Raw genomic sequence first — 127,500 nt, forward strand, 5'->3', positions numbered from 1 at the left:
ACTGGCTGTTCTTCCGGGGCACCCGGGTTGGATTCTTGGCACCTACAAGGAGGCTCCCCATTATCCGTAACTCCAGTTCCAGGTAATCTGTTGCCCTCTCCTGGCCTTTCTTTTTTTTTTTTTTTTTTTTTTTTTTTTTTTTTTTTTATTTTTTTCTACATGGAAAGGTTTAATAAGAGAAGAAGAGTAGAAGAGGAGAGGAATAGGGGCCAACCATGAGCACGTGGAGGGAAGAGGGGAGGGGAGTGGGGAGAGAAGGGACAGGGACAAAGGGGAAGAGGGCAAGAGAGCAGAGCAGAGAAGAGCAAAGAAGCTTTTTTTTCTTTTTTTTTTTTTTTTTTTTTTTTTCTCCTGGCCTTTCTGAGTACCGGATATGCATGTGGAGCACAGACACACGTGCAGACAAAACACCTTTACACATAAAGTTATTTAAAAAAAAAAAAAAGATTGTGGGTTGGGGATTTAGCTCAGTGGTAGAGCGCTTGCTTAGCGAGCGCAAGGCCCTGGGTTCGGTCCCCAGCTACAAAAAAAAAAAAAAAAAAAAAAAAAAAAAAGATTGTTACTAATCCTTGGACGTTTGTTACTCTATTTTTAGGAATACGATAAAAAATATTGTACATATAATTACTTGTCTAGGATGATTTTCTCTCTTCCTCTCCCTCTCTGTTTTTCTGTCTTATACTTAATTTATTGACTCACCGCACAAAGTTCCCATTAAAGTTGGCAAATAGAGCTCCTAGAAATCTTGCTCCAGGGAATGATGTTCTGGGTACATCTTTTCTTTTCTTTCTTTCTTTCTTTTTTTTTTTTTTTTTACTAAAAATGACATTTTCATTAGCACTGCTAATGAACTGTGCTTATTTCTTTGGGGAGTGATGATTTATTAAAAGAATTAAAAATGTTCAGGAAAAAACCCAAAATAATTACATCTATTCGTTTTGAATATGATCACAGTGTTTTCGAGAGAGAAATTAGTGACTATTCCCCGCAGCCGTGGTGGCTTTTAAACACTGCATAATTCTGGAGATTGCCACCGGGGAAGATTGCACCATTGCTCATTAGAGGGATAATGTCATTATAACAGCTTTACTCTGAGACATAAAACAGTTAAATGAAGCCCCCGAAACAGAAAGGCAGAAGTTGTTTGGTGAATCATTCTTGTTCCACAGCGGTTCTATATGGAGCCAGAGTGCAGCTCTGGGCTTAATTTGATGAATCTTCCAAGGAAATGCTGCTGGGGTTGGTGGGAAGGGTGTTAGGGTCCTGTAATTGGTCTCTAGGCTTCGTGATCTCTGTTCACACAGCTTTGCAAGCTAATGGTGTACGAGCCAGGAGAGAATACAAACTCACACATAGCAAGTAAGGAAGACCTCCCCGGCTCTGTGCTTGTGACTCTCTTCTTGTGACCTTAGGAACTTGAGCATGACTGGGGCTGTTCTGGTCCAAAGTGCTGGGAAGTTCAGACCAGGTCAAGGGCAAGGCCAGGCCAGCCTGGCCAGGGTTAGCCTTATTCAAGAGTCTTTTTAGGCTGGGCTAAAGGAACAGGCAGCTTGCTGGAGGTTGGTAAATCAGCTCTCCAAAGGAGAACCAATTGACACAGAAAGAAAAATTGTACCGTGGGTCAACCCCGAGCACAGACTCTCATGATAAACCTTACAGGTGTAGTCATGGAGAAGCCTGTGTAGCAGAGGCAAGGATGACTCCACTAAGAGAATGGTCTTAGCCTAGAGCCTATCACTTGCAAGGAAGAAGCTGCTTTAAATTTCTTAGCTCTGGGGGCTGATGCGATGGCTTAGTTGTCAAGGTGTTAGAAGCCAAGTTTGAAAGCCTGAGTTCAATCCCATGGGACTCACCAAAAACAAAACAAAACAGAACAAAAGCACCTTAACTCCCACGAATTGCCCTCTGACCTCCACACTCAGGGCCGTGGCACATGACAGCTCCCACAGGAAGTAAAGGTTAAAAAAAAATTTATGACTCTAGACTTGTTGATTGCTTTCTGGAGAAGCGATCAGGACAGTGCCGGCATTACAGGGGTGCCAAAGACTTGGCAGTCGATGACGCTCGCTTGACGCTCGTGCTGGCAGCAGAACTGAGTTGAGGACTGCTTCCGAACCAGGGAACTGTCTCACCGCAGAGCCCTGAACAGGATGTGGTTGAGATGCTGGTGCTGACCGGTGGCACCTTTGGTGGTCCTAGAAGCTTGAGATGAAGGTGGACAGTGACCCAAGCTCAGCTCTCCATGAAAAAAGGCGGCCCGCCTACCAACAAGGACACGAGAATGTTAGAAACAAGAAAGCCCTTATCCTTCAGTCTGCTCGGTCCAGGCTGGTCACGGACAGATGTGGCGATGAAGATGGCCCAGCGCTCACCTGCAGGAAGTCAATAGAAACCATTGGTGTCTAAAGAAGAAAAGTGGATGAAGGGTCGGGTGGGGTTGCCCACATAATCCAGCACTGAAGAGCTGGGACAGAAGAATTCTGAGTTCCAGGACAGTCCCGATGACAAACCCTGATCGATGCCCCGCCCCCCTCTTCTCCCAGAGCTCAGTCAATGGTTAAGAGTACTTTCTGCTTTTGCAGAGGACCAGGGTTCAGTTCCCAGCACCCACGTGGTGGCTCACAACCATCCATGACTCCAGTTCCGGGGAATCCTATACTACTGGCTTCTGCAGGCAGGCACTAGATATGCACATGATGTCTAGATATGCATTTAGGCAAAACACTCGTAAACATAAAACAAAAATAAATAAACCTGAGAAAAGGAGATTTAGTTCAGGGTGGGGAAAAATAGAAAGCAGCAGCAAGGCCCAGGAAATCCAGGAGCCAGTGAGCCGCAGAGAGAGCGCCTCTGATCTTCAGTCACAGGCTTAAGGTTTGAAACAGCCCTGTTTTCCTCTCCTGCCACTCCCACACGCTTTAGAAACCTTGTAATCCATCCTCAGCACACTGTTCTGTGAATTTAGCATGGAGAGTTCTCTGCTTTCTGAGACGTGGGGTCTAGAAGCAACATGGCCACCTCTCAGAAGCTGTGCTCAGCGGTTCCAGTCCCGTGACCCCGGAAGTGATGAGCGCATAGCTAACAGAGGCTGGAATTCAGCCTCCACTCTGTTCTCTCCCTTCCTTCTGCTCCTGGAGTTCCTGTGACAGATCCTTGTCAACCCTATTCTCTCCCTTTTCACTGCCACCCTCTCAGAAGGTGTCTTCCAAATGACCCTCATTTCACAAGTTGCATCAGCCTCTGAGACAGACCCCTTTGGAGAAACCTTGAAGTTCACAGGGTACTCAGAGTACTTAAAATCTTGACAACAGGGTATTTGAGGAGCTACTTACCAAACAAGTGTTAGATGCCAGAAAGGTGGCCCAACTGAATAGGAGACTGAAAGGAATGATGGCATAGGACTGAACGCAGGAAGAGCAGGGAGGAAGGGAGGGGCTGAAGGGCTTCCGATGCCAGCAGCTGCCCCTGACAATCCTGCTCTCTCCACACATCTCAGTAGACTGACATGACAAATACTGTCTGGACAAAAAAAAAAAAAAAAAAAAAAAAAAAAAAATCGACAGAGTTAACAAAGCATTCCTAAAAAACCCAATCCATCTTAAAGAGTGAACCCAAGCGCCATTTTGTATTTAATAACTAATTGGGGAGGGGGGGTCTAGTTTATATGCTCAGCAAAGAAACATTGAAAAACAGAAACACACTCCGGGGCGGGGGAAAATCAACCCAGATCACACAACTTAAAGATAACTGCCAACCAACTAACATTTGCTGAAGATATTTCTAGTATTTTCCATGCATATACATTTTTTCATACAAAAAATAGTAGCATACGTGTTACTTTATAGACTTTTTCTTTCTTAGGTAATTTACATTTACTTTTTAATCTCTGAAAAGGCTTAGCCTGGGACAAGATACTTCTGTTCAGCTATGATTTGATGACCATCTCAAATGGGGGAAACACTGTATCTGTATGAAACACTTCACCACTGTAACATTTAATGTTTAAACTGGACAAGCTCAGATCGTGAATCTCCAAGGTACGGATTGGGGGAAGGTTTGTTTGTTTGTTTGTTCGATTGCTTGCTTGTTTGTTTTTGAGCCAGGGTTTCTCTGTGTAGCCCTGGCTGTCCTAGAACGTGCTCTGTAGACTATGTTGGTCTCAAACTCGGAACTCAGAGATCCACCTGCCCCTGCCTCCTGAGTACTGGGATTATGAGGCATGGGCCACCACCATGCGGCTAGGGAAACTTTTCTATTGTAGATCTGAGGGAGAGTACAGCCAGGGTCCTGTGGAAGAGTCCAGAGCACAGAGGGAGAAAGTAATAAACTGAACTTGGCTAGCAGACTGAACCTGGCCATGGGGGTGGGGGGGAGCGAGAGAGGAAGACAATGAAAGTAGGCGAAGGAGAGAGAGGGGGTGCTGAGAAGGGGAGAGAAAAGAGCTGAAACGGTAGGGGTAGGAGGGAATGAGAAGGGGTGGGGGAGGGCAGGAGTGGAGGAGGGGTGGGGTGGGGGTCGGGGAGGGACAGGAGCTGGAGAAGTTTAGGGTAGGGGGCAGGGTGAAAGAACTGATAAGAACCTCAGTACTTGTACTGAGCAAGCCAGGAGGCCACCATGCCCTTAGATGTGTTAATAGGCACCACATATAGCCATTTGTCCCAAGTCTTTTGGACCCGACATAACCCACAAACTGCATTATAGTCTGCAAGTTTCAAAAGGTCTCAGCATCCTGTAGGCAACAGGGCCAGCAATGACCATGTACAGATCCTACAGTGTCTAAATTTTAATGGTTTTTCTGAGACTGGGTTTCTCTGTGTAGCTCTGGCTGTCCCGGAGCTCTCTGTAGATGAGGCAGGCCTCGAACTCAGAGATCTGCCTGCCTCTACCTCTCAAGTTCTAGTATTAAAGGCGTGTGCCACCCACTGCCTAACTAAGAGAATACTTCTTATACCAAAATTCTGATTCAGAAGTGAAAAAGTATAATGTAAGTCTCCAGACAAAGCGAGCAAAATGAGCATGACTGGTCACTTATCAACTTGATTTGATTAAGCAACACCTAAGGCGACCTCTGTGGTGGCACTCTCTTCTGGTCTCGGCACTCCGGAAGCAGAGACAGGCAAATTTCTGTGAGTTCCAGGCCAGATAGGGATATATGAGAGCAGGTTTCAAAAATAAGAGAAAGGAAAGACCCCCGTCATTAGTGAGGCATAGCTTTGAGTTAGCCTGCGTGTGAAAGTGTTTCTAGAGAGAATTATTTGTCAAGGAAGGGACGTGCCATGGCTGTGAAGGGCACCATCCCATGAAGGAGGATCCCAGACTGAGTAACAAGGAACAGGTGAAAGTCAGTGCTCACCCTCTGCTTCCTGACTGCAGACACAAGGAGACTAGCAGCCTCCTGTTTCTGCTGGCATCCTGCTCCAACCGCCCAACCTTCCTGGCCAAGATGCTGTGTGCCATCAAAGTCTGAGCCAATAAGCTCTTTCTCCTTTAACATCTCAAGGACAGGTACTTGCCAATCAAGTGTTGATCTCACTCACACACATACACACACACACACACACGCACACACACACAGAGGAAAGGTTACGTTTAGGAGAAAATACTTGATAGCTGTGATGCCGTAAGAAGCCTCTTGCCAGGTTTTTGGTTACAGTGACAGCTAAAATCATTCACTAGGCGCATGACTAGATCTTGCCTCTTAACTTTTCAGTTCATGTGAGCGCTTCTCAAGTGGTCTTCCCCAGTCAACTGGAAAAGCTCTCTCCCACTTGTATGCCAGTTTGCACCTTAGATACACTTAACTTACCTTTTCTTACGTGTGCCTTTCAGAAGTAACTTGCCCCAGGTCGTGCAGCTGATAAACGGGTACTTCTGATCCCAAGTTCATTGCTTTTCAAATCTCCTGTGATTCATTTACTAGTCCTTGAGATGTTATCAAAATGAATAAGCAGGGTATAAACTTTTACAAGATTTAAAAACTTTTATTTTTTTGAGACAAAGTCTCTTGTAGCCCGGGATAGCTTTGGACTCCTGATCCTCCTGTCTCTACCTGTGGAATGATGAAATTATTCCAGGCATGTGTTCATAAACTGTTTATGACTCTCCCACCACCCTCAACGAATTGGAATAAAATGGTCACATTTGGGAGAAAGTACTTGAAAGCTGTGATGTAGTAAGAAGCCATTTTGTGGGCAATACACAACGTATAAACTAAAAATCGTATTCTCCTTTTCCCCTAGAACTGTGTGATGTCTGCCATTGTGCTGGTACACGGTAGCGTCTAACACAGTGGGCTCTTGGGTCTGCCTTCTAGGTTTGACTCTTGGCTCAGCAGTGCTATGATCTGAGCAAGCTCACCTCCATGTATCCCCTCCCCTTAAGTAACTAAAAGGAGAACAAAGGCTCCCTGTTCAGAGGCTGACTGTGAAGACTGGAGGGAGAATGTCAGGAAAGCACTTAATCTTTTGTTCATCAGATGCTAACCGCCTGACACGTAATTATTCTTATTACTTGATGCTGAGAACCTAGATAACACCGTCTTATCCAGGGAGGAGGGGACAGGGATGGTGCTAAGTAGGACAAGAGGAACAGTGCCCTGCTCTGATCTGCCGTCGGATTAGAAGGATAATTAAAAGGCTTCTCTCGCAGGCTGCACGCTCCTGCCTCCTACTTCAGAATGCTTCCAGTCTGCAGTTACTTCTTCGGCTGCCAGTGGATTATTTAGGCGTTCCGTGGCTTAATCTTAAAAATGATTGATGTCTTCTGCACACCTTTGGATATTATTTTTCTCATCTAATTCTGTTGCGATGAGAAGCAGTTGGCGAATGTTCAGTGTACATATTTTCTTTAAATGTGAAATTTGTTGTTTGGGGAAACCGCTCTGAACGCAGCAATAAATCACATTTGGTAACCCCAGTTCATGCTTTCTGCAAGTTTATTATTTTTCTGTTTACGTGTTCTATTGGTTGTTGGAAGAAAGCTTTATAACATGCTTACCTTTCTGTTTGTCGGCATTTGTTTCTGGGTTCTTCTTTTAGTTCTGTTTGTCCTGTTACTACTGTTTGCATATTGGTGTTTAGGAAAGTCAGACGGCCACGTACCATGACTCATTTGAGTGGGGCTGGAGTCTTGGAAGCCTGACTACCCCACATTCTCCTACGAAAGCTTGAGTGGTGGTCCCAGCAGGCAGTGCGGCTACTGCTCCAACCCCCAGCCTCAGACACTGTGTCATCAGTTAAAGCAGCCAGATGAGCAGTGTCTGAGGGAAGGGAAAGTTGCCCTCTTAGAAGGGTTACAGAGCTTCGGAGGGATGAGTGTGTGTGTGTGTGTGTGTGTGTGTGTGTGTGTGTGTGTGTGTGTGTGTGTAGATGGGAGAGGATGAGGGACACCTGCCTAGGAGTCAAAACACCCAAATCAATCCCAGGAATCCAGGGGATGGCAGATGTTGCAGGCAATCTGTCCTTATACCCCGCTGCAAATGTTTAAAGGTGCTGTTGTTAGTTACCCAGGCATCCAGAATTGTACATCTTTCTGGATTAATTTGTTATGCTATGAAATGTCCTCCTTCCCCCTCTTTTTAAAACGGTGATACTCTTTGTTTCGGAATCTCTCTCATCTGATGTTAATATTTACCCCTCTGGGTTCTTATAACAAGGCAGTTGGGGCGTGAGAGATGGCTCCATTGTTTAGAACATGCTGATCTTGCAGAGGACCTGGGTTTAATTCCCAGCACCCACAAGATGACTCAAGCATTTATAATTCTAACTCAGGAGACATAGCACCCTTTTCTACCTCTAAGGGAGCCGGGCATTCATGTCATTCACAGGTATACATGCAGATAAGAAAAAAAAAAAAGTCATGCACACAAAGTAAACAAATCCAAAAAGAAAACAATTTAAGAGCCAAGTGTGGTGGTATATCACTGTCCTATTGTTGGACAGTTCTGTTATTTAAAGACTGTTAAGGATGTGAGTGTGTGTGTGTGTGTGTGTGTGTGTGTGTGTGTGTGTCTGTGAGAGAGAGAGAGAGAGAGAGAGAGAGAGAGAGAGAGAGAGAGAGAGAGAGAGGATCCTTTGGAGGATTAGCTAGAGTTAACAATGGTTCTGAGCTGCCTGATGTGGATGCTGGGAACGGAACTCAGCCCCCCTGAAAGAGCAGCAAATGCTTTTTTTCGCAACTCTTTTGAGACACGGTCTTGATATGTAGCTTTGTCTGGCCTGGAATTGCTCTGTAGACCGGGCTGTCCTCTGGAAATCACAGAGATCTTCCTGCCTCTGCATCCCAAGTGCTGGGATTAATGGTGTGCACCACTGAGCCCTGCTGTAACCAACGACCTTAAGGGCTGAGCCATCTCTTCAGCCCCCTGTGACTAGATATCTAAGACATCTCTCTCCGTTGTGGTTGTTGATTATGGAAAGTATTTAAAGGTTAATTTTTATCCTTATCCATTATGACAATCTTTGTTTTTTTGTTTTTTTTTTAAACAGGACACCTTAGCACATTTAATATAATTGTTACAGTAGCCCCACATGAATCTATCACTTTACTAATTTTGTCTATTTGTTTCTCTCATCTGTTCTCTCTTTACCCTGTTTTTCTCTGGCCTCTTTTGAGATGACTGAGGAATATTTCTTGATTATTCTCTCTTCACCATCGCCTCACCAGCTCTGCATTTGTAATTTAGTGGTTGTTTTAGGGCTTAGAGAACGTGTTCTTTACTCAGTACTGTCTTCTTACGACGCCGTAATGCACCAAGGACAGCATAATAACTTCATCAGCATACTTCCTTTCTCTGATCCTTTACTCCAAGGCCACACGTTTTACTTTTGCATATACTGTAAGATCCATATTATGCCACGATTACTTTTTTGCTAAACAGTCAAATTTAATTTAAATAAATTAAAATTTGAAAAATGTCTTCTATATTTAAGGTTTTTCTTTTTTTTTCTTTTTTAGAACTCTAAATTCCCTCTGTAAATTTAATTCTCTACTGGTTCACTTATCCCCGGCTTGATGAAAGCCTGATGGTGGTGAAGTCTCTTGGTTTTTGTTTATTTGAAAAAAAAAGTTTTTATTTACTCTTCACTTTTTTTTTTAGGAATTCTTTTTATTCTATTATCTCACTTAAAAATTAGTTACCCACCTGTCCACTGAGGCATGTTGGTGGTGTTTTTATATCAGTCAGGGGCAGAGCAGGTGGCCGTCCTTTGTTCATCCTAGTTTGATGCCTGGCTTGGTGGACAAAGCTGTTTTATGCCTAGGACTCATAAAAATCAAATCAAATTCAATCCAGTGCAGGAGGAGGAAGATGGAGGCCTGCAGACAGCTCTGCTATCCACAGACCCTCTTCCCTTTCTATCACAGGAGGGCAATGGACACCTGCTTGTTGCCACACCATCACCCAGGGGTCTGCAATCCACGTGACCAGCCACAGCAGGAGCCACCACGATGATCGAGTATGTGGTAGTCAGATGGGAGGGAAAGAGAAGTGGCTTGAGCATTATAAAGAGAGAGGGAACTAGAGACTCAAGGGTGGAGAGTAGTCTGTTGTGAGTGGCCAACCCTGCCACCTGGAGCCATGGTGAGGTCCCAGCCTGAGCTGCTGCTGAGGGCCATGTCTGAGTCTATGGCTACATAGTGGCAGGGTCAGCGTTGATGTCAGTGGCTCATATTACCACTAGACAACATGGGGATGTCCCCTTGGGGACTCCAAGAATGTCCAGGACCTGTGCATAACTGGTCCTGCTCCTCCCTGCTGTGTCACTCTGCAGAGCTGGTCCAACCTCTCACCAGTGGCAACAGTCTGGAGAGCTTGCCCTGTGCCTCACCGGGGCAGCAGTGGAGCTGTCCCTGGTGGTGGTGGTGGGGTGAGCCGGCCCTGAGGCTATGAGTATGGGAGAGCTGACCCTGCCACTCATCTTCCACAGGGTGACACAGGTACCAAGGTGATACCACCCCATCTCTGGAGATGCGCTTTGCCGCCTCAGGCAGTCAGAAAAGCTGCTCCCAGGGTCATGAGTTCAGCTGCAGCTCTCGGGAGAGCAGGTCTTTCACCTCGCCTGGACCCCTGGTAACAGGGGCACTGGTGAGTCAGCCCTGAGAGAGGAAATGCAGGAGAGCTGGCCCCAATATTCGTCCACAGTGAGGTGGCATGGGATTGGGGTGATACCTATCCCCCCCTTATGACCTGCAGACGTCAGGAGAGCAGGCCCTGTGTCAGGACAGCCAGAGAGCGGTCCCTGTCCCTTGCCAGCTGTAACACTTGGGAAAGTGGGCCACACTTCCCCTGACCAGCACAGTAGTCCTGGTGGAGGAGAAGCAGGTGAGCTGCTCCAAGGGCATGAGTACGGGAAAGCAGACTCCAAAACTCATCAGCCATGGGTTGGGGGGGATGCCCTCTGCCCCCTCACCCCTCACTACCTGAGGCAGTTGGGGAAACTAGTTCTGGGATCATGAGTTCAGATGAGCTGTCCCTGTCCCTCACTGGCTGCAGCACTTAGAAGAGTGGGCCTGCAGCTCACCTGAGTGATACAGTGGAGCCGACCCTGATAACAAAGGCACAGGGGAGCCAGCCTCAAGCATGGCTGCAGGAGAGTTGACCCAGCCCCTCACAGGCTGCACCACTTGGGACCAGGGTCCCTGCACCTTGACTGGGCAGCCAGTGGAGCTGACTCTGGAGTCATGGGTGTGGGAGAGCTGGCCCCAGGAGCTTGAGAGCAGGAGGGCTGCTGACTCTGCCACTTGCCTATGGTGGCAACGGGTGGCCTAGCTGGAGTAGTAGCTCAGCCTGGTGGTGTAGACAAGGGATCTTCGGTGGGATGACCACCTTAGCTACCACTTAGCCCAGATCCAGGGCTTTGACCTGGCCCATCCCAACATTTACCCTGTTGGAAATTGGTTCCAATGCTTTGATTCAATCAAGAATCCGTGTGTCCAAATGCTAAAGGTCCTTGTCCCCAATTAGTTTTTGACTGATCAATAAAGATGTCAATGGCTAATGACTGGGCATAGGGTGGGACCCTTAGAGTTGTATGAGCCAGGACCCAGGAGGAAGGAGACAGAATTGCTGTGTCTTGGGGTAGAAGGATGGGACACAGAAGCTGCAGGAGAGGAAAAACAACCGGCCATGCATGTGAGAATTCAGGTGGGTGGCACTGGCCATTTCCCTGATTAGACCTGGGGTAGCAGGGGAAGGTTTAGGAGTGTCCAGTCTTTGAGGTAGCCAAGGTATTTCAAAAATGAGCGTGTGTGTGTGTGTGTGTGTGTGTGTGTGTGTGTTCCATTCAGGTATCCAGAGAGTTCACCAAACCCCCACCGGGAGCACAAAGCATCGTAGCACAAATTCACAGCTGTGTTACCCCATCTATGAACTGCTGGAGTACACGACGGGGTGGATCCTGCAGGTCCAGAGCTTCAGGATCTCCATGACTCAGGGCAACAACAGGGTAACCAGGAGGAGTACTGATGAGGACCCAATATGGATGCTGTCACAGAAGCTGAAGACCTCAAACCAGACCAGTGACTCATTGCAATGAACATCTGCACACGAAGATGTGTGCACAGAGGGGGTGCTGTGGGATACACCATGACAGACGACAGCTCCCACGATGAGATGTTTTCTATGCTTTGTTTTTGTTTATTTGGGGGGGGGGAGGTTGCAAGGGCAAAGGGCAGATATAAGGGGAAGAAGAGATGAGGGGGACTGGGGTGCATGATATGAAACTCAGAAAGAAGCAATAAAAAAGAAAATTAAAAAATAAATAAAAGAAACATTATTTGAGGTACTAGAGAGATGCTCAGTAGTTAGAGCATTGGTTGTTCTTCCAGTGGACCTCGGTTCAATCCCCAACACCCACATGATAGTTCACAAATGTCTATAACTCCAATTCCAGGGGAACCACGTACTCTTCTGGCCTCCTCGGGTACCGGATATGCACATAAACCCTCAAGCAAAGCGCTCAGATACATACAATAATAACATATTTTTAAAATAATAGTTGAGGCACTGAGAAGTGGCTCAGTAGCTGCTGCACAAACTTAAGGACCTGTGTTCAAATCCTCAAACCCATGTAAAAGCCAGACTCAGTAGAGCTTGCCTCTGTGACTCCACTGTACCACATTGTCAGATGGGAGGCAGACATAGGAGAATTCTAGCTGGCTCACAGGCCAGCTAGCTGGGTACACACAGCAATGAACAAGAGAGGCTGTCTTTAAAGTAGAAGATGGGCTGATACCCAAAGATGTCCCCTGACCTTCACATAGGTGATTGTGGCCTGTGTGCAACCCTCTCCCTGACACACACACACACACACACACACACACACACACACCACAAAATTTGTTGAAAAGTTCCCTTTGTCTCTTTCAGTGAGAAGATGTCCCAGGATCATCATATTACATCAGGTACTTCCTGCTCATGCGTGTTTGTAAGAAAAAAAAAGACTATTAAATTCTCCTAATTCAAAACACAATCTCTTGTATATTCTGGGAGAATCTGACAAGTTAGCAGTAGTAACTAATTTCCTTTAGTCTTTCCCAAACAACTTATAATAAGGAGGTTGGACGGTTCTTGAAAATAATTGAGTTTGTGTGCACATTAAAAATTTTTTGGAGGGGTTGGGGATTTAGCTCAGTGGTAGAATGCTTGCCTAGTAAGCGCAAGGCCCTGGGTTCGGTCCCCAGCTCCAAAAAAAAAGAAAAAAAGAAGAAAAAAAATTTTTTGGGTTGGTGATGTACAGCAGTCCTAGAGTGCTTGCCCAGCACGCAGGAAACTCTGGGTTTGACCGCCCACCACCATATTAACCCAGCATGGTGGTACGCACTTGTAGTTTCATCGCTCCAGAGGGAGAGGGGAAGGATCAGAAGTACAAGGTCATTCAAAGCTGCATAGCGAGTTTGCAGCCAGGCATGAGACTATCTGAAATGAAATAACATTTCTTGAGGTGGGTGATCCGAAACTCCCCACCCCTGATTCCTAGACGGGTAAAGTATTAGAGCCATAAGAACAATTTAAAATCTGAGCTTGTTGGGGTTGGGGATTTGGCTCAGTGGTGGCAAGTGCAAGGTCCTGGGTTCGGTACCCAGCTCCGAAAAAAAAGAAAAAAAAAATCTGAGCTTGTGTGACTGGCTAACTCACATAGCTATGGCTGGGCATCAGTCTTCCCATCTTGAAATGGTGAGAGCTGCCAGGACTAATCCTGTGTTAAGTCAGAAAAAAATAGAAGAGGAGAAAGAGTTATGTGAGCATGAAGTCCAGTACAAAAGAAAGGCACAGGGTTGGGGATTTAGCTCAGTGGTAGAGCGCTTGCCTAGGAAGCGCAAGGCCCTGGGTTTGGTCCCCAGCTCTGAAAAAAAAGAACCAAAAAAAAAAAAAAAAAAAAAAGAAAGGCGCTTCTGCTCCAGCAGAGTTGCCTAGTTCTCTCCTTTTCTTGGTGCCACGTGCAGGGCATCAGCGTGTCCTGAGGACATCCACCAGGCCTGTACGTAGCAGCTTTGTTTTCAATAGTCTCAAACTGTAAACAGCCAGACGTGTTTACCAATTGGTGAATGAATAAACAATTTGTGGTGCCACTAATCTGAAAGCCCAAAGTTTGAAATGCCGTGAAATCTGAAACAGTTCGAATGCTTGCATCGCGCTTTAAATAGAAAACTCTTGTACTTGATGTCAGGAGATAAATCACAAACAAAAACCCAGGTTCCCGGAAAGGGTTGTAAAATGACTTTCAGGTTATGTGTATTAGCTGCACGGAAAGCAAAAATGAGTTTCGTGTTGACCTTGAGTCTCATCTCCTCGATCTGTATACCAGTATAATGAAATAGTAACTTGGTGAAAGAGGAGTGACGGTTACACATGATAACATACATGAATATCAAAATGATCATGCTGAAGGAAATCAGACCTACCCTCACCCCCAAGACCATGATTCCATTTATCACAACTTGTATAAGTGCAATATAACTTACCATGACAGAAGGATTGCTGGTTGCCTTAGGATGAGCTGCAAGGGCAGGTAATGGATTGCCAAGGCCAGGAGGAAACCTTTGGAGGGCAGGAGTTTTCTGCTGTTTCTGTTGTGATGATGGCTTCACGCTTTGACCAAAGCTTATTAAACTGAGTACTTTAAACAAGTGGTATATGTTCAACTGTGTCTCAATGTAGCTTTTAAAATATATTTTAATATAATATCTTATTAATTCTATAAGGAGAATTAATAAATAGAATGTACTTTGATCCTATTCACCCTCCATTCTTCCCCCAACTCCTTCCAGATTTACCCCCAACTCCTAATCCTCTCTGCTTCCCCAACTTTGTGTCTTTTGTTTTTTTTTTTGTTTTTGTTGTTGTTGTTATTGCTGTTGTCGTTTTGTTGTTGTCGTTTTTCAATAACCCAATGTGTCCAGTATACGCAGCCCACATGCTCACTGGTGTGGGGTCATCGGCTGGAGGATGGTTCACACCCCAGGGCCACGTCCTTCAAGAAAACTGGTTCTTCTGCCCTCAGAAGCCACCAGCTGTCAAGAGTTCCTCAATGGTCGGGCTCATAAGCCCCTCCCTACGTCCAGCTGGAATGCTAACTGGTTTGATCCCAGGCCGCGATCACAGCTGTGGTTTTGTGAGTTCATGAAGCATCCTGTCATTTCTAGAAGACAGTTTGGCGTCAGCCTCCTCTGGCTCCTAGAATCTTCTCATCCTTTCTCCTCAGATGATTCTCGAGCGTCGGTGTTTGTAGCTGGGCACTCCACTGACACTTCTCTGCCCCTGACCAGTTGTGAGATTTTTCACTAGCCATTGTCTGCTGCACAGGGAAGCTTCTCTGATGAGGCCTGAGAGCTGCAGTAAGCTATGGGTCGAGAAATAGGAATCTAGAGGGCAGAGTATCAGTAGGAGGTTTACATCTGGGGCCTGTGAGCTCCCCGATCATGGGCACTTGGCTGGATTCACAGTGCCAGGCATGTGTTTCTGCCCATAGAGTAGACGGTACAGCTGTTATGCTGTTATTAAAAGCTGTCAAACAGGATTAATATAAATTAATATATATGTGTGTGTATATGTATATATATATTTTTTATATATATATATATATTTAAGTTAACCTTGAACTTACTCTTTTTTTTTTTTTTATTAACTTGAGTATTTCTTATTTATATTTCGAGTGTAATTCCCTTTCCCGGCTTCCGGGCAAACATCCCCCTAATCCCTCCCCCTCCCCTTCTTTATGGGTGTTCCCCTCCCCATCCTTCCCCCATTGCCGCCCTCCCCCCAACAATCACGTTCACTGGGGGTTCAGTCTTAGTAGGACCAAGGGCTTCCCCTTCCACTGGTGCTCTTACTAGAATATTCATTGCTACCTATGAGGTCAGAGTCCAGGGTCAGTCCATGTATAGTCTTTAGGTAGTGGCTTAGTCCCTGGAAGCTCTGGTTGCTTGGCATTGTTGTTCATAAGGGGTCTCGAGCTCCTTCAAGCTCTTCCAGTTCTTTCTCTGATTCCTTCAACGGGGGTCCTATTCTCAGTTCAGTGGTTTGCTGCTGGCATTCGCCTCTGTATTTGCTGTATTCTAGCTGTGTCTCTCAGGAGCCATCTACATCCGGCTCCTGTCGGCCTGCACTTCTTTGCTTCATCCATCTTGTCTAATTGGATGGCTGTATATGTATGGGCCATATGTGGGGCAGGCTCTGAATGGGTGTTCCTTCTGTGTCTGTTTTAATCTTTGCCTCTCTATTCCCTGCCAAGGGTATTCTTGTTCCCCTTTTAAAGAAGGAGTGAAGCGTTCACATTTTGATCATCTGTCTTGAGTTTCATTTGTTGAACTTACTCTTGGGCATTTTCCTTTTGGACATTTATCTCAGAGAACAAAACTGCACGTGAGTGTTCAAAGTAGCTTTATTCAAAACCAGAAGCAACTCTACTGCCCTTCAGGGGGTGACTGATTAAAGAAGCTCTGATTCTCCACAAGATGGCCGACTACTGAGTAGGGAAAGGAAGGGAGAGGGCAGGCACCTGGGAAGGGTCACAGGGCTCTGTGGGGAGCAACAGAGGCAATGCTGAAAGGTCATACACCGTGCGGTCCACTTATCTAACATCCTCTATGACAGTTGTGGAGAGCAGGCTGGTGGCTATAAGGTGACAGGGACGTGTTAGGGAGGTGTGACTCTAAAGCTGGAGGTTTTATTGTTTTGTTTTGTTTTGTTTTGTTTTTTTCTGGGATTCAGCCTTTCCATATGCTGATTATTGCGATGGTTATGTGATCTGTATGTGGAACCACATTGTGTTAGTGCATGTAGATACTGTTAAAAACTGAATAAAGTCTATATTTTACTTAACAGTATTTTACCAATCTTAGTTTCCTGGGTTTGATTTTTACTGTGGTCATATTAGGTGTCACCTATCACACCTATCAGGAAAGGTAGGTTTAAGGGACTCTATATTATTTTTGCAACTTCTTGTGAGGCTATAATTTTTAATTTAAATATTATAATTATTATTTTTTTATGATGTGGACCTCAGACTCGCAATGTTGTAGTCATCATGCATGTACAACTATTATTGATTCTTTATTATTGATTCCTTGTGGTGGTAAGGATTGGACCTAAGACCTTGTGTTCACTAGGCAAGCAATCTACCCTAGGTCTATGTCTCCAGCCACTTAAAGTAAAATAAAAATAATTTTAAGTTACTAAGCAAACATAAGGGGAATAAAAAGCGAGGTTGGGCTGGTTAATTTGAGGTTCTTTTAAAATATCATTTTTCTAATCTTAATTTAGTGTGTGTGTGTGTGTGTGTGTGTGTGTGTGTGTGTGTGTGTAACAATTTGGTTCCTTCCTTTCATGGTGTGAATTCTGGATCTATTGGACTATCTGACCTAATTTACAGCTCTTTTGTTTTTTATTTTATTTTATTTTATTTGAGGCAGGGTCTCACTGTGTAGCTCTGGCTGGCCTCAGACTCACTATGTAGATCAGGGTGGCCTTCAACTCACAGAAATCTGTCTGCTTGCCTCCTAAGTGCTGAGACCTAATGTGAGTGCCACTGTGCCAACTTAATTTACAGCTTCTTGTTTGTTCGTTTTAGTTTTTTGTTTTGTTTTGTTTTGTTTTGTTTTGTCTTGTCTTGTCTTGAGACAGGGTTCTCTGTGTAGTCCTGGCTGTCCTAGAACTCACTCTGTAGACCAGGCTGGCCTCAAACGCAAGAGATCAAGCATGCCTCTGCTTCTGGAGTGCTGGGACCAAAGGCATGCACCACCACTGCCTGGCTAATTTAGTTTTTTAAGTGACACCTTTTCCCTAAATGCTTTAAATAGCTGGTATGAGAGACAAAGAGCAAATGAACTCATTACTCTCGATGTTACAAAAAAGCAAAAATATTGAACACGTTTATGGATATGTGGTATGCCATTGGTCTTAGATTTTCAAGGCCTAAGCCATTAGAATGTGAACATGGGAGCAAACGCGTATCTTTATAATTCCACGCCTACCGTAGGGCCTGGCTCACTGCAGGAGCGCAGGAGGCCTTGGGTAGGAATGAACAGAGGGAGCGTGAAGAAGGGGAGAGAAAAGGGAGGGCCTCTGCCAGCCTTGAGCGGGTGCTCTTCTTCAGGTCAGTTTTGAAGACCATGCTTAGCCTCTGACAGATAAGTGCACACTCCTTGCAGAGGGTGTGGGCAGGAACGGAAGTCATTGCTGTGACTAGACTCCCATTTCACCAGGGACAAAGAGCCTCACTGCGAGTGCTTCCCAGGTAAACTGGGGTCAGGCCGGGAGTGGGGTTCTGCAAGACTCGATGAAGTAGCCTGTGGGCTAGGGAGGACTTTACAGCTCAACTTTTAGGCTTCTGAGGGCCACACTGGACAAAGAAGACTTGTCTTGGGTCACACATCAAACACACAAACATGAATTAGAGCTGTGAACAGAAGTAAGACCTACTTATAATTTTTGTGATATCTGTCACTCCAGTCAAGTACCATCCTAAGGAAGGGCTGCCCTGTTTAGAGAAGTCTTTTGAAACCTTTGAGCAAGCTCTAAGTTTGTGGTCGCTGACAAAGAAAATGGACATACGTACTGATAAAACTTAATTAATTTTTTAAAACATACTTTAAAATATATTTTATTTATTTAAATATATTTTAAAATATAAAGAAAATGAACACTCAGGAGGCAGAGGCAGGCAGATCTCTGTGAGTTTGAGGTCAGCCTGGTCCTCAGAGTGAGTTCCAGGACAGAGAACTATACAGAGAACCCTTGTCTCAGAAAATATTAATTGATTAATAATTAATTAATTAAAGTAAAAGAAAAGCCATAAAACTAGCGGTGTATTTTCCCACGGTTTCTGAGAAACGAGTGCACAGGTCTCCAGTCGATGGGTGTAGCTGCAGTTCTCAGTGAGTGCTAAAGGCTTTCCGCAGATGTTTTGACTCTAGTTTTACTCTTAGTGTGCCTCATTCAGGAAAAGAGCTATTCTCAAATGCAGGTGCTGCCAAGGCAAGGGCATGAATGAAGCATGGCAGAGAAGGGAGGGATGCTTGTTTTGAGGTAGAGAGACATTGGATAAGTTTTGTAAAGAGTCAGGATTACACCTACTGGCAAGTTGGATGTTAGACTGGAACTTTAGACAGTGTATTTGAAAATTGGCAGGTAGAGTATGTATGTTAATTGAAAATTGAGTAAAAAGCATATTAAAGTAGCAATTATATTCTAGATTATTTAGTTCATTCTGTATGTATGGGTGTTTTGCCTGCATATATGTCTGTGTGCCACGTGTGTGCCTGGTGACCTGAAGGTAGGAAGAGGATGCCAGGTTCCCTAGAACGAGAGTTACAGACAGTTGTGAGCCATGGCGCGGGTCCTAGGAACTGAACTGAGGTCCTGTGCAAGAGGGGCAAGTGCTCTTAACTGCTCAGCCATCTCCCTAGCTCCGTATTTCCCAGAAACCTTAAAATCTGTTTTCAGATTCTTAAATAAAATCAGAAAGCAAGGTTGGTCATGTATTTTTTCAAGACTCACAGGGGCTGTATTTGGGCAACATGTTGAAATACGTAAATTTCTTTGCCTTCATTTGGGATTGCCAAGTTTCGGTTTCATTTGCAATGCTTGCTATGGTGTTTGTTTTAATATTATATTGATATGATCATATTATTCTTAATTTATATTGATAAGTTGGTTTCCACCTCTAAGTCATGTTCAAGACCCTCATGTTATTAGCAGAACCCACTGAAAAATGCAAAATCCCTGAGTCAGTTGTTATTAACCACTTCTGGCACAGATTTTGTTTTGATACCATAAATAACTTAGTAACATGTTACAAATCATAGAATCTTTTCAACATCTGGCCTTGACTTAACAATACTTTGAAAAGCAAATGATGCCACCACGAATGATGACTGCATCGTCACATGAAAGGACCTGTCTGCTGCCCATGCACACATAAGTGTAAGGCTGTCCAGTGAAGCAGAAATAGTCGATCTATCAGGAACCATGACCCTGAAGAAAACTTATGGTCCCTCCTCTGACATTTCTCTAAGTGTGAGTTTTAGGCAGAAATTGAATTGCCTTCTATTAATTTTAGGCCACTCTTTTACTTATCATCCCTGGGGTGGGGTGTTCATGTGTGACTCTATCAGACATGTTGACACTAGACAAAGAAAATAACTTTAACATATAGCATAACTTAATATAAATCTTTTATTTATTGTCTTTTAAGAATCTTTTAAAAGTAATTTATTGTGTATACAAGGGTGAGTGTATGTGTGTTTACATTTGTGAGCCACCATGTGGGTGCTGGGAACTGAACACAACCACATAAATATATAAAATTTTTAAAAGAGACTGGGGAAGGTTTGGGGAGGTTGTAAATAGACTTAGAAATTTCCTTAATCATCAAAAAAGACTTCTGGAAACAAACTATTTCATAAAGGCACAGTAAGAATTATTTCATTCAATGCTAAAAAAAAATGGAGTTAAGACATTGTGGCACTTTCTAAAATATCTAGGATTTCTCAAAATGTTAGGAGAATAGTGAGTGTGTATGCAGATTATCAACATTCTCCTTCATACTTTGAAGAGTGTGCAAGGAGTTAGTGTTGGTAGCACGGCCAGCTTCACCAAGAAGAAGCATATCAACTTATCCATTGTTCTTGCGTGTCTCCACGGCTTTGAAATCATATAAACCTGATTCGGGGTGATCCTACTTCGTTCTTCAACGACATCCCCTCCTCTGCACTTGTGTTTTCACGTTCCACACTTTTTCCTACAACCCTTTATACTATAGCGTGGCTACTTTTTACAGGATTCAAAGATATTGATTGGGTAGAAGCAAGAGTATCTAGGGGATTTTTTCCTTCTAAGAGATACATGGAACAAAACCGAGGCTATGGATACATTGAACATAAAACAGAGGCTATGGATGGATACATTGAACATAAAACGGGGAGGCTATGGATACATTGAACATAAAACGGGGAGGCTATGGATACATTGAACATAAAACGGAGGCTATTGATACATCGAACATGAAATGGAGGCTATGGATACATTGTACATAAAATCCAGACTGTTTCCCTTCATGACAGTTCTCATCCACCACCTTAACCTTTCACATCATTTTCTGAAGTCACTTCATCCTCAGTTGAAAATGCCAACCTAAAAATAAGCAATCACCCTGAAAAGGATCCAGATGGGAATGGAAAAGCATATTACACACTCATTTAGTCTGAAGAACCTTTTCTATACATGTCATCCGACTTACCTTGTTTCTATTCATTTCTGCCTCAACATAGAGGGGTGCATGAGACCCCCAGAATTGTTCTGACCCACTGAAACAAGATTCCTTTCTCAAGGTGTCTGGTTCCAGGAGGTAATCATTTATTATGGACCTTTAGAAGTTCAAGAATGTATTGAAAATGAATGTGAGTAGTTTGTATGTATTCTTTAATTGAGCTAAGATTTTGGCTAATTATGTGTATTCTTTCTTTTTTATATATATATTTTTCCTTTTTTTTTACCCTAACCCTAACCTTAACCCTAACCCTAAATTATGTGTATTCTTAAGAAGCAAACTTTTTGTTTCAATCTAGGAAGTGATGGCTGCATCGAGTGCATAACTTGGCAAATTCCCTAACTCTTTGGCTCTAAGAATGTGGAAGACTTTCTAAGACAGGGCGGCAGCTTCTTAGACGCAGAAAACCAGGGCATGAGAATTATGAGCACAATATGAATGCTGTAAATTATGAGCAGAGTGAGAAACGCAAATTCTAGACTATCCCAGATCTGTAATAAATCGATATTTTTAAAATTCTCTTTTTAGAAGAGAGAACAACACGCACATATACGCACGCGTATTTCTATTAGTGGGGACTTTGTACTTGTTGTCACGGAATCTTTGATGTCAGTACACATTCCTCTCAAACACCCACGTCTTTCTTATCTATAGTCCTGTCTAAGGGCAACTGGCGTCCAGAATGAGAAATGTGAGACACCACAAGATGTTGAATCACTAAAGGAAAAAAATAACTTACATTTTATACCAAGGAAGGCCATTTTTCTGTGTCATATTAGAACATTTATCAGAGTAAAGAATTGAGATAAAAAGCATTTGCTGAATAAATTATGTTTTAAGTCATAGAGGGTCCATTCTCTAAGCAGTGCATTATAAAAAAATTCCAATCTGTCCCCCAATTGGGGCGGCTCACACCTTTGATCCCAATACTTGCTTGAGAGGCAGAGATCAGTGTTATCTCTGTGAGTTCAAAGCCAGTCTGTCAACATATTGCATTTAAGAACAGCCAAGGGTACATAGAGAGACCCTGTATTAACAACAATAAAACAAAAATATTGTTCAAGCTCAAGATTTAAACCTTGATAGGTTTAATTTCACATGAATGAAGGGTCATGATTTTGGTTTCTTTTTTGTTCCCTAAATCTCAAAGCACAGATGCTGTAAGGGTAATTAAACTGTTGTATTTGAAGATGTTGAGCTGAAAACCAAGAGAACCACCTTCAAGTGGTTTGAAGGAGAAGAAAGCAGAGCCTCTCAGTCCTCTCTGTTCAAAGTCTGGTACCTAAGTCTTATTCAAACCAAATTTCCTCCAAAGATGGATATGCCTCTCCGCATTTTGGCTCTCTGAATTGTAAAGAGCTGACATGAGGCTAGAGGGGAACACTTTGGTCCCTGCCAAGCACTTTTCTTTTTTCTGTTGCCTCGAGTTTATTTTACTTGGTAACACAGCAGTTTACCCACACCTCCCCCCTATTGGTTGAATGTGGTTTCTGTCCCAGCAATCCATATATTAGATGCCTGTACTTCAAAGTGGTGACTCTGAACCTTTGAGAGGTGGGGCTGGCTGGGGAGGCTCTGTGGGTGTGCTGTAAAAAGGGATTAAGGCTTTTCTCTGCAGTTCTGGGAATTCCCAGGTGGGGGGTGGGGGACAGATACTGGGTAAGGGCTGTCCTTTAGGGAGCCTAGCTCTCCTCCCCTTTCTCGATGACTTCCTGTAGTCTTTGTGGTGCTTTCTCTCCAAAACCTTCTTACTATATTGTAATCGTTTTTTGTAGTAAGGCTCTCAACAGAGGCTGATTGGGACCCATTCAATTATATACTGTGAATCTAAAAAACTGTGAACCAAAACCTCTTTTCAACCTAAGTTACTTGCCTTTGGTATTGTGTTGTAATGATAAAAATCTTATTATTTCATGCCTCTGTGCGATCACACACTTTCTGAGTTTGAGGATCATTCCTGTATCACTTTCCTTGAAGCAACACAGATGAGAACACTTGTATTTTGAAAAAGACTTTCACACCTCTCCTAGTTTGCTTTCTGCTGCTGTGATAAACACCAATACCAAAGGCAACTTGGGGAGAAAAGGCTTACTTCCTCTTAGAGCTTACAGACCATGGTAATGGAAAGGACAGGAACTCAAGGCAGGAACTGAAGCAGAGGCTATGGAAGAATGCTGCTTACTGGCTTGTTCCCTCTGGCTTGCTCATCTACCTTTCCTTTACAGTCTTGACCCTAGGGTTAGCAATAGGCTTGGCCCTCTGTGGTGGTTTGAGTAGGAATGACCCGGATAGATTCATGTGTTTGGATGCTTGATCAAAGGAAGCAGCACTATTAGGAGGTGCGGCCTTATTGAAGGAGGCATGGCTTTGTTGAAGAAAGTGTGTCATTGTGGGCTTTGAGGCTCTACTCACAGTGGAATGTAGTCTCCTTCTTGCTGCCTTTGGATCAAGATGTAAAACTCTCAGCTCCTCTAACACCATGTCTGGCTGCACACTGCCGTGTTTCCTCCCATGATGATGATGATGGACTAAACTTCTGAAACTGTAAGCCAGCCCCAATTAAATGTTTGCCCTTATAAGAATTGCCTTGGTGATGGTGTCTCTACATGGTAATAAAACCCTAACTAGGACATCCTCCTACATCAATTAGCAGTCGAGAAAATGCTTTGCGGACATGTCATAGGCCAGTCTGATGGAGGCGGGTCTTCAACTGAGATTTTCTCTCTCCAGGGTGTCTAGGCTTGTCAAGTTGACAACCAGCACAACACCTCATTTTTTATTCTTTATGAATGTAAGCATATCTATTGGTATCAACGTATTATAGATGACCAATAAGACCAATAAGGATTTGAAGATTGATTGACTGGTTGACTGACTAAATGAGCAAATGACTATATGAACAACCCAGTGACTTTCCTCTTATTCTTCATGGTATCTGGTAGAGAGAGGCTCAGAAGACAGATCACCTCTTAAAGGACATTTGTTGGAATGGAACCTGGCAGGTTGCCGTCCTCAGCTCTCTGCCCATCAAACACAAATACTACCCATTCTCCCATTTCTCATTACAGTGTGTACATGTGTCCCGTGGCATCCTGGTAAGATGCACCAGAAAGGGGGCTGGAGAGATGGCTCAGTGGTTAAGAGCACTGATTGCTTTTCCAGAGGTCCTGAGTTCAATTCCCAGCAGTCACATGGTCGCTTACAACCATCTGTAATGAGACCCGGTGCCCTCTTCTGGTGTGTCTGAACCATTTTTTTAGGGAACTAATGCATTTCTACCCTGTACTAAAAAGGTGTTTCAGGACTGGTTTGTGCAGGGTGCTGAAACTACCCTACCTCTTGGATATTAAAATGAGCAAGCTGCAACATGGTACAGCCAAGAAGCAAGAGGCACTAAAAAGAGCTATGTGACCATCTAAACCAAAGAACTAAAACCGGGCATTGTGCTTTGTGAATTATGCTATACAAAATGAAGCAAGGCATTCTACTTTCAAAAGGGAGGTTCTGCAAGCCTTTTGAAGGCTGCTTTAATGACTGTGATCTCTGGTGGAATAGAGATGGAACCTTTAGGAGACAGAGCAGACTTTCGATTTTCCATGTATGTGGAAACATTTTAAATAAGCCCCTTTCTCATGAGATACACTTTGTTTCTTCGGTCACTTTCTGTACCAGGAGGCCCAGGACACTTGCTTGTCCCAGTCCTTCATTCTTAGACAATCCCAGGTGAAGTTGGGCTTCTCCACTTCCGTCCCATGGTGCAATGTTTTGCTTAGATCACTTACCAACTGCTGGAAGCCCCTGTCCCCCAGAGTCTCACTATTTCATTATAAAGTCCAGAAGAACAGGCCCTTGTTCCCAGGCAGGAAATCACAGAAGCTTTGTTTGTTTATTATTTTTAACCATTATGCATTCGTGTGCTTCATAGCTTCTTCAGTAATTGTCGGCTCTGAATGCTTTGGCATGTGATCTAGGTCAGCTGCTCGTCCCCTGGGATGTGTCAATCCATGAAATCCCCTTAAAGTTCAAGCTTCAAACTCAAATCCACCAGCAAATAATCTCTTCAAATATTCTGTCTGCCATGGGGGGAAAAGTCCTCAGCTGTTGATCTCTCTCTCTCTCTCTCTCTCTCTCTCTCTCTCTCTCTCTCTCTCTCTCCTTTAAAGGTTTGTTTGTTTGTTTGTTTGTTTGTTTTTGTATGTGAGTACACCGTCGCTGTCTTCAGACACACCAGAGGAGAATATCAGATCTCATTACAGATGGTTGTGAGCCACCATGTGGTTACTGGGAATTGAACTCGGGACTTTTGGAAGAGCAGTCAGTGCTCTTAACCACTGAGCCACCTCCCAGCCCTGGACTCTATTTTTATAAGCACTTTCCCCTCTCTATCTTTGTGAAAAATGCAGAAAGGCAAGCAAAGGAAACCATGTGTGCTGTGGTACTGTCTGAAGGCAGTCAGCACATGGGCCAGCCGTTGGGTTAGGAAAGAGCTTTTACACAGCACTGAAGCGGATTCAAGCAGTCCGATGTTTTTACACTATTGCCCTTCAATTACCACAAGAAAATCAGATTTTTTTCATTGTGCTTCCAGTTTCCTACCTTACCAGGGTACACATCTTGGTGAGTCATGGGTCTCTGGGAAAATGGAATTTTGAAGAAAAAGAGGACTGGACTCTGCCCCTTCAGATCCTGTAACGAGAGCACACTGACAGATTTCATTTGCCTGTTTCTGCTCCTCTCAGGTCTCATCCCACCCAGCAGATCTTAAAGAGCTTACACACTGGTTTCTTTTTACTTCAGATGGTGATTCTAGCAGTTGAGAGTAGGAAGAGAAAAGATTGGGAGCAGATGAAACAAAATCTTGATTGTGGTCATGTCTTATAGGGTTTCTATAGCTGTATGACCACCAGACACCATGACCAAAGATCAAGTTGTGTGTGTGTGTGTGTGTGTGTGTGTGTGTGTGTGTGTGTGTGTGTCTGGGATGGGGTCAGGTCAGAAACTTAAGCAGGGCAGGAACCTGGAGGCAGAAGCTGATGGAGAGGCCATGGAGGGGTGGTACTTACTGGCTTCTTCTTTATCACTTGTGCAGTCTGCTTTCCTACAGAAGCCAGGACCACCAGCCTGGGAATGGCACCACCCACAGTGGGCTGGTCTCACCCCCCCCCCCCCCCATTGATCATTAACTGAGAAAATGACTGGATCACATGGAGGCATTTCCTCAACTGAGGTTCTTTCTTCCTTGATGACTCTGGTTTGTGCCAAGTTGGCACAAAATCAGTCAGAATAGGTTGATAGATACTAGATGATTGGTATGTAGATATTGTCTGTATTGTGTTCCATAGTCCTAGAGATTTAAAAAGTTTAACACTTTTTAGCAGGGCAGTGATGGTGCACACCTTTAATTTCAGCACTTGGGAGTTAGTGTCAGGTGGATCTCTGAGTCTGAGGCCAGCCTGGTCTACAGAATGAGATCCAGGATAGCCAAGGCTACACAGAGAAACCCTGCCTTGAACAACAAAACAAATACATGTATGTCAGAGGTAGAGGTCAGAGGACAACTGATAGGACTAGGCCTGCATCTTGCATGTTGTGGGTCCTCAGGATCGAACTTGGGTTGTCAGACTTGGCTGCAAGGGCTTTTGTCCACTGAGCCATCTCACTGACTCCCTAAGAAACTTTTAAAGTTCTACATGCTGTTTAAAATGTGGCCTCTGTGTTTAAGGAGTTTAGAGTCTGGCATAGTTTACAAGCAACTACATTACAGTGGAGTCTTGTACACAGATCATTATTATTCTGGGAGACTATTCCCCCCACCCCATTTTAATATCACACGGTGTTTTCTGCAATTGAGTCTTCATCATTGAGGCCTCTCTCAGGTGAGTGCTCTACCACTGAGTTCAATCTCATGCTTTCTGACAGAGATTCTAGAAGGTTCTCACTAACAGTCAAGGGAAGAGTTACAGAGTACCTCACCCTTCATCCCCACTTGGTACCTCTTCGTGGAGGATATAAAAAGGCTTCTTCAAAAACACAGTTTGAGGATGAGTGTTTTCCCATAGTTTCAGGTAAAGGTAAGGCTGTATAGCAAAAAGAGCCCTGACTTGGGCAAGCAGACTCTAGACCACAGGAGAGTACTTTTCCGTATGTCTGGGGGTGTCCTGTGTCAGCATGGCCAGGGGTGTCCTGTGTCAGCATGGCCAGGGGTGTCCTGTTTCAGCAGGACCAGGGCTATCTTGTGTCATAGTCAATTTGCAGAGCTGGCTGTTTATAAAGTGACAAGTCCCATGTGTCAACTTTCTCCCATGGGATGTGGCACTATTAGGAGGTGTGGCCTGGTTGGAGAAAGTGTGTCACTGTGGTGTGGGCTTTGAGACCCTCCTACCTGCCTGGAAGTCTGTCTTCTGTTTGCTTTGAGAACAAGATGTAGAACCCTCAGCTCCTCCAGCACCATATCTGCCAGGAAGTTGCCATACTCCCACCTTGATGATAATGGACTAAACCTCTGAACCTGTAAGTCAGCGCCAATTAAATGTTGTCCTTTATAAGAGTAGTTGTGGTCATGATGATGTCTCTTCACAGCAATGGAAATCCTAATTAAAACAGTAGTACTGGGTTTATGACACAGAAAGTGGGACGAAATAACATAAATTCAGAGACTGGGAGATAGAGAACTTAGCAATACACTGAATTTGGAGACTCTCTGGCACATCTTGGAGTTGCGCCTGTGTTCAAGAGGTGTATATATCTGCAGGGAGTCTAGGTAAGTATGCTGTCTGGACCAGAAGTCTATACATTGCTAGATGCCACATTGACTGAGAGCATGCTGATGTTGAACTTGTCCTAGAGAGAATGACAGGGGAGAGAAGAGCACAGCAGCTGCTGCTGCTCTGATGTGGCTCAGAATTTAAAGACCAGGGAGAGAAGGGAGGTTGTGAAAGAGTGCAGGTATCAGTGAGTATCGCATCTGCTAATGAGGAGATGACACAAGTCTGTCAGGGTTACTGGGTAGAATGTAGCAAACGAGGTCAGATGGGAACAGGAACCTTTTTCATGTACCCTTCTGCTTGTTTGGAGACAGGGTCTTGCCCTAAGGCCCAGGCTGGCCTTGAACTCTTCCTTAGTCTCTTGATTGCTAGCACTGTGGACCTGTGCCACCCTGCCCAACTGTACTCTATTTTACCTGCTAACTATGGTAACCCAGTGCGTGAAGACTCAAACCATACATGGATTTGTTAGAGAAAGTGTAGGCCTAGGACTCCAGGGAGCAGAAGGAAAGGACAGAGAGTTCTCAGAGCCCATCTTCCTAGAAACCAGGCTGTGGAGTGAGTACCAGGAAAGGGGTGTGGCTAAGGCAGGGAATAGAGACTTCATGTTATCACCTGTCACCCACCAGCCACGAAGCCTGCCTGCAGTATGTGTCCTTACCTCACTTCCTCTTGTCATCTGATCTTCACAAGCATTGGGAAGTTTCCATCAGGAACTCAATACATTTCTGCTGACTTAAATCCTTAGAGTGGGTTTTCCCAAGCCATTCATTCAGAATGACTGTCACTTAAGGAGGCACGGTATTTTTGCTTCTGTTTGAAAATTACAATCTAGTCAGGTTTAACCCCAATCTTATCTTTAAGATAAAAGGGGAAAACAGAAGGAAAATTCCGACCTGACACATTTTAGCATATATAGTTCAGATTAATCAAAATGACCTGGGAAATGGCCTCAATGTTCTACTTTAAAAACTTGTTTGTTAATTTTGTTTTGTTTTGTTTTGTTTTTCATAACAGGGTTTCTGTGTATAACCCGGCTGTCCTGGAACTCGCTCTATAGACCAGAGATCTCAGAGGTCCGTCTGCCGCTGTCTCCTGAGTGCTGGGACTAAAGGTACTCGTCACCGCCACCAATCTAACTCTACTTTTATTTACTGGTAAAGGCACTGCATTAAGGTCTCTAGAGGAACAGGACTTATAGAATGAAACTCTATGGGGGATTTATTAGAATGACTTACAGGCTGTGGTCCAGCTAGTCTAACAATGACTGTCTACGGGAGGAGGTCCACGAACCCAATAGTTGTTCAGCCCATGAGGGTGGGTGTCTCCCTTGTTCTTCAGTGTAACCAGGATCTCAAAGACATAGGCTCTAAGGCCAGTGAAGGAATGGCCTTCCAGGGAGAGTGAGAGCAAGCAGGTCAAGAGCAAGCCTTCTTCTTCCATTCCCTTTATATGGGCTGTCAGTAGACGGTAGGGCCCAGGTGAAGGGTCAATCTTCTCACCTCAGAAGATCCAGATTAAAAATGTTTCTTCGCCCTTCGAATGATTTGATAAAGAAAAGGGATCCCTCATAAGAGTCTGCAGATGTTTGGGTGTTAATTAGTTCCAGATGTAGTTGAATCGAGAACCAAGAATAGCACTCACAGGTGCACATAGGATTTGACTGTGCAGTACAATGCCAGGTCTTCTCCCTGGCTAATATGAAGTAACAGCCGCAACAAGGAATCAATTAATTCATTGTCTTGAGCTTTGTCAAGATTATGCAGCTTTCCAGGTGAGTTAAACAGATCCTGAGAGGCTGAAGGAAAATCAAAAAAAAAGCCACCAGTCTGCAAAGCCACCCAGTCAGGTGCTCAAGGGGGTTGTGAGACCTGTGGGAAACTTCAGCATCCTTCAGCCCATCTGACACCAGCCGCCTCCGCTTGGCTCATAAACTCCCTCCCCTTCTTTACACAGCTAAGTGAAATCCACTCACCCCATCAGAGGAGTAAGCCAACCACAAAACAAACCTATTAAAAGGCCACTCAAGTCTGCCTTAAGTGAGCCAAAGCGGGGAAGCCTGCACGCAAGTGCTTTCAAGGAGAGATGCTTTGCATTTCGACGCTGAGAACCTTGTGTCTGAGTCTACACTGGAGAGCCCTGTCGGGAGAGGGCCTGGAAGAGACAGGGTGAGGTGGAGCCGAAACTGAGTCCTGGCTGTTGTGGAATGCACACCCAGCATGGTCTTGGAGCAACGAGGAGCTCTTGTTGGACGGAGAAAGAGACAAATAGTTAAATGGAAGAGCTTGGATGTTGAGGTTGGGTTACACACGAGTTCAAACCCCAGATTTATTCCAGTGCAGGTCTACTGTTGGTTTAGAGTGGTGGTTAAAGCAAAGCTTTGGAGTTGAACGCGCTTGCATTTTGGTGCCTCCTGCGACAGGTAGGATGAGGAACGTCTATTCGCCTTACAGCCGTTCTGTCACAGTGGCTTCAAGAAAGGAGAAGTGATGCTAGCATTTCAGGAAGGAGGAGAGCTAGGAAGGTTCTGATCGCACTGTGGAGAGTGAGAGAAGCCCTTTCAGCATGGCAGTGGGAAGGTGCCGGACGTGGAGAGAGGGGGCCATGAGAGTTGGTAAGAAGAACGGGCAGCAGACACAGCAGCCTGGCTCACCAGCAGGCTTCAACTTCAGAGGGAAGGCTAGGAGTCAGTTCGGCTGTTGTGGTTGGGGTTGGGGATGCTTAGAGGAGCAGTTGTATGTCTTCCTGCATGAGGAATCCCAGGAGGAGGCTGTCCCGTAGATGTGTGCAGTGGGCCCATCTGACATCTACCTTGCTGTATGCTTGTCTGTAAGGGCCTGAAGCTGGACTATTCTTCCCTTGCTGGGGCCCAGTCTGACTCAGAAGCCCTTGAGAGACCCATTGGGGAAATGCAGAAGGCCACTGAGCACTTAGACCAGTGGGTATACCATGGGTTCTATGGAAGGGGGAGTGACATTCAGTAGTTGGGGAGAAAACTGATCCCACACATCACAAGGGGCTTTGTGTACTGAGACAGAGGATGAGAAGGGTAGAGCAGCCGCAGGCTGTAGATAACCTAGGGCCTCTCTAGGCCCAGAATGAGCCCACCAGACCAGAAACAGACAACACGCTTCTCCACAGCTGGAGTTCATCCCAGACCTACAAGCTTAGAGCCTCTCACCAAGAACAGAAGGAATCCAGAGGACAGGACAAGGACCAGGCTTCCCAAAGCAAGAGAGACAGAACAAGGCAAAGGAATGGTTCTGACTGAATGTTGTACCTTGCGTTATTTGAAGAGCTGTTCAAAATAAGCCAAGATAACCAGGAAAAATAGAAAACACAAACGACTTATTTTGCTTCCTTGCTTGCTTTTTAAAGACAGGGTTTCTTTGGGTAACAGCCCTGGCTAGCCTCAAACTCACAGAAATCTGTCTGGCTCTGCTTCTCAAGTGCAGGGATCAATGGCATGGACCACCATGCTCAGCCAAAAATGACACTTTTGTCTGCCTCCTGCCTTCCCCCAAATCAGGATCTTTTTGACTCAATCAGTGTTTGTTTCTGCTCTTCAAGAGGATTTGGGATGCTAGGGGCTAAAATGACAAGTTATAGGAAATGAACCACTGACACTCCCATCTCAGAGATCACAGCCCACCTGGAGATGAGCTTTGTCAATGTAGGTTCTAACTGTACTTCTCTGGGCCTTTTACAAACAAAGGGCTATCTTATCGCACTGCAGGGGAGTTATTGTGAGGAAATGACATGTGCTAAGCACTGGGGACAGTGCCCAACATGCCACTATGCCCAGAATGTCAATCCTTAGCTCCCTCCAGCTTCCTGGTCTGCAATGTCCCTGTCACAAATAGGTATGCTGAGAGGGGGAATTGCCCTTTCTTATTTCCGTTGCCTCTCTGAAGAATGAGTCTATTTCTCCTTGTCTACAGCAAGGAAACCCAGCCCTCATTCACTCCCATAACAATGGCTGCTGAGATTCCGCCCAGAATAGGGTGCTCAGGGTTCCAAGATGAGACACTTGGATACTATTTATCACTCTCAAAGAGCTCAGTCCTGGAGGACAGTTGTCTTGTTTCTTTGTAACAGATGAGTAACAGAGGTGCCAGCTGCCTGGGGGCAGGTATAGCACAAACACAGCTCCCTTCTAACTAGACTTAGAAGACAGAGGTGCATCCCACCAAGCCAGGCCAGTGAAGTAGATCTGAGGAAAAGAGACTGACTTGGGTGTGGAGAGGTGGTGGAGGATGGTCCAAGCAGTCCACGGCCAGAGCAACAGAACAGTGGAGATGGCCTGTAACAAAATCAGAGAAGGCAAGAGAAAGACAGGAGTGTGTGGTGTGTGTGTGTGTGTGTGTGTGTGTGTGTGTGTGTGTGTGTAACCTGAGGAGCTGAGTGTAGGCCTGTTACAATGACTCCATAATGTTCCAGACTTCTAACATGTTGTGAAAGTTAAAGGAAATAGTTGACATAAACCAAGTGCCTCCCCCGAGACCACTGCCCCATGGATAGTCTATACCACTGCCCCATGGATAGTCTATACCACATGAACATACTGGCACTAAGTATTCATCAAGGAGGTAATGTGAGTTCAGGGAGGTTAGCGATGTGTCCAGGTTTACACAGCTAAAAATAACCAACTCAGAGTCACATTTGGGTTTGCCTGTTCCACAGCCAGGGCTCTGAGAAAAGGCCCGCAGGTCTTCCCTGTTCTACCTGTTTGCTTGTGAACACGCCTTTCTCCCCAGCTCCTGGGTTTAAGGTGTATCACGTTCTGTTACCAGTGAAGTAGCACAAAGGTGGAGTGTGTGCACTCTGCAAATCAGACTCAACAGGAAACTGCTTCTCTATCAGGGTCAAGGCAAACTGCCCAAAAGAGATGGGTCCGGGGTTGGGGATTTAGCTCAGTGGTAGAGCGCTTGCCTAGCAATCGCAAGGCCCTGGGTTCGGTCCCCAGCTCCGGAAAAAAAAAAAAGAGATGGGTCCTCTCCTCCTGCTGGTGGATTAGTGACTATCGGGTTAATCTTGTTATCCAGAGGGAAGAACAGGGTCAGGGCCCAAGATTCAGCTTTAAAAGGCACCAGTCAAAATGTAGGAAGCCCCGGGGAGGCTCATTTCCCATGTGTCCTTGCTGTTTAAGCCTGGGAGATTATATTTAATGAGTCACGGAATACAGTGACAAATGTTTACCTGGCATAGAGAGTCTCAGAGGGAAGGGTCCAAATGTCTACTTCCTCAGCTGGGGCTGAGACCTAGGATGCCTTGGGATTTGTACTACAAATCAGGTCGAGGAACTCAGTCTGAGCATGTAAGCCCAAGGGTCTGATTGGGTGTAAAGTACTCTGTTTACCTGAAGTCAAGGCTCAGAGAGACATGCCAACCCATCCAAGTTCACATAGACCAGGAAAGGCAGAACCAAGATGGGGGCCAAGGATTGGACCACTTGGTTTCACTATGGAGCTGCTCTAAGGAGCATAAACTTACCTGATCGAAGGGCTAAAACTGTCCACTTTCTCAATGACCTGTGACTGGTTTTGCTAGAATGATAGAATTTTTACAACTAAAGCTGACAGTTCAGATCATCTGGTCTGCTGGTTGCATTTTATAGGTAAGAACATGGAGCCTCTGCATAGAAAAATGGCTTGCTTAAGGCTAGAACAATCTTAGTTATGGAGTCCGTTAGGTCACATGATCAGCACTGAATGATCTTTTCATTAATGTCTGATAAGTATGCACCATTTGACTATAGTGTGTGTGTGTGTACACATATATGAATATATATATTGAGCATACATACTGTGCAAGTATGTATATACACTTGCATATATTATATATTCATAATGTGTCTATGTAATTGACCATGATGGTCTCCATCACCCCCAGCCTCCAGCATTACCTCCCAGCAGTATCCTTACCTTTGAATAAGCAAACTGTCCCGGTCAGAATATCTGGAAGCTGGTAGTTTATACAGAAAAGGCGTTTATTCTGGGTCACAGTCCCGGAGGTTGCCAAGTCCAAGAGCACAGTGGTTGGTATGGGTTTGGCTTCTGGCCGTGGTGAGAAGCAGAAGGGCAAGCCGGCTGGTGGCAAAAGAGGCAAAACATGAGAGGCAGCGTCACTGTAGCTCTTGTACTGTTCCAGGCCTGCAAGGGCAGGAAGTCATTGTGAGAAGGCTCCATGCTCCAAGCTCCCTCACAGTACCCACCTCCAACACCAGCACCTGGAAGAGTCAAGGATCGAATCCATGAACTTTGGGGGCTCTGGGAGTTGGGACCATGCTCAAACAACAGCACCATCTTTCTATTTTTACAAAAGAGATATAAATGTGGCCTAATTTTAAAGCAGCCAATAAAAGATTCCTCAAACATCTGTTTCTTCCATGGTTTGAGAGTCCCTGCGTTTTGGTACACAGACTTAGAACGTTGAAGCAGAAAGCTGGGTCCAGTGCTCCATGGTATTCTTCTCAAAGCCCACAAAACACTAAGCAGACCTCCAGCATTCTCGGTGGCAAGGAACGTCTGACCAAAAACTTGTTCACTCTCACGACTTACCTGGGTCCACAGCCCTGCCAACCACTTTGCCCTGGTGGAGAGGAGCCTGGGAAGCCCTTCTGCTTCTCTGCCAGGCAAGGCTCCATTTGCTTGATTACACAGCTGAAGCTGCTCCCACCGCTTCCCCCAAAGAAGCATTTCCGAAGCCCGAGAGAAGGAAACCAGGATTCTCTTCCCCTGGGGTTCCTGCGGTCTCCTGGCCATCTGCTCCAAGCTCCCCTCACCCCCTCAACCCACCCCTCTAGCTCTGACATGACTTGTTCTTTAAAGCAGGCTTGCAAGAAGGACACATTGATGCCTGGCTTCGCATTCCTGCAGAATCCCTCTGGCGCCGGGGCTGGAAATGATCTGTGCAGGGCGCCCAGCCAGCCTAATCATTCCCATACTCACAGATGCAGGGAATCCCAGCTCACTGGCCCAGGGGAGGGAAGGAGCCTCCCTCCTTTTGACAGCATCTCTCCCTGATGGATGTGCTTAGCAGCAATGGCTGCCTGGGAGGAAGATGGGATGGTCTGTCTGGAAGATCCGGTAGGGTTTGCTTAGAGCATCTCTGGCAGGAAGACGGGATAAGCCGCAGTTTGGGACAGCAAATGAACCTGGAACTTGGGTTCCAGCAAGGGAGAAAGTCGGGTATTTTGGGGTGGGGAGAGGAAAATGAAATCAGTCAGGGTCCTAAAAGGAATTGGGGGTTGAGGGGAGCAGGTGGTGGTGAAGCAAGGGGTACGTTCAAATAGGATTATTGCAGAAGAGTTACTGGCAATCTATGAGCTCAGAAACCCACAAATGGTGCAGGGAATTAGACTTGGAGCCCAGGAAGTGTCACCTCAAGAAAAGACCATGACCAGGACAGAAAGAGTTATGCAAAGCAAGCTGCCTTAGAAGGAATGGAAACCAAGGACACAACCAGTTGGAGGCAGTGGCCCAGGGGAGATCCAGGCCGTGAGAATGGTCACACTCAAGGTTCAGGACCTCTCATGTCCACAGGTGCCTCAAGGCCAGAAAGATGGCCTGGCAGTCTTCACACAGTCCATCGTTTGTAAAATTTGCAGAAGTCAAGTGTTTGTTTGTTTGTTTGTTTGTTTGTTATTGTTTTGTTGAGACAGGGTTTCTCTGTGTAGCCCTGGATGTCTTGGAACTCACTCTGTAGATCAGGCTGGCCTCAAACTCAGAGATCCTCCTGCCTCTGCCTCCTGAGTGCTGGAAACAAAAGTGTGTGTGACACCACTCCCGGTGCAAGCTAGATATCTTTTTAACCCTAGTTTCCTTTTGCAATATACATCGTAAGTTTGGTAGCTTTTTTTTTTAAAGATTTATTTATTTTATTATATATGAGTGCACTGTCGCTGTCCTCAGACACACCAGAAGAGGGCCTCAGCTCTCATTACAGATGGTTGTGAGTCTCCATGTGGTTGCTGGAAATTGAACTCAGGACCTCTGGAAGAGCAGTCAGTGCTCTTAACCACTGAGCCATCTCTCCGGCCCCTGTTTGGTAGCTTTTAAGTAATGGTTGGCATCTTGGAAATCTGATTACGAGGAGATGGGTTTGGGGTGGGTAGACTGTTTTTGTGCTGTCTACTTAATTCGTTGCTAGCTGTCTGGTTGCCCCTTGGATCATGTGACTGTCCTACTGGTCCTACTGCAAGCCCACTGGAGAGGTTCACCACTCCTTGCGATCTGCCACTGAAAAGCTGACAACTTTCAAGATGTCCGAGTTTGCTTTCCCTGGAAACTGGTAGGAAATGTCACAGAGGAGGCTTCCATTGGAGATGTGTGTGCAAGGGAATAAAGAGAGCAGCACTGAGAGAGGCTGGCCAGTATATGATCTCAGTCAGTCTGAGAGGTTACAGATGGTCATGTGACCACCTAAGGCAGCATGGGGCCCAGAGAACCCTCTAAAGACCAAAACAGAAAATTCACCATGGGACATGCTACTGGAGACATCAAAGACAAATTAGCTTACAATATTGCACTCCTCTGGCTATTAGACTATTGAGTAATGGTCCCCAAGGAATTGGAATTCCCCAAGAATACCCATGTCAGAGGAAGGGAAAGGCTAAAAGGTCTGGTGTCAGGCAGAGGAGTTGGTCTTCCAGGAACAGACTTCAGACAGTTCTGACAGCTAGTCAGACAGCCTTACAGGACAGACTGCAGCCTAGATACAAATGGTCAGTGATGAGCCAGCTTGTGCCTTGACTCGGACTGCTTAGCTAAACATAGCCCTCGCCTTCTATTTAAACTAAACCTTGGGCTGGAGAGAGCTCAGGCATTAAGAGCCCTTGTCATCTTGCAGAGGGCTTGGGCTTGGTACGCAGTTACTCACATGGTCACTTACAGTTGTCCATAGCTCCAGTTACAGGGGATCCAAAGCCTTCTTTCGACCTCTTTGGGCTCCAGACGTGCACGTAGAGCACAAACGCTCAGACACATAAAATAAATTTAAACCCGAATCTTATTTCAAGACTCCAAAGATGGATGTGGAGATCCCTGGGGCCTCTTTGTTTCTGTCCCTAGTCTTGTCGTGGGGAGTAAGTCTCCTTTCTCTGCAGTGCTGCTTGTCTCTGTGTTTGGTGTACTGAAGACAGGTGGTCCAGCTTAGCTTGTCAGGGCTGCCAGAGCTAATACATTGACACTAATAATCCAGCAACACGTCATTCCAAAGAGTATTTAAGGTAAGTTCCTGCACAAGAAAACTTGAGGTGTCTGAAATCTTTGTTCCATATGAAGAAAACGAGAGAGGTCTTTCCAAATTTAAGAACAGCTTGGACAATTTACTTGATTGCTAGGCATGGTGGCAGGAGGGGGAGGCAAGGAGACCTCAGTGCATTTGATGCCAGCCTGGTCTACCTTGATAGTCCCAGGCCAGCCAGGATTCCCTGGTGAGACCCTTCAATGAGATACCAATGGGAACAGCTCTAGCTTGCCAGTGGTAAAAGAAAATACAATTTCCACCAAATCTATTAAAGACTGGATCATAGTTTTGCTCTTTCCTGTATTGCAAAGTTTCATCTGAGGGGTGGAGTGTCTTCAGGCAAGAGATGAAGAGAAAGTCATACAGGTGTTTCCGAGACAATTAAAAAACATTATCGTTTTGTATATTTTATGATGACTGTGTTATTGGTAATCATTTTTACATTTTGTTGGGATAAGTAGACATTCATTCTTGTGTCTAGAATTTTATTTCCAATTACAATGTAATAAATTATAAGCTCTGGCCAGGAAAGTTAGATCCTGTGTCCACAGTTAGATCCACAGTAGGAGTGCTTAGCCCTTCTTCACAGAAGCCCTTCTAGTACTCCACACTGGCTGAACACATTGGACAGAGTCCTTGGGAGGGGCGGCTTCCCAGGCAGAGTGGACAATGGGTCAGGAGGCAATGACTATAGACATTGCTCACTACAGTGCTAGAGGAGGGATTCCTGAGCCTAAACGTTCTCTCTAGGTGGCTCGTTTCCTGGCCTCCTCTAATCTGTGTATTGAATACTTCTTAGCTCTCCCAAAATACTTCATAGGCGATAAATTCACAACCAAACTCACTAATTCCAACAGTGCTATCATTACAACATTGCTGGGTTACAGCACTTACCTTTGTCTCTCCCAGACACTGCCTTACATAGTCTTCCCTTTCTTCCTGTCCAGACCACCATCTTAACTTCTTCTGTTAAGACTTGCTCCGCTCCACCTCTCTCTCCAGTTAAGCCATTCTATTCACAGTATCAGAGGGAACGCCTAACATAAACCACTTCACTGACCTTCTGTGGCCTCAGTGACCTTCTGGAGCTACCCATCACCTCACAAACTGAACCCAAACCCATCAGTTTGACCATCTGTCATCAAACGCACATGTGAAATTGCAGTTACTTTAAAACATGAAACCATGAATTTATTATTTGCATTCAAGCAGTGTCTCTCCCCTCTCCCATTAGTCAGAAAAACTCATAAAGGGACAGGGCCCGGTACATAGCTGGCACTTGGGAAAAGGTTAGTGCCACAAATGAGCATATCCCCCAGCTCTTCCTATCTAGATTAGTACTCTCTTTCTTTCTCTTCCCACTACCGGCTGGTTAAACTCCACACTCTCTCTTTCTCAATACTCAACCCTCTTATATGGTCCCCACTGAGGGCCTTCCTGCCATGGTCCTCCTGGGACTCTCTCCCAGTCTATGTCAACACTTGTGTGCACACCACACAGTGTTTAGGCAAGTGCACACACATGTGCACACCATATACAACAAGCACAGGCATGATGCTCTGTCTGTGCAGCCTCGCTCCCCCATCCCCAAGCACTCATCTCTCACTGACTTCACAGTATTTGTCTGTAGAGAGCTCTTTTATAAGCTACCCTCCCAGAAGAACACAGCAGGGTCCTGTGGGAACTACGTGGATTCCTTCCAAAGCTAACACACCCCAAGGACCTAGTAACCTCCCCCTAGACTGCATCTTTTAACATTGCTACATGCCTACATTGGGACCAAGCTTCTACCACATGGGCATGTACAGGAGAAACGACATATAAATGCATCTACTGCTTTAAACGCTAATCTTCTCTGGCAATGCTCACAAACACGCCCAGGAATGATGTTTCACCGGCTGTGTGAGAAGCTTTTAGCCAGGCAAGTGAACATCCACCATTCACCATCACAATATACAGCAGCAATTTTTATGGTTTGTATTTCTTTTTAATTTTTAAAAATGTTACACGCATCAATATTTCGCCTGCATGTCTGTATGAAGTGTTGGATCCCCTGGAACTGGAGTTACAGTTGCGAGTGCCATGTGAGTGCTGGGAATTGAACCTAGGTCCTCTGGAAGAGGAACCAGTGCTCCCAATTGGTGAGCCATTTCCCCAGCCCCTACAGTAGCAATTTATAAAGTCTAGAAATAAGCTTAAGAAGAAATAGGCATAGCCACACGGAAAGTACCACAGTGCTTACTGATGGCTGGGAAAGACAACTTGACTAAAATGGCTACATTGCTCGATGGGAAGGGTCATCAAGGGTGCCCAGGTTCTCATGCGTCTTATGTATCTACCCAATTAGTTAGATTTCTCTGGAACTAATACATCCACAGATGATAGAAAATTTCAGATGTATAAAAGTATAGACAGATTACTATAACAGCATAATATTTGAATATGAATATTCATGCAAACATTTCTTTTTTTCTTAGAAAATTTCAACTGTGGTCGAAATGATTTAGCATCAAGTTCACAATCTTCACTCGTGAGTTTGCAGTCCAGGCATGTTAAATGCGCCCATACTGTTGTATAGCCAGTCTCCAGGTATCTTTCCCTTTGCAAAACTGACATTCTGCGACTTAAGCGACAATCTCCCATCCCCCATCCCCCACCCCCCTAGCCTAGGACACACATTTCTATGTCTCGTACATCTCTCAGAGTGTGTATCTCATACAAGTGGGACAAGACTGCAGCTGTCTTTCATTATATCACTCACGTGCCCAGTGCTCACCCGTGTGGCTGTGTGTGCCAGGATTTCCTCCCTTTCTGAACTGGATGATATTCAGTTGTAGAGACTTGTCACATTTCATCTGCCCGTCTGCCATATCGTATCCATCCCACCTATTGGCTCTTGGGACAAATGCTACTACCATCAACCTTAAATAATCACCAGCACAGAGCCAGTCCAGTTTCATCTGTAATCCCACCCACACCCCATTCCATATAAGCCTGAAGTGAGGCATTTTATAAATCACATTTTCTGTCTCATCAAGGTTCATTCCCAGGCATAGCATAGTAGGTGCTCTCAGTCAACAAATACGCTTCTACCTAGAAGGCTTTGAATCTGTTTCGCATACAGAGAGGACTGCCTGGTGGTGGTAACAGATGCCTTTAATCCCAGCACTTGAGAGGCAGAGGCAGAGTAAGTTCCAGGACAGTCAGAGCTGTGACATCAAGAAACTCTGTCTTGGGGGCAGTTGGGGTGGGAGGGTCACCACCGAAGGGTGAAAAGGAAGAAGTAGGAGGTGAGCCTCTACTGAGCCATCCTGCAAAGGAGACATCGCCTTCGTTAGGACTCACAATTTAGAGGAGGAGGTTCTCCCCCTGCCCCCCATTACCTGGAGAAATAAGACCTTGTGCTAAGAGAATTGGGAAGGGCCTATGTTTACCTTCCCTGTGGCCTCAAAGATAACAGAATCAATCATTCTCGACCTTTCTTAGAGATCCCTCTATTCATTTGCCCACCTACCCCTTCCTCAGCCCCATCAGTTTCATAAATAGCTTTTTAACACACACACACACTCTGGGCAGCTCAGACAAGGGCTGTTTACTCCCCTTGTGGACTGCTCAGAAAAGACTTCATTTTCTTCCTCATGAGGCCAGGGGCCTTGTGTTTCCCTCTCCCTTTCTGCCTTGCTGGTCTGAGGATTCTGCCCAAACCTCACACGGAGCCTCAGTGAAGCTTGCACAGTCCAAGGTCCAGTTTCTCCCCCTCGTTACCACCTCCCACAGTTCTATGCTATTATGATAGGGACTGACCTGTTCATTAGGTCAGAGCTCTCAGGATGTGATGGCTTTGGAATAAAATCATAGACATGCCCAAAAGTGTGCTTCACTAATCTCCCAAAGGTTTCTAATCAAGTTGGCAATTGAGATGAATCATCACACAGAGGAGAGAGATAGAAGAAAGACGGGGAGCTCCAGGTTGAGCTTCCCAGGGTGGGATCGAGAAGGCGCCTTGACATTTGTGAGAAGGAGACCAGAGATCCTGGAATAGCAAATGAATGAATGTAGCCGGAGGCAGGACTGAGACAACTCAGCTGAGAATGACTCATCCATGATATTGTATGGATTCCTCTGGGTTTGGATAACTGCAGGGACCTGTGGTCAAACAGAATTGTAGGGCTATAACTGCAGAAAAGAACATGAAGATGGCTGTGAAACTAGATGGCCCTGGATGTTAGAGCCCAAAGAAGACCCTGAGGAGGGTCAGAAGAGTAGAAAGGACAGAGGCTCCACTGGCAGAAAGAAGTGGTCTTCAAATGCTCACACATAGCAGTGTCACAGACTGGGCTTGTTAGAACACAAATGGCCACCTCTGCTAGGCTTTCTGATTTAGAAAGTCTGGGAGGGGAATGGAGACTGTGTCTCTCTAGCAAATCCCCAGGACCTGGTGATGGTGCAGGGTCAGGGGGTATCCTTTGAAACTGGTAGTTTGAATGAGAATAGCCCTTGTAGGCTCAAACATTTGAATACTTGGTTCCCAGTTGGTAGAACTGTTTAGGAAGGATTGGGAGGTGTGGCCTTGTTGAAAGAGGTGTGTCACTGAGGTGGGCTTTGAGGTTCCAAAAGCCTGCTCTAGGCCCAGTCTCTATTTCTCTGCCTTCTGCTTGTGGATCTGTTGTAAGCTCTCAACTACTGTTTCAGAGAGCTATGCCTGCCTGTCTGCTACCCTGGTCTCGCCATGATGGTCATGGACTCACACTCTGAAGTCCCAAATTAAAGTCCTTTACAAGTTGCCTTGGTCATGGTGCCTCTTCACAACAATAGTATCTGTCTTAGTCAGGGTTTCTATTCCTGCACAAACATCATGACCAAGAAGCAAGTTGGGGAGGAAAGGGTTTATTCAGCTTACACTTCCACATTGCTGTTCATCACCAAAGGAAGTCAGGACTGGAGCTCAAGCAGGTCAGGAAGCAGGAGCTGATGTAGAGGCCATGGAGGGATGTTACTTACTGGCTTGCTCCCCCTGGCTTGCTCAGCTTGCTCTCTTATAGAACCCAGGACCACCAGCCCAGGGATGGCACCACCCACAATGGGTTGGGTACCCCCCTTGATCACTAGTTGAGAAAATGCCTTATAGCGGGGTCTCATGAGGGCATTCCCACAACTGAGGCTCCTTTTCTGTGATAACTCCAGCTTGTGTCAAGTTGACACACAAAACCAGACAAAAATTAACGTTATTAAAGAGATCAGAGTACGGAGTGTCCTGCTGGTGGGGAGAACTCCCCTCTTAGGCGAGTGTCTGGAAGATCGGTTGATGATATGGTGAAGGGCAAGGGTTGACTTATGTGAATAACAGAATTGTGTCTGACGAAGTAAGTGCTCAAAAACTGTTGTCATCCATTCATCCCTGTGTGGGGGCTGGTCAATGTAAAGGCTCCTGTGCTTGGCAATGCTAGGCGTCACACACATTACCTCTGTGTTCAGGTACTAGTGACAACAACACAACAGGAGCAGCTGAACAACGGGGATGACAAGAAGCCATGGGTCTGGGGATGGCACATGTGTCAATCATGCCTGATGGCCTAAGGCTGATCCCCACAACTAAAAGAAAAGTTTCAGGGGCTGCTGTGACCGACAGTTCTATGGATACCTCAGGACTAGGTCAGGAAGAAAGGAAAGGAGAAAAAGCCTGAAGGACAAAAAAAAAAAAAAAAAAAAAAATAGGCAAGCGAACGTTTTCCTCTGATGGCAAACTAAAAGAATTCCTTAGAGACTTCTGACAACAAGCTTAGTTAGCCAGAACTGTTACATGGTTATCTCTAGATAGCAGCAAGGCTGTGAAAGTAAGAGCCTAAACTTTCTAGACTGTGGCAGGGATGGCGGGGGAAGGAGGTCGAAGTGGGTATTGATTGACAACCAGGGTCTCTATCAAGTGACGACTCAAAGTTTGAAAGCCGGAAGTTCAGTGAGCCGAGTGGGTTTGGGACCCAAAGTTCATCCTGTACCTTTGTGATGGCTAGAATAAGAAATGTCCCACTCATGCTCAGGTATTTTAATACTTGGTCCCCAGCTGCTGGTGCTGTTGGGGAAGGCTACCAGAACCCTTAGAAGGTGTGGCCTTGCTGGGGGATGTACACCTCAGGGAGTCCGCTTTTGAGAGTTTGTAGCCACACCCTACTTCCGGTCCAGTCTCTCTACTTCCTGTGTGTGTTTGAAACGTGATCTCTCAGCTTCTAGCTCTGGCATCCTGTCGCCCTACATTCCTTACCAGTAGTGATCGCTAGCCCTCAGGAACCGCAAGTCAAAATAAACTCCTTTTTTTCCCTATAAGTAACTTTTGGCTATGGTATTTTGTCACAGCACAAAAAGTAATGAATATTGTCCTTCCTAAGGGTGGAACAGAGTGAGAGAAAGTTTGCTTTTTCTCCTGGGAATTTTACATCGCACTATCTCGTTGGCTCATTTGGAAGCAGATCTTTATCTCCCAACCCTTCTGCATCTCATGTCCACCCTATTTTCCAAACTCATGTCTTCCTTGAGCATTCACTAAACCAGGCCCCAGATCGGCAATGAAGACTCGGCCTGTCAGTGGCCCAGCCCTCATTGACCCTACCAGGCAGGTGGGCAAGGTGGCATTGCATAGATATTTTTTAAGTCCCTAAACAACAAAGACTAGCTTGTTAAGTAAAGTGGCTTATTTGATCAAAAACAGTAGACAAGCCCACAAACTTCCTTTAGGAAAAACAAAAACAAAACAAAAAACAAAACAAAACAAAAAAAACCAAACCAAAACAAACAAACAAAAAACAGAGACAGAAAGCTAGCTGTGCACGCCTGGTTTGGATGTTGAATGACTCTGCATCTTTGAACATCTGTCTGCTCGCCCTTCTGGACTCACCAGTTTCTTCCGAGGACAAGGCTGATTTAGTGGCTGATTTATTTCTACCCTCAGGGGCACATTTAGTGCTGGCACATAGTAGGAACTCCAGAAATGTTTGTGGTGAGGAATGGAATCTAGTTTATGTCTTTAATAAAGACTGTCAAATTGGCAGCTGGGCTCATATTCATATGGGTGTGTACTCACTGGGGTATAAATGGAACAATAAATTGTTTTAAGGCGCATAAGCTGTTTTGCGTGTGTGCCATCCTGGCACCGGTTATACATATCTTGTCCCAATGAGACCCCTTTAGGGAGACATTAACTCTGACAGCCTAGACAGAATCAAATGTCCTAGACTATGCAACATGTCCTGTCTGTCCCTCACACATCCATTTCCCTTCTTAGAAACAGTAAGGAAAGTTGGCTCTTTCCACCGAAAGAAGCAATGAGAAGACCACAGGTAGATGAACCAAGGTGCCTTTTCTCTCCTCTCTGTCTCTCTCCCTTTATTTCCTTAACACACACATACCATTCCTAATCTCCAGTGCCCAGTGAAGTCTTCCATGAACCTTCTACCTGTTCTTACATTGCAAGGCTGAATCTATTAGAAAGAGTATTTTTGCTACAACAAGAACAGTGTCAGTTTGTTTTAATTCAAAGAAAAAAACGCGCTGTGGGGTTTTATTATAACTTTTCTGTCATGCTCCCTTTTAAGCCCTGGATACATTTCTTTCGACCATAGTGGAAGGAAGATGTCACAGTGTGCTGTTTCCCGGACTTCCCCATCCTCCGTCCTCGTTTGCTTTCTATTGGCTTGCTAAAGACCATGACCCAAAGCATCTCGGGAGGAAAAGTTTATTACACTTTACAGCTTACAGTCCATCATGGAAGACAGTCAGGGCAGGAACTCAAGGCAGGGACCGAAGCAGAGGCCATGAAGGAGTAATGATGTTTACCAGTTTGGCTTTCCATCGCTTGCTCAGCCTGCTTTCTTATACACCTCAGGGCTGAAGTAGGCTCGTCCCTCCATAGCAGCCATTAATCAAGAAAATGCACTGCAGGCTTGCGTACAGGCCTATCTGATGGAGGGATTTTTTTTCTTCCAGTTGAGGTTTCCTCTTCCTAGATGACTCTAGCTTGTGTCAAGTTGACAAAAAAACTGGCCAGCACACCCACAGGCATCACCGTGAGCTTCTGCTACTTGGGCTAATTGGAACTGCGCTGCTCTGGGGCATGCTTCAGAAGCCACCTGCTGCCTGGAAGGCAGGCAGGGGAGGTCAGCATAACCTGATGCTTAATTATGTCCAACAGTTTCTATGTTTTGATCCACCCACAGGAAGGATGCTTGGGTTTGAAAAGAACCATCCCTGTGTGCTGTTTCCTCAGTGTGGCATTGGGGAAGCAGGTTGGCCTGGAGTCTGACGGCTCTAGGCTGTAATCTCAGTTGCACACCTTTGGGCAAGCAACTGAGCCTTTCGGGGCCTCGGTTTCTCTGTCTACAAAATGAGGTAATGACTACTTACCTAGGACCCCTGTAGGCTGGCCATGATTATGTCTCTGACTCACACTTTGGTTGCTAGGGAGCTGGGGTATATGTGGTATCTTGGCTACAGGTAGCTATGGTTAAAAGTACTGGCTCCAGCTTCCTTTCAAAAGCTTCCCAGGTTCTAGGCCCTGCATAGATTTTTCGGGTATGTTCTTATTTGTTCTTTGTTAATCCCTCAGCCCCAGCCTACTTCATTCATGTATAGAAAACGGAGACCTATGATTCAGACTCTGGTTTCTGAAGGTCTTTCCTGTCACTCAAAAGAACCTCCTCAGAATACCCTGTCTGTCTATCTGTCTGTCTGTCTGTCTCTTTCTCTCTCTCTGTGTACACATGTGTGTGTACACGTGTGTGTGTCTGTGTGTGAGTGTGTGTGGCGTTGTGTGTGTACATGTGTGTGTATGTGTGTGTGTATGCGTGTGTGTCTGTGTGTGTAGGTGTGTGTGGTGTGTATATGTGTGTGTCTGTGTGTGTGTAGGTGTGTGTGGTGTGTATATGTGTGTGTGTCTCTGTGTGTATTTGTGTTTGTGTGTGTATGTGTGTGTGTGAGTGTGAGTATGAATGTGTGTGTATGTGTGTATGTGTGTGTGTGAGAGTGCATGTGATTGTGTGTGTGTGTGTGTGTGTGTGTGTGTGTGCCTCCTAACACTAGAAACTAAATTTGGGTCCTCTAGAAGAGCATCAGGTGCTCTAACTGCTAAGTCATTTCTCCAGCCTAGGCTCTTCAGGATTAGTTGACACCGTGTATCTCTTCCCACTGTCCCCTGGGGTGATGCTTGGAGAGCAAAGAGCTTTACTATACGTGCTTGGAACACTTACTGCTAGATCCTTTCCTACTGTGGCCAGAAGGGAGGTTTTCGGAGTGGAGAGATGAGATGTGGACCTAGGTTGGCAGTTCACCCTCCTTTGTTCTGGGGAGCCCTGGGAGGGCTTTATTCCTGCTGGTCTCTTTTCCTGGACACCTTAAGAAAAGGGGTGGGGGCGGGGGGAGTGGGACAGAAACTCGAAGTGAGACACATACAAATACAGACAGGAAAGCAAACGAGACATAAACAAAGGAAGAGGGGCCTGCAGACAGCTGTCCAGAGCTGGAGGTCTGAGGGGGACCAGAGAGAGGCGGGGGAGGTGAGAGGCAAGCTGAACACGTAGGGAAAAGCCGTTCAAGGGAGAAGTTAGACTTAGGGGCAGACAGAATAAACCAGTGGCTCGGCTGAAGACATAGAAGTTGCACCCAGAAATCTTCGTGCTGAACTTGGTTCTTGGCTTTCAGCAGCGAGTGGAGGATCATGTTTGGAAGACACGCTTTGAAAAGTGGGCCAGGCAGACTTACAGGGGCAGCTGGGCTTCAGCTGCGGTTGACAGCGGCCAGCCCTCTAATCCAGGGCCTACTCAACAGGCAGAGCAGAAGAGCTCAAACTCTCCTCACAGCTTCTCTTGGGACAAAGATGAGGCTCCTGTGGTCCATCACAGCCAAGTCTGACAGAGCAGGACATAACTGTGTCCAAGGGTGCACTGGGGAACCTGCCAGAGACTGAGAGCTATGCCACACTGGACCAATCTAGCCTGACGGGCCTCTGCTGGCCTTTTGTGAACATGGGGAATAGCCAGCCATGTAGCAGAACAGTGCCACCCTTCCCAATGCTGTGCCCATCGGCACATGCCATCCACGAGGCTTCAGGAATGCCTCTCATACAGCAGAGAGCTGAATAACCAGCCAGCCTTGCTCTCCAAAGAGAGACATGGTCACCGGAAAATGCCTTTCTGGACAAGCTGCTCTGGTTTCAACACAGCACCTCTAGAAGCCCTCAAAGGCAGGATCACCTCAAAGATTAACCTCAATGACAGGATCACCTCAAGTTCTAAGAGGGCTGGGGGAAGTCCTGGTCCTGGTCCTCTCTGTTTTATATTCCCCTATTGTTTCTCATTTCTCTTCACTTACCCATCACAGCCAAGGCTCCTGCTCTACCCCTGGAGGCATGTTGGTCTACTCCTGTCTCCTAGGGGTTCAGGAGCCTTTCTTTATCCCTGGACTCTACCATTGGGGGCCAGCTCTGTTGCTGGCCTAGAAGGGCACTATGCTTGGGGCCTGAGATGTGTTTCTCTTTCTCTGTTGGAAAGGATGGAGACTCTTTTAAAAGAAGCCATCCCAGTGGTGCTGGCCCCTCAGAGTAGACATTGTTGTGTGAACTATCAACATCAGAGAAACCACAGCCCATCTGTAGATTAGGAAATGAGCCCAGGTAAATTCACAAGATAACCGCATCCCTCTTCTCATTACCCATGTGAGTCAACACAAGCTCGAGGGTGCTCACTAGGGTCAGTCCGCCAGAGTGTGAGCTATGTGAGGCTAGGGTATAGAGGGACAACAGAGTCAAATCCACGGTGGAAGCTTCAGCACTGTCCACAGCTTGCCTGACTCTTTATCAGCCCGACGCTCACTGTCGTTCCCCTTTTTGTGGCAGGCAAAACATCTTCCATGCACCATCAAACTGCTTCCTCCCCGTGCACCATCAAACTGCTTCCTCCCCATGCACCTTCCAGCGGACAGCCCTGGGACCACAGAGACCAGTGATTTCTTCAGGATTGTGTGCTGTAACCACAACCCCAGCCCAGGTCCATGATTCAAAGCCTAGGTAGGCATGTGGCACTGCAGCGTTGTACCTGAAAACACTGATCCCAGAAGAGCGTTATGTCTGGCCCTTTATTTCCCCCTGGAAAGGAAAACCCCAAGCAGTAGGAATGAACGCACCTGTTGTGGCACAGGGGACCAAACAGTCCCCAGAACAGAGAAAACCTCCAGCCTGCCCTCAGCTGTCAGACTTCATAGTGTCCCCTAGAAGTGGTCTACCCTACTCTGTGCAAGGCGGAAAACACGGGTGACGCTTTGGATGTTTATCTCTCCCATCCCCAAACTCACCTCCCAGCCTTTGTAACCTGGAGAAGTCTGTTGTTTACACGCTACCCAGATGGGGGTACATGGTAGAGCATCCTGGACAGACTGCAGTGAGGCACCGTAGCTTGGCCACACAATGAGGAGTGTCACAGGCTCCTCAAGGGAGCTGGGGGATGAGGAGTGTTTGCTGTGCCCTGTTCCTGGTTATGGCTGAACTGTGAGAACTCCACCGCTCTGAGGTATCATAGGACCAGCCCTTTGGTAACATTTCAATACTAAAAAGCACTTTTAGTTGACTATATGGGATTTTTCTAACGCCACTTTTCTCTCTACCTATTTCTATTTTGTCATATTAGAGTTATTATACATATATGTATCTGTATCTATATTTATATATACATATATGTATCTATATATAGATATACACCTCTATCTACCATATATCTATCCATCCATCATCTATCCATCCATCATCTATCTATCCTCTCTCTCTCTCTCTCTCTCTCGTCCCATTATGTAGCCCAGTTTATCCATGGACTTTATAATCCTCCTGTCTCATCCCTCTTTTTTTTTTTTCTTTTTTTCGGAGCTGGGGACCGAATCCAGGGCCTTGCGCTTGCTAGGCAAGCGCTCTACCACTGAGCTAAATCCCCGACCCCTGTCTCATCCCTCTTGTCTTGATTTTAGGAGTGGGTCATGAAGTACAAATGTGAGATGCACATTTCCTGGTGGAGACTTAGCAGCATGGGCATCCATCTTGAGGCAGTGAACCAGGAGAAACCCCAGTGGAACGAGCAGTGGGGTGGTCAGTGCGCACTCACAGGTCTGATAGTCGTCAGGGAAAGGAGGTACAGCTCTTTGCCCATCATCTCAGAGGCCTTAGGAAGTCACACACCCTTTCTGAGCCCTAATTAGCTAAGGAAAGGGGATAATATTGATCTCTCCTTGCTAGTTTTGTGAGGATGAGATGGGTAGTATATGTATTAGTTAGGGTTTCACTGCTGTGGACAGACACCATGACCAAGGCAACTCTTAAAAGGACATCATTTAACTGGGGCTGGCTTACAGGCTCAGAGGTTCCGTACATTATCATCAAGGCGGGAACATAGCAGCATCCAGGCAGACGTGGGGCTAGAGGAACTGAGAGTTCTACACCTTCATCCAAAGGCAAACAGGAGAAGACTGGCTTCCAGGCCAGTCTTAAAGTCTTAAAGCCCACACTCACGAGTGACACACCTACTCCAGCGGGGCCACACCTAGTCCAACAAGGCCATTCTTAATAGTGCCACTCCCTGGGCCAAGCCTATACAAACCATCACAGTAAATATGAAGTAGTGACAGTGAACTATTAAATGGTGGCCTGGAATTTGCTTCCTGATGTACACCTGCATCTGACCTCCTTCATGGTGTTCGGGTTGAACGGTGTGGCCAACAGAATCCAGCAAAGAGGTAGAATATCACTTTCAAAGCTAGGTCTTAGAAAATATTGAGACTTCCTGTTTGGTCACTCTCTCTTTGTGGGGAAGACACTGCCATGCTGCGAGCAGCCCTTTGGAAGGTTCATGTGATAAGAAACTGAGGCCTCCTGTAAGGCATTTGAGAATGGATACCATAGCTCCAGTCAGCCTCAAAGAAGTCTGCAGCCCCAGCCTCTGGCCAGGCTTGCATAGCCAAATCACTCCTCAATTCCCAGCCTTCAGAAGTGCTGTGACATCATACATGCTTATTGTTTTACACCATTGTTTATGCAGTAATAGATGAGCACGGGATAGGCACTTGGTCAGAGTTATCTATTGTATTAATATCATTGTTGGGGGTTGGGGATTTGGCTCAGCGGTAGAGCGCTTGCCTAGCCAGCGCAAGGCCCTGGGCTCGGTCCCCAGCTCCGGAAAAAAAGAAAAGGGAAAAAAAAATATCATTGTTGATTATCGTTACTATTAACAAGCATCTGACTCCCTAAAGAATAATCAAGTTGGCCCTAACACTGAAGAGCAATGCAGGCTGGGTGTTCTCGTTTCCTTTGTGTTGTGGTTGATAAAACCTTCTCACCAAAATCAGTTTAGGGGAAGAAAGGGTTGGTCTATCTACACTTGCAGGTCATGCTCCTTCACTGAGAAGCCAGGGCAGGGAGGAAGCAGAAACGATGAAGGAAGTCTTACCGCCTCGCTCACGGTTTTGTTCCCTGATCCATGCTCAGCTAGCTTTCTTTTTTTTTTTTTTTTTGGTTCTTTTTTTCGGAGCTGGGGACCGAACCCAGGGCCTTGTGCTTCCTAGGTAAGCACTCTACCACTGAGCTAAATCCCCAGCCCCTCAGCTAGCTTTCTTATACGACCCAGGTTACCTGCCTAGGAATGGTGCCACCTACAGTGGGCTGATCCCTACCACGCCAGCCATCAATCAAGACAGTCTCTTAAGGACATGCCACAGTCCAATCTGATCCGGGCAATAACTCAGCTGAGACTCTCCCTGGTGATTCTAGGCTGTGTCAAGTTGGTAGCTGAAGTTAGGTCACAGGGAATGGTGGCTCAGGCTTGTAGTCCTTGCACTGGGAAGGCAGGATTCCCCTGATTTGGAGGCCAGGCTGGGCTATATGGTAAACTCCATGCCAGCATGGGCCACAGAATGAGACCCCCTCTAAAGCAACAGCAGCAACAAACAAACAAACAAACAAACAAAAATGAAATAGGGGGCTGGAGAGATGGCTCAGCGGTTGAGAGCACTGACCGCTCTTCCAGAGGTCCTGAGTTCAATTCCCAGCAACCACATGGTGGCTCACAACCATCTGTAATGGGATCTGATGCCCTCTTCTGGAGTGTCTGAAATCAGCGACAGTGTACTCTTATGCATAAAATAAATAAATCTTTTTAAAAAATGAAATAACAGAAACAAAACACCCAAAGGAAACTAGTATGAATGTTTACCCAAAACCTCTATTCTTGAAAAGATCGTTCTTGTCACTCAGACCTTAAATTCTAACTACATCAGGGTTCCTGCGTAGTCCACATGGTCTCAGTTAGACAGTTACATGGAAAGGGAATTTTTGGACATTGTTTCACATCTTAGAGGAGATGATTTTGTTGAGAAAAATCACTTTGTTGGTTTTCTTACATATGACTTGCCAAGACTAGAAGAGACCTGCTTTTCTAGTAGAGTGGCTTTTGGCCTTTATACTTACACTTAAATAAATTTATAAAAGCCAAATATTCAGCCTCCTGACTGTGCTAGCTGTGTCAACTGTTCCAGAAGCATGTGGGAGGCCATGGGACCACCTCCTGTAAAGGATGTTTTTATCACGGCAGGAAGCTCCTTCCCATGTGGTCTAGATGGTCAGTAGGTTCGGAATGTGTGGCTTACGTAGCGCATAGGGCACACGGTGCCTAGAACACACTAGGAATTGTCCTCCTCTCGGAAACTCTGAGGCAGGAGAGAGCGAGGCCTCTGTTCTGCCACGCACAGCCAGGAGGTGCGGCGACCAGTCTTTGGGAGAATGCTCTCCTGTGCTCCCCACCACTGTGGTTTCTGTTGCCTTGGTCCTTGGTGTCAATAGTTAGTTGTTCAGTTGCCATGGTTATACAACTGACACTTCAAAAAAGTCCAGGACCAAACTCAGTCCCATTGCATGTCCCCAGAGTGACTGCCCATGGCTCTGTCACCTTTTCTCAGAAGCCTCTCTGTTTGTGTTTCCCCCCACATTTCTACTGACCGCTCACCCAGATCAAATTCTCTCAGTTAAACCTTCAATGCAGGCCATTTTATACCCCTGCTTCCTTGTGCCAACATCTTGTCTCAACAACTCATTCATTCATTCATTCATTCATTCATTCATTCATTCTGCCTTGCTGAGCATCCCATTCATTCATTATTTATTCATTCATTCATTATCCTGCCTTGCTGAGGGCCCCTCTCATTCATTCATTCATTCATCATCCTGCCTTGCTGAGGGTCCCTCTTCACTCATTCACTCATCATTCATTCCTAAGCCTCTACCTTGCTGAGGGCCCTGAATTGGACTCTGTGTTAACAGATCCAGAGATGAAAAAGACATATGCTCTGCCCCCTGAATGCAAATGATCCACTAAGAGAAAGTAAGCAGTTATGAGGCCAAGCCATGCCAGAGGAGCGAGCCTCCTTATTTTTGTGCCTCCGTCTTACCAGTTCAAAGGGAGGCCAGGGACTTATCTGGGACACTGACTGACAAAACCAGCAACTAGAGAACAGAGACAGGGCTCTAGAGGCTGAAGTTCAGGGCAAGGCACAGTGCTGGAGGCCCTGGACCGATCCAGGATGGCTACTTAGCACTAGCTACCTAGAATCTAAGTGGTGGACTTTGAGGAAGGAAGTCAGGAGCCATGCTCAAGGAGCAACATTCAAAAGACCCATGTAGCCCACCACCAGGAAGCTAGTCCAGGAGTCAGGACCTGAGGGTAGGAGCAGGGCAAAGAAAGGCTAATGTCTAGCCACGAGGTTCCTCTCCCGGGGCTTACCTTCCTGATGTAGGCAGATGAGTGAGGGATAAAAGAAATAGCTCTCCGTCATTGTTCCTTTTCCCTTTTCCCTTCTTGCCTAGAGATCTACAGGACAATAGGGCACAGAACCTGAACCAACACTGACATCACACTACCCAACCGTGTTCAACAAGAACAGGTCATTGCTGGCTTGACCAAGGCCTACTGCAGTGAAGAGGGCTGCCTGGAGGCTTTGGGGCTGTCATTTGAAAGCTGAAACTGTCTGGTAGCTCCTGTCAGTCTTGACAGGGTAGGAGGGAATTCCTGCTGACCCCAGGAGCTTCCAATTCTCACACTGTGTGGGAGCATGGAGTGCTGTGCTCGACAGTGTGCCAGGGAAGACAGAAAGAAGTGTGTCTGAGGTGAGGGCACGACCCAGTGGGTGTTTACAGTGTGTGGCTCTGGCCTAATGTTGCAGAAGTGAACAAGGAATGCAGTGAAGGGAGCTGGGTGGGTCACAGTCACTGTCGTGTTGGCACCTGGCCAGGGACACCTGAATGGAGTGTTTCCGATGACCCATGGAGGGAAGAAGGGCAGGGGGGAGAGCTGGAGTACATCTTCCCACAGCAGCTGCTTCACTCCTTAACCATTAGGGCCACACAAGTCTTTGTGTGAATTAGAAAAAGCGCCTCTTCCTTCATGGACACCCCTCTTTTCAGCTTGACAGGAGAAGGTCTAGAGCTCAGGTCCAACCTGTTCAGTGGGTAACCCCCGAAGCTGTAGCCAGTAGCCTCCTCTCCCATTTCCCCTCCACGCTGCAAACAATGGACCTAGGGTTGAAAACACAAGAGGACTGACATAAAAGAGAATGGATGGGAGGCTCATGGAACTGGACAGGCTCAGAAACCAGCCATTTAAGAGTCAAACCCACACTAAGCCAATTGTCTAATATTAAGACTGAACTTCACTCTTAGGAACTGTGATGGCTGTTCCTGGTTGTCAATCTGACTACATTGGGAGTGAACTACAATCCAGAAATGGATGGCATACCTGTGGTCCAGATCTTGAGGCATATGAAAAAATAAGGCCCAGACAAAGTGGTACATGCCTTTAATCCCAGGAGACAGAGGTAAGCAAATCTCTGACTTCAAGGCCAACCTGACACAGAACAACTCCAAGTAAAGAAAGCTTAGCTCCAGGTCTGGTGGTATATACCTTTAATCTGGGCCACACCTTCTGCTGAGGCCCACATAAGGACAATGGAAGAAGGAAGGTTCTCTCTTTGTCTGCTTGCACTTACTTGCCAGCACATCTGTTGGAACCCACTTCTTCAGGATTCCAGCTTTTACAGAAGACCAGCTGTAACACCTAGACTCACGGGACTGAGCAATGACTAGATCCTAGGACTTCACATCCACAGTTGGATTAGTTGGATTACAGACCGTAAATCATTCCAGTAATTTCCCTTAATATACCAAGACATTCCAGAAGTCCTGTGACTCTGAGAACCCTGATTAATACAGGAACCTTTCTCAGAGCTGCAAGGCGCAGGGAAGGCTGAGGTCATCCTAGGAGCGACTGCCCAGATGTCCTCTTCCTCCACAAGTCCATTAAATGGATTTATTCTCTATTCACACTTAGACACTCGTGTGTTAAATAGGTTTTGATTTATGTGTGCTTTTAATACATGTCTTTAATATCTGCCTATAATTTTATTCTTTCTCCTCAATTCCAAGCTCCAGGAAACTTGCAGACTGTGCAGTACTTAAGAATCTCTCTCGGTGAAATGTTTGGCCCGTTGCCACCTGGTGCCTTTGGATAACAATGATGCTGATCCAGTTCAGACTCCTAACTGTGGCCCTCTAGACTCCCCTCATCTGGCCTTTAACCTATTTCCTATCCCATGACTGTCATTCTGTTCTAACCTCCTATGTAATTGTCCAGCTACCTGACATCCCCCAGGCATCCCATCTCTGTGACTTAACTCAAGCTTCTGCTTTTATGAACACAACCCTCTTCCCTTCCTCGTGCCTCTAGGGAGCCACACCCAGCCCAGCTTTGGAGAACTGGTTCCAGTGTTTTTTTCCCTGACAGCTGTCCTGAGTCCTTGTGCAGGAGGGATCTGTGTCTTTGCCTTGCTGAAACTTCTGTTCAACGTCTTATGGCCCTCTTGACCACTTAATGTCTATAACTGCTGTTGGAGTAAGGGCTAGCCTCCTGATTGGGAGCCAGTGTCTCATCCCTCTCTGCACCCTTCGCTCCAGGGATGGCTACCTGGGGTGCAGCTCTGTGAACCGGACAAGTTTCACCCTACCCTGGCTGTGTGTTTGCTCATCATTGGTTGGATAAATGGATCTTTAAGGTGCTTCTGAGCTCAAGCTCAGTGAATGAGTCTTGGGTAAAGGCAGGGTCAGGAGATCTGTTCCACTAAGGAGAAACTTCAAGTTTTTTGGATTGCTAAAAAGTTAGAAATTCAAATCAGTTAATCCCAGGCACCAGATTTTTTTTCTCTTCCCATGAATGGGGACAGTAGTGACTCAGAGTAGATGGTGCCAAGACTCAATGTCTGTTGTTCGGACTTGACCCCTTCTGAAGTTGCCCTGCCACCCTTCTTGAGGTAAAGGTATGGCTCAAACTCTGGCAGTGGTGGCTGGAAGCTGCCCTGTGTGTGCCAGACCCCACTGTACAAGCTCAGGACTGTATGTACCATGACAGCCATCAAAGGAGCAGCCTAGCCTGCACTGAGACCTAAACCAATACCTATTTTTGGCAGTTAAATTACTAAGCACTTAGGGTTTCAGTACCCTGACAAATCCTCTTAAAATAGGCCCTAAATTCTCTCCCCAGAGTGACTCAGCACCCCATACAGTAGCTGTGATTCACAAAAGTGTGGGCACCTAGGATGTGTGGTTGTTTCTTGGAGGCTGTTCAGCTCTCCCTCCTAGAACCCAGAGGGTCACAGCCAGGAGAGGAGGTACCCACACTTCATACCCTCAGGCTTCCGGAACGCCACTTTCCTCACAACTACAAGTTTCTGTGTTTGGCTCCCCTTGCCAACCCTCCACAGCAAGGGTATTTGCTGAGACGTCAGAGCTGCAGCGGGGGTAGGGAGACACGCTGGAGTCCTGAGTGCTCAATGTGGGGGCAGATGATGGCCTTAGGGCTGGGAGGATGGGAATGCCCCATCTGGTAGAGGTCTAGCCAAGAGTCTAGGCTTCAGGCCCAGGCCCAGCCAGGCTGCTGACTCACTGTGGGCTCTTAATTGCCTGTGGAAAGCAGGCCCAGCTCTGGGAAGCCATGACAACTCAGTGGTGTTGGTACTACTACAGAGCAGGGCCAGTGGGCTGAGATAAAGGCCTGCTGGGCCACAGACAATTGGGCAGGGGAGTGGAGCAGGGTAGGAGACAGCATGAGAGGAAGAGATAAGCCCCCGCTCTCCATGTTTGCAGAGACTGGTAGGACAGACAGTCTGAGTGAGGATGGTGGGCGTTGGACAAGCCGGGACTAAGCCCAGCGTGCCTGCTTCAGAAAGAGGTGGGCCACACATCTCTCAGATCCCATAGCTGGGCTAAAGATTTCTGGACTCTCCATAGACTAACAGACTGGCTAGAAGGTTTTTAAACCAATTGAGATGAGCTCATATATAAAAACTCAAGATCCACTTTCAGAACCCTTGGACCCCACTTTCAGCTTCCTCAGCATCCCAAGGGGAGCCACCTAGTCTTCTGTCTCATTACTCAACTATGAGGTAACAGAGCATCCATGCTCTACCTGCCTTGAAAATGCTGTGAGCCAGAGTGCGGCTGTGCATGTCATGGCTCCAGGTAAAGTGCTGAGTCTTAGCACGGGGTGGGGATAACGTTTAAAATGCTCTCAGGAATGTTCCTTAAGTCCTGTTTCTATGGGGCCTCCTGTTCACCGTAGGTGAGATGCACGTGAGAAGCTGTGTGTGTGCGTGTGTGTGTGTGTATGTATGTGTGTGTCTGTATGTATGTGTGTGTGTCTGTATGTATGTATGTATGTGTGTGTGTGGGTGTGTAGGTATGTGTGTCTGTCTGTCTGTATGTATGTATGCGTGTAGGGGTGTGTGTGTGTCTATATGTATGTATGTGTGTGTGTCTGTATGTATGTATGTGTGTAGGGGTATGTGTGTGTGTCTGTCTATATGTATGTATGTATATATGTGTGTAGAGGTGTGTGTGTGTGTGTGTGTGTGTGTGTAGGTGCTTATGTGAATGTGTGTGTGTGTGTGTATCTGTCTGACTGACTGTGTGTGTGTAGGTGCTTGTGAGAATGTTTGTGTGTGTGTAGGTGCTTGTGAGAATGTTTGTGTGTGTGTGTAGGTGCTTGTGTGAATGTGTATGTGTGTCTATCTATCTGTCTGTCTATCTGTCTGACTGACTGTGTGTAGGTGCTTTCGAGAACATGTGTGTCTGTCTGTCTAACTGACTGTACGTGTAGGTGCTTTCGAGAACGTGTGTGTGTGTGTATACATACCTCTGTGTGTGTGTGATGTGGTGTCTGTGTCTGTCTGTCTGTCTGACTAACTGTCTGTGTAGGTGCTTGTGCAAATGTGTGTGTGTATACTACCTCTGTGTGTGTGTATACATACCTCTGTGTGTGTGTGATGTGGTGTGTGTGTCTGTCTGTCTGTCTGTGTGTGTGTAGGTGCTTGTGCAAACGTGTGTGTGTGTGTGTGTATGTGTGTGTGTGCAGAAGGAAGTTCAACATTTTGGGGGGAAGGATTCGTAGTTGCCATTGCTCAGATCTCACTGTCAAATTAGAGTTTTGCGAGTCCCCAAAGTGACAAGCTCAAAAGCCAGCAGGGCAGTAAGAGGGTGAGCATGAGGCATCCCTTGTTTTGTTTCTCCTCACCCCAGGAGAAGCAGTAGAGAGAAGAGAAGGGTCAGCTTACAGAGGCACAAACCTTCCTCTTCCCTTCAGTTGGGTGGGAGAATGTGTTCCACAGGTCAGGATTCTTTCGTGCCTTGTTCAGTTTCAGGGTCTGACCACTCAGATTCCCTACACCAACTTAGGAGTGTCAGTGCCATAGCAGGGACTGTGTCTGTACGCCCCTGGGAGTTGATAAGGAATTCTGTTGAAAATCCACCCAGGGAGCCTGGAGTGTGGCTAAGGCTGCTTGGAAGAGCTGCCATAGCTCAGAGACTTGTAGGTCCCAGAAGAAATCTTGGAGGGGCCATGTCAGAGGCAGCTGAGCCAGACATCCACTTCCCCTGGGCCAGGGCAAGCCTCCTCCAGGCCAGCAATTCTTAGCTGTGACTGCACAGAAGGCTCGCCTGTAGATGAGTTTCCCATGCCCATACTCCAGCCTCTCTTTGCAATATTTGTCTGTGTGTGTGTGTGTGTGTGTGTGTGTGTGTGTGTGTGTGTGCACATGTATGTGTGTTCTTGGTGTGCACACAAGCTCACATGCATGTGAAGGTCAGAGGTCAACCTCCAGGGTTGTTCCTCAGGACCCATCGCTGTTTTTGAGGGAGAATCTCTCACTGGTCTGGGACTCCACAGTTAGGCTAGGCTGTTTCCTCTGCTGCCCTGGGATTACAAGCACACCACCCCACCTGACTTTTTAGGTATGTGTTGGATCAAACTCAGAGCTTCATGCTTTTGTAGCAACATTTTACTAATTACCTCCCCACCCCCTGATGTTGGTGTATTTTAAAAATGTTCCTCTGGTATATGAACCCAGGAAGAAAATAACTTTCTTTGGGAACAGAGAATGTCCCCAGGGCATTGTCTCAGGCCAAGAACAATGGAGGAATAGGACTCTCAGACATACAACACATGAGTGTTTACCTGTTGAACCTCACGAATCTTGCTGCCCGCTGCACTCCCCTTCCTTGACCCAATCTGAAGAGGTAAACCTGGGCCCAAAGACTGTAACAAAGTTACAAGACCAAGAGATCTCGGGGAAATGAATGGATTTGAGAAAGCAAAGTTGATTTTGTTTTGTTGTTGTGGTTTTGTTTGCTTTTCGTTTTTAATTGAACAGACCAAATTGTTACCTATAGCGTGTTTCTGTTCCCCCAGAGAGTAGCATGCCATGACTATCAGCTGCCAAATATAGCTGAGTCATTCTTCCCAGCTCTCCAAGGCCAGGACACTTTGGTTGCATTCACGGTGGGGGAGGTGAGGTGGATCTGGTTCTTCAGAGAGGAATTCAAGTTACACAAACCCATGTGTGTTCATGCTCTGTCGCTCCGTTTCAGTTACAAAGAAAGAGTGTGTGCCTGCTTGCAAACGGGGCTTCCAGCTCTGGGGCCTCGCTCCCGGCTGCTCATCACCCGTCTCACCCAGAGACAGGCTCGGTGCTGGTGACTCAGAAGCTTCGAGATGGAAGGCAGACTCTAGGGAGCATCGGGAACTGAGTAGTTGGTGGGTGTGAGCTTGGGGCTTCTGTGAATGGCCCAGTGCTGTACAGAAGTTCAGTTTCATACGCTAGAACAAATGGGTCTTTTGTGAATAATAACTGACCTTTGTTTCCTTCTGCCTGGTCCCCCAGCCCCTCCTTCCTTCATACTGGCCTCAGCCAGGATCCTGGGTGCTCCTGCCTGCACTTGGCAATGGGACTGGACATCTCTACTCCATAGCAGGGCTGAGATGGGAGTCGTTGGAGAAAGGCCACTGCACTGTGTCCCTAGAACTTTTAGGGTCTGGTTCTGCTTTTGTCTTTTTATTTTTCTCTTCTTAAATGGTGGTGGGGACAGGGGAGAGAGTCAACCAGAGAAGAGCAGAAGGACACTGGCCCCTGATTGCTACCCGAGGTCCTTCAGACTTCTAGTCCTAAGTTACACATCCCCATCATGGTAACTGGAGATCTGACTTCTTTCAGACCAGAAGGCTGGTACAGGAGACCTGCCTGCTCTCTCAGCTCTGGCTAAGATCCTGACAAAATAGAGTCCTTTCTCTCTCTTCCAATTTCTGCTGAAACAGCAAAGATGGCAGGCAGCAGCAGCCATCCTGAAACAAGCGCATCAGCCCTACCTCATTTGCTGGGTTCTAGTAATCTCTTACAATAGCCAGCAGCTAACCCATCTGGCAGACACCTGGTCTTGATTTAATTAACTGGAGAAGCGAAGGAACACGGGGTAGGTAAAAATCTGTAATTAGCAATAATCTCTTAAGATTTTCTTTGTTGAGCCACTCCCTCCCCCTCCCCTTTCAGGCAGTGGAAAAGGCTGAGAGGGAGCCAAAGGCAAACACAGTTGAATTCCTGCTTGAGTAATTGTTCCGGAAAGCCTCCAGAAAAAAAAAAATTGCTGGCTGTTTAACTCAGCAATTTGAATTTGCATTTAGGAGCATCATCAAGCTGCGAGTGCTTTGATCTCTTGAATGCTTTTGTACACAGGAAAACCACGGGCACCCTGCTCCTATGCTATGCTGTCACAGGGCTTAGAAGCTCTTGGCACTTGGCCAGGAGTAAGAGGTTTGAGAGGAGCTGGCTTTGCTGGGGAAGGAAGCAGCCAGATGCCTGGGAGTGAGCGTCTTAAGAGGAGCCAGCCGGCCAGGACACACCCCTTCATTTTCTAGTCCATAAGATAAGGAGGTGGGGGGGGCTGGAGAGATGGCTCAGAGGTTAAGAGCACTGACTGCCCTTGCCCCTTTCCAGAGGGACCTTTCCAGAGGTCCTGAGTTCGAATCCCAGCAACCACATGGTGGCTTGCAACCATCTGTAATGAGATCTGATGCCCTCTTCTGGTGTGTCTGAAGACAGCTACAGTGTACGCATATATAATAAATAAATCTTTAAGGAGGTGGGGCCGAATGAGTCCTCAATTTCCAGGTCCGGCCTTCCCAACCGCAGGGGCCTTGCGATTTTTATTTATTTTTTCCTTCTAGGAAGTGAGATCCCTTCCTACACCACAAAGCTGAAGGTGAGGTACATTGTAAGGCAAGGGGGAAGGTAACCAGATGCTTGCTCTGCAGGCTCATCAGAACGTTTAAGGAAAAGATGGACTGGATTAAGAGGCTCCTTTGAACAGTGGTACACCTCAGGTTTTAAGGACCTGTAGCCTCAGAGGAGAGCAACTTTAACTTGCCTCTGGGGGGTTGTGGGGCACCTGTGACCTCAGCCTTAATGAGCATCGTATGGTCAATAGCATTCAAAACCACAGGGGCCTTCTGCAGGCACCCACATCAAACCATTGCCACATGCCTGCGTGCTCTTCTTCAGGGAAGGACAGGACCAGGGCAGCACAGGCAGCAAACTGCCCATGTCCTCATTCACATACGTGTCCCACAGATGTTAATACCTACTACGGAGAGACTTTCTCTGGGAAGACATAAAGAACCATCTAGCATATCTTTTAACCTCAGATAGAAAGGGTCCCAACAAACCAAAGATTTCACCGAAGACCAGCTTGGTGAGCTGAGGGATTTGTTGGGGTTATTTACAGGATCATGAGGGACTCGAGGGTAGCCACATCACTCAACCGTCCCACCCAGAGCATGAAAAACCTAGAAGCGAACATCACCCAAGACCTACTGTTTACCGGGAGAGGCAGGGCCTCGTGAGGATCCCAGGACGGAATGATAATAGGCCAGATGTCACGAGGGCCTCCTGTGGATAATTACAGGTGCCCTGATTCAAGGCAGAGATGGCCATGTTCACTGTGGAGAAGAAGATACCTAAGATAGCTCGGCCTCAGGGTGATAAAAGGCACAACACAGAGGCCTGGTAGCTCTGAGAGTTCATTTTTGCTGCTGTGGCAAAAAAAAATTTTGTGTGGATCTGCAACAAAGTCATTCTCAGAGAGACGTACCTTCTAGCGGTTAACGAGCCCTGATAACCATCAGGTCTCCATGGAGTTGCTATTTCGGTCTGTCCTTAGGGTTTGCTCTCCTCCTTCAAGGTCAGTTCAGTGCCGCCTCCTCTGGGAAGCCTTTTCGCAGAGTACTTACTCCTATTCAGATGAAATCATACCATGTATTACTTTGTGAGATTTCTCCTTTTCACACGTAGTTCCGCGTGGACATGGACTAGACAAGACCTTGTTGGCTTCAGTATGCCTGCTGATATCACTCCCAGACACGTAGGTGGAGGGGTCCTGTACCTCTGGGTCTTTTCCAGGCTCTGGAGTTTCAAATTTTGTGGATTCTCTCTCCCTAGTTCTGAGTTCTCCTAACATTTCTGAGTCTTTTCTCTGGATGTGCTTCCTAGGTCACTCCGCTCTGGAATAGTTAACACCCTCCCTGGTTCTGGCTATTCTAGGGGCTTCGCTGCAGTTAAGACCACACTGTCACTTTCATAACTCTATCCCATTGGCTCACATTAAACGTGGATGGAGTCTGTCGTCACTCTTGCTATAACTAGCGTCACTGGTCCCCTATACTGGTGATTATTGTTTTATTTATTTAACTCAAACTTGGGGCCTTGTATTTCTCTGCAGGTGAGAGAGTGTTTCTCCTTTGAAACTGTGAAGGAGATCTGAGTCTTCAGTGAGACACAGGATCTTGAGTGTGAGTTCAAATACATGTCACGCTCTGTGGCTTGACCTGTGTTCTTAGCCCTGTGCCCAGAGAAGACGATGACTTCCAGCACCGGCAGCTCTGGGGGGTGGCTCATTGTGGAATCACAGGCTGAGTTTATTTTTATAACAAGTATTTATTGCAGAAGAGCCTAGTGGAATCTCCTGGGTTTCACAACTCTTCCGGCTCCATTACAGGCACAAAGCAAAGCCCACGTGGCTCCTCCTCTCCCCAGTCCCCCATAGAGAGGCCTGCTGGGAGCCATAGCACCAGGCTAAAGCTCAGGGCTCAGGGCCCAGCGGGATCCTTTTGGGGAAAGTCATCCAGGGAAGAGTCATCTCATCCCCAAATAAATGGGAAAAGAAGACAGGACTTTCAATCTGGAGAGTGCAGGGAACCAGGCAGTATCAGTGTAAAGCCATTGATATGGAATCCATCCACACAGGGATAAATTCACTGTAGAACCCAGCTTCGGTTGGCTCCTGTTTCTCCAACTTGCTTCTACTGGCCCCTGAGAGGCTGGGGAAACAAGAGAGTCTCTCTCTCTCTCTCTCTCTCTCTCTCTCTCTCTCTCTCTCTCCTTTTGTTCAAATAACTTCAGGGGTTCATGTTAGCTGGACTCTTGTCACTGGCTGGACATAATTGTGTGTGTTGGTGAGTGTGTGTGAGTGTGTGTGCCAGTGTGTGTGCACTCGCACGCACACTCACATGTAGGTGGTGGGCGGAGGATGATTTTCGGAGTCATTCCTCAGGAACTATCTACTCTGTTTTTGAGGCAAGGGCTATCTATTATCAGGACTTAGACTCACAGGTTCAGCTAGGCAGGCCGGCCAATGAGCCCAGGGATCTTGCTGTTTCTGCTTTCCCAGTGCTAAAAACATGCCACTGGGAAGGGACTTAGGCACTCATGCTCGTGTGGTCTTCTGTACGGTGGGGATCCGATAGCCATGCTCTCAGTCTCTAGTGATGGAGCCTATTGTGCACGTAACAAATAAATGCAAAGGAAAACGTGAAGGAACAAATAGCACATGTCAGATGGACAGGCTGCAACGAGACAGCAAAATGTCAAACCAGGCACAACATCCAACAGGAATAGCATGATTGACAGAGCAAACAGACGACGTCATCAAATCTGAAAACGAATGAGGAAACCCGTATTGAGGCGGCCAGCTGGGGTTCCTGGTTGAGAGCTTTCTCTCAGGTGGATGAGCTTCCGACTTCCCGATCCCACTGTGGGCATTTTTACATCGTGGGATAAACAATAGTAACTTCTGTTGGAAACCATTTACCTTCGGCTGCTCTCAAGGGCACAGTGCTTTTTGTTTTTAACAATCCTTCTATGTTGTTTCCCTTTCTCCCTGTCACAGAGTTGCGGGGCCAGCCTGCCCCAGGACAGCCAGTTCTAGAGGGCACATTGAGTGAGACAAAACACGACAGGGTCTGAATTGGGGTGTGTGTGTGTGTGTGTGTGTGTGTGTGTGTGTGTGTGCGCGTGCGTGTTATAGGAGATGCTCAATTCTGTTATTTTCTAACAACCTTTTGGGAATGTAGTTAGTGTAAATACAGGAGAATTGACATGATACGTTTTGAACCAAATGCAACAGTTACCTGGAAAAGCTTTGTTGGTTTTTGGATCCCTGACCTTTCTCTTGTCTTGCTAGCTAGGTTATTTCGTATTTTATTTATGTTTTTCAGTGTTTCAAAGTTTGCCATTTTGTCCTCTTTGCCCTTTCATGCTGAGGAACAGACCATTAACGCTAACATCCGGACATTTAGTTTAACTCGCACTTTTCTCTTGATCACAATAACCCTCCTCAAGGACTTTTTGAAACCCAGTTCTATTTTGTTTTCCTCCACGTCCTTTTTCTTCTCTGCCTCTTTTTCCCCCTCTTCTTCCTTTTCCTCCTCTTCCTCCTCCTCTTCTCCTCTTCCTGTAAGGGTCCGTGATTCACTAAAGAATGATATCCAAATACTATTTGATATCAACTAGTATATAAATGCAAAGAGCATTTTTATTTGGCAAAAGTCCATCAGGTTAGGGTCTCTCATTTCAAGATGGAGACTCCAAAGTGAGTTTGAAGGACTGATTTAAAGCACATTAGGGGAATTTTAGGGTAGGTTACCTCTATATTAATCTGTTGAGTCCATCTCTAGGGACATTTCATAACCATTACTGAGGCATGGAGACTGGAAACTGTTGCTGGGGAAGCCTGGAAACTGCTGCTGACCCATTGTCCTTGCTTCAGGCCAGGTGGTGGGGCAGCTTCTGACTGGCTGCCTGAAACCTGGGGATTTCTCTAGTAACTGACTTGCCTGGTTGGGCTTGCCTACTTCTTAGGCCCAGTCTCCTAAATTGCCAATTTGAAGCCTGTCCCGGAGTCAGTCTAGCCTTTACACTCCTCCTTCTCTTATTTAAGATAATGTTTTGACTGCAGGTATTTCTGGGTACCACACGCAGATGTCAGATCCCCTGAGACAGGAGTTACAGGTGGTTGTAAGCAGTCATGTGAGGGCAGTGAATTAAACCCAGGTGTGACACAGTCCTTTAGGGGGTGGGGCAGCGACCACTCTGGCTGCTTTCATCTAGATGAATGGTCTTTCATCAGTGTCCATGCTAAGGAGGTGTGAATGTGTGTTGCCCAAGGTCAAGAACTTCAGGTGATCCAATAGCCCTTGACAGAAGGAGGTGGCCAAAGATCCTAAGCAGTATTATGAAAAGTTTCAGTGTCTAGTATCTGGAAGACATCAGTCATACACGAATAAAAACCAAAGACACAAGTCAAAATTGAAATAGTAATGACCAGTGCAAGGTATGATGGTCCAAGAACAATGTGTTGAGTTTAGAAGACACGAAGTTGATTAGTCACCGAGTGAAATGAGGATGATTTCCAAGGAAGACTTTGTCTGTTGGGCACAGATGAGAGTTATCAATGCTGTAGAAACACTTACCATGAGGATAATAATTTAACAATGGGAGCCGTGACGTGTGGACTGCAGATTTACTTACCTGAAGTTGACCTTTGGGTCTCACTGGAAGAGAAAATCTAACTTCTCAATTGGTTTATTGCTCCATTGGGTTTTTTATTGCTTCTCATTGGGAGTGTCTTCTAAAAATCCTGAGCGAGTGAGTCTAGTTAGTAATTTCTGAGGTTGGATGGATGGTTGAATGTCAGATTACTTTTCTGATGGGCGTTTTAAGACCATGTATGTGGTCACAGATTAACAACATTCTTCTATTCCTCCTCTTCATCTTCATTGTTACTCCTCCTCCATCACCATCATCATCATCATCATCAAGTCAGTTGAGACTCATAGGGTTGTACTTAGGACTTAGAAAGAGCCCTAGCTTCTTTATATTTTTCTCTCTGTCAGCTGGGCTATCTAGAGGTACCCATCTTGTTCACTGTGTAGCTTCCTCTGGAAATGGAGCATGACCCTTTCTATTGACTCTCTTCCTTGCAGGTATGCACTGGTTAGAACAAAGAGAGTCCAATCTCTGGAGTCTCTATAGCCTGTGGGTTCAAGAAGACAGGTGATTTCTTAAAGTAGAGGGGCTTCATCATGTCCTGGGTTCTGGCTGATCTTGGAAGACAAGCACCCAATATTGGTTCTCCCATTTGTCTCTTTTCTTTTCATCAGCACAAGCCTCAGAGCTTTAGTTGCTGGACCCAGTCTTACGCATTTGGACTTCTAACATTTAGATAAAGCTTATTGAAAAAATTGTAAATAAATCCTGATTGTTTCTTTCTTTTAAGATTCATCCTCTTTTCCTCCCCAGTGGTTTAAAAACTAACAAAGCAAAAATAAAACAAAACCACAAATAATGATCTTAAATAAACATAACTTTTGCCAGCTTTGGTAAATGTAACTGAGAAGGTGTCAACATGGGACAGCAAAGATGGCTCTCTTTGGTATCAAAAAGTATGTACTCTCTTGCAGAGGACCTGAGTTTGGTTCCCAGTGCCCTACTGTCTGTGACTCTAGCATGAGGAATCAAACACCCTCTTCTGGACTCCATAGGCACTTGTACTCATGTGGGAACAGACCCCCTAGCAGCCACACACATATATGTAATTAAGACTAGGTCAGTAACTTAAGGTAACCCTATTGATTTAAATAAGGGCCCTTTTGGTATAAAAGGCTTTATTGATAATTCAGTGTACTGAACTTTGACCTTAGAAATCAATGACCTTTAATCATCATATACTGGATGTAACCATCCATACACCATTTCCATCTAAGTGTGACTCACTAGGACCTTCTGTCACTTGTTAAAGCCTCTGGCTTTGTCTTTATCTCTATTTTCCCATTTAAGGAAATTCTAACAACTTCATCTTAGGACCATTTTAGCATCCAGAGCACCCCTTTCTTATATTAAATGCGCCCTTCTTTTTGACCTTCCTTACCAAGAGTATAACCTCTTCCTTCTCATCCCTCCTTCCCCTCCTCTTATACTTATGGTTTCCTTTGTTACTTTAGTTTCCTATTTAATATCATAAGACACAACACTGTAAGTTTATCAACTTACTAAGGGAGTGAATTCACATCATGTTCGTGGTGTATTGTAACAAATGAAGACTCTCTGTCCACACTAACGGACAGGTTAAACTGTAACGCTTTGTCTACTGGAAGATCTTAGCAGTCACTTGGACTTCTTCAAGGGCTCTTTTACATTTTTCTTTCTGTGTAAAAGTCTGAGAGCTGGAGAAAGTTACATTCCACTAAGAGGCTGCCAAGACAAATGAGTTCCCAAATGACTGTGGGCAGTGAATGATCTTTGAAAACAACAGAGAGAAGAAAAGAAAATATACAGAGGGTCAAAAACCTTTGTGTCCTAGGCCTGAACTTGCATTCTTAGCCATGGAAGGCATTTGTGTGTGGGCCCAGCTGTCCAGGTGTGGGGTGCCAGGCTTCTATGTGGTGAGGTTTTTGAAATTGTCATTCCTGACTCTTCTCATCGCCATCCCATGTGTCAGGGGTCCAATTTGGTCCCACAGTGGTATCATTTTCCCCTTTGACTTTCTGTAACAGTCACTCCTCTGAAACAGAAACATTATATCTGTTTCTGAAAAAGCAGCTTGTTGGTTTTGCTGAGGACGTGGCAATGCTCTGTAGCCTGGAGACTGATCTACGACAGTCATAGGTTGGGTTTCAAAAGCATGGTCATGTTAAGCAAGTAGCAGGCAGAAGTAAAAGAACAATTAGCAGGCAACATTTCAATAGAAGCAGTAAATAAACAGCAGAGCATCAAATCAGGTACTTACAGCATCCCACAGAGGTGACTGGGACAGCCTGACTGAGAATGAATGTAACATCCTCAGACTTGGGTCTAAAGGCATCCATCAAAATCTGACTGAGGAAGTCTCCTTGTGGCAGCCAGCTGAGAGCTCTCTGTCTCTCTCTGTCTCTCTCTGTCTCTCTCTGTCTCTCTCTGTCTCTCTCTGTCTCTCTCTGTCTCTCTCTGTCTCTCTCTGTCTCTCTCTGTCTCTGTCTCTGCCTCTCTCTCTCTCTCTCTCTCTCTCTCTCTCTCTCTCTCTCTCTCTCTCTGGATGAGCTCCTGGCTTCTTGTTCCCACCACAGGCATTTTTTTTCCTCTCAAAGGTACAATGGTTTTAATACTCCTCGCTGTTTACTTTCTCCTTGCCATAGTCATGAGACCAGCCTACCCATGTCAGAGAGTTTTGAAAAAACACTTTGAGACAAACATGGTTGGGTCTGAAATGGAGTGGAAGGTGGTCCACCCCACTTCTAGAGCTAGCTCCTCGGTCAGCTCCCTCTATCCTGGTACTAGAATTTGCCTCAGGTGGATCTTACTCTATATTATCTTTAAAATTTTATTTATTTGCTATTATATGTATGTGGTTGTTTTGCCCACATGTATGTCTGTGTACCACGAATGTGCAGTGCCTATGGAAGGAAGAAGAGAGCTCTGGATTCTAAGACTAGAGTTATATATCTACCTCAGACCATAACATATAACATGGCGAGCCACCATGTGGGTGCTAGGAATAGATCCTGATCCTCTGGAAGAGGTATCCATTGCTCTTAAGTGCCGAGTCATCCCTCCAGAGCTCCTCTACTTTATCTTGTCCCTTCTTACTTGCATGATGTGACTTCTGGAGGTAGCCTTGGATCATTTCTTCAGCACGGTCTTTAATAGGTAGGGATGGGGTGGTGGAGGTCAAGCTGGCACTCACACTGTTTGCTTTGGTTCCCTCCCCAGAGACTTGGATGTCAGGCTTGGGCACCGTCAGTCCTCTTGAGCCCTGTCTTATCCACTGGTCTCCTGGCTCTAGCAAATCCCTAATCAATGGATAGATTTGTGTCTTGGGATTCCTAGAGTGTCACAGTGCTGGATGGTGCTGGGTACTGTGGCTGATTCTTCTCCGTCATGGCAATCTTCCCAGCTGGAAAAGGCAGTTGGAACAATAAATCAATTGCCAGATGCATTCTCCTTGGGCTTCTTCCAAGTTTTCCTCTTCACCAAAAAGAACGGGGTTATAGCATGCAGCCCTATTCAACGCCCTGGCACCCCAGCCTGCCTGAGACAGCTGTGTCCGCCTGCTGCTGACCTGTGAGTGTCAGGATCAAATCCAGAGCAGGTGTTAGCTGTTAGATCAAAGAACAGGTTTTCTGTAACACCTCAAAGGAAAGTTGATCGGGAGATAGATACATTAACTTTCAATGAGGTAGCTAATAAGGAGACAGAGCTGGAGAGATGACTCAGCAGTTAAGAGCATTGACTGCTCTTCCAGAGGTCTGGGGTTCTGTTCCCAGCACCCACACTATGGCCCACAGCCGTCTGTAACTCTAGTTTCAGGGTCCCTGGTGCCCTCTTCTCTGTTCCATGGGCAAACACACCCATGTGCTACACAGACAAACCTTCAGGCAAGACACCTGGGTGGGACAAAGATAGAGCCGGGAGGCTCGTTCCTCAGAGGTGGGAGGGCACCATTTCACTTGCAGACACGGTATCAAAGGAGATGGGTTGTCAGTGGTAGGTGATGGCTTAACCAGCATACTCTCTCAGTATCAGCATGGAGAAGATTCCGGAGAATTTCAGCTGTAACTATAACAGTGAGGAAAACGTGTTCCTACTACCAGGTTAGCCTGCTTCTAAAGTGGTGCTAAACAAGCCTTTGATGTGCTTTCTCCTGTGGGAAGTGTGGACAAGATGTCCCCCCAGTTTCTTCCAGCGCAGTATTCCAGGCTTCTGGTAGCTGTAAATGGTCGTATGCCCTGGCTTCCTCTAGCAACTCTCAGCCTGGCAGACCTTCCCACCCACACCTCTGACACCCTCCTTCCAACCTGTTCCTCTGGACAGCAAGGCTTCCTCTAAACACAGAGCTCCAGGAAAGGATGAGAACACAGGTATGTTCCTCATGGATTCCTCTGTGCCCAGCTCTCTGCCAGGGCTGTAAAGGGAGCTAGAAACAGGTCCAATCCTTTAGAATATCTTAGTGATTCTCCTAAGACTCTGAGTTGTTGTTTGATCCTATTTTTCTGGACAATGCTAACGGCTTACTAGCCAGCCTCACCCTCTCATTCCCCTGGCAACACGGGACGTCTAGAATTTTACTTCTCTTTCCACTCGAGTAAATAATCACCAGCTACTACTATTAGCTCCCGAAGGAAACAGCGTCTAAGCCGGCAATGTTTGGATTCTGCGTGCTGTCTCCCAGAGCATCTCCTCAAATATTATGAACTCCTTCAATAGCTCAATTCCATTTAGTTAAGTTCTTCATTCCTGTGGCAGATTGTGGGGGGTGGGTACCCACAATAGTTTCCATTCCTTTTGAGAGGGTGCCCTAGGGGCCCTGTCCTCCTTCTTCTTTTAAAGACATCGTGATAAGATATATGTGGTGTACATTTTTAGCATTGTAGTTTCTTTCAAGTGCAAACATCTGCGGCATTATGTCCGTTCACATGGTTGTGACACCATCGACTTTGTTCATCTCCAGAACCTTTTCTTCTTGTAAAATAGGAACACCGTTTATGTCAAAGACTAACTTCACACTGAGCCCATACACAGCCCTCAGCGACAGCCAGGGTGAAGTGAGAACTTGGTGCTGGATGTAAGCAGAATTCTATGGCTCCTGTCTTTGCATACCTGGCTTATTTAACTCAGCACAGCCTCGTTAAGGTTAGCCCTCACCACAGCCTGCGTCAGAATCACCTTCTTAGAGACAGAATGGTAGACACTCCATCACACACACACACACACACACACACACACACACACACACACACGCTTTGTGCATCCGGGCATCTGTTGATTGACACCTGGATCGCCTCCATCATTTGCAATTGTGGAGAGGCTGGCAGCACAGTCAGTGAGCGTCCAAACATCTGTTTGGGTCCCTGAGTTTAATTCTTTTAAGTGTATAAGCAGCATTGGGGTTTCTGGTTCAGACAGTAGTTCTGTTTAATTTAGAGGGGTTGCCGGGTCCTTTTCCACAGTGGCTATGCCATGTGACATCCCCACAGCGAAAGCACAGCCCTTCAGGTTTTCAATACCCTTGCTGTCCTTTGTTATTTTATGTTGTGGGTGTTTGGTTTGTTTTTACTGTTTTGCTTTGGAAAAGAACGATCCTATTAGGTATGAAGGAGTATCATCTCCTCGTGGCTTTGAGCTGCATCTCTCTAATGATTACTAATGGTGCTCACCTTTTCATGTGTGTACTGGCCTCCTGTAAGTCTTTGGAGTGATGTCTAGCTAAGTCTCCCACCCACGGAGTCTGGGCTGGCCATTATAGTGACCACCGTTGCCTGTTTTCACAGTGAAAAACAATCTGACATTCTGGGAAAAGCCTCAATTCCAGGTATACTGGGACAACTGGCCACCTTAGGTGGCTTTTGTCTTGCTTTGAAGGACACAGATGTGACAAGGCTGGGCTGGAGAGATGGCTCAGCAGTCGAGTGTTTATCACTCTTGTGGTAAGTTCCCAGCACCCACTTAATGTCTCACAACCATCCGTAACCCCAGTTCCAGGCCATCTGGTAGCCTCTTCTGGCCTCCATGGGCACCAGGCCTGTGTATGATGACTTTATATTCCTGCATGCAAACATCTATGCACATAAAACAAGGCCTTTACAATCTTCAAAAGTAACAAGACGGGGTTGGGGATTTAGCTCAGTGGTAGAGCGCTTGCCTAGCAAGTGCAAGGCTCTGGGTTGGGTCCCCAGCTCTGAAAAAAAAAAAAAAAAAAGTAACAAGACACGGGTTCCACTCCTAGCCTCCAAAGGGTTCTAAAGTCTCCTCTTTTCTACTCTTGAAAGTCTGGGCTTCGCAAACAAACTTACGCTCAAAGATCCTGAGAGGCGTGAGGCCCAGTCAGCTGCCAGGCATGAGGACGGGACCAGCTGTGCCAGCTTTTCACAGATACAGAAGAGCCCAGAAGAGCTCGGCCCAACTGGCCCAGACTAGAACTGCCCAGCCAGCCCACAACCAAATAAAAGACAATCATTTTAAGTCACTAAAATTATAAATTATTTGTTATTCAAATGAAACCCACCCCTATGGTTCCACAGAAAAGATGGTAGGTCTTTGAGGTAGAGAGGACTCCCTGCCACCCTACCTTCCACCCCACACTGTCTATTCAATTATTCTTAGTCAGAAGAGCTTCATCAAATGGCCACCATTCTCTCTGCTCAAAACAGACAAATGCTTTCTCTTCTTTCTGTCCATAGTCTGCCCGCCTTTCTTCCACAGATCTAATGATCATTAGATTTAGAGGCTGAGGAGGCAGGAAGGGCCCCCTCTATATCCCAAAACCAGATATGTCCTCTTACAGGATGTCTGTTTTCTCTTGCCGATCACAAAAGCCTGATGAATTCCTGACTTATATCAAAGCTCTCTCTTGAGTTTGAGTTGGCTGAGGCTTAGAGACAACTCATGTTGTGCTTGGTTGTTTCTCTGGGCGGCTGTGATGGAGACAATCTGTACTCCATTGGAGACAATGGACTCTTCTTACTACACCTCCTGTCTGTCCCAGAGCTGTTCAGGGTCTGTCTCCATGACTACTCAAGGTCAGGATGCCAAGGCATCTTTCAGAGTCAGTGTGTTTCTTACTTGAACTTTTGGGTCCTTCACCTTTTCAGCAAACAACCGACTGGTGTGTCCATGGCAAAAACCATGCAGAATGTTGTTGGTTGGTTTGTTTGTTTGTGTTTGATTGTTGTTTCCCTTCTGATTAACCCTTGGTGGGACCCTGTCCTTGCAGTATGCTCACAGGGCTGCCCTAGCTTCCAGAGCTCCAGATGGCTGAACGGATTCTCAGCCTTGGAATGATGGGAATTCTATTTAGGGCTCTTTTCTTAGCCATGAGTTGCTAAACCCAGACTCACACAACACCAGGATGTCAGTAAAGACCCTTAGATCAATAAAGACCAGAGAGGAACTGATCCCTAAAGTTCCCCAAGGTCTGAGAGTGATCTGCTCCAGGTTACTGAGCAAAGTGGCTGCACAGCTGTCTTGGGAAGGTTTCATTGCTGTGAAGAGACGCCATGACCAAGGCAACTCTTACAGAGGCAAACATTTAATGGGGGCTGGCTTACAGTTTCAGAGGTTCAGTCGCTATCATCATGGTGGGAAGCATGGCAGGGCCCAGGCAGACATGGTGCTAGAGGAGCTGAGAGTTTACATCTAGATCTATAGGCACCCGTGAGGCACAGGCGGGTCAGGAAGCAGAGAGAAAGAAAGGCTGATGATCGACTATCTTTCTCATTCTCCTTTTCCAGCCTGGAGCCCAGCTTAGGGAATGATGCCGCCTACATTGGAAATGGGTCTCTCCCTCTGCACATCCCGTCTGAAAAGCTCTCACCTTTTCATTAGAGGGTGCACCTCATGTGAATCCTTACATGTTTCTTTACATTTATTTTGTATATGCATGAGGTGTGAATACATGCATGTTCACGTGTGTGTGTGTGTGTGTACACATGTATGTGTATGTGTGTGGAAGTTCAAGGTTGAAATTAAGTGTCTTCCTCGGTTACACTCCACCTTTTCACTAGATAGGGAGCTTTCCACCGTTTCAGTCCAGCCAGCCAGCTTGTTCCAGGGGTCCCCTGTCTCTAGAGAGCTGGGATTACCCTTGTCCTGCCACACCTACAGGACCCCAGTCATAGGGTGGTGAACGTTTTATTCTCTGAGCGTCTCACCAGCCCTCCCACCACTAGGTGTTTCTTAATCCAGTCAGCTGACAGTGAAAACTAATTACCATGGAGTCATCTTGGCTGTTCAACTGCAGCGTCTGCTTCCCAAAGCCCGTAGACTGTGACTGGGTTTCTTTAAAAATGGCTTAGAGGGTTAATGGGTTAGAAGTGAGGGTTTTCTGTAGACACTTGAGCAGTAGTCATGGCAAGTGCAGAGTGTCATCCGTCCCCAAGGGGAATGATCTCAGAGACGCTCCCTACCATTCTCTGAGCATCCCCAGAGGGAAACCCAAGGGCTTATAAAATCTCTACTTTTCTGGTCATTTTCTTCTGATGCTTGTCTAGTTTTCCGGTTGAAATTTGAATAAGTATTTTTATCTTTTTTTAAAAAAAAATCTGTCTTTTTAAAAGATTATTTCATATTCAGATTTTCTTGTGTCAATAGTCTTTGCATTTGTCTGTTTAAATTAGAATTCTGTAGCTACGATGTAAATTGTTTTCCAATTTGTCTCCAGTTGGATATTTATAATATTTATAATTTAGCAGAACTATTAACCCCAATATGGTTATTTTTATATCAGTTGTCCCTTGGGGCTCATGAATTCAGGCTGTGCTCCCCTACATGGAGAGATTTGATCACACTAGGCCTCGGCTCTGACTAGTGCACGGTTACTCTCCAGAAAGAGGCAACCTGTCCACAGGGCTTCCAGCTCCAGTTGAATGTGCCATTATCCCAGCCCAGAGTGGAGCTATCACTGTGTTTTGTCATTTATATTCATTTTAGCCTGTCAAACCGAGGGAGGTGAAATAGTCGGGACCACAGAAAATGTATCAGAGGGGATGATCTGCAAGAAGAACGCAAGCAGAACTGGACACCAGCTAAGACCGACGGCCCCGGGGAAGCGGGTTGAATGAAGCCTGTTTACCATGCTCGTCCATGTAGGATGTAGTGAGTGCACTGTGCCCTGGGTTGGAAATTCAGGATCAGCCAGTGTGGATACACACTCTAGTTTAGCATTTCTTTCTCCTTTAGCCGGGGTAGGTGGTCGACTGTCTGCAGGCCTGGTGTGACTCCTTGTCCAGTCCTTTCTCTTGCTGCTCTGGTGTGCATGTGTTTTGTTCTTTGCCCCGGAGCTGGCAGTCCTGAGTCCCATGAGAATGGAAGTTGGGCAAGCCAGGAAGTGGCGTTCCTCTTCGGTCTCTGCCCTCAGGTTCCTGTCATGACTTCTCTCGGTGATAGGCTGTGACACAGAAACGTAAGCCAAAGAAACCTTCTCCTCGCTCAAGTTGGCACACTAGGACAGATGCCATCTGCTGTGAGCTGACGTCACCAAGAGGGCCCTCGTACAAGGGTTCTGTGCTATTTGGACTTTGGCCAGACAAACCTCATTTCTTTGTAAGTGCACAGAGTTGGCTCTTCAAGCTCAGTAATGAAAAGACTAATACACCTGTTTGTGTCGGTCACGTGGGAGTCTAAGAACCTTTCAACCCAAACTTCTCCTTAACCCACAGACCTCAAAACTCATGAAGGTACCAGAGAGAGCAGTTCTGACATATTACTGGCAAAACTGCCCTTCCTGGTTTGTTTGACTTACAAAGCTGTCAATAGGTAGACAGAACAGCTCAGAAGCTCCTGAGAACTGTGGTGGCCCAGAGAGCAGAAACAATGGCCCAGAGAGAAAACCGTGCTATCCAGCCTTGCCAACCCATTTCTGCTTCTGCCGTGTTTCTTTATCCACATGCAACATTTGTAGGGGGTAATTTGGTGTGGCTTAAGTTTTAGGGGTCTCCTTTAAAGTTGCCAGGCCAAATCTGAAACCTGCACCAAGAAATCTCTGGGCCACAAGGACTGGCCTAGAAGTCTGACATGTGAAAAGTTATAGTTAATGTCCCTTGGGGAACCGAACCTATAAAAGTCTGTTTGTAGGATGGAATGGCTCTTCTTACAAAGAGGATCTTTGTCTGAGTGTTTGAGAGACTCTCAGTCCTCGAGAATAAGGCCTGTGGGTTCTTGAGTCTTACTTAGATGTGTAAACACCCAAGGGTTTAAGAGGTTTAGGAATTCCAGAATCCTTACCAGAGTTCTCACCTTTCTACCAGCTGTGCTCAGCATCTGCCTGGTGATGGTGGGGTTGGATCTCCCAGCAATCCTCTTTTCTTCCTGAGAGTCTGAAATTGATGGGGAAAAAGGGGGAGTAGAGAAGGATGATCTGATTTTCCAGGGGAGCACTGGTCTAGCCAGCAGCTTGGTCCCCACCACTGTGGTATCTCCTTTCAAGAATATTTTACTTACCTGTGTTCTGGGTCTCTAGGCTTCGAAATAGGCCCTTCCTAGGCAACTAGCATCTTGCCTGTTTTGTCTTTTTGTAAATGTAGTACTTGTATATGTTCAAGTGTCTGTGTGGGCGTATGTTTGTATGGGGTGTGTCTGGGCATGTACACGTTACATGTGATACTGTAAAAGTTAATCAGGGGTTTCTATCCAGCCTTTGATCTTTAGTTCCCAAATAAAAGACACAAAACCTTTATATTTATAATAAGCCTTAACGCACTAGAGCTGGGCAGATATCAACCCTCTGCTATCTTGTCTACTTACCCGTCAGTAACCTGGACATAAAACTTGCCATGTTCTGCTTGGGCCACTCCTACTCCAACTGGCCAGCCTCACAGACATGCTTTAACGATCTACCTACCCCATGACTTCTCTCCTCTCCCTCTGCCCTCCTCCTCCTCCTTCCTCCTCCTCTTAGTCTCTGCCTCAGACCAAAACACAAGCTCAGCAAATGAAGCCCCGCCTACCTTTCTTCTTCCCAACTATTGGCTGTTAGCGTCTTTATTTAACCAATAGTTTTAAATTAAGGAGCAAGGCCATATAACATCACTTGATGTATGTGAGGATTTCCTCATCCCTGAGGATCTCCTTGTCAGGAGGCAACCAGATGTCAGGGGCCAGTCTTTAGTGTTATAGAACATAGTAACAGGCCAAGCCTCTAACAGTGTGGGGGGGTGTGCCTGGGCATATACACATGGACACCAGATGTTAATGTCAGGTGACTTCCACTATTATGCTCTACCTCTTTTCTGAAACAGTGTTTCCCATTGGACCTGAATCTAAACAATTGGTTAGACTAGCAGGCCAGTTAGCTCCCAGCATCTGCGTGTCTCCACCCCTGGCAGTGCTGGGGTTACAAGCACACACAGCCGTGCTTGTCTCTATATGTGGGTGCTGGGCATCTGAACTGAGGCCCTCGTGCTTATGTAGCAAACACTGGAGGGGTAGCATCTCTCCAGCCCTCATCGCCACCTCTTAAAACGTTGCCTGCTTCCTTGCCTAGCTGATTCTGAAGAGAAGCCATCTATCTCTTGTTCACTTCCTCCCACTCCAGAGAGGCTAGATAGAGTGCTTCTCTATGTCTCAGAGTGAAGTCCCCAAAAGTCCACTATGGATTCTTCTGCCATGCTTGACTTTGTATAAGACCCAGTGACTAGTCTCCGGTGTGGCCCACAGACACTCCAAATGTGGGTCGTTACATTTAAGGGAAGCTGGAGGATAATTAAGTTCCCAACGTATTCCCAGAGCAAAAGAAGGAGAGAAGGAAGAAGTGTTGAGGCCTCATTTGAAGTGGTTGATAGGTGTAGTAAGACAAGGCAATAAGCTTGTTGTACTCTGACCTCTAGGTGTTCTGTTCTAGATCAAACAAAGGTACTTTCCAGGCCCTTTTAGGCTCTAATCAGTATGTGTCCTACCTACTGTCTTAGTCAGGGTTATCACTGCTGTGAAAAAACACCATGCCCAAAGGCAACCCAGGGGGAAAAATGGTTTATTTTGCTTAAACTTCCACATTGTCCATCATCACTGAAGAAACTCAGCCCAGGAATTCAAACAGGAATGAACCTGGAGGCAGGGGCTGATGCACACAGGCCCACGGTCACCTGTTCCCTTTGTAGAAACCTCCATGGTTTCTTTTTTTTTTCTTTTTTTCGGAGCTGGGGACCGAACCCAGGGCCTTGCGCTTGCTAGGCAAGCGCTCTACCGCTGAGCTACATCCCCAGCCCCCCTCCATGGTTTCTGCTTCAAGCTGCTACTTTGCGTTCCTGCCCCGACTTCCTTCCATGACAGATGACCACCTGGAAACGTCTCTCCTCCCCTAAGTTGTTTTCAGCTGCAGCGTTTTATCATAGCCACAGAATGGAACTGGCACAGTATATAAACCTTTCCCAAAGGGAGCAGGCAGGTGGCTATGGGCTTCCCTGTACCCCAGCATGGGGGAGGGATGGGGATGGACTGCGGTCAGACAGAAAGAGCCACAGAACTAAGCAATCACATTCACTCCCCACATGAAGCCAGCAGCCAGCATCGTGGAGACTCTGCAGTGTAGAACCCAGCCAGTCCCTTGAAAATCTCTGTTCTCTGAGGCTCTGGACTGAAGTCAGAGCTTTGGGGAAAGAGACAGCATATGACTATAATACAACAGAACAGAAGAAGGATCCAGCCGCCACCGCTGTCCGCCAAGCTGGGCTTCAACAAAGCTGACAGATGAAATCCTTCAAGCTGAACTTACTCTCAGAATTATGGAGGGGGTGGAGGCATAGCTCAGGGGAGAGAACACAAGTTTAGCACACACAAAGCCCTGGGTTTGAATCCTAATAGCAAAACAAACAAATAAAAGTAAAGACTATGTTGGGACCTGTCAGAGACAGACACCCAGAAGACGTTCTGGTAAAACCAGGTTAATGCCAGAAGAGCTATTTGTATGAACCAGAGTTCATCTCTTGGCTCTATGATCTTTGGTGAAGAGAAAAAAAAGGTAGAAGTTAGCAGAAGTCTCACCCCATCACAACACAGACTTGCGTTAGGAAAGTCTTTGCCCTCTCCTTGACCTTGGTGCTCAAGGTTTCGGGATGAGTCACCTCATTCCCTGTACCAACTTCTCCCTTCACCCCTACTTCTGATGTGTCTAAACCCGTCCACACCCCCAGAGCTGAAGCGCCTGTCATCTTCACACCAACGATGACTAACTGCGGCCTGCTTCTGGGCTCCTAATTATCACGGATGAAACCGCTACGTGTCTGCAAGCGGAGGACTGGGGAACAGAGAGGAGGAAGTGACAGAGGCGATGAAGATGTTGGGTGGCAATTACTAACCTTCGAAAGCAACCCTCAGAAGTCAGAACCGAGTCACCACAGGTCCTGGCAGGGTGCTCTCCTTGATAGGACTAGGCTGTCTATACCATTCATTACTGCCTCTGATTAGGTTCCCAGGCTCATTAAAGTCTGTGTGCCTTTGACAGTTTCTCTGGGATCAGTTTGGATCTACTTTGCAGAGACTAGTCAGGGCTTTAGAGTGGCCAGTGCAAGCTAGATACTATCTCTTGGCTTGACTTCTTGTGTATATCCCGTGTCTCGCTCCCACCCCCATGCTTGTGTGTGTGTGTCTGTGCTTGTGCATTGCCAATGACGCAAGTCACCGGTCAGATATGCCGGCTGGCAGGCCTTCTATGCCAGTCCAGCCAAGGATTTCTGGCCCAAACAAAGCCAGAATAAAAAGTTCAAAACATTTGAGCCAAATTTATTCTAAAACTAGAGAGAGGCAGAGCAGGAAAGGCACTTAGATTGAACCTAGAGACCCACAGCTGAGGCAGCTTACAAAAGGAGAAGGGGGGGGGGCTTTTACCCTCTCTGATATTAAGACATATTAAAGTCTAATAATATCAACGGCAATCAAAGCAATATACAAATAGATCAGTGGAGCGGAGCAGAGAGTTCAAATGCAGAACCATGTCTGTGTCAGAACTTAAAGGAGAAAGGGGCATCACGCAGGGGGGGAGAGTCATCAAGTGGCATTTAGGAACCTGGTTCACTGTAGGAGAAATATGAAAGTGCGACTGGGGCTATAACTCGGATGGTTCAGTACTTGCCTACATGTATGACGTCTTGGGTTTGCTGTTCACCGGTACCGCATACACCAAGCCATATTGACAGTTAGAGGCCAGCCTTAGCTATTTGAGGCCCTGCCTAAAACAAAGAAACAAGCAAACATAAAATAAAAACATAAGCGATGAAAATGAAAAATAAATCTGGACTCAACTTGATACCGTTATACAAAAGAAGGCACTCATGACTGAAACGAAAGTATAAAATATTAAAGAAAAATCGCAGAAATGAATCTATAGAGCAGAGCGCCAGGAGCTCTCCTCGAGATCTAGGAAACTCGAATGAAAACAAAGCTTCAAAAGCAAAAATTACCAAGCAGACTTTAGACATTCGAGTATATCAAAATTAGGAAATGTCTAATAAAAATACGTCACTGACTAAGCTCACAGGCTGGCGGCAGAATAGGTGTAGGTCTTTGTAATATCTTCTAAGAACATTATTATCATTTGTGTGTGTGATATGTCTGTACATGTGTTTGCTGTGAGTATGTGTGAGTGTGGACATGTGTGTGCTGGAGGAGGTCTAAGGACAGCCCTTGGGAATTTGTCCCCTCCTTCCACCTTTAAATGGGTCCTCAGGATGGAGCTCAGGTCACCAGGCTGATGCAGCAAGGCCTTTACCAGCTGAGCACTCCCATCAGCCCCTATGCCGGTGATATCTTTATGAATGAGGATTTGATGTGAAGAATACAAACGGTTCTTGGACATTTATGACCGCAATAGGAAAGAGGAAAGAAACAGGTGTTACATAAATAAAATTCCCCACATTGGTAGAAGGCTCTTGGACACTTATGACTGCAATAAGAAAGAGGAAAAGAAACAGATGGGTGTTACATAAATAGAATTCCCCGCATTAAGTCCATTTCCCTGGGTTTCAGGCACAGAGATGCTTAGCTGTGTGGTCTTAGAGGTGGCCTTATGAGTAGCAGTGACCAAGGGAGAGAAACAAGACTGGGCAGATTAAGAGTTTGAACAGTGATCCGTTATAGCCCAGGCCTCTACCAACGCCATGGGGTGTGGCTGCTGTGGGCTAGTCCCTTCAGATACATCCTGCACTTGGGCCAAGAACTTGAGACTGCCCACCTGCATGACTAGTCACTGGATGGATGCTACCCCATCAGTGGGTCATGAACTGGGGTGAAGCAGTTCCTTTAGTCAAAGGGTAATCTCCATGAAGAATCTTACATGATGTCAAGGCTGAATAGCTGGGAACTGGGTATCTAATTTTTAAGCAGGAGCTTGAGCAGAACGCCTCACATCCACCACAGCAGATGTGAAGGGAGACTCACAAGCCACATGAAAAATAAAACAGCCACGAGATGCTCCTGCATGGCTCTTTCTATGGGTAAAATATGGAGAGACGCTCGGTGACAAGGGTGGCAGATGTGAGATGTGACTGCTCTTGAACAGTGCTGCAGAGAGGGTGGACTTGAGAGAAGACTGCACTGGCAAGCATTCTGCAGAGCATTCGGTGCGATGAGTCACCTTGGGGAGCACGTTGGCCTCCTGATTCACATTCAGTAGAGCATACAGAAAGTCCCCCTAGCTGGATACATTCCACAAATTCTCATCCTGTGGAGGCATCTGCAGTTACTCGTGGTGAGAGTTAAAGGCTCTCTTAGTTCCCCTCACTGAAACTGGGCATCAAATGTGGCACCCACTGCGTAATCACTCAGGCGTCCCAGGGAACACTACACAGTGGGACAGAGGTCTGCATGGCAACATGAATGGAGTTCATTAACAGTAGAAAAAAATCAAGGGAGACAGTAGAAACAATGAGATAGGTCACATATATGAATTAATACTACAAAGAAATAGCTTTCGCAATAAAGTATGTAAATAGAACGAGGCACACTACACGCCCAAGAATTAGTGTGGCTTGGGCAGGAAAGCAGAATTTAAGATTAGGGGGAAACAGGAATACAGAAGTGACGACCTTTTCAAAAGGTTTCGGGGAGACCAATGATGTTTATATCCTTGAGCCAGGAGGTAGGATCAGCTGAAGTCTCTGAGTTGAAAAGAAGCAATGACAACAGCTACCTCTCTGCAAGAGAGCAAACTCAGACTCCCCACCTTCTCTCTCTGAGATGTATTCTGAAAGGTCGCAGACTGAGTCACCCAAAAGTCACAGGGCCCTGCCACGCACCACGTCTCGCTCTTACCTGAGAAGGAAGTGGCATCCACCTCCAACGTTCAGGGGGTGAAAAACTTGGCACAAACCTGCACAAAGGTTCATGCCTCTGCTGACTGGTGGCTTTCCTTCGGGAAAAGGGGGCTTCTCAATCTCTACCCTAAGAATATGCCTGCCATGGTTCCCGCAGATGGCATACCACCTTCACTGAAACGCCCAACCTCCAAGGCCTCCTGGATCAAACTCAGTTTGACAGAGAAGAAACACAGCCAAGTCAGCAGTGCCTTAGATCTTGCCCACCCAAGAGAGAGGGTCCCAAATGGTGGGTGGTGTCAGATACAAAGGGGCTCACTGACAGGTCACCTCACTGGTCTTATACCGGTGGAGAATGAACAAGCTGTGTTCTCTACTTCTGAACTGACACACTAGGTACAGAAACATTGGAGCTTCTGAGAGAGCCTGCAGCATAATGAGCCTGGCCGAGGACTCTTGGGTTCCACATTCTTCCCAGTGCCTGTGGCAAGCCCCCAAGCTGACCTTGATACCCCTGACCCCTACTCAAGGTCAGGTTGCAGTCCAAAGTGTGGAATATAGGTGAAAATCCGGGGACACCTGATCTGGGAGGGCTGGCGGAGGAACCAGAAGGTCGACCTGGTCACACATTCACACAGCTTTGAATCCCCTGGGCTGCCTTTAGTCCCAGTTGACCCCCTTCGTCACTTATTGCCAGCACTGAATTCTGTAAGCACATCTTCAATCAACAGAACACCTAGGAAAAACGAGAATCCGGAGACACATGGTAAGGAGGTCTTTACTGTGTTTTGCTTTTTGGGTTAAGAAACTAAACTTCCCATGGCCTGCTTTAGGATTGATCTGGAGAACTCAAGGCAAGATGGTATTCTAGTTCAGATATGAAATGACCTCCCAAGGGTCTCTTTTGTTGGGAGCTTCGTGCCCAGGTAGTATTGGAAGGTGCTGGAAGCCTTAGGAGGCAACACCTAGCTACAGGAGGTAGGTCACTGGCGGTGAGTCCTTGGGGGCTGCCTCTTGTCCCGAGTCCTATATTCAGTGCTTCCTAGCCGCTATGATATAAAGGTTCTGCCGCACCACATCCTCACACCATGAGGAACTGGTGTCTCTGAAACTGTGAGCCAAAATAGCCCTTCCTCCTTTACATTGCTAGCGTCTGTCCCAGCGATAAAGGAAAGCCATGCGCGTGGGTGGGTCTTGTTGCTGAGAGTCTCGTGAGCCCGCCAGTCAGCTGGCGAATGCGCAAGTCTCCTCAAGGGCTGATTCCCCTCCCCACCGCCCTTTCCGTTCTCTCTGATGGTAGAGTTGTGGGTCACGCTAGACCCAAGAGATCTGGTCTCTGCTCCGGCTCAGACTTGTTTTTATCAGGTTTTCAGCAAGAAGCCCTTCTCCCAGTCCTCTGCCTCTTTGTCTGTAGTTCTGTGTGTTTAAAAATGAAGCTATAAATCTGTCTTGGTGATGCCCGGGTTAGCCTTCACTCCCTTTTCTCTTGCCTTTGGGGGAATAAAAGCCATTTTTAAATAGAAAATTATAAGAAATAAAAACTTGGCTTATCATCCCATGATCCAGGCAAGACCTGTCAGCATTAAACAGACAAGGGTGTAGGCACATAATTAGAAGATAGAATCAATATAGAAACATAGCAAATGAGAGAGGAAATTCATCTCTCCATTCCCTTTTTCTGTAGTAAGAACTTACCAAAGTAAAAGACTCTTTCTTCCTTCCTTCCTTTCTTTCTTTCTCTTTCTTTCTTTCTTTCTTTCTTTCTTTCTTTCTTTCTTTTTGATTTTTTGGTTTTTTGAGATGGAGTTTCTCTGTGGCTATCCTGGAACTCACTCTATAGACAAGGCTGGCCTCAGACTTGAACTTAGAGGCCCATTTGTCTGCCTCTCATCTGGGATTAAATCTCTGTTGGAATTAAAGGCGTTCTGCTTCCACTGCCCAGCTAGTAAACAGTTTCTTAATGTGAGACTGTGTCTCCTAGGAATCTCAGAGGCCACGCCTATAAAGTCTCACCGACATGGGTGCCCAGACATGACCTGAACAAGAGGGACACCAATAGGCAGCTAGAGTGGATAGAGAAAGGCCTCACAGTCTCAACCCCACACAGAACCACAGGCGACTAAGGGATGCTGAGAGCGGGAGAAAGGATGTTTCCCAGGGAAGAGCACGCCAACTGCTTATCCAGTACCTGAAAGCACACATACAGGGAACAGTGTGCAGTCTGAGCAGGTTGCACTTATGTATTTAGGAATGTATTACATAATGTGCATGTGTGTAACAGCAATTAATTAAAAAAGAGACCATGATTTTGAAAAAGAGCAAGGGGGTGGTGGTAAATGCAAGGATGGGGAGGACGGAAAGGAAAGAGGGGCATGATATAATTATATTAAAATCTTAAAAGATGTAAGAAAAAATAAAAATCTCATGTTGGAAAAATACGCGAACAGATTTATACGTAGCCTTTTAGAAATATGCAGAAGTCGTCATGCTGTGAATGGTATTCTTGAATTTTCCTTTTTAAACTTAATATTGTACACATACATGTGCATATAAACCTACTTAATTCATTTGGCAGCTAAATAATCGTTCACTGCATGGACTTACAATTCAGGCCAGATGGTTTTGCACTTTTTTTCTTCTTTTATGGACACTAACGTGTCCTCTTGCCCCTGGAATTCCTCCTGAGAGCCAAGCTTGGCCAAGAGCTTCAATTCAGGTGCCAACCAGGCAAAGAAGTCCCCACACCACCAAATGTTCAGGGCCAAAACATTATGAAACTGTCAGGAGAAATGTATTTACTTGTTTCCATTTTTGGAGAAAATTTCCATGATCAACGGCCAGTTCGCCACTTCTGTTGATGGCTGAACATTTTTGACAAACCTCAATGTTTTCAAAGATAAGACGCCAGATTTAGAGAGGACCTGAAGGTCACTTGGTTTGGGCCCTCTTGGAAAATCTTCCTACAGGCTTTTGCATTGTTTACTTTTATCATTTCATAACATAGAACGGCTTTCTGTAACAGAAAACTCTCCGTTTCCCCATACCGGTTCCTTTTCTTTTTTCCCTTGAATTAAGCTCTGAGCTTTATTTAGCATTGAATTTGAGGCACTAATGAAAATAAAAGAAGAAATTAAAGATTAATCCCACTTTAAGCAATTAGATATAGATATAGATATAAAGAGAAAAAAGAACGCATACTGCCCAGTGAAATGTCACTCCGCTTTTATTTAAATTGTCCCTTGTATGTTAATGTATGGTGGCAGCAATTTAAAAAATTGTCTGCTAGCTTTAACATTAGGGTGGACTTTTAAAAAGATGTGTTTTGTAGTGAAGTGTTTTAAGGACTTGCATGACAGTAAAAGCACACAGCTTGTAACTAACATAGAAAATGTGAAATGCCACATTTATAATACACACAATGTAGTTTGGGGGCTTCCTGTCTGAGGGACATAGTCTGAATAGCAGTCATCTTTCCTGTCTGAAGACTCCAGTCTACGCTGGGTTTTTCCCCAGGGCTAACCTAGAACTCCACAGGCAACACTCAGAGCACTATGTTTTCAAGCAACACAATGTTACTAGCACCTAAGTGGTGATAGCACACACTCAACCAAGGGGACAATTCTATTTAAGCAATAGTTTTATGATTACACAGAAAACCACAGTTCATCAGACAGTAAATTAATATTATGTGCTTAAGTACTTTAAAGCAATTTGTGCCTTTTGATGAAGAGGCCAAAATAACCATTAGGATTTTTAGAAATTAAAAAGGAGAGGTATTCGAAGTTAGTAAAATGTATCAATGCCCCAACTAATACATATTCCCAAAATAATTAGTCTTGCCTAAGTTATCTGGATTAATAAACCAAACCAAACCAACAACAACAACAACAAAAAACAAACAAACAAAAACAAACAAACAAAATCCAACCTGGAAGCTACTATACAAGAAGACATTTTAAAACTGTAGATGTTAGAAAAGGGAAATAGCTTTAATCACACTGTTTTTCCTTACAAGGGCACCGTGATTCTTCGCTTTACTACAAACACATGTTTTTAAAAGTCCATCCTAATGCTGGAGCTAACAGACAATTTTTAAAATTATTGGCACTATACAATAAAGCACAATGAACAATGTAAATAAAGGCAGGGTGACATTGCACTGGGCAGTGTGCACAACAGCTTTTTCCCCTCTTTATGTCCAATGGAGATGTTATAGGTGTACAGCTTCTAAATAGATATAAACATCTTTATGGGCAAAAGCCATGATTTGCTTAAGAATATGACTGCTCATACACCACACCGGATGTCCGACAGCCGATACAAGCTTGCTGAGTTTCAGTTGGTAAAAATGCCATAGCCTAGCTGGTTGTTCCTCTTGCTGCAGGCTCTGGAGGCAGGTACCCTCCTGCTGTCCCTTCTCTTCTCACATTGGACCCACTGAGACAGAGCTGTTGAGCCCTTAAGATGGGAGGCCTGACCAAAGCTAACCAGGAAGCCGCTAGATAACCAGTGTTCTACTCAATAAAGTTCGTTAATTCAGACGCAGCTTCATTTCCATGTTTTTTGGTTTTGTTTTTGTTTTTGTTTTTCCAGAGCTGAGGACCGAACCCAGGGCCTAGCAAGCGCTCTACCACTGAGCTAAATCCCCAACCCCCATTTCCATGTTTCTTAACCCGCCCTTTTGCTTTGCTTACATTTTCTCCTTCCTGCCGATCTGCACACGGCCAGTGACTGGCAGCCTGGAAGAGAAAGCCACCACCTTTATAATTGCTTTAAGTTTTCCAGGCTTCCCTTGCATCAGCCAGCCATGCCACCCAATTCAATCTGGGGAGACGGCAAGCATTTCTCTACCATGTGTCTAGAACTCTGGCCAAAACTGGACTCCACCTGTTTTGTTTTCTTGCATCCTCAGTTATGCCAATACTTCATAAGAGTCCTCATCACATTCATGTCTTGGGAAAGTTCTGTGTCTGCCTGCAGTCAGCTAGGTGGAGAGGCACCTCCTCTCCTCTCTCCAGCACTTTCTCTGACAAGTTCTTACAGCTCTGCATTGGTCTTAGCTCCGCCCTTAAAGTAGCCTTGAGTAAATGTTGCTCTCCAGATATTTAAGGCAGGACTTCCCTCTAACTGTACTTTATTTATTTAAGCACTCCCCTGAGGGAGTAAAGTACTTGCCTTGAAACAATGATGACCTGAGCTCAACAGCCAGAATCTGTGTTAAGAAGGAAAGGAAGGAACTGGTGCCTGGTAGCATACACCTTTAATCCCAGCACTTGGGAGGTAGAGACAGGAGGCTCTCTGTGAGTTCGAGGCCAGCCTAGTCTATTGAATGAGTTCCAAGAAAAAGCTAGACATAAGTTCTTGTGATCCTAGAGTTTGGGAGGTGGAGATGGGAAGATCAGCGAACTTAGTTCAATTGGTGGGTTCCAGGCCTGGCAGAAACCCTGTTTTAAGAAACAAGGCAGACAATTCATCTAGGTTGTTGTCCTCTGGGTTCCATATGCATGTTCCTACACATCTGCCCCCCACACCTATACAGTTTAAAAATTAAAATTCAAAAGTGCTTCCCTATCCCGCTATGTTCCGAACTACGAATGAACCACATCACATACCCCACAAAGGCTCATATTATGAGTCAATATTATTCTTTGCAGAGACCATAGACCCTAACAGGCCTCTGCATACACGAGGCATTTAATAAACGATGCTGAATGAATGCAAGGACAAGTGTCAGTCTCCGTGCTCAAGGAAGTCTGACTACAGTGGGTGTAGGGAACACAGTCAAAGCTAATTACAATCTGGGCTAATGAGAGACTAGAGGCTGGAGAAAGGGGGCAGGGGAGTTCTCACCCAGCAGTCCTTCTCATGCCTTCTCACCTGTAGCTCCTAGCACATCATCCTGCCTCTCCTCCTGAACACTTAGCTCTTTCTCAGCTGCATATCCCTAATATTTAACATAGGCCCTGACCTCGAGGAGGTGTTTTACAGTCTCTGTGATTCATGGATAGTTCAGTGACTCAATGAATGAATATTTCTATGCGGACCAATCATAGGAGATGGGCCAGAGACGTGACTCGGCAGGTAAGAGGTGGAATTGCCCTTCCAGAGGACTTGAGCTTGGTTCCTAACACGCACACTACACAGCTCACCCCTTTCTCTAACTCTGGCTCTGGGGAATCTGTCACCTCTGGCCTCCCAGGGCACCAGCATTCATGTGCATATGGCAATCCCACAACACATAATTTAAAACCCCCCTATAATTTTAAAAACGAAATACTTTGTGTTTTAATAAAGAGGACTTTTTTAATAAACTACTTGTTTCTTTCTTGATTTTTTTTTTTTTGTCCTAGGTATTGAAGAAAGAGCTAAGAATGTGCCTTCTTGACTTATGCCCTCACTTCTTGATTTAAGATTGTTCTTGCCCTCAGCTTTACCAATACAGAACCTCGACAAAATAGAAGGGTCAGAGCCAGCACTGGGAGGAAGACATCCTAGGTTCATGAAGCCTTGACACTCTATGAAACGCCTTCCACACTCACTTAATGAGCACTTGTGCTGTGTCAGGTGAGCCGCCCGACAGGACAGACAGACAGACAGGATACAGTTCATCCTGTTTAAGCCAGCAGAGACTTTACAGGTGACAGTGTGCTCTGGGTGCAGTGAAGGACAAGGAGGTCAGCAAAACTTGCTGGGAGGAGACCAGAGGGGATTGTGTAAGGGTATTCTAGGCAGACGGGGCCATGTGGCAAAAAACCCAGAGGTGTGGGAACACAGAAGTCTTGTCTGTGGGTAATCCCTGTACACACAGGCACCAAGGACTGCACATTCAAGATATTCAGGAAGAAGACTTGATCTGTAAATGAATGTGAAATGAATGCATGCAGTCCCTTTTCTCATAACTAGCCTCTAATTTGATAGAATGGTTATGTGCAAGACATGGTGTAACAGGTATCATAAGTAAGTTAGACATGGCCTACCACAGAGCAGGCTGTACTGGAATCTCACTGTAGTCTTAACTATGTGGGAAACTGAGGCAAGAGGGTCTCTTGAGTTCAGGAGCTCAAAGCCAAATTAGCAATATAGTCAGGGACTGAAAAACAAGTAAATAAATAAGGAAAAATTGTGTCGATTATATGCAATGCAACCCTAGCTTATATAGGGACTTGATCCGAGAACTCTGTTTCCCAAAAGGGCCCTTGATATCGACTGTATAACATCTGGAATGAAGGAAGTGGAGAGGGGGCCACAGTATAGCCAGAGCAAGACCAGCAAGGCCTTTCACGCCTATCAATTTAGACTTTAAGCATGAGTGATCCATTGAAAAGATTATAAAACCTCAAAATGATTAGATTTATATTTTAAAAGATTACTGTCAGTCAGTCAGCTTTCCGTAACTATAACAAAGACCTTAGAGAGTCCACTTATAAAGAGAAAAGGTTTATTTGGGCTTAAAGCGTTAAACAACGTCCCTGCCTATGTTTCTGAGCATGTGATAATGTTAGTGAAACTTTAAAAGTAGCATTTCTTTCTTCATCCTGGCTAGCTTCCAAATAAAAGAGTCAGAGACTATTAGACTTATTTAATAAGATTTATGACACAATAACTGAGCAGTTATTAATCTACTCTGGTCCTCTAAAATAATCTGGCTACCTCCCAGCCAAAATCCCACTTGCACTTCCGTATTGATCTGGCTCTCTCTGGCCCAGGTGTGCACTCACGGTGGCTCATGGAGCCTCTCCTTGTTGCCAATCCTCTCCTCCTCTTTTTCTCTCCCTCCCCTCACTGGGATCAGAAGTCTTGTCCTATTCTTTCCTCTGGTCAGTCACTAGCTGATCAGCTATTTATTGACCAATCAGAGCATAATTGGGATAGCTGTGTTTACACAACTTTGAGACGGGAGATTCCTAAAGTAAACAACGCAATGCCCATGTCCAGATTGCAACCAGATATGGGAGCATAGGAACCAGCACTTGAATAACACAAGAATAATCTTTACACAGTCCACAATAATTATGCCAACATGGTGGGCTGGGTGTCGGTCTCACCATTGGGATGTTGGAGCGAGGGGAGACAGGACACAACCTGAGGATCCCTGGTCTGTCCAGAACAAAAGGATCTGAGGGGTTCTGGCCTGGCTGGAACGGCCAAAGTGTTACAGCCCTCCAAGGGGAAGCTGGGGTAGAGCAGGTGGATGCTTCATTTCTGTTACTGCAGCCAGAAGTCGGAAACAGAGCCACCGGGTGAGCAGTGAAATGTGGCTGCAAGCAGATGCAGCAAAAGCGTGAGCCTGGCAGCCAAGGTCCAGCAATGAAGCTTCAGGAGAGAAAATTCTCCCCTGGATTGTTACAGCTCAGTAAGACAGCCACCCCAGACAATTCTTGGAAAATTACCTTGTGCACTTTATTCCGTGGGGATAGGAACCTTACAAACCTTTCGGGGAGGTAGGGTGGGATCCAGAGGTAGAAGCTTCTCATTGTCTCAGCCTGAGATGTTAGGGATGCTTTATTTCCACAGGGAAGGACTCCAGGTGTTGTCCCTGTGTGACTCAATGGGATGTCACAATTATGTGTTCCAGGACCCTGGCTGGGGAACTGGTTCCAACGCCTGCCATTCTCAATTATAAAAATTCCCCAGTGGTTTTTAAACCTGCTTTAACTGTACCAGGTCTTCTGTCTGGTGGCAAGGTCCACTTGCCCCACGTCAGCATGATAAGGCATCACATGACAGTGCCAGTGTGCAGCACAGAAACAAAAAGAAAAAGGAGGGGCAAGGGTCCCATTAGCCCATTTGAGGGTTCATTCCCAATGACCTAAAAACCTCCCATAAGTGCCCTCTCACAAAAGCTTCTATCACTTAACAGTGCCAAGCTGGGAACTAAGCCTCTAATATATGACCTTTGCAGAACATTCTAGATCTAAACCGTAACAATTACTTTTATAGCTGTGCAGGGAATGAGTTGGAAGAATGAGAGTGCTGGAGGACAGCTCTGTTAGGAACCTACTTGGAACATACTTAGAAGGTAGAGGGAGGGAAGAATGACTTAAAGGTCACTGGACAGTGCATCACACCACACTGACTCTCAGCTTCAGATGGGGGTGACTGGAGATGTCAGCAAGGGACGTAAAACAAGACATAGATTGGGTGTTGGGGTGCAATGTGGGAAGGCGTGTCTCTGTATATTCAACTGTTATTTCTGTACCAGCAGAGAGCTAAAAGCTGGCAGGATCTTGGTGTTGTTATTTCTATGGCCTGTCACTGGTCTCATATTTTGTAAATAGTCATCCTTCCTCACTAGCCTAGAGGCAATTTAGAATTGAATCTGATGGCCAATAGCTGGGCAGGAAATGGAGAGAGAGAGAGAGAGAGAGAGAGAGAGAGAGAGAGAGAGAGAGAGAGAGAGAGAGAGACTGGGAGAAGAAATGACCAGAAGATAGGGTGGTGAACGGACTGACCAGAGCAGAGCAGAAAGGCAGAGCTGGCCATGTGGCAGGGTGTAGTGCGAGGGCTATCAGGTTAGGCTAGATAGCTGGCTAGGAAGCTTCCCTCGCTAAAAGGTCCAAGCTTTAAAATATTAACAAGTTTGTGTCTTTATTTACACCACAGTGTATCCAAAAGTCCCACTATAGTTGGGAATGTATGTGGGGTTGGGGGAAGGGTGGTCATGGAGAGTAGGAGGAGCCTGGGAGACATCTAGGTTTAGAGGTCCACAAGCAAGATGGACATGTGGACAGAAGCTCAATGAACAGGACTTGGCTGAGATAGCCGGTAAAGGGGCACAGGCAGAAGGCAGAACAGAGTGGGCGTGTGAACCACCCCCAAGAGAGCGTAGGCTAGGAAAGAAAGGGCCTCCTCAGAGTCTCAGGTCACAGAGTTCTCTGGGTGGCTTCCTGTCCTAAAACAAATATGGTAACTTGTGAGAACAGAAACATGAAGCAACAGAAATACTGAGGGAAGAGCCTGGCCCTCAGGCACGCCTTTGGTAGCCACAAGGCCACATTCCTAGATGAAAGAGGAAGGCTTGGGTGAGACTTGCCTGAGTTCTGTGACCGCGCTTATTTAGATGATGTTTGTGTGTGACGCTTTACCTTGCCTCTAATTCCCAGGTCTAGCTCAAAGCTGTAGGGTTCCATGGCAACCTTCTGGACCAGTTTCCTTGTCTCCCTGTGGGCTTCCGTCATCTGCAGACAAAAGGTCCTTCTAAGTTTCAATTATTGGAGCTGCACAATGCCCACTAAATCCAAAGGCATGTGTAAAGCTGTCTCCTGTCTGTGAGGAATAAAAATCAATATTTTCAATCTGAATTATTCAAACACTATACCCCAGAAGTGATTCATAACCCAAAGAGAGAGCCCGATGGGAGAACCGTGACTGCAGGGTTTGTAAGCAGGGCTTAGCTCGCAGTTCCCCAAAGCAGTCAGTTAGAGGGCTGAGAAAAAAATGAAATAGCAACATCATTCTGTTGCAGAATCCCAAGGAAAGCCCAAGGGAGCTGGGCTGCTAAGATGTCTAGACAGCACTAATGACAGAGCTGAGGGTCCTCTGGGCTCTCCAAGTTCTGGTGTCATTAAGAATTCCTAGGCTCTTTGTACGTGGGAGAGTCAAGTTGAGTTGGTTGTGGTGTGGTTGAGGATGACTCAAATGCTCCCTTTCAGAACACAATGAAAGATCTTGGAGAAGAGTGGCTATTGTCTACACTTGGCCCCAGACTTTGTGTAGATGTATACACCTACTACTAGGGTTGTTCAGGGAATACATCACCAAGACCAAGAGTCAGTGGGAGAACTGGTCTGGCAGTCAGGAGTGGGGGTGATTCGGTGAAAATTCATCTAGATAGAAGAAATAATAGAAACAATCTAGGCAGGGAGGAGTGGAAGCTAATCTCTTGAACCTAGTCGGATCATTCAGCCTTTGCTTCTCTGTGTGTCTTAGTTAGGGTTTTACTGCTGTGAACAGACACCATGACCAAGTCAAGACTTATAAAGGACAACATTTAATCGGGGCCGGCTTACAGGTTCAGAGGTTCAGTGCATCATCATCAAGGCAAGAACATGGCATCCTCCAGGCAGGCACGGTGCAGGAGGAGCTGCGAGTTTTACATCTTTATATGAAGGCTGCTAGGAGAAGACTGGCTTATAGGCAGCTAGGATGAGGGACTTATGGCCCATACCCACAGTGACACACATACTCCAACAAGGTTGCACCTTATGATAATGCCACTCCCTGGGGCCAAGCATATTCAAACCACCACACTGTGACAAATTATTTGACATGGAGAAATTAGAATGGTTTACTTTGGCTCACTTCAGACAACTCAGTTCTATTGTGGCCAGAAGGGCCTGGCACAGCAGAGCAGTTCACATTCTGGTGGCCAGGAAGAGCCCCACCCCCACCCACCCACCCCCACATCCAGGCAATGGGGCGGTGCCATCCACCCTTGGGGTACATTTTATCCTCTCAGTGATCCTCTCTGGAAACATGGTCACAAACACCAGAGGTTTACCTCTCTGATCTCATGGGTGCTTCTAAGTCTAATGAAATAGACAAAGCTGCGGACAGTTGAGACAAAGATCTCAAATCTCGGTAACTGGCTTCACCTCAGGCAAGACGGTGATCTTTCCCAGCCACAGTTCCTGTAACACAAACTGATGATAACGTTACTGTGCTCTAGGGAAGGCCACATGGAGTCGAGGCAGCAGGTACTGCCATTCCATCACTGTTATTTGTTGGATACTCTGTTGCAAGATCAAACTGAAAACAGCTTAAGTGAGACAGGTGTTTACTTCTCTCCCTCATAACAAGCTGGTGTGGCAGCTCAGGACCAGCCCCTTCCGTGTCGTTGGCCAAGGTGTCTTCTTCTACATATTTCAAGATGGCTTTCCATCACGACAACACTCCAGCTATCAGAAGGGTCAAGGAATGGCAAGATTCTCTCCATAATCCAAATGTTTATACACCACCTCCTCTCACTTCCTGTTGGCCAAGAACTCACTTTAAAATCCTGTGGCTAAGCCACATGGCCAGTGGTACAGGCCTTTAATCATAGCACTTGGGAGGCAGAGTCCAGCCTGGTCCAAAGAGTGGATTCCAGGACAGCCATAGCTACACATAGAAACCAAAAATAATACAGGAAGGAAGGAAGAAAAGAAGGAGGGAGAGAAGGCAGGCATAAACGGAAGGAAGGAAGAAGGAAGGAAGAAGGAATGAAGGAAGGAAGGAAGGAAGGAAGGAAGGAAGGAAGGAAGGAAGCCTATGGCTAAGGAAGAAGAGAAGTCTGTCCTTGGCCCTCACACTACATTAGAAATTCCCACGCTCCTTTGTGCATCCTTCACGGTGCCTAGAACACGTGTGCTCTTGGTTTACTGCTTATGTTCTCTGAGAATACACTTGTTAGAATGTGGGACTGGGTCAGCTGTCCTCCTTGTGGCCTGCCTAGGACATACAGTGTCTCACACACGCGTAGATGGTAGATGCTCATAGAGTCCTTGCTGACTAACAGTGCGCTCACCAGAGGCTCGGGGACTCACTCGGAACAGAACATGCAGTGTGGAGTGAATGAGTCCTTCCCACCCCAGGGTGTGCTGGGATAGAATGAGTCTCTTCTACCATCCCCTTGTTGCTATGAGTACGCTGTCAGAAACACAGATGAACACGTTTGGATTTTCCCATAAAGTCAGGATTTAGTAAACAACAATAAATTCATGGGGTAAGGGATTTTTTTGTTTTTTTTGTTTTTTTTTTGTTTTTTGTTATCAATTGCCTAATAGCCTGCTGTCCTGGGTGAGGGAAATACACAGGCTTTATTTAAAAAAAAAAAGTATGGGGTTGGGGATTTAGCTCAGTGGTAGAGCGCTTGCCTAGAGCTCCGAAAAAAAGAAAGAAAAAAAAAAGTATGAATTGATTTTTGTGCATATGTGTGTCTTGCATGTACATGTGTATGCGTGCCTTTGCATGCATGCTGGGGGGATGTCATGTAGATATCAGAGGACAACATGTGGGAGTTGGTTCGGTTCTCTCTTTCGACCATGTGGATCCTGGGGGTTGAACTCAGGGAATCAGTCTGAGTAGTAAATTCCTTGGCCTGTTGAGCGACCTTGCTGGCCACAAAGGGTTAAAAGACCCCAAGAGAGTTTAGAGTAGGCTGAGGAGCGGAAGCCAAAGGGATGCAAAGAGGGTTTGTGAGATAACAAACCCAGGCTGGGGCTGCTGCTACTGTCCATGCCCGATAGCCAGGCTGCAGATCTGCTGAGCTGTAAGTGCAGTAGAGAGGTGAAAGACTGACCACATGCAGGCAAGCAAATATTCAGGTAGATGGACATCAGTTTGTGTGGGCCACGTCAGACTCAGGGACTGCCCCACAGAGAAGACCCTGCGACAGTTAGAGGTTCTCTGCCTGTGAGCCGTTTGGGCTCATGGCAGTGCAATGTTAGGTGTCTTCCTCTTACGGGGTCCAGGGGAGGGAACTGCACTCTTTCCTCAGTATGGATGGTTTGATAACTTTCCAGGCCGGTTTTCCTGATATGATTTTTAATAAATCAAGTGCCCCATGTAGACCTAATTTATCTTAATAGGGTGGTAACCCTTTCTACCTTCAGGAATAAGTAATTATCAGCTTGTGCCTTGGGAGTGGTACCAGACAGATGGTGATGTTTATAGCCACCAAGGTACTGAATCACCTTTCTTCTCAATGCAGTCAAAATAGGGCTTGAAGATGGAGTCTCTCAGGGCAAGGCACAGTTGTTTTATACAGTGCGGAGGAGTTTAGAGCATGGGACAGGCTACTCTCAGCATTTGGCCATGAGGAGGAGGGTGCTTCTTTCTGAAAAAGTAACCAGCGTCCCAGGCCACAGAGGGTTGGGATGAGGAGGGTGGAAGGGTTAGGTTTAGGGGGAGTGGGGAAGTGGGTGGGGGATGAGCGAAGTCTAACAAATTAGCTCCCACTACTTGCTTTAAGAGCCAAACAAACAATGACAACAACAACAAAATAATGGGATTTTAATCAGCATGGCCATGTCCCAAAGATAGAAATCAAGAGACTCAGCCTATCATCTGGGACGCTGACAAGAGTGTTAGTCTTAAATAGATAAAAGACGGGGGGTGGGGGGGGAGGGGGCAAAGTAGTCTTGGCCAAATTAAGATTTGGATGGTCATTATCTCAGTCTCATGGTTCCCCTTGATTGGTGGTGGGAAGCAGGGAGATTTCAATCAAAGGGATAATTGCTACCATTTGGGAGATGACATCATCACAGGGTGATCTGTTGAATCCAAGGTTTAGGACAATGGCTAGAGACTCATGGGTACCTATTCAGGGGTCTGAAACAGAATGTGGTAAACATCTAGCAGTAAAATAGCTTAATTACTCACAAAACTGCACCTTGCAAGGGGGATGAGATAGGCCAGGTTCATTTGGTACTCACCGACCTTGTATTACAAGGTTTTAGACAAACATTCCTTAAGTGGTTGATATGGCTCTGTGTAGAGCTGAATGGGAGCCTCTCAACTCAAAAGCTGGGGACAGATACGAAATGACGGAGAGATGACCGCCTTTTTAGCCTGGGTGCAGTCACCCCGTTGGCCCACGTGAGCAGTCGGTGCCTCTTAGGAAAAGCAGTGTATGAGTGTCTGACGTTAGCGGGGGTCGGTGTTCTCTGTGTGCTGTGCCTTTCTCCTTGCAGCTCCCGTAGGCTCTCAGCATGGTGTGAGCCTGCATCAGAAAGTTCTGGAGCAGGAAGCTGCTCTTTCATGGTAAGTGTGCTCCAGAATTAGGATATAGTAAGAAGGCTTTTTCCCAGGACTGCGACAATCCTACAGATGCAACTAGAGACCTGGTTTTCTTTCCTGGTCTCTATAATGCCTTCAACATGCCTGTTGCCTGTTTGTGAGGGGTGGGGGAAGAGCCTCGATGGAGGACATCTCTGGGGGGATTGGTCTGCAGTGATGACTACCTAGAGTTTGTGCCCAGGTAGGACTGTTGTTTGCTGCATGAATTCTCCCTGGTGCTCCAGTCTGGGACGCCCAGCTCACTTCTGTTTTGATGTAATCGCGACTGGAGGGCTGTGGCCTCCACTTGACCTCTAACCCTCACATCCGCAGCCCTCTCTGTTTTTCCTTTGATTTTGTACTGGAGGGAAACCAGGCTAGAGCCCTGAGCAGCTAGCTCTTTTTTGGCAGTCTCCAAAGCCAGGACCAGGCTTCAGACAGCAAGCCCTGGGGCTTGTGAGGTGCTCAGGTTACAACGATAAACAAAATGAGTCCATTCAAAAGCCAAGTTCAGATTTCCTCTCATTCTTTTTCTAAAGGTGGGGGAGGAGAGAGCAGCCGTCTGCTGCCAGTTGCCCATGGGAATTGTGCCCGTGCTTGGCACCCGGGAAGCCGTTTCTTCTGCTCTGGCACTAATGGTCCTGGGAATGACCACGACTGTAGTTTAATTCTGACCCTTGTAGAGTAGTTTCTTCCCCTGTAGAAAGAACAACATGGCCCTTCATGTCCCGAAGGCTGGTCTCTCTCTCTGGTTGGCATTAGGCTAAATGAATGAACTGAGTAGGTTTTTCTCTCTGGGGGTTCTGGGCTAGATAGATTGTCTTCTTGATTCTGTCTGTGTCTGAAACAAAGAGCGGTTAAGAGGCTGACCAGTTAATTCAGTTTACTGGCAGGCTCTCTCCTTTCTCAGGATAGTTTCCTTATAAACTCTCTCTTTTGAAGTGCTGCCTCTCCTCTGGTTCTTTGCAGACTCTCCATGTCACCGTGGGATGCCTGGCTGTCCGGAGCGGAGCGTCACTCTCTCCACCACATTCCTTGCTTCATTGACTTCCATCTAATATAAACCCTAGACTGTCCACCTGCGCATACTTAACAACAGTATCACTTCGTGATAGCTAATTGTGGTTGTCAACTTGACTGCACCTGCAATCAACCGAAACCCAAGCTACTGAGCACTCTGTGAGGGATTTTCTTGATCAAATCATTTGAAACAAGAAGTCCCTTCCTAAATCTCCATGGCACCTTCTGTGGCAGCCCTCACAGGACACAGAAAAAGGAAACTTTGCCTTTTGCCTGCTTGCCTTCAACCTCAGTGGCAAGGCTCCCTATTCTTTTTTTTTTTTTTTTTTTTTTTTTGGTTCTTTTTTTTTGTCAGAGCTGGGGACCGAACCCAGGGCCTCGCACTTCCTAGGTAAGCGCTCTACCACTGAGCTAAATCCCCAGCCCCAAGGCTCCCTATTCTATTGCTGCAGTATTCCCTCACTACATGTTCAGGATTCCAACCTAGGCTGAAGACAAGCAGTGCTCCAGGAGTCCCCCAGGCAGTGCTCCAGGAGTCCCCCAGGCAGTGCTCCAGGAGTCCCCCAGATAGTGTTCTGTCTTAGTTCAGGTTTTACTGCTGTGAACAGACACCATGACCAAAGCAACTCTTATATAAGAACAACATTTAGTTGGGGATTTAGCTCAGTGGTAGAGTTCTTGCCTAGCAAGCGCAAGGCCCTGGGTTCGGTCCCCAGCTCCAAAAAAAGAACCAAAAAAAACAAAAAAACAAAAAACAAACAAACAAACAAAACCAACATTTAATTGGGGCAGGCTTACAGTTTCAGAGGTTCAATCCATTATCATCAAGGCTGAAGCATGGCAGCACCCAGGGAGACGTGGTGCTAGACGAACTGAGAGCTCTACATCTTCATCTGAAGACTGCTAGCAAAATACTGACTTCCAGGCAGCTAGGATGAGGGTCTTAAAGCCCAAGCCCACAGTGACACACATTGCAACAGGGTCACACCTTCTAATAGTGCCACTCCCCGGGCTGAGCATATACAAACCATCCCATGCTCCCAGAGATTCACCCAGACCTTCAGTGCCTTATTGAAACTGCTGAGCCATCCAGCCTCGTGGACCGAGCCACTACAAGATTTTTACTTTGTGTCAGCCACCGCTGGAACAAACTGAATCCCATAAGCCAAGCTAATAAATCCCTTCTTGAGGTATGTCTTCACCTTGTCAGTTCTGTTCCTTTAGTGAACCCTGACTAATGCAAACTTCCTTGAGTACCTTCCTCTTCTGGAAAAAGAATATGTTGACCACATTATATGCACACTCTAGTTCTCACTAAATTATGGCAACAAGGAGTGTGTGTGTGTGTGTGTGTGTGTGTGTGTGTGTGTGTGTGTGTGATATAAGGAATATTAATTTGGGACTTGGGACTTCTGAGCTCTCATTCTTTGTCACTCATGATCTGGAGAAGGTCATTTCCATGTAAGGCTGGATGTTCTGTCTAGTGCTGATACTGCAGTCTACGTTTAACAGACTTGTGGTCTCTTGTCAGTTTGAGCAGCATCTTGTCACTTCCTACGACATCTGATCACCTTGAATATGCACAGAGGGAGATCTGACCTAGGAACTAGGATGGTGCTGATACTGAGCAGAGTATGAGACATCTGATTCCAGCAGCTAGTTAGTCCAGACTGGGTCTGGCTTGGTCTATAGATGGTGGGATCTCCAAAGAAAGTAGGGCTAGGTTTGACCGCAAGTTTGGAAGGCTGGCACCTAGGCTATTCCATTTCTACTCCTAAAAGAGGCAGTCTTACTATCATATGCTGGATAAGGGTGAGGATACAGGTAGGAGGCACCCCTACTGCCCCTATAATCAGGGCTACAAGAAGGAATGAACGTGAGTACTCTACAGTTTTACCTTTCTTGTTCCCCCTTTCCCACTCCTCTGCATCACTGAGGGAGTGGGGAGAGGGGAATGGAGCGGTAAGTCTGATTGAGAACTCTCCTGAGTTTAGCGGGCTCTCTGGTGACTGGTCTTTATTCTCCATCTCATTTGCATGCACACACCCAGCCAATCAGATCTCATCTGGGTCCATATAAATTCCCTGGCACAGCCTTGTCATCATCTGGACTAGAGCCCCAGCCCAGCTTTGCAGCAGTGGATTCCCGTCCACTCACCAGACCCGCTGCTCATTGTAGGAACACTTTTTTTTTTAAATATTTTATTTATGTATTATATATGAGTACACTGTAGCTGCCTTTAGACACACCAGACAAGGGCATCAGATCTCATTACAGATGGTTGTGAGCCACCATGTGGTTGCTGGGATTTGAACTCAGGACCTTGGGAAGAGCAGTCGGTGCTCTTAACCACTGAGCCATCTCTCCAGCCCTGTAGGAACACTTGATCCAGTCTCCAGGGCAGGCCCATGGAGAGAGCCCACAGGGTCCAGCACTTCTGCTTCTGTCACTCGCACTCTCTTGGGCACCCTGTTCTTTACAGGCTCCTTTGGCGCTGCCTTTGGTTGGCAGCCCAGGTACACTGAGAGCTCGCAGCTGGGACACCTGCTGACACCCCCTCCTGGTTGGTGTCCCGCTGCTTCTGAGCATTTTTTAAATTTTAATTTTTCGATCTACACTGTCACACTTGCCTGGGTTATAAAGTCCTCCGTGAGCCAAGGAGATGGCTTACCAGGTAAGAGCACATGTGGCTAGGCTGCTGAACTGAGGGCAAGCTCTGAGACTTACAAGGTAGAAAGAGAGAGCTGAATCCTATAAACTGTCGTTTGATCTCCACATGGATGCCATGGTGTGCACATACACACACATACACACACACGCATGCATGCACGCACGCAATGCATATATACATACATATACACATACATACACACACATACATATACCTACATACACATACACACGTACATATACATACACACAGACACATGCATACACACAGATACATGCATATATATATACATACACAGATACATATATACACACACACATATACATACACCATAGTTATACCACAGATACATGCATATATACATACACAGATACATACATATACAGACATATATATACACACACATGCACATACTTGTACACATACAGATTCATACATGCACACACTAAATAAATAAACAAACATAATAAAAATTCTCCTTGTTTGTTCACCCTTCTCTGTGTGCCCAGACATATACACAGGAAGACAGGAACCTGACAAGAGACTGTGTCCGTCTTTAAGAAGGTTCCAGAGAGACCACCATACCCCTTCTTCACTTCCTCTCATGAAGGTCTCTACAGACATGAACGTGCCACTCCCCATGACCCATACAGCAGCTTTCCATGAGTTTCATTGCTTCCTGTTCCCACCATGGCCTTCCAGAAGGTGTGGCTGGGCTTAGAACCAGTGACCACCACAGTCATCAACTGTCACCCAGCAGCCATGTGCCAGTGACTTCAGCTTCCCGCAGAGAAACCTGTTTTCCAGACAAACCTAAAGCATTAAGTTTTCAAAGGAACGGATCCATTTTCTATACATGTAATCGTTTGAAGCTAACATTTCTCCCCTTCTTTAAAATGATAAAGATGCTTTAAGACTTGTAAGTCCCACCTTTTCTGTGAGAAATGTCATTTGGGGACACATGGACTCGGCAAGTAAATTCAGAAAAGCACACTCAGGCCAATAAACAACTGCCTACAGGATCAGCCCGGGGATGCATCAGGAGGGATGGTGTGTGGGACAGCATCCTTGAGACAGACTCATGCAGTTCCCCGAGATGCTGCTGCAGCCTCTGGTGGTCCCTAGGCTGTGTCCCTGTGTCTAATCTCACTTGTCTGCTCTTCCCGCAGTTAGACTACCGGCTTCAGTTCCAGGCTCCCTCCATGGAGAGGCTGAGGAGGGAGCAGGGTCACCTTCTGTATTCACTTCTGTATTTGGCTCTGTTAGAAATTCGTTGAATAGGAAACATTGTTTCGGCTTACTCGCTCTGATTTCATTGTCTACCTTATTGCTTTCAGACTTCCAACCCAGGCAGCGCTGGAGTAAATCTCTCTACTTCTGTTCTTTCTGTGTGCAGCTTAGTTACCCTGCACAGTTCTAGCTTTCTGTTGGCTTTGTTGAACTCAAGGCATGACTATCTTAAATTTTATACGAATATTAAATTAACATTCCCTAGGCAAGCAAAACCTGTAATCATTAATTTGGGTTATGTTTAAAACAGTGATTTCCGTCTATGGCTGCACATTGATAAAATCACAGAAGCTTTATAGAAATCCCCATGCCAGAGGCCCACGCCTCAAAAATCTATTTTAATTGATTTGGAGTGGGGCCTGAGCATTGATTTTTTTTTTTTAAAGCTCCCTGCTGATTCTAATTGCAGCCAGGATCCAGAAACATTGTTCTGAAGGAGGCCAGAGGAGTGTGTTAATTTGGTTGAGAGGAAGACAGTCGCAATTGCCTGGCTTGTTTTGTCAGCTCTCAGACCCAGAACTGGAGAGGAACAAAAGCCAAAATCACAGTGCAGTTATGTAAGGGGTGGGGGGGGGGGACAAGCCACTTCTTAAACTGTGAGTTATTTCATCCAGGGCAATCAAAACAGTGGTGTAGAATTCATCTATCTATCTATCTATCTATCTATCTATCTATCTATCTATCTATCTATCTATGTGATATACATACATATATACATGCATATATAGATATACATACACACATATATACGTGTATATATGTGTGTATGTATATGTATATATATTCTCGCACTTAAACTAACCTGCACTGAGAACGCCTCCATGCTTCTGGAATACCAGCTCCTGATAAGCCCCATAACACAGATTTATGTTGCCTTGAAGGCAACATCACTTTAGTGAATTATGATAACTTAGAGAGGCAAATCCATCTCTCACCCCGGAGAGGAATTTCTGGCTCACGGTGTCTGAGGCAGAGTGGGGGAAGACAATCCGGCTAGCACGGGAGCCAGAACAAAGGACGACCGCTGAGCTGGCGAGTCTGAGCTCTTTGGCTGGGATGGACCACTGCTCTGCAGGGTTCCCAGCCCCTACAAATGGCTAGAACCTTTGTTTTTCTCTTCCCTGGGAAAGACTGGCCCATTAGCTCACTGGCTGCATTACAGTTGAAATGGTGTTTCTTTTCCCCCAACATTATGAAGGAGACAAACACTTTTCAAAACTTAGAGGACAGCTAAGGGAGATTCCGTCGTTAAGCATATGGTGTCCCAGGGGATGAGAAGGCCATTAACTGACAGGAACCCTGAGGAGGGATTTGCTGGCTGAGGGAAGGATGTGGACTGTGCTGCTAGAGAAATGCACTGCTGCTTGGGAATCAAACACAGCTCTAATGGTGGGTTTAAAGAATGGTCATCTTTTGACTACACCAGAGTTAGGGATTTCCCCAGTGAAAGAGAGGCAATAAACTCCTAGACTGAATTTAAACATCCTTCCTAATCCTGTGGGCATTTCCTGTGGGGCAGATACCCCTAGCAGAGCACCTGCCTGCCCCAAGAACACTGGCAGCCAGTCACCTGATCCCACATTTTCTAGAAGCTGACATTTAGGGCTTGAATGGAGCCTCCTTTACAAGTAGATGCCAGTGTGAGAGAGGCCTAACTGACCTGGGGAGGCATTTGATATTTTCTGAAGAACCTTCTTTACAAAGACACCCAGAAGATTGACTTTGACCTTTACCGAACTCCTCCTAGCTTCCGGGTGCAAAGGGAATCTCCAGACTGGTCATGGCTCCCTAGTGTGACAGAAGTAGGCGCCTTGGACTCTCGGTCATGCCTGCTCTCCCTCTCCAGGGTCTGTGAGATGAGGACAGGGTGGGAGCTTTTGTGCTGGAAGCCAGGAGACTCTAGCAGGCAGGGTACTCTGTGTTCCAGAAAAGAAAAGCACCAGCACAGTTGGAACTGAATCCTGGGGAGTCTTCCCCACTCCCCACGGTTGTCGTTGTACAAAGGTTAAGTGTAAAGAGCAAACTACATGCTGAAGACTGGTTTAATTCTTTTACCCAATTAGCCAAACACAAGGGCTGATTTTGCACAGGTAGATCTCTACCTGCGGTCATCTCCTTCCATGGCCAGCATTCCTGGTGCTCCTGCTGTGTTCTATGAGCTGCGGGCCTCCATGTTACTCGCCTCGCTGCCTTGGGCTGGGGTGAGAGTGGGGCTCCCCTGCAGCCAATCACACTTGTCCACGCTCCCTGTGGAAGGCTCTTGATGACTTCTGTCTGGGTGTTCCCTCTCTAGCAAGCACCGAAGCAAAAACTCCAGGCTGAAGTCTCCAGGAAAGAGGTGTCAGGGAACCGTGAGGTAGGAGAGTAAATTTGAAACCTATTAAAGCATTCATGGCCTTCCATTGCCTCCTTACTTCCTACCTCCTCAAGGTGAATAGCCACTGGGGAGTGGGGAATGGGGGTGGGTGAGGGGAGCAGAGGATCTGTGTCAAGAATCGGGAGAGTGGTCTTTGATTTTTAACTAACTCTGTGGCCTGTGCCCATTCCTTCTCCTTTTCTCAGCCTCAGTTTCCCTGCCATTGAGTGGGAAAAGTAGGCAGGACTTCTGCCTACCTTCCAACTCTACCATATTGTAATTGTATGCATTGGAGAAGGGGCGCAATCACCATGGTTTGTTGGAAAGAGCACACAGCATACGATGGATGCTCCCGGCCATAAATTTACTTACCAGCCTTTGGCCTTGGAGGCCTTTTCAGAAGTTTCATCTTTAAAACATTTAGCATCGTAAGTACCAGATTGCAGCTGCACAGAATAGGAAAATCTCCTTAGGAAACGGGCAAAGCCCTCCTGGAGCCGGGGAAAGCATTGCCTCAGATGATAAGGACTTTTCCAGTGGGCACAGAAATCAGCAGTATTGTGTCTGCTGGTGCTGTCTGTCCAGATGGTTCTAGATGAATCCTGCCTACTCAGATCCTTGGCTCTGGGCAGTTCTTTTCCACCCGATGTTGGTCTTAATGATGAATGTAGGTTGTCTGAGTCTTCTGGCCCCAGCTGCCCCAGAAACCAGGCTTAGGAATCACTTCCAAGATCATCTGTAGACTGTCTGGCTTTTAAATGCTTCCTCCAGAGACAAAAGCTCATAAAATGCTGTCTCTACACTTAGTCTTAGAGGTCAGCGTGCAGTTCTGCAGTTCTCATTGGATGCCCTATATATCTAGGGGCATAACGTGCCAGGTAGGGTTGCAAACTGGTGTCCCAAAGGTCACCAGTTAGAGTAAAATTTCTGCTACCCTCTCTTGAAGTAGGTGTTTCCACACCCACTAGCCAGCCAGCCAGCTCAACCACCTGCAGAAACCCACCTAGAAGCCCAGGACCCGGAATGAATTGCTACATTGTTTTGTTTTTATTTATTTTTACTATTTCAAAGAACAACAAAAGCCCTAACCTCTTTGTGGGCAGAGCAGAACTGGCCAGCTTCCTGGAGTCCTTCACTTTTTGAAAACGAGACTTAGTGTCTCATTTATTCTTTGAGCAATATTTAGAGTTGCTGAGAAAAGGCTGCATGTGTCTGAGTGAAGACGGGTGAGCTTCTTGTCAGGCCTCTGTCCTGTCTTGTCCTCTCCGTGTCCCTGTCCAAGATTCCCCCTCAACCCTACCCCTCCATCCCTCTGTCCCCCTCCCCTCCAACCTCATCCCAGATCCTGCCCCATCCCATCCCAGTCTCACAACCGCCCCTCCCATCTTCCCTCCGGTACCCCTCCCACCTCAACCCGGAAGTTTCTGCCTGATAATTCAGAGCTTTGCCCGCAGCCACAGGCAAGGAGAGGCAGGGAGTCCCGGCCCTGGTCTGCAGCCGCACTGCCTGCCTCCCTGAGCATCCCGGGGTAGAGGTAGACCAAGCGTAAATTTTCCAGTTTAATGACATGGGGGTCACTCACAAGGTTGGAAATAGCTTTTCCCTCTTCGGAGGCCACTACAGAGAAGGCTGAGTTAGTTGACTGACTGATTGAGCTTTGGCGATAGGATCTCACTACGGAGCGCCCAAGCTGAGTCAGCGGTTTTAAAGGCCGAGTCAATTGTTTTAAAGGCTCGTAGCATTTACCACACCTAGCTGGAATTTTCCATAGGAAATCTCACTAAAATAAAGTAGAAGAATAAACAAAACTTAGATATGACAGGACTTGTAGCGCAGAACGACTGAAGCATGTGTTTTAAGGCTCCATACGCCTGTGACCTAGTCCTGTGCTGTGTGATGGGGTAGCCTAGTCCTGTGCTGTGTGATGGGATAGCCTAGTCCTGTGCTGTGTGATGGGGTAGCCTAGTCCTGTGCTGTGTGATGGGGAAGCCACTAGCCTCTTGCCCTTGAGCATCTGAGATGTGATTAATGTGACCTGAGGTTCTCCAAGGATCAATGACACGCTGCACTTTGACATCTACTACAAATGAATTGGGGGGAGAGGGGGTGCTGGCCAGACACTTCAGCAGGCGAAGGCACTGACCACCGAGCCTGACGGCCTGGGTTCAGTTCCCAGGACTCACATGGTGGAAGGAGAGAACTGATTCCCACAAGCTGTCCTGTCATACTCAGGCTGTGGCACACACACATACACACACACACACACACACACACACACACACACACACGCCCCACAAAACACAGTCAGTTCTTAAAAGTCCTCTATGACATCACAATATTGTTGCCTGGCTGAGATTATGTTTGGAAGTAAATAAATACAATATTAGAGTTATTTTCACACACACCCCACCCCATCTTTAAGGTGGCTATGGAAAGGTTATAATTGCTGAGGTGACACAGGTCGTATTCCTACCAGGCAGCCCTAATCTAGAGAAACTGAGCTAACATGTCAGTGTCCTTCCCCTATTTGTGTAGATTTGAGAAGTTCAGCGTTAGATTAACAGTCTAAGTGGGAGTCTTCAGGGCCACCATAGACAATTACGAAGGCCAATAGGGCAGGCAATGTGGAGTGTGGCCCTCCCTCCACCCAGCCTTTGGGACTCAAGCAGGGCACAGTTATCTCTGGAAAGAGTTACGTACAGAGGACTCTTTCATCCCCACCTCAGAGTCCTGCCAGAGCCTTTAGTTAGGGATCTCCTTAGTGGTGAGATGTCCCTAGTCCCTCTGCTGACCCACCTGCCACTCAGTGATGCACCATAGCATAGGGTATAAGGAGAAATGTGTGTCTCCTCCACACTCCTTCCTGCTGGTACCCCATGGTAAGGCACTGTGGGCATCACCGTGGGCATCACCGTGGGCATCACCGTGGGCATCACCATGGGCATCACAGTGGGCATCGCCGTGGGCATCACCGTGGGCATCACCGTGGGCATTGCTGTTGCTCCTGTTTTCATTTGGGCTCATGGTTGCCATCATTCTTTACTCTGACCTCTCGCATCTCAATGGTCTCTTCCATTGCAGCTCAGCTGAACCACAGACAGCGTTTTTTTGTTTTTTGGGTTTTTTTTTTGTTCTTTTTTTCGGAGCTGGGGACTGAACCCAGGGCTTTGTGCTCGCTAGGCAAGCGCTCTACCGCTAAGCTAAATCCCCAACCCCCACAGACAGCGTTTTTAAAAGACAAAGCAAGAGTCATACTGGTTTACGGAACCTGTCCTGGTTTGTGGTGTTTTTGACTTAGAATTATTCAACTTTATGATGGTCCAAAAGCAAAAAAGCTTGCCCATTCAACTAGTCTCTTCCTCTCAAGGAATATTCAGTTAATTACTGGTATCGGGTATTTGGATTGTCCCCGAAGGACCATGTGTTCACGGCTTAGCCTTAATCCATTATGTTATCAGAAGGTCATAGATCCACTAAGAGTTGGGATCTAATGGGGCAAGGGGTGTCTTAAAGTCCTTAGAGGGATACCTTCAATGGGGGGCAGTGAGACCCCAGCCCCTTCCTCTTTCTCTCTTTTGTTCTTTGTCTGCAGGATGAGTAAGGTGGTCTATCCTACCACCCAAGGCACGAAAGCAATAGGCCAATTGATCCTGGGCTAGAACCTCCCAAGCTGTGATCCCCAGATAACCACTTTTCTTGCTAAATTGGTTGTCTCAGGCATTTGTCAGAGACAGGAAGCTGAATATCAGAGTATCTGATATTCCATGACAAGACGGGCGCAGAATTCGGTGGGTTTTCTCCACTGTCAGCCATTGGAAGTGTTCGGAGCCTGTTTAAGACAGGCTGTTTTAAGCAAAGGTATTTGATAGGTACCCGATGAACTTTTTTTTTTTTTTTATAACAATGGCTTCATCACCATGTGATTCCATTCCAAGTGCAGGAGCATTCCCTCCTGTCAGTAAGGGTCTCCACAGGAGAGAAATCCCCTTTAATTAGGATGATTTTGGAATGTTCTCCCTCTTGTGTGTGTGTGTGTGTGTGTGTGTGTGTGTCTTTGTGTGTGTGGTCTGTGTGTGTGTGTGGTCTGTGTGTGTGTGTGTGTGTCTCTTTGTGTGTGTGGTCTGTGTGTGTGTGTGTGTGGTCTCTGTGTGTGTGTGTGTCTGTGTGCGTGTCTGTGTGTGTGTTAGGGCTCAGTCCCATGGTCTTGCACATCCCTGAGATTCGTCCCTGGTCACAGCTGATGTGTAAGAAGGAGGACAGATTAGAATATAGAGTATAGGATAGCCCAGAGCAGAGCTTGGGACCCCAGGGCTAGTGACAGTGGGGAGCAGGGGAGGGGTCATTTGCCAGAACCAGGAAGGAGAGAGCTATGCAGGGCCAGGATGCTCTGGGAGGAAGGAAACACTCTGACTAAGGTGACATCACAGGGATAGCGCTGGAGAAGTAAACCCCACCATCTCCCCTCCTTCTTCCTAACTTAAGAGGCTCTCCCCAGACCCCAGGGGTCCTGCTGCTGAAGTTCTTGTCAAAGCAGAAGAAGACAGGGTGGGACCAGGGAGCATCCACTGAGGCAAAGGCGCCTGCACTTTATCCACATACTGCTGCTGTCAGTCACCAACGGTCCTGCTTTCTGTCTTGGAGGGATTGTGTGGGCACAGTTTATAGGATACCAGCCCCAATTCCTCAGCCCTGTTTCTGGCCTGAGGGAGATCCAGAGGCTCTGTCTGCTGGTGTGTGCTGTATATGCGTGCATGGGTGGAGCTCTCAAGGCTTCCTTACCCATCCCTGAGCCTCCACCCCGGGGCCTCTATGCCTCTGCTCTTGCAAGGCTGGTCCACATGTGACCAGACTGCTTCCTCTGAATCTTGCAACCCCTGTGTGTTCTCTACCTCACCCTGTAGCTCTGCCTGTCCTCTCTCAGCACCTGTCTCCTGGCTAGCCAGTCCCAAGTGCCTGGTGTCCTTTTGGGGGATGTTGGATCCCTAAGGGCATTTGGGGTGATCCCTGGGTTGTGGGGTCCAGTCTGAGGAAATCCCTCTGGGATGAACTCTCTCCCCTAAATGAATTTCCAATAGTCTGGTTTCCGTCTTGCTAGAACATTCGGGAAGTATCCAAGCTACACACACCAGTCAGAGCTGAGGGCCTGAGCAACAGCAGGGAGAAGGGTGTACAGAAAGGAAGAGGTTATTCTCTCCCCTCCATACCAACATAACAAGGCCAAGGGGCGCTGGGGTCCCTCAGAGACTGGGCTTTACAGGCCAGCTGGAGGACCTGTGCTCAGACACATCCAAGCTACGTGACGAGGAAAAAGGAGTGTAAGAGAAAGAGCTGTGGAAGCATCAAGGAAAGGAAGCATCATGAGGAGGATGCAGTGAGCACAGACAGATGCATTAAAGGACGGGACACAGCCTGCTTCATATGTTTTATTTTTATTTTATTATACTGCCCAGAGAAAGGGCAGCTGAGCTTGGGAAGAAGGCGATTTGAAGATAGGTAGCCAAAGAGGTTGTCTGAGGAGCATGCATTGTGTCTTTGCTGAGGCTCAGAAAATGCAGAGGGACTGTGTCTTTCCAGAGCCAAGGGTAAGCAGGCCTTGAGAGGGCGACAGGAACCCTTCTGGTAATGTGCCTGACACCAAATGGGCAGTGGCCCTATGAGGTCATCAGGCATAATATGGCTAACTGTCTATTAGTGTCTGCCCTGTCACCTGACCGTACCATGCACCAGAAACACCTCTGTGGCTCCTTTATTCATCCGTTTGTGGAGCAAACTGGTATAGAGCCCCTGGCTCTATGTCAGCACAGTGTTGGGCACCAAGAGAGCTGGGCACGGTGATATCGAGGTTTGAACCACCTTGGATTTAGCAGTCAAGTGCATGGGCACATCAGTAAGTCTCCAACATGCAAAGGCCATGAAGGGGAGGAGCCAAGGAGAGCGAGTAAGGGTGGAGAGGAAGGGAGGGAGACTGGTGTAAGTGGAGGGCTGAAAGGCCCAAGGAGGAGAACCGGAATCCGTTAGTTGCCTTTCTCATCGCCACGCAAAAATACCCAGAAGACACACATTAGAGGGAGGAGGGCTCTGTTCACTCTTGGTTTCAGAGTTCAGTCATGATTTTCTGACTCTGTATCCTTGGGAAGAACATGGCACATGTGAGGAGATTCGTCTCTTCATAGAGAACAGGAAGCAGAGAGAGAGGAGAACACAGGGATGATATAGAACTTTCAAGGGCCCACTTCAGTGATACACACACACCCCCAACCAGGGGCCCACTTCCTAAAAATTTCTAGAACTTCCCAAAATAGTGCCAACAGCTGGGGACCATCCATTCAACATGAGCCCTCGGGGTTATTTATATCCTGGCCGTAACATTCCACAGGCCCAGTAACACAACTCAACAGATCTATTTTCTCCCCTCCCATGCCCTCCCACTTCTGCCTCCCTGGCCCCTTCTCTTTTTCCTTTTTTCACCATTGAGCCCTGTTGTTGTAAAATTATAAAAAAGGCTGTGTTTTACCTCCACTAGATCCGGCACCACAGTGCCCCAAGATATCTACTAGATATCTTGCCTGAAACACACATCCCACCTCCTTGGCAGCCCTCCCAAACTCAATTCTCCGCAAGAAAGAACAAACAACACAATAACCTCTGATCCAATTGACAAGATATAATTGCCCACCTAAACATACAAAGCCCTGTACACATCCATCCCTTAAGAATATTCATAACAAACTGTAAATGTGCAGAGAGGAATCTTAACGTCAGCCTCCATGTTCTCTCCATGGCTACTCTTCCCTTTCCTCCCGCCTCCTTCCGATCCAGTCTCCTTTTCTTTCTTCAGACTTTTCTCCTGCCCATCCTTCCTTCTCATCCAATGACAGGCCTCGTTCTATCCTGCACCCGCCCTCACCTGTATGACATCCTACAGAGCCCAGATTGGCCTTATGATTCTTCTGCTTCAGTCTCCCAAGTGCTAGAACTTTAGGTCTGTATGTATCATACCGGCTTGGCAAATATATCCTGAATAGCATCCCTTCCGTAAGAACAGAATATGTAAATTAGTATAAAGATTTACTAGTCTAAGCTGTGTTAGGGTCACACACACAAAGAGTAATAACCCAGACTCAAATAAAATGCAAAAGCAAAGAGTGTTTATTCTTGCATGCAAGGGCCCGATTCCATTGCAATGAAAGGACCCCAACAATTCAAAGATTCGGTTTTTTTTAAAAGATTTATTTTATTTACATTAGTACACTGTCTTCAGACACACCAGAAGAGGGCATCAGATCCCATTACAGATGGTTGTGAGCCACCATGTGGTTGCTGGGAATTGAACTCAGGACCTCTGGAAGAGCAGTCAGGGCTCTTAACCGCTGAGCCATCTCTCCAGCCTGAAGATTCAGTTTTAAAGCCAAAAAGAGGAACATGGGTTGGGGGTGATCTATGTCTTGGTTGGTGGGTTCGATCTCTGGGGGGTCTGGGTGATGCTATGACTCAGACTACTCTTGCTTCATGCCAAGGAACTGTAGCTCTTGGCCTCTTGGCTGTAAGCTTGGTTAACTGTCCTTTTCCGTGCTGGGGAGGGGTCCCTTTTACATAAGCCTGCTGTGGTTCCAGTAACTGACTTGCCCAACTCTGGGAAGTAGAAACTCAGACCTGGTCTCCTGAACGGCTAGTTTGCAGCCTGTCATGGAGTCAGCCTGACTCGGGCCAATTCATTCTTTTAGTTGAGTGAGGTGGCACACACTTTTGAACCCAGCACTTGAGAAGCAGAGTCAGGTAGATTTCTGTGAGTTTGAAGCCAGTCTGGTCTATGTGCTCATTCTAGGCCAAGGCTGCCTAGTGAGGTCTAGTCTCAGAAAGAGAAAGAAAGGAAGAGAGAAAGAAAGAAAGAAAGAAAGAAAGAGAGAGAGAGAGAGAGAGAGAGAGAGAGAGAGAAAGAGAGAAAGAGAGAAAGAGAGAAAGAGAGAAAGAGAGAAAGAGAGAAAGAGAGAAAGAAAGAAAGCAGGCAGGCAGGCAGGTAAGAAAGGAGAAAAACAAGCAAACACATACACACACACACACACACACACACACACACACACACACACACACACACAAGATCAACTAAAAAACCTTCCATCCTGTGAATACTGTCACAGTCAGTGTTTCTGAGGAAGATAGAGCTAACATTTGTGAGGAATTGATATCTGTGGAAAGATCTTTGGGTCAGGATCCCAAGTCTCCCTGCCAAGGTGTCAGAGAGACTGCCAAGGGCAATTCAGAGCCTCTGAAGTGCTCCTGGGTGAGAACCTGGAGAGCCGGTCCCACTGAGCCGCTGGCTTGGAGGCCTTGGCTTGTTTCTGCCTGACCTTGCCCTATAGTACAGCCTTGGCTTTGCCTCGTGCCCTTTGGAAGCTGCTTCCCTGGGATGGGACTCCATGCTCCACCCATTCCCAAACCCTCTCTTCGCCAATATCCAGCCAAATACTTTCTCTTACAGCAGAACTGACTGGTGAGATCCAACTTCAACCACTGGTATGCCCAGGGGAATCTGGATATAGCACAGTAAACTCTTAAAAGACACTCACCCCATATTTTCTAGCTCATCCCCATGAAATGGAGCCCTCTGGTCTTCCCGCTGCCAAGTACTACTGGGCCCTTATTACGGAGCCTGTTATTAAGGATGCTCTCCTGGCACAGTAACCTCTAGCAGAAAGAATGTCGAATGACAGCATGCCCACAGATGTTGCTTCAACGGCAGAACATGGAAAAGGATGCCCTGGTTACAAGTAACCTCAACTTCCTGTGGACCTAAAATGGCTGAGACACACCCGAGGACCCAGGAGGAGAAGGTTCTGCTTATGCTTGCCGAACAAGCATGAGTACCTGAGTTCGGACACCAACCCTAAGGAAGAGGACAGGGACAGGGAGATCCCTGGAGTTCCCTGGTCTAGCCAATCAGAAAAATCCAAATTTGGTGAGCAATCCTGACTCAGGAAACAAGATGGAGAGTGACAGAAAATGCCTTACACCGGCCTTTGGCCGCCCCCCAACATGTATATACATGGGATACATGAAGTCAAAGCAGGGTCTAGGAGGTCCTGGGTTCAATTCCTACCATGGAGGGGTGGGGGTGGGGATGGGAGCTGGGAGTGGGGGCTGGGGGTGGGGACAACAACAAAACAAAAACCAAACAAACAAAAAAGCAATCAACAACAAGAATGCAAAAGTCCGGTTGCCCCATTATGGGTTTGTTTGATGGCCCTGGGATATGTGTTGTCTTCTATGTCTCCTGTGCTCTCCCCGGTTCTCCCGACCTGTGCCTGACACTCTGCATCTACTGAACAACAGAACAGTAAAGCACGAGAACTTAGACTACCTTGTCAGACTGCCAGAGGTTGACTCCCCTGCCTACACGTTCTGGAATAGTGAGACCAGGGTTGTCAATATTTGTCTTGATGTTTCCCTCTCTGCTCAGCAGAAGTCCACCCACTGGTGCTGTTCCATTACCACCATTGATTGATTGATTCTTCCCCAGTCTGCTGTGAGTTGGAAGAGTCCTAAGAGTTGGTTCCTCACGGTTGTTTTCCTTCCAGTCCAGGGACCTACCTTAAATACACCAGGGCCAGGTGCAAGAACAGTAACAGAGTTGCATTTGTGGCTGCCTTACAACAAGGAAAAGCTTGTCTCTGTTGTGTCTTAGGAGAGAGGGGAGGGGGGGAGGGAGAGAGAGAGAGAGCGAGCGCTGGCCAAGGATGTGTTTGTCCTCTGGTATGGTGAGGTAGGAGGGTGCAGCATCCCTTCCCCCTGAGGTACCACCCATACCACAGGTTTAGTATAGAATAGAGTTTATCTAGGGCATGGGGAGGGGAGTTGGGAAGGGAGTAGAGACAGAAAAGGGGGCAAGAGATGGGAGATGAAGAGGAAAGGGAAGAGGAGAGGGTGCCCAGGAACCCGTGGAGGGGGGGGGGAGAGGGTGAAAGGGGTCAGGGAGAGAAGGGGCAGAGAGAGTAAGAGTGTAAGAGAGGGAAGAGGAAGCAAACAGCCTCCTTTATAGTAAGCCAGGCATACCTGGCTGTTGCCAGGTAACTGTGGGACAGAACCTAGAAGGAATGTTAACAGCCTCCACTCAGGGCATGATGATACAGTTATATAATTCTACATATAGGCCTAAGTCCACCCAGGCCACCATAAGGGGTTCGGGTGGCCTTTTTTCTTCTTGAAGTGGAATTCTAAAGGTTCCAGAAAAGGAACATTCCATCCTTCAGGGAACCTTTCTTTAAGCAGAGAGGTAAACAATTTAGAATAGTTTCAGGAAGTCCCTAAAACTGACCAGATTCACTGGGCCCCTCCCCTTTAGAGTTAGCAATCAAAACTGCAAAAACAAACAATGAACAAACAAACAAACAAACAAAACACTTTCAGACAAGCTAAGCTGCAAAGACTCTGAAGCCAGACCAGCTGCCTGGAAGAAGCAGAAACCAGCGGATCTGCCTGGAAGAGGTTTAGACCAACTGAGACACTTAAAAAGGACCCTCATCCACCTGTTGAGCTGTTTGCAGGCTGTGCACTGAGCTGCAGGGTCCCAGCTTTGTGAACTGTCAGTCATGCTGGGGTGGGCTTTGGTGATGCAGCTGCCTTTGAGCTATTTCTGCTCCTGTGAGTAATCAATCCCTCACCCATCTTCCAGTAGGTAACTCCAATAAAACCACTGGCTAACCAAGCTGGACTTCGGTGGTGTCCATATTTGTTGTGGAATCCCTGTGAAGGTTGAGCAGATGGATGTTGCATCTCCCCAGGAAAAGTTTAGTCACATGATAGATCCACCTACTCACCACGGTCACCTAACAAGGTTGCTTACTCAGAGTTGAATGTTCTATGTGTCTCCAGTGGACTTGGCATGGACATGGGTAGAGCATAGGTATGAATGCCAGGCAAGCAAACCCTCTTCACAGAGTTCTTCCCGCCTCCCAGCTGATGCCCAAGTAAGGAATGCAGCAGGTAGTGAGGTGTTCCTGATGTGTGACTGTGGAGACAGGGGGGTGGCTCACAGGTCTGCTGACTGAGATGAAAGCCCCCCCCCCCGGGGGGGTGATAAAGAGGGCCTCAAAGCAGAACAACAGACTGCAAAGTTTCCATGGTTACTAGAGCAAGAGGGGACTCAGGCCCAGACGGCACTGGGATGAATGAATCTGTGTGGAGTAAGACCTCAAAGTCACCACTCACCTCTAACAGTACACACAGGTTGAAAGGACTAGATTTCCGGGCCTCTCACGTTGTAGTAGCCTGAAATAAAACAGGGAGAGACAGTAAATGTTTTCTCCTGTAAATGTAACTTCCAGGGGAGTTAGAAAGTGGAAATAAAGTGTGTCTTACACCATCGTCAGTTAAATAAATGTTTGAGTAATTGCCAGGTCAGGGAGTCCCTGACACACAGAAGGAAGCTGCTTGGGTTTTCAGTTTGGGATGGACATAGGCCTCAACTTTGTAATTTGGACTGATGATTGTCTCTTCTTTTTAGTGAAAAGACAAACAAACCCTTTGAGCACAACCTCTCTAAATTTTTAGAGTACTCTATTCTGGTCTCATGGCCCCTGTGAGGACACACTGAGGGCATTTCCAAACCCATAATCCTAAACCTTAAAAGGGATCCCGGATGGGGGTTGGGGGATTGATCAAAGGAGATCTGCCGGTTTATGACCTTCCCTTCAAGGCCCTTTCCCCTCTCCCTGTCAGTTTTATAGAACTCTTTCTTCTCAGGTTCTTCTGGATTAAAGGCTTGGATGCAGGGGTCTCCTTAACCCCCACTTGTCAGGGAAGGAAGGAATTACCCCTGAATTAAAATCTTAAGTGAAGTGAGTTTACCCACCTCCCTGGGGGTGGGGCAGAGGGAGGAGACCAAACTCTTTTGGGCTCACAGAAGCAGACAAGACAAGGACAGGGGTTAAATTCTGGACTGACCTTTCTCTTTGCCCTTGCAGCTTGCCCCCTCCTTTCTTCCAATCCTGCCCTGTCCCTTCTTCTCCCGGATTCCTTCTCATCTCTAGCTTCCAAACAGAAATTCTCTGAACTTTTGCACACAATGCCAATTAACATTGACAAACTACGCTGTTTCCAAACTTCTCTATCTACCCCAGCCTGGCTCTATCCCAGCCATGAGAAGGCTAAGCTACAGTCTCCACTATTAGGGATACCGGAAGCTTCCTCTAGACCCCAAGAGCGAGGCCTCAGGGTCCTGAGCTGTAGGACTCAGGTCACAGCCCTCCTCACGCATTAACTCTCTTTCACTACCATCTCTGCCTTCCTTCCCTTGGCGCAGCAAAACTTAGGTCCTGTTGGGGTAGGGCACGTCAAGGAAGTTTCAGCTGGAACTGCCTTCGCCCTGGGACACTCCACAAACACCTTTAATGGGAAATAACTGGGAGCTGAACGTTCCCCGAGTCATGAAATCTCATTTGAAAAAAAACTTGGAGATCACTTAAAGACATGCCTGCCACAGTATAGAAGAATCTAGAAAAACAAGACAAACTTTGTTCCCCAGAGTCACCTCCCAAGCAAGGAGGCCTCCTGCACGTGGTTCAGGGACCGTCATGAGATCTTGGCGACTCAGAAAAAGATAAAGTAGGAGAATCTTGAGTCTGGAGCCAGTCTGGCAACACAGTGAGATTCTGTTTCAAAACAAACAAATACACACACACACACACACACACACACACACACACACACACACATACACACACTCACTCACATGATTAGAGTGCTTACCTAACACACACAAAGCCCTGGGTCTGACCCACAGCACCACATAAACTAGGCACCGTGGCATATACCTGTAACTCCAGCATTCAGAAGGGAGCCAGAAAAATAAAATAAAAGGTTCAAGATCACCGTTGGTACACAGTGAGTCTGAGGCAAGTTAACCCTGGGCTACAAGTCTCAACAACAGAAGGTGCCTTCTAGTGTAAGGGGCTGAGTTAGGGAGAGGACCTTAGAGAGGGTGTCAACTTCTTCAGGTTTTGTTCCCTCGGAGACTGTTAACCTAAGTGATTTAAATGACAAGAGGTTAGGAGAGTCGGTTTGAGAGACCTTGTCCCAGACATTGCCCCAAACTATAAACTTTAGGGCCACTTCAATGCCCCATCTCCTCCTTCCTGTGCATTCTGCCCCTGTGGGTCCCTCCATCCGCAGCACCCCAGCTTCTAAAAAGAGCTTCTGTTGCTATCAAATCCAGTCCCCACCATCCCACCCCTGCTCTTCCTCTCCCTCTTCAGCATCCTAGCCTGCTCTTCCCCTATCTCAGGCTTTCAGGCTGGTTTCCGGTCCCACCTCTTTTCCTCCTCTAGGTCTTATCACCTCCTCTGTACTCTGGCATTTTGATAAGGCCTTCAGGATGGCCCCACCCTAGGGCAACTTACCCCAATTTTCGTTCTAAGATGATGTCGGTCCGATGTGTGCACAGGGCTGCATTCTTAACTGGTGTTTCTTGAAGTGTGCTCACAGGACCCACAACACCAACATTACCTAGAAACTTGTTAGGAAAGCCAACGCTCAGACTCCACCCTGAGGCCTACTGAACTCCAGAAGGGAAGCCCTCTGCATGATTCTAAGACACATTCAAGTGGAAGGACCACGAAAGACTCTCGTCCTCTCAGGACTAGCTCTGTGGGCGTGCAACCAGGGAATGGTGCTCTTTGGTGCTGTCTTGATGGGGCCTTTGAGCCGGATGGAGAGCAGCAGAGGTAATTATCAGCAGATATAATGACAACGTGTGGGACCAGTATTCTCCTTGCCTTACATCCCGAAGGAACTCACAGTTCTGGTGGATCCACAATGTGTGAGATGTCAGGCAGACTCAAAGTTGCCAAAGGCTAAGAGAGCTACAGTGAGCACCCAGCTGGAGGTTGTCAGAGACGTGTGTAAAAGTTACCTTTGCTGAAAAGCATTGACTCCTCCCTTGAGCCCTCAAGGTAACTAAGAAAGGGGACAGAAACCTGGTGGTTCTACTTTGACTTTGCAACTGTCTTCTCTACCTGGGGTGACCTGTTCACCTCTGCTTGTAGGCATGATAGACACTCAAAGAACAGTGACCCTGAACAGCTCTTATCTGCTTCAAGGCGGAAAGCCCAGTGTCCGAGCAACGGAGGCATCTGTCGGCTGCCAAAGGGTGCCTGTAGGTCCCTGGCTAAACCAGCAGTCATCTTGGGTGGATGGGATGTTCCAGGTATAGCAGCCTGGTAGGATGGACCAATATCTAGATAGAAGCCCTTACTCATGCTGGCAAGCTGCACCCTGAAGCAGCAGTGACCGTTCCCAGTGAAGCAGCAATGTTCCTTTAAACAACAAGGACTTGTCCAGACCACTTTCCCAGACCAGGCCTGAGTCAATGACAGGGAGCCTGACCAAGGACTGTTGGATTACGTATCTGTACCTGGCTCTTGTCACCTTCTTCTATTTAAACCGAAAGCTTGTCAGTGTTACAAAACCAGTCTTGGGCCTCCTTTTCCAGTGTGCGTTGTTTAAGTGTCCTCTCTGCTTTTCACCATCCATCCTCTCTTTTCATGGGTGCCTGTGTCAGAACTGGAGGCCAGGCCCAGCCTGTTGAAGCTGCAGAAGCCACAGTTTTTATCCTGACACTCTAGCGACAGGAAGACAGCCACACCAAGCTACATTTGCCTTGTGCACAGACGTGGAGGTGAGAGATGGCTCAGTGGTTAAAAGCACTGATTGCTCTTCTGGAGGTCCTGAGTTCAATTCCCAGCAACCACACGGTCGCTCACAACCATCTGTAATGGGATCCAATCCGATGCCTTCTACTGGTGTGTCTGAAGACAGCTACAGTGTATTCATATATATTAAATAAAATAAACAAGAGATACTTGGCCAAGGGACATTATCATATCACATTTTACTCGTGTTCTGATTCACTGTATCAGAGTCACTCCTAGGAACTGTGACACAGAAAGAAAGGGGCAGAGAAAGGGGTCCGAGAATGTTGCCAGGATGTGCATGTGTCAAAGAATAAAATAAAAAGAAGCCAATCCCATGCTGGGCCTCCCCTGTTCTCATGAGAGCAAAATAAATATGTATGTCTGAATTGCCATTTTAATGATCCAACTTACCGAGTAAATATTTGAGTATCTTCGTTTTAAAAGTGCCATTGCACACCAGAGGAAAGGGTAAATTCATGTTAGCAATTCAAGCTTTTTTCTTTACTTAGACCAACGAATGCTAGATAAACAGACAAACCGCCAATAGGTGTTGTAGCACACGCCTTTAGTCTCAGAACTTTGGAGGCAGAGGCAGCTGGATCTCTGAGTTTGAGACCAGCCTGCTCTACAGAGCAAGCACCAGGACAGCCAAGGCTACCCAGAGAAACCCTGTCTTGGAAACAAACAAAACAAAACAAAACAAAACAAAACAAAACACACAAACAGTGAGAACTCACAGAGATTACAAGAAAAATGAAAACCAACCCTTTTTATCTTAATGTCTTCAATAGCACTTTCACCTTAAGCAAAGATACCGTATTTGACTTCTGCACTGGATCCATCAAATGACATGGCTCCCTCTGCCCCATCTAGTCTGGCATTCACACCAAGTTGCTTCTGTGAATGGCCGGAAGCAGGAAGCATTGTTCATCACACTTGGGCCATAGGTACAAACTGAGCCTGTCTTATGAAGCCTTGGACAGTGGTCATCCAATTCTGAAAGTTCGTAATGGAGAGGGATAGCCTGTGGTAAGGGCGAGCCCACTGGGCTTTCACTCCTAGGAAGAATTTCAGAGCTTACTTGTGAGTGTTCTCTCTGTCAGCACTTACTGTGGAAAACAGGAAGTTCACTCTAGCTGTCTTAACAGATCAGACCATGGGCTTGCAAGCAGTGTCTCCTTTCTCCCTTTTCTTTCTTTGTTTCTTTCTTTGTTTCTTTTTTTTCTTTGTTTCTTTGTTTCTTCCTTCCCTTTCTTCTTCTTTTTTTAAAAGTTAACTTTTTATCATTGCATGTTGGGGTGAGTGTGGCACATACAGAGGACATCTTTACAGAGATGATTCTCTTCTACCTTTACATGGAGTTTGTTTGGGTTCTGGGGATCAAATACAGGTCATGAGGCATGGGCAAGCACAGCCTTTCACTCACCCAGTCATGCTCCCTGACCCCCATTTTTATTTTACTGTGTCAAGATAGTCTGTTGAGTCATTTCTCGCTCTCTTGCAACCCTTGAAACTCCAACTTTTTCTGGGCTTTTGCAGACCCCACAATTTTCTTTCTTTCTTTTTTTTTTCTTTTCTTTTCTTTTTTTTCGGAGCTGGGGACCGAACCCAGGGCCTTGTGCTTGCTAGGCAAGCGCTCTACCACTGAGCTAAATCCCCAACCCCCACAATTTTCTTAAAAGTTGATGACCCACCCCACCCACCCAGGGCTTGATGACATCTGTAGTCTCATGAGTTCTGAGGCAGGTTGGGGACAGGGAGAGCTCCAGTCCTAGGGTATGGAGTGAGACTTGTCTTTTTGCTTTCGGAGTTGGTGACATTCTCTGCTCACAGCATGATCATGTGCCCCTCCTTCCAGCCTCGGGTGCCCCCCCTGCTCAGCAGGACGGCTGTTTTCTCTGGATTAGTCCTTTTTCTTCCCCATCATTTGCAATTTTAGGCTCTGGCTTTTATTTTTAGGGCAATCCTGTTTTAGCCCTTCTCCCTTTCAGAGCATCTCACGATGGCTGCATCTATTCTGAACTGTTGGAAATATGTTTCCCCAGTCTCTACGTCTGAAGACACCACCCTGTTCTGATAGGATGGCTGTTCTTCCCCTCTGGCTGTCATCCCTGTTACCCAGCAGCCAGCTGCCGTTGGTCGGAATAAGGTCTGGACTCAAACTCCGTTTGTTATCCCTTCCTTCCAATGGATGAAGATTTCCACTGGGCCATTCGAGACCTGACTAAATTAAAAGTCTAAAGATATGTTAAGACTGAGAGACTTCCACACATCTACTTTTTAAGAAGTCAACATTTGCCATGCTGTTTTGACCTCTCTGCTTCCTTCCCAACTGTCTCCGTGGCGATAACACGTAATCCAGTCCTTTTGACTCACTACATCGTTTTTGGTTTCTCCCATGAAAAGGTAAGAGCCCACCTCTTGAAGGCGGATAGGTTTGTGGCTCTGGAAGACGGGATGCTACATGATTTCCAAGGCTAGATCGTGAGGGGGCCACGTCTACCCAGCTGTCTCCAAGGGTCTGACCCTCAGAACACAGCGCAGTTCCCGTGAGCAAAGGCAAACTGTGTCAAGCGGAGTGATCACGTGGAGAAGCCACATGGAGTCTCTGGATGGCAGCCCAGGGGAAGCACCAGCCAAGGGCCAGCAATAATAGATAGGTACACAGGGGAAGGTACACACACCAAGCTTAGACTTGACATGTTTCTAACTGAGGTCCCAGACATATGGAACTTAGATGAGCCATTTCTGTTTTGCCCTATCTAAATTCCTGGCCCATGAGCAAGAATACAGCGATTATTGATCTTTGTAAGTTACAGAGTGTTGGGGATGGTTTGTGATGTAGCAGCAGAAAAATTCACACAGTGATTAAAAACGCATCAACCGGGAAAGCAGAAATGAAGACTAATTACGGATGCGTCATCTCTACCCTTCTTCTGACTGATTAGCGCCTACGTTCCCTCCACTCGAGAGACTTAGCTCACAGGTGGAGTAAAGCCATGATTGCATGAATCCCTTGTCACTGGGCTGAAATTGAAGCCTCTTTCCTAAATCATATTTTTGTGTGAAATTTAATCTCAGCTATTAAGGGAATTATATGACCCCTGCTTGGTTGACTGTGTGAATTCAAGGAAGAACAAAATTAAAACATCTCTCACATACTTCTCTAGCTGATTAACATAACACAATTCTAGCAAACGACAGACCCCCTGCTGGAAAATGTCCCCTCCTATCCCGATGTATTGAGTCTGAGATCGTTTGGAGGCAGGGGGATTTGGTACATCTCAGAGGGAGGAAGCAAGGCACGTGGAACGAGTCTCATAGTGTTCTGTCTCCCCCAAACGCCCCTGCACCCTGTCTACCCCCTGCCCAAAGTCACTAGTGATCTTGAGCACATTTGAAATCCTTCTTTTCCTCAATTTCCTCTTATAAACTGGGGACAAAGATATCTACAGCACTTACCTCCTAGATGGTTGTAAGATGGGGTCCAAAGTCATAAAGGTCCCTGGACCATGCCTGATGATCGACAGGTTTGCCTGTGTCACTCTCTTCCTTGGCTGACTTAATCAAGCCCTAACCCTTGCTATTTCAGTGTGTGCTGTTATACAAAATGCCGTCTTTAAACTGGGCAGCTCGTTCATAATAGAAATCCACCCGTCACAGCTCTGGACCCTGGGAAGTCCAAGACGCAGACACGGGTAGATTTGCTGTCTGGTGGGAGTTCACTGTGTTCAAGATGGAGCCTTGCTGCTAGATCTTCATGGGGGGTTGAAGACAGAAAAAGGGATAAATGCTGTCTCCCAACAGGGCAGAAGAGATGGGGGGGGGGCAAACAAATCAGGGCACTCCCTTCACCCTCTTATCCATCCAGCTCCTGAGGATGGAGTACTTACGATAGACTCACTTCTCAAAGCCGCTCCTTAAAAAAACATTTTTTAGGGTTTACTTACTTTACATGTATGAGTGTTTCAAACAGAACATGCATGTATGGATACGCACCGCATGTGTCCCCAGTGCCCTAGGGTGCCAGAAGATGGTGTGGGATTAAGGTTATAGAGAGTGGTAAGCGTTGAATCCAGATCCTGGGGGAGAGCAACCAGTGCTCTAACCACTGAGCATCCTCTCTCCAGCCCCAAGACCCTCCTTTTTAATCCCATTGCATTTGGTATGAGACCCCAGTATTTGCATTTTGCAAGGACACACTCATTTAAACCATAACAGCAACCTACCACGTAGCTCTCAGAACCCACTTCTACTTTCCTAGAGGAGAGAATTATATTAGATCAATGAGGACCAAATAGATGTCTGCCTGTGGTCCAGTTGGCTGTGGCACAAGGTAAGGATGATGAGAGGATTCTGTAGGAGCAGAGATGATCAGTTTTCAGCAGAGAGCTAAGGATCAGTCCTCCCACATGGGTAACCACCTACACCCCATATGGTGGTCCTGTCACCTTAGCCTTGCCCCAGCACCATAGCCAGCAAGAAGTACACTGACTCAAAGGTCATGAAGATGGCTTCCTTGATTGACAAGTACAGCACCCATCTCTCCCACTTTAGCTGACACTTGGGGCTCTAGCTCCCAGAGAGCAAAGGCTTTAGTGCTACAGGATAGCCATTGCAAACCGTTACCTGTGTGAGCCCCCGGGAGAGCTGTCATTGTGAATTCCCATCTCACAGAGGCAACGGGAAAGAAGAGTCACTTCTCCTCCCTCCCATCTGGTATCGCAAAGTTTATCTGCTCATTTATTTAAACATGGTGACTGTTTACTTGTCGAGGCCCCCTCTTGGTAATGCAAACATGAGAAGCAGTATTAAACTTATTGATCTCACCATGGAGGCGAAGAACATGACACAGAATGCGGGACAGAAAGCCAATTGGTTTGAGTAAAAGATAACGAGGATGAAGGAAATACTGAAGTCTGAGTTAAGTGCCATTTCCTGCCTGGGTATTATTTCTCTTTCTGTTTGATTTGGTCACATAGGGTGCACTATGACGAACCGGCATGGTTTCAAACCCTATTCTTCAGAAATACTTGAATGGCATGGGCAGGATGCTACCTCTTTAAATCACAGAGAGATGCTAGTTAGCTGTCCTCCCTGGGGAGGGGTTGGCTGCAACTTCACACTTGGTACCAGGCCAGCCTCCAAAGTGGCGTGAGAGGCCTTTCCCTGACAGCATTCTGCTCATGACTCCTCCTATAAAATCTCAGAAAGTGTAGGTTGCAATGCTCATATTCTCGGGGTGTAGGGTGTCTTTATTAGGCTGACTTTCTGAGTGTCTGAGAAAAGCATTGAGTAATTTTCAAAGGATCCTTTCAGGGGAAAGAAGAGGTTGCTTTTAGGGGAAATGACTGAAGGTTGAGTATTAGCCCTGTTAAGCAACACACAAGAAAGGCAACAGACAGTTCCAACCTTGTAAAAGACAAGATCGCTCAGACCCGATGATGCCTGAGCCCCCATTTCCTGTCCCCTGATTCGTCCTTTAGTGAACTGAGTGTTTCTCTCACCTTCCCTCACTGACACTGCTCTCTCTGTGTGGCTCCCTCACTTATCGCAATTTGAGAATCAATTGCTCTCGCTCTACCTGATTCATCCTCAAGTCTCAGAACTACTTTAAAGTAATCAAATAGAAAGGACCTTATGATAAAACAAGGCAAGCCCGGCTGTTATTAAATTGCTGCTAAAAGCTTAGTAAACTGTAGACGGCAGAAACAATGCATCTACATGCTTTAAGGCATGTGTTAACACAATATACTTTAGTAATTACAGGCCTGCTTACACCCAGTACGAAGCCCACAAGAGGTCGTAGGTTTTACTAATTCCCCTGACCAGGTGCAGAAGTCGGCTGCCCTCCTCTTTTGCCTTGTTTTGGGTTTTGGCACAGCCCTTGTCATACTCACTGAGGTTTGTTGGTTAGTTTCTGCTTCTGAGATAGGCTCTCCTGTAACTTAGGCTGGCCTCAAGCTCACTGAGTACCTGACGGTGACCTTGAACTCCTGATTGTCTGTCCTCTACCCCATAGCGTTGGGATAACAGACATGCCTCACCACACCCAGAATACGTTTTTCTAGGCACAGAACCCAGGGCTCCACCAGTGCCCAGCAAGCACGCTCCTGTCTGAGCTGCTTCCCTAGCACCACTACTCGAGACTTGTGTAATCCGGTCTGCCATCCTCACCACTTACATTCTCTACTGCAACAGAAGACGCCCTTTTCAGCTCCCCTTTACCTCTGTAGTTCAAGGTCTAGAACTAAACCTTGCACACAGTGGACACTCCACTGAGAATGGACGGTCAAGTGGCTGGGTCTCAGTTTCCTGAATAGCTTCTTACCAGATGCTGTCTACTTCCTGAATCCTCATTAATGTGAGACCCTGCTGCTCTCCTGAACACACACACAGACACAGACACAGACACAGACACAGACACACACACACACACGCACGCACACACCCATGCACACTCACACACACACACACACACACACACACACACACACACACACACATGCTCTGTGCTGATATAGGTACAGGCAGAGCTATAGCTGTTAATGAGACTAGCTAGGTGATCCGTTTGCTGGGAAAGGAGGAGGCAACCTCCAGGTATGTTCCACAGGATAATTCCATTTTCCAAAGCCCTTTCCTGAATGTCCTGGCTACCTTTTTGGCAACTAATCCAAGCTCAAGTCATTTGGAAAGAGGGAACATCGATCAGAAAATGCAATGTCTCTTCCAGGCTGACTATAGGCTGGTCTAATGAATTTTCTTGATTAATGACTAATGTGGTGAGGTCCAGCCCACTGTGGGTGGTGCCAGTCCTGGGCTCACGGTCCTAGACTGTATAAGAAAGCAGGCTGAGCAAGCCATGAGGAGCAAGCCAGTAAATAGCATCCCTCCGTGGCTCAGTTTCAGTACCTGCCTCTGGTTCCTGCCTGGAGCTCTTGCCCTGCTTTCCCTTGATGATAGACTGTGATGTGGAAGTATAAGCCCAACAAACCTTTTCCTTCCCACAATGCTTTTGGTCACGGCATTCATCACAGCAGTAGAGAACAGAGTAAGATGCCCACTTTGAGTAGACCTCAAGAAAGTTCAGCTTTGCTACACACTCGCAACAGGCAGATGAGCTGTAAATCCACACAGCAGCTCAAAAACAAACAAACAAAACCCAGCAAACACCCAGAAAGAAGCCAGGCATGGTGTATGAAGAGCAGTTGAGCCACAAGTTAGCAGCGGAGAACAGAAGCCCAAGTAGAGATTCTCCAAGCCACTGTGTCTCAGACAGCCTGACTGTGAACCGTGGGCATCTTTACTATTGGTTATTTCTCCAGCTCTCCCGCTTGCACCCCATCTGAAGCAGGACGTGTCCCCTACTGCCTCCTCCCTTGCCTTCTAATGCCCCACTGTATCTCCCGAGCGATTCTGAGCCCCAGGGCAGCTCAGTTTCCTGTTTAAATTTATCCTCCCTCACAGAATGTTCATTTCCTGGGCCCAGAAACCATGTTCCACTTTTTTACTCTCCCTCCACCAGGCATTGTGTCTTCTCTCTGTGACTGAATTAACACATGTATATCTGCCCCTTATGTCTTCCTAAGCAATCGCACTCATCCAGAGAAAGACGGTCAAGCTGTCACACATAAATACTGAACGTGGAGGAGATACTTGGGGAATGGCAAGCAGTGCTTTGGGGTCCTTATTCTGAGATCACTCCACAGCTCTCCTATCAAAAGCCAAGGCTGGGGAGACAAATGGTCATTTCTACCATAGAGAAGACCTGACCGTCTCCTGGTGCTCAAGCCGTGGAGGTCACCACTTAAAGGAAGATGAGGAAGAAATGAGGAACTTTCTCCCTCTTTCCCCATGGGCATCTAGAAAGGAGATTAAAAACGGGGAGAGAATCATCAGACCTGGCGTCCGCACCGCTCCTCCCACGTGAAATCGTGGTGGGTGGGAGAGTCTAAACTGTATCAGAGAAAGCCAGGAGCAAGAATTTTATACGTAACTTCCATTATATGATAGCTCTCCCTCCGAACGGGAATCAGTTTGCGGGCTCTGTCGCAGACAGGAGGTAGCCATACTGAAAGCTAAATGGCCACCTAAAGTAGAGAGACAGGAGACCCTTTTGGTACCTTGCTTGCTCTCTGCCCCTTAGGTGCTGTGTAGGGGGCTCTGGTCTTAGTAAACGCTTAGGAAATCGAGATGGTAGTTAAGGTGTAAACTAGTGAGACATTGGAACCCCAATGGGTGGAGTTGTCCTACAATGAAGGGAAATGTAGTTAGACTCGGGGGTTGGGAGCTAGCAACCAGGTCCTTAGGCCCTGCCTGAGTTGAAAGTCCGCTGTGGAAAACAGAAAACAGAACTGGTTCTGTCAGAGTGTTTGCTTCTAGTCCGTGTCTCTAAGAGGAGTCTCTGTTACACTCTAAACCATTCTTCCCTGACATTGCTTCTGTCAGGCATTTGGTCAGAGTGATGTCAACACAATCGTGAAGGCGATGTCATTTTTGCTCCTCTTACAGAGGAGAGAGCAGGATTTACAAGATCCACCACCACCCCAAGTGCCTCTGAGAACTTGGATACACACTTGCAAGTGAATTATACATCTTTGCAAGGTACACATATTTACTTGCTTTCTTATCTGGAGTTTCCTTAAAGTATGTCAGCTACCAATGGTAGCTTTAGATTCACTTTATTTATTTATAATGCACTTTAGAGTACACTATAATTTTTTAAAATTGGTGTCTATGGAGTTGGCAAGATGGCTCAGTGCTTAGAGTGCTTGCTCCACAACCCCGATAGCAGATCATTAGAACCCACATAAAAATTGAGCGAGTGTGGCAGCCTGCCAGTAACTCCAGCCTTGGGAGGTAGAGACAGGAGGGCCCTAGAGAAACTGGACCAGCCATACTAGCCTTATCAGTGAGCTCTGCATTTGATTAGGAGAACCTGACTTAAGGAAAAGGTAAAGATTGATGGTGGATGATTCCTGCATTAACCTTGGGCCTCCACATGTGCACATGCACATCCCCTATACACATACACAAGCATGTGTGTACATACACACACATACCACACACGTGTGTGCACACAAATACACATACCACACATACATACACACACATGCACACACACCAGCGCAATGTACACACACATGACACACATACACACCCACATCTGCACATGCACATCTCCTATATGCACACACACACATATATACAAAAACACGCATACCACACACATGTGTGCACACAAATACTCACACCACACATACATGGACACACACATGCACACATGAGCACATACACATGCAGACTCATACATACACATGCACACACACCATACACATGCACACTCACAATGCACATACACATGCAGACACACAGGCACATATAAAAATGGAGGGGAGTGTTATCTAGCAAATGAATATCGTTCCAAGACAGCCCCACATCTGAGA

At 46.5% G+C, this 127,500-nt stretch overlaps 1 protein-coding gene and 1 long non-coding RNA gene across 8 annotated transcripts; one reads left to right on the forward strand and one right to left on the reverse strand.

The window, feature by feature from the left end:
- Window positions 1–27,082: 27,082 nt before the first annotated feature.
- Window positions 27,083–98,247, forward strand: LOC148002642 (uncharacterized). 7 transcript variants are annotated; one of them, XR_015633099.1, is made up of 6 exons: window positions 27,083–27,278; window positions 28,550–28,646; window positions 47,661–47,831; window positions 52,659–52,958; window positions 53,511–53,665; window positions 73,961–75,746. It is a non-coding gene; the product is annotated as an uncharacterized LOC148002642 (long non-coding RNA). The 7 variants fall into 7 exon arrangements; XR_015633097.1 differs by lacking the exons at window positions 47,661–47,831; window positions 52,659–52,958; window positions 53,511–53,665; window positions 73,961–75,746 and adding exons at window positions 87,624–87,837; window positions 97,000–97,350; window positions 97,481–98,247; XR_015633100.1 differs by lacking the exon at window positions 52,659–52,958 and having other exon boundaries at window positions 73,961–74,125.
- On the reverse strand, window positions 31,505–34,372 carry LOC148002643 (uncharacterized). The gene is made up of 4 exons (XM_087577149.1): window positions 34,093–34,372; window positions 33,531–33,621; window positions 33,026–33,078; window positions 31,505–31,835 (listed from the first exon to the last, which is right to left on the reverse strand). The coding sequence occupies exons 1-4, from the start codon at window positions 34,344–34,346 to the stop codon at window positions 31,592–31,594; spliced, it is 642 nt and encodes a 213-aa protein (XP_087433275.1). The 5' UTR covers window positions 34,347–34,372; the 3' UTR covers window positions 31,505–31,591.
- Window positions 98,248–127,500: the final 29,253 nt, after the last annotated feature.

This window comes from Rattus norvegicus, chromosome 11, assembly GCF_021556685.1.
Source record: "Rattus norvegicus strain SHRSP/BbbUtx chromosome 11, alternate assembly SHRSP_T2T, whole genome shotgun sequence".
Lineage (NCBI taxonomy): Eukaryota > Metazoa > Chordata > Mammalia > Rodentia > Muridae > Rattus > Rattus norvegicus.

Bases quoted from the DNA above. Each gene is read 5' to 3' on its own strand.
- LOC148002643 (XM_087577149.1), bottom strand. From the start codon at position 34,346: ATGTCAGAGCTAGAGGGGTGGGTTGAGGGGGTGAGGGGAGCTTGGAGC. The intron at 33,622-34,092 runs GTAAGTCGTGAG...TTTTGCCACCAG, and splicing joins TGGCAGGGCTGTGGACCCAG to CCGGCTTGCCCTTCTGCTTC. The intron at 31,836-33,025 runs GTAAGTTTATGC...ATTTTGTTACAG, and splicing joins AGTTTTAGCCCTTCGATCAG to GCCATCTCCACTGTTCTGTT.